This window comes from Pelodiscus sinensis, chromosome 2 (assembly GCF_049634645.1).
Source record: "Pelodiscus sinensis isolate JC-2024 chromosome 2, ASM4963464v1, whole genome shotgun sequence".
NCBI lineage: Eukaryota > Metazoa > Chordata > Testudines > Trionychidae > Pelodiscus > Pelodiscus sinensis.
The window spans coordinates 251,211,575-251,334,685 of NC_134712.1; the positions used below are offsets into that span (position 1 = coordinate 251,211,575).

General features: G+C 49.5%; 2 protein-coding genes across 3 annotated transcripts; one reads left to right on the plus strand and one right to left on the minus strand.

The window, feature by feature from the left end:
* The first annotated feature begins 1,623 nt into the window (after positions 1 to 1,623).
* ZBTB47 (zinc finger and BTB domain containing 47) lies at positions 1,624 to 85,926 on the plus strand. 2 transcript variants are annotated; one of them, XM_075922896.1, is made up of 7 exons: positions 1,624 to 1,826; positions 58,371 to 59,750; positions 69,450 to 69,597; positions 74,603 to 74,718; positions 79,090 to 79,234; positions 80,024 to 80,193; positions 85,491 to 85,926. In XM_075922896.1, exons 1-7 carry the CDS (start codon positions 1,824 to 1,826, stop codon positions 85,548 to 85,550), a joined length of 2,022 nt encoding a protein of 673 aa, XP_075779011.1. In that variant the 5' UTR covers positions 1,624 to 1,823; the 3' UTR covers positions 85,551 to 85,926. The 2 variants fall into 2 exon arrangements, with proteins under 2 accessions (XP_075779011.1, XP_075779010.1); XM_075922895.1 differs by having other exon boundaries at positions 80,024 to 85,926.
* Positions 85,927 to 91,613: 5,687 nt separating this feature from the next.
* Positions 91,614 to 105,576, minus strand: KLHL40 (kelch like family member 40). Its single transcript, XM_006120608.4, has 6 exons — positions 104,279 to 105,576; positions 101,158 to 101,318; positions 98,643 to 98,750; positions 97,074 to 97,259; positions 95,873 to 96,019; positions 91,614 to 94,155 (listed from the first exon to the last, which is right to left on the minus strand). The coding sequence occupies exons 1-6, from the start codon at positions 105,422 to 105,424 to the stop codon at positions 94,044 to 94,046; spliced, it is 1,860 nt and encodes a 619-aa protein (XP_006120670.2). The 5' UTR covers positions 105,425 to 105,576; the 3' UTR covers positions 91,614 to 94,043.
* Positions 105,577 to 123,111: the final 17,535 nt, after the last annotated feature.

Consider the following 123,111-nt stretch of genomic DNA (forward strand, 5'->3'; position numbering starts at 1 on the left):
GTGTTCACAGGGGTACCTGTGTCGTGTGTGTGCATGTGTGTGTATGAGTGTGTGAGCAGTGTTTACAACACTACCTGTTTCAGGTGTGTGTCTGTGAGCTGTGTTCTCAGGGGTAGCTGTGTCATGTATGTGTGTGTGTGTGTGTGTGTGTGTGTGTGTGTGTGTGTTCACAGGGGTACCTGTGTCAGGTGTGTGTGAGTGTGTTTGAGCTGTGTTCTCAGGAGTACCTGTGTAAGGTGTGTGGTGGGGGAGCTGTGTTCTCAGCAGTACCTGTGTCCCGTACATGTGTGTGTGTGTGTGTGTGTGTGTGTGTGTGTGTGTGTGTGAGAGAGAGAGAGAGAGAGAGAGAGAGAGAGAGAGAGAGAGCTATGTTCTCAGGGGTACCTGTGTCAGGTGTGCGTATGAGCTGTGGTCACAGGGGTACCTGTGTCAGATGTGTGTGTGTGTGTGAACTGTGTTCTCAGGGGTACCTGTGTCAGGTGTGTGCGGGGGGACTGTGTTCTCAGGGATACATGTGTCAGGTGTGTGTGTGTGTGTGTGTGCGTGTGTCAGGTGTGTGTGGGGGGAAATGTGTTCTCAGGGGTACCTGTGTCAGGTGTGTGTGTGTGGGGGGCTGTATTCTCAGGGGTACCTGTGTCAGGTGTGTGGGGGGGGGCTGTATTCTCAGGGGTACCTGTGTCAGGTGTGTGTGAGGGGGACTGTGTTCTCAGGGGTATCTGTGTCAGGTGTGTGTGTGGAGGGGAGACTGTGTTCTCAGGGATACCTGTGTCAGGTGTGTGTGTGTGTGTGTGTGTGTCAGGTGTGTGTGTGTGGAAATGTGTTCTCAGGGGTACCTGTGTCAGGTGTGTGTGTGGGGGGCTGTATTCTCAGGGGTACCTGTGTCAGGTGTGGGGGGGCTGTATTCTCGGGGTACCTGTGTCAGGTGTGTGTGTGTGTGTGTCAGGTGTGTGGGGGGGCTGTATTCTCAGGGGTACCTGTGTCAGGTGTGTGTGTGTGTGTGTCAGGTGTGGGGGCTGTGTTCTCAGGGGTACCTGTGTCAGGTGTGTGTGTGGGGGGCTGTGTTCTCAGGGGTACCTGTGTCAGGTGTGTGTGTGTGGGGGCTGTGTTCTCAGGGGTACCTGTGTCAGGTGTGTGGGGGGGCTGTGTTCTCAGGGGTACCTGTGTCAGGTGTGTGTGTGGGAAGGGCTCTATTCTCAGGGGTACCTGTGTCAGGTGTGTGTGTGGGAAGGGCTCTGTTCTCAGGGGTACCTGTGTCAGGTGTGTGTGTGGGAAGGGCTCTATTCTCAGGGGTACCTGTGTCAGGTGTGTGTGTGGGGGGGGGGGGGGGGGAGCTGCGTTCTCAGGGCTACCCGGGTCCCAGGCGGGCGGTGGGAGCGGACGCTGCGCGGGTCAGCGGCCGGCCCGGAGGGGAGCCGGGGCGGGGCAGCGAGCGCCCGGGAGCCCGCAGAATCAGCGCCCTGTCTCTTTAAAGGCCCAGACACGGCCCCATCTGATGCGGCGGCTCCAATCAGCAGCCCTGGGCTCTGGCAGCAGCCGCAGCCGCCTCTGCTCCGCATTCCTCCCTCTTCCTAAGGGCTAACATGGCGATGGCAGGATGAGGATGAGGTGAAGCAGCAGCAGCAGCACAGACACACAAGCGGGGCAGAGAGCACAGCAGGGGGAGGGGCCTGCAGCAGAGCAAAGGAGAAAGCGGTGGGGGGGGGGGATTTAAAAAAAAAAAAAGCAAGCAAGCAACACCCCACCCAACATTTTCATGGAGAGCACAAATCCCCTGCAAGCAGAGGAGGATCAGGACTCCTTTGAGCTGAGACCCTTGCATCAAAATGGTAGAGCTGCAAACCTTTCCTTTCTCTCCTTCTTCCTCTCGTTGGTTTCTCCCAGCCCCCCCCCTCCTTTCCCCCGAAACTTGCCGAAATAATTGCACCCACGTTGGGGGTGGGGGATGGGGTGGGGGCTACCCAGAGGTGCATGGTTTATTTTATGTCTGTGCATGCTGCATCCACAGCCTGGGGGAGGGGGGATATACAGGTATGTGCCCACTATAAAGAGGCAGGGGAGTGGGAGCTTATTTCTGGGGGAAGGGGGCTGTTAAAAACCCCGGTGCCAGGGGAGGTGCATCTCTGTCTTTGGAAAGTGCATTTGCCAAGGGGGAAAGCTGGTGCCACAATAGCTGTCTGGTTGCATGCAAAGAGTTAAATTCCTTCATAGCGGGCTGATGCCTTTGCAAAGGATTAGGTCACAATCCAAGCATTTTAATTACAAGTTGATTTTTGTTAATGCCCTGCTGCCTCTCCTCTCCATGCAGCAATGACAGTTTTGCTTGTAGGTGGGTGCAAGAAACATAATGCCATCCTCCCCTGAGGCTCTTGAATTAGGAAAGGCAGCGGCGTGGGGCATGCGATTGGATTGGGGTCTTGAGTTCTGCTGGATTTGTTTGCCCTCCCCTGCATAACAGGAAAGGTGTCAGGAGTTGGTGGGACTTGCATTGGAGCTGGAGGGGGAGCGAAGGGAGGAAGGGGGTCAGATTTCTGCACACTCAAGGGCAAGAATCGGAACAGTGCAAACATAAAGGTGGCAGGGCGGGTGTATGTGTTAGACACCACCCGAGGTGGCTGTTAAGAGTTGCTGTGTTTGGTTGAGGGTTTATTTTGCAAAGGGGAGGGGGGGTTAGCAGAGCTGAGCAGAGATTGTTCTCTGGAATGTGGAAAATATTGAAGATGGATTTATTTCCCCCTCCTTGTGTTAATGCTGATAAGAGAATGAATTCATCAGCAGTTCCCCCTCATTTAGGTAACTTTCCTCCCTGCCCCTTCCCCTTCATGTATGTTTTAGGATTTTTCTTTGTCAGTCCTAAGTGCTGGGGAAAGTTCTCTTACCTTTTCTCGCAGTGCATAGTGTGCAGGTGTGTTGAGATGCGAAAGCCTTGAGGACCACAGGCTTGCTGAGCTGGGTGGCGGGAGGGGCAGGAATACTTCGGCATGGGTGGAACGCATGGAGTTGAATAGAGACCTATGTCTGTTCCCATACATTTTATTTTCCAGTCGCGTCTGATTTCGCAGGTTGATGTGCCGGTCGAGTGGAATACGATATTCTGTAATGGCTGACTCAGGGCTTCATTCTGAGTTCATGCTGGTGCGAACCAGACGTAACCACGGGGAAGTTGGGATGGGACCAGGATCCTGTCGCAGGTGCCTATGAATATGGATAGGCATTTCTCTCCCAAGTGGTGCTGTGCGGATCTGCGGGAAGTAGCTGCGCAGACTTGGCGGGGCTGGTTTCATTGGGGTTGATTTGGGCTCAGTCTGAGCAGCAACAAACTTCCTTGGACGTGGTGGGAGTTTAGGGTGGGCGAGGAGTGTAGGAGCTGGTCCCATCGTGGTAACAGTGGTGGGGACTTTTTCATCTGGGTAGTGCATCCTTGCAGAAAGCAGGCCTTAAACAAAGTGCTGCGATATGTAAACAGAAAGCAGATTCCCCTTATATAAAGAGGACTCCGCAAGGCCTTCTTGCAGTCTGCTGTGAATGAGGACAAGTAATCCACGGGTCGAACCAAACAAATACTCTCTAGCTCGTTCAGTAAAAAATGTACCATTCTGTGATTTCCAGCGTGATGGCACCGTGCCCGTAATAACACAGCCGGCCCTTTGAGTGGCTTTTAGGAAATGGCAAGAAAGTGCTAGGTTTGAAAATAATAACAACCTGGGCATATTAGTGTGACATTGATCTGGTGTGTGTGAGGTAATTATCGGGATGTGTCTAGCTCTTCCCTTGACAAACCTCCTGTTGAGTATGCTCAGCAGCCCATGTGGCAGCTCTGATCCTGCACTGGGGCACATACGGGGTCTGGGTGGCTGGTGGTGGGTAGAAGAGTCTGTCCATGATTAGTATTAGCTGACCCAGTGGCAATTTTACTACGGAAACCTCTTTATGATCCGCATTTAGAGCAGGCGTGGGCACCTGTGGCCCACAGGGGATTCTGCCTGTGGCCTGTGCACCTGTCTGCGCTACTCCCCCACACCCGAGCCCCAAGCTTCTTACTTCTCCCACTCCCGCCCAGCACTTTCAGAGTGCCATGAAGCTCTTTTGCTGGTGTTCAAGCTCTGGACGGGAGGGGGAGGTTCGTGGCGTTCCGGAAGCGCTGGGGGGCGAGGAAGAAGTGCAGGGCTCCAGGGCGCAAGAGGGGTGTGGAGGAAAGGGGCAGAGAGGGGATGTGCAGGCCACAGGTGGAACCCCAGTGGGCTGCAAGGTTACCCACCACTGGTGAAGTGGCCCACTCGCTGGGCTTGGTTGCCCATCTCTGATTTAGAAAGACACTCCCTGGTGATTTTGTCCCCAAGGGTGGAGCCTGTGAAGTTTTACACAACAAATATGACCCATGTTTTATGACTTTTTTCTTTAATAAATTGAAATCAGAGAAGCTGTTTTGGACCCTCAAGCTGCAGTCTTGGCTTTAATGTGCCTCTTCATGGGTGCTGGGCCCCGCCACACGGATTAGCTCAGGGATTGGTTTGGATTTAAGCATTCCCCCTGCAGAGTCTGCCATCCAAACACCAGCAATCCAGCTAAGCGCTTGAGAACTGGGCAGTGAAACTAACCAGTTGCATCACCCTGTGCAACCAGAGTTAGATTCAAAAAATGAACACACAGTGAAAAGTAAACTAGACTTTATTTTTAAAACAATCTGCTTTGCTCTCAAGATTATTAAATAACATAGGAAAGCTATCTTATGGGAAGAATTATTTTTAAAATCTTACTGTTCTTCTAATGTTATGTTTTTGGACCTGAAATAAAACTTTCCGCAGTGCAAATAATTCAGCCGCTAACATTCCTATTATTGCAATTTATTACATCACTTAGGTCTGGTTTTGAGCTAGAGTAAATGCAGTGGCACAAGCTTGTCTTGGCGTTTTCTCCAATAGCAGCCAGACAGACTTGTACAATCTTTTGCATCCTCCAAAATGCCGCTTATCTTTGTGCCCGTTGCAAAAAAATTACCGCAAATGTAATTGTTGTATATAGGAAACCCATGTAACAGTGTACAAAAATAACATGGCGCGCTGCCTTTTGAAATGTCTAGTGCCTGAGAGAAGTGGCGAGAATATTGCTTGTGAGGAGATGAAAAATTGGTTATTTTGAAGATACATAATGAATGGACAGAAGATCCGCTTAAGGAAAGTAAGAATATCCCTTTTTGCATATGAACTGAATGTGTCAAAACATCAGCCGTTCTTTGAATATCTTGCATGAAGCGCTTTTCGAATGCGCATATGTGATCCGCTGGATCTCGCTAGATGATCAAACTAATTGCTCTTCGGAGCTGTTGAATTTCAAGGTTTCGGCTTAGACAGGCATGGTGGGAGGAAGCATCACATGACCTCTTGCCTCTTTACGTATAAACTTTTTTAAAAAAAATGCACCTATACCTTATACACAAAGGCTGCGTCTAGACTGGCAAGTTTTTCTGCAAAAGCAGCTGCTTTTGCGGACAAACTTGCCAGCTGTCTACATTGGCCGCTTGAATTTCTGCAAGAACACTGACGATCTCATGTAAGATTGTCAGTGTTCTTGTGGAAATACTATGCTGCTCCCGTTCAGGCAAAAGCCCTCTTGCGCAAATCATTTGCCTAAGAGGGCCAGTGTAGACAACGCGGTATTGTTTTGTGCAAAAAAGCCCCGATGGCGAAAGTAGCGATCGGGGCTTTCTTGCGCAAAACCGCGTCTAGATTGGCACGGACGCTTTTCTGCAAAAAGTGCTCTAGACGCTCTTTTCTGCAAATGCTTTTAACGGAAAAACTTTTCCGTTAAAAGCATTTGCGGAAAATCATGCCAGTCTAGACGTAGCCAAAGAGTAAAATGGGGAAACTCGCTTCTCTCTCTCTGACTTGTGTCTCAAACTCCAACGAAGGCCCTGCTCATGCAGAAGCTGTACACGTGCCGTAACCTTCTACCCTCGAGTAGTCACCATGGTGGCATGGATGAAGCTGCAGGACAACCATGACAGCATAATGCTGTGCCTTTTCGGGCCTGATCCTGCATCTATCCATGCTTGTGACAAAGCTCTGTTTGCTTAGAGCTGAAATATTGTTTGTGTGGAGAACAGAGGTGTTGGGGAAAACAGGTTTTTTCTGTAGTTATTTTCTCCCTTCCTTTGTGGTCTATATTTTTTTTCTTGCCCCTTCCCTCTTCTCCCTGAACAATATCAGTCATGATAAAACCTCTTCTGAGGCCTGGTTAGACCCAGCGGTGAAGCTGCGAGCCCAGACAGAGTGGTGCATGTGAGTGCTGGGGGGACGAGACAGGTGTCACAAGCCAGATGCTCAGAGGCCTCGCCTTCGCCCTGTTGAAATCAGAGAGTTTTGCCTCGGCCTCCGTGGGAACAGACTCGGTCCTGGGAGAGTTTGGCCCCCGCCCTGGGAGTTTTTGGTCCACGAAACCCCCTTCGGAAAGAAAAGGATTCTCGGTCCGAATTGGAACTGCTCATAGTCTCTTCTAGCAAATAGGACCAGCAATGATCTGGTCTGTGCAGGGTGCATGGCAAGTCAGGGGCTCTTGAAGTCGAATTCTGCCTCTAATTCCCTCATGTCGGTAAGCCCTTGATCCAGCTTGGGCACGTGCTTAGTTCTAAGCAGGTGTGTAATGCCCCTGAAATGGAGGGCGCTGTTCACGGGTGTGCAGCTAGGCCAGAAGTCCCCAAACTGTGGGGCAGCCCGGAGGAGTGTTTGAAAGGGCACAGCTGAGGCATGGGCCAGCCCCTACAGGGGGGCCTAGAGGGAGTGCCTCCTAGCTCCGCTGCTGGTCCCAGTTGTGGCCCCGACATCATGAACCTTATCCATGTCTCCTCCCCTCCCCCCACAGGGCCAGGGTCCTGCTTCCAGCTTGGGAGAGGAGAGCACGGAGACCAGCTAAACACATGCTTAAGTTCTTTGCTGGCTGCTCTGCCCTTCCATTCCCCCAGTTGTACAATGGAAGAAACAGTCTGTATTTGCCTCACAGAAGGGCTCGCAAGATTATTTCATGCCTCAGTGGAAGTATGTAGCATCCCCGTTTATTATGCACGTGTTCTGTATGATCGGGCAGCCACGAACCCCGACGCTGAGGAGTAGGTCAAAGGGTAAGCAGCAGCTGGAATTAAGCCGGGACACTGAGCTAGGGGTGGGGTGAATTGGGGAAGGTCGCTCCTTTGCAGAACTGCTGTTTGACAGGAGCTGATGGGGGATAGGGAAGGAATTAAGCGCCAGGGCAAACGCTTTGAGCCAGGTGTGCAGAGTGGCTAATTGCAACTAAGAAGAGAGAGCCTTTTTCATATTGCCTCTTCCGGTGCCATGCAGCAGTCCGGCCTTTTCTGTGGAGCAAGGATTAATAATCGATCTGATGAATGCCTCTCTTTCAGAGTTGCTGAATTTGCTAGACAGGGACAATAAAAAATAAGTTCCTTGATTTTTTTTATGTGCCTTCATCAATTGTTAAACCGCTGGCTGGCAGCGGCTGGAAGGAGGACTAGATCGTCTTCCAAATACATCTTTAAAGGGAAGCACAGTCTGATTTGCATACCTTGGTAGACAGTCAGGTGGGAGGCTGGTTTTCAGAGCCCGGCGGTTAGAGGTGGAAAATACCGATTAGGTTAATTCCATTCCACTCCAAGGGCATGTGCAGTGCCCACGTAAAGACATATCCAATATTAAATTAATACTGTGGCTGATCTTAGCAAACTGGTGAGTCAGTCCTATTAGCAGCATTAGCCCAAGGTGAGATTAAAATGATGATAAATGGTGTCAATAGCTGAGACACATTCTTGTTCCGGGACAGCAAGTTCTAGAGGAGACCAAAGGCCTTATGGAAACTGCAGATCGGATGCTTTTACCTGACATGCGCTGTGCTGCAGCTGTGTGGCCGGGGGATTCTGGGCGCAGTTTTTCAGCACGGTAGCAATCTTGTGGCTCTAAATTAGTATGTGTAAGCCACCAGATAACAGATCTGGGCATGCACTGGCATCTAGCCCTAATCAGAGCCCTAATTAGGTTTGTCCAAATCTTTGAAGATGGAGACAAACTAAGAACCCAAGAATAGCCAGACTGGGTCAGACCAATGGTCCATCTAGTCAAGTATTCTGTTTTCCAGCAGTGGCCATGCCAGCTGCTTCGGAGGGAATGAACAGAGCAGGGAATCATCAAGTGATCCCACCCCTGTCTTTCCAGACAAACAGAGGCTAGGGACACCATTGCTACCCATCCTGGCTAGTGGCTAATAGCCACGACCTATCCACCATGAATGTATCTAGCCCTCCGTTTTCTGAGGTTTTTTTTTTTTTTTTAAACCTGGGGTGTGAATGTAGCCAGTCCTTTTAAAGCAAATACTCCAGATTGTTCTCAGTTGTGATGCTGATAAGCAGCAATGGAAAGCCAACCACCAGTTGGGTCCCTGTTCCCTGGGAGTGACGGGAAGGGAGCGCCCTGTGCGTTCGAGACGTCTTTGTCTTGTGAAGGGTCTTGGAACCCAGAATGCCGAGCCTGGTGCAACTCCAGAGCTAGAGGAGCTGTTACGCCTGGTTTCTGGCGGGCGCAAGGAAGGAATTCTCTCTCCTTTGCCCTTGCAGCCTTGTGCATAGCTTCCTGGGCTAGTAGCGGAGAGAGCACCGGGGAGGTGGAGGAGGGGAAGGAGTCAGAGGAGCCAACCCAAGATAGCTGGGCCTAACCCAAAACAGCTAGGCTACTCTGCTGCCAAAAGCGGCCCCTTTGTCCAGCTCGCTGGTGGTTCCCAGTGGCCAGCGGCTCTGTAAGAAGACAGTGAGCGTTCAGTCCTACCACGTCCTTTAGTTCTCCCTTTTACTTCCTGTCCCCGGCATCTGTTCCGGCGTAAGCCATTGTACCACCTTGAGCTGACCTCTAGAGGAACTGGCGTTTCTCTTCTGAGATTTCATACCCTGACTAGCCAGTGGCTGAAATGAAAAGTGGCACCCCTGACTGAGCACCCTGGAACCACAGTCTCCTGCTTCCCAGCAGGGAGAATTACAAAATGAAGGCAGAAGGGGGTAAGATTGTCCTCATTAAATATCTGAGCCGGGGCGGGGACTGCCTGGGAGGGAGAAGAGCTGCATAAGCAGAAGGGCAGGGCTGGCACAAGAACAAATAAATGGGTGACCAGAATGTGTGGCTGGCAGTCACAAGAAGGTTTCCAACCATCAGAGGGATGAGGTTCCTTGAACAGCCTCCCCGTAGGAGCAGCAGGGGCAAGAAACCTCACTGGTTTTGAGACGGAGCTGGATCAGCTTTGTGAACAGGATGATATGACAGGGTTGCCTGTCAACCTGTGGAACTCATTGCCAAGGGATGATGTGATGGCCAAAATTATAGTGGGGTTTAAGAATGAGATAAGTACCTGGGGGAGGGATAGGTCCATCAGTGGCTGCCAGCCAACATAAGAACATAAGAGCGGCCGTATTGGGTCAGACCAAAGGTCCATCTAGCCCAATAGCCTGTCTGCTGACAGTGGCCAGCACCAGGTGCCTCAGAGAGGGTGGACCGAAGACAATGATCAGTGATTTGTCTCCTGCCATCTTTCTCCAGCCTCTGACAAACAGAGGCCAGGGACACCACTTCTATCCCCTGGCTAATAGCCTTTTATGGACCTAACCTCCATGAAATTATCTAGCTTCTCTTTAAACTCTGTTATAGTCCTAGCCTTCACAGCCTCCTCTGGCAAGGAGTTCCACAGGTTGACTACATGCTGTGTGAAGAAGAACTTCCTTTTATTAGTTCTAAACCTGCTACCCATTAATTTCATTTGGAGTCCTCTAGTTCTTCTATTATGGGAACTAATAAATAACATGGTCGTCATTCCATGATCCAGGTGTCCCTCACTCCTGATTGTCAGAAGCTGGGATTGGACAGCCAGGCATTGATCCCTCACTGACTGCCTGCCTGCCATCTGAAGCACCTGGCATTGCCCGTTGTCGGCAGATAGGATACTGGGATAAGTGGAATATTTCTCTGACCCAATATGGCCGTTCTTTTGATAGCAAGAGACGGGATTAGTGAGCCAGGAGGTCCCTTTCTGCCTTAGGTAGCTTTCAGCAAACATAGCCTAAGCATGTGTTAGTGGCTGTGCAGCTGTTGGCCAGCTCGATACCGTTAGGGTGTGTCTACACAGCACCCTAAACTCCAAAATAAGATATGCAATTTGTGCTATGCAAATTGCGTATCTTATTTCAAAATAGCTTATTTTGAAATTTGGCACGTCTACCCAGCGCCGAATTTCAAACTAATGCTCTATTTCGAGCCGTCCCTTAACCCTTGTGCAATGAAGTTTACTGGGATGGTGAAATAGCACGCTCATTATTTCGAAAAATACTTCGAAATAATGGGCAGTTTGTGTAGACATGGGGTAGCTGTTTCAGGATACCTCTGGTATCCCAAAATAGCCGTGAAGTGTAGACGTAGCCTTAGTGGGCCCACTGCCCTATGTCTACACTGCCAGTGGCCATCTCATTGGAGCACATGTAGACTGGGATGAAGCTAGCACACAGAGCAGCTGTAGTGTAGACACAGCAGCCCGGGCTAGCTTGTATGTACTCTGGCAGGTAGCCCATGCCAAGTCTCATCCCCTGTGTCTACGCAACATGTGCGACTGTGCTCGTTAGATGAAAGCCAGCATGGGCATATGCTCTACCTATGTGGCAGTCACCCCTTCTCTCGCCGTGTAGACATAACCTAGGTATGTGAACATAGGACTAAAAATACTAGTGACAGCACGTATTTTCAAGAAATCCCCTCTCCTGCTTGTTGATGGGGGGTGTCCAGAAAAATTGAATCATTCATTTTTCACAAAAAAAATCTATTTTCCATTTCCCTTTGCCTGACTTTTTGTGTTCCTGGGTGTTTTCTAGCCAGCTCTGGCAGTAAGTTCCTCTTGGTAAAAATGCAAGAGAAAGTTTGACACGAGCCTCTTTAGTAATTAAGGCAACAAACTTGGTAAAGTTTTCACAAGTGCCTAAGTGAGCTAGATGCATGAGTCACATTGATTTTTTCCCAATATGGGTTATGCACCTAAGTCACTTGGGTGCCCTTGGAAAATCTCACCCTCTGGTTCCAGCCTGACCAACCAGTGCTGCTCCGGTTCTCTATAGGCCCTTCGTGTAAGTTGGATGCAGCTTTTAAATCACTGCCCTAACTTGGACCCCTGTCCAGCTCTGGGCAGAGGGCCCAAGGACTTCCTTTGTCTGCCAGCTGCTCTGTGGATTAGACGATTCTTAGCTCTGGGTATGCTGTGAGTGCCTGTTTTGACGTGACTGACTTGGTTTGGCCTCTTGGTGAGGGAGGATGTCGCACGCTGCCTCTGGCCTCGCTCTCAGACACATCTGGGCTTAATAACGCCACGCTGATCTGCCGAGAGAGCAAGTTCTCGATGCCTCCTTGCAGCGAAATGAATGTGCTGGGATTCGCCAGGATGAAGGGCAGAGTCATGCGTCTCGTTGACTGCCCGATATGAGCAGACAGCCAACACAGGATAAGGGACAGGTGCCTTCCAGGACTGCATTACATTCCTCAGCAGTAGGACCATGAATCTGTAAGAGCCACTGCCATATCCTCCTCTTAAATCCTTCCTTAAAATTGTCCCGAGCTGTGATGCCCACGAATTTCATCTGCTTGGCATTGATTAGGCAGCGGTGCAGGGTGGCAGGCTGGAGTCGGTCCGCCAGGGGAGCCGGTTTAAAAACACAGCTGGCTGCGCCACCCCGTGCTGCTGAGCAGACCCTGTCCACAGGGGTAAAAGCTCTCCGCGGACAGCGGGTGCTCCGTGGCAGGCTGCCGTGTGTGTGTGTGTGGGGGGGGGGGGGGGGGGGGGGGAGAGGAATGCAGCACTAGGGAGCTGGTGCTGGAGTGAACCAGCTTTTATGCTGGCTCCCCGCAGCACTGGCTCCTGCCTGTTTCCTCTACCTCTGTAGAAGGCAGCGGAGGTAGGGTGGGGGGCAGGCAGGTCCGCGGAGCCAGCTAGCACGTACAGGGAGCCTGTTTGAAAACTGGCTCCCTGCTCATCTCAGCTCCAGCCTCTCTCTCCCCCCCCCCCCCCATCCTCCATGCTGCTGCAGGTGGATCTGGGGCTGGTGTGGAGTTGCCTTTTAATCCAGCTCCTCACAGGCACTGGCTCCTGCTTTTCTCTTCCCCCCCTCCCCCCCCCCATTGCCTCTGATATAAGGGGAGGGGAGTGTGTGTAGTCCACAAGGTTATCTGATAAGCTCAGGCTTATCGGTTAATCGTGTAGTCGTCTACATGCTGACAACCCTGCACCCTAGTACAGAGAGTAAGATCCTGACTAGAAGGGGGGTTTGCAGGACCGGCCCTTGGGTTTCGCTCCACAAGGGCTCACAGTCTTTCGTTCCACCTCCCCTTGCCCTGATTCTGAATTCTGGATACGCTCAGAGATCTCGCAGTCAAATTCAGTCTGGCTCTCTGAGTTCACAGCTGACTCCTGTGCTGAAACCAGGCAGCTCTGAGGACATGAGTGTTGCGTTGCTGCAAACCCCGTCTGTTGGCTCCAAGAAGGAGCCTTTTTCTTGAAGCCGGCGGGTGGTTCGCCTGTCTAATGGAAGCGGGCACTCTCCGTGTGATCGCCACGTCCTTGGAGAGAGGGGAACACAGCTCTAGTTCATGTCCCTAGGGACAGCAGGACTCCGGGGTTCTCAGCTGGGCACCGTCTGGCAGGGCTGCATTTGCTCGCTACCGGCTCCCCAGCCGGCGGGTGGTTGGTAGGATGATGGGCCGAGGGTGGCGGTGAGTGTCCATTTTGCCCCGCTCGTCCTGGGCTGCGTGTGCTGTGGCTGTCTCTGTAGTGGGGGGAGGGAGGCGAGGATCGTGTTAAATGCGCTGTGACTTTCGCAGATTCCCTGACGTGGCCCAGGCTGCGAGAGGCTGGGCCCCGCGTCCCTTCCCGGCCCATCGCTTTTCAGCACAGCCTATGCCAGGAGATGCCTCTCCCCCACTAGCCTTGGCCCGCCTTCCATCAGGGCTGGCTGGTGAGGGGGAGCTGGCCTCTCGCTCAGACTCCTGGCCCGCGGCCCAGGTGGGGGATGTTAGGGTTGGGTTTTGTCCTCGCTTCCCCCCGGGTCTCCCTCCGCTGGTTTGGCTCAGTCTGTTAGGGGCCGTGGAAGGCAAAACTCCCCTTCGTTGCGCTCTGTGGGGCCTTTGCTGCAGCCCCGTAGCACGTGGCTCTCCACCCCACCCACCCAGCCATTGGGGAGAGCAGAGGGACCGGGACCTGCCCCGGCCTGAGAGCCCACGAACGGGCGGGTGAAATAGGAGGGATCCCTGCACCTTTTGGGCTCTGTCTCTGCTGGCCGCCTCCCTTAACGTGCCCCATGAATGGTAGCAGCGGGGGCTGCGCCTGTGAGACGGCGCGTCGCAAGGGTGCAGGCCCCGTGTCGTTTCGCTCGGCACCGAGCTGCGCTCTGCCGGCCTGGTCCAAACTCCCCGGGATTTTGCCCGTGGCCTGGAAGCCAAGGCAGCTTCTTAAGGGCAGCCACGTTGAGCGCTGGTGTAGCAGTGCAACTTCAGGCTCCTACCCTACCCTGACTGGGCTCTTGACGTTCCAGGGACGAAGTCGAGGTCTGACCTCTGACTCTCCCTTATCATTGGTCTCAGTGCCTCTGGGTTACACTTACAAGGCCCCATGTCGGGGGAGGGGGGGAAAGGGGTTCACAGCCCCCATGCCTATGGGCTGCCGAGCATCACAGTGCATGGGCTGTGGCCTCCTCTTCCCGTTTGTGCCAGCCTGAAGCAGAGGGACAGTCCTTTGCCCCTCCCCGGTCCTGTAAACCTGTGTTTCCCCAGTGGCGTTCTGTGGGAGCCCCAGGGTTCCAGGAAGGGAAAATAAGGGTTCTGCGAGAAAATTCCATTACAGTCACACTTCATGATTTAAAAAAAATATATATGCTGTGATTTTTGTTTTTAAATATGCGCAATTAAACTCCGCGTTGATCTCGTGGCCTTGTTTCGCATTTGTTTATTATTATCCTTACGTATTTGTGGTCTACTTTTTCAGCTCCATATATTAGATGGTTATTAGGGGTGCCGCGAAATTCTTTTGTGTTTAAAAGGGTTCCACGGCCAAACAAAATTGGGAAACGCGGAAAACCAGCACGACTTGCCAGCACTCGTGCTTGGTGCGCTGACCAACAGGCAGAGCAACTCTTTCTCCACCGCTCGCCTGACTCTGCCTTCTCCCCTTCAGTCCTTCCTTCCCAGCCAGCTGCTGCTCCTGCCTTCTCGGTCTCTCTCTACCACTGGCCTCTCCACGAGGGGGATCGGTTAGGAGAAGGTTTTGGGGAGCCAGGCAGCTTCCGGTGGTAGAGGGCGGGACACACCTTCTGCCCTTGAAGACTAAAAGGCCGGGGGAGAAAACGCAGCTGTTAGCCAGAGGGGAAGGTGGGCTGGCATGGGCTGGGCTGGAGAGCCTGCAAGAAGCAGCCGCTGGTGGCCAATAGTGGGGAGCACGGGGCAGCTGCCTCAGGTCCGGTGATTTAAAATGGCCCAGCAACAGCTGCCCCAGGCCATTCAAATTGCTGCTGTTGCAGAGGTGGCCATGAAGGGTTACTTGGGGGAGTCTGGTTCCCTAGACCCGCTCCTTTTGCCTGAGGCCCCATCCCTTCTGGGGGCCAGGGCCCTGCATATCAGAAAGCCCCGACAGTTCCTTTCTCCTCTGCTCTTCACCCCGGCTGACTCCTCTCCCAGTGCTTTCAGCTCCAGTGCTCCACACACGAGGGATGTAAAATCCCGGTTACGTGGTTAACCGGTTAACTGCGGTGGGGGGCCACTCCAGCCTGGCCAGGCTCATTAGCTTCTCCAAGAGGCTGCGCCGATGGTGCACAAGAACCCAAACTGGGTACCCTCATGTAGCCCAGAAGGGAGGGTTGGAAGGCTGGTTGGATGGAGGGAAGAGGGAGTATTTGGGAGGGTACGGCTGTTATGGTGGTGGTGGCTAAGGTTTGGTCTACACCTAAAAGTGCAGCTGCGGCAGGAGCACAGGGAGCGAGCTGTCCTAGCACTGTCGCCTGGTTCACACTGGCCTTTTACAGCACTGTAACTTGTTGCACTCGGGTGGAGAGGGTCACGCCCCTGAGCCAGAAAGTTACAGTGCTGTAAAGTGCCAGGGTAGACTTTACCTGATTATTGGGACCAGAGTCGTCATTGTCAGTATGATTTCACTGCTGACAGCGTCTGCTTCCCATAGGTACCTGGGGGCTTAGAAAAGAGTGGGGGGAAAAAAAGTGGCAAATCGGGCAGTACCTGTTTACAGGACACCCCACCTGTAGTGCCAAGCATTGAATTGACTATTGCATGCTCTTTGGGGCAAGGGACATCTTGGTGCTGAGGGAATACAAATAAGTTACTATGTCGAGAGACTGTCCTGCAGGATCGGGCCTCTAAGTTATCTTCGCTCTGGCCCCTAAAGGAATAGCCAAGAGTGGGGCCGTTCGACTGGCTTGCCTGCCTGGTTTTGGGAGGGGGCCTGTACCGGCCTCTTAAGCGCGAGCTGGCCATGAGCGGAGAAGTCGGAGCGAAAAGCCGGCCCTGCCATCCCGGATTGTTTCTCTGGCTCCGACCACAACAAAGCGTTATTGTGGCTTGGCTGCCCCGGGCTGTCCGTGCAGAATAAAAGGAGAATGATACACAGAAGAGCTGGCGAGGGAACAGGGCTTAGAACAAAAAATGTAACCGACCCTAGTTAACCCTGTGCCGATCACGCTGCTGCGGGCGCTCCCAGAGGGAGTCAAGGGATAACATTCCTGCCTCCAGCTGGGTCCAGGCCTGCGGCAGAACAAGCTTTCTTGGATAAACTAGCCCCACCGCAGCCCCAGCTGTGCTTGACTCTTTCCCCTGTTGGATCCCCCCGAAGAGGCCTCCTGGCTTTGCTGAGAGGCTAGGCGGGATTGCAGCAGGCCTGTCGGTCTCTGCGGGGCTGGCAGCTCGTGTGCATCCCAGACCCGCCTGGTGCAGACTGCAGAGCGCGCTCTGACTCACGGCGCAGGCCACTCTTCTCAGGGCCTGCCCCGTGACCCTGTCAGAAGAGAAGGGCTTGTCCTGGCTTTGAAACCCTGGGAGGGTCGGACCTGAAGAGCCGGGGGAGCCGAGTCCCCTGGAGCAGAGTGTTCTCCTGCAGTTCACCTCCAGTAGTCAGTGCCTTCCTGCACGTGTCTCCCAGCTGGCGGGGGCGGGGAGGACTGACCCTCTGTGGGTCACTGTCCTTCCTTCCCTCCTGCAGCTCTGCCTGAGTACGGCGAGTCTAACCCAGTTCCCCCTCGCTCCGCAAAGCGGTCGGGGAGAGGAGCCAGTGCTTGGGGGAGAGCTAAAAAGCTGGGGAGAGGGACTAAAAAGGAGGAGCTAGGGGAGAGCTAAAAAGCAGAGGCACAGCAATCCCCCGTCTCGACTAATCGAGTAGCCGATGGAAATTCCATCGATTATTCAGTTAGCTTCCTCACCGCTATTTAACATCCCTATTTACAACATCAGGCACCGCAGTGCCCGGGTGTCACCACGCAGAGAAAAGAGCCGCTGCCGACTTTCTAATGTGGACCCTGTCATTCTGAATGATAGTGGTTGGACTGGAGAGCTGGTCCCTGCGTTTCCGGGGCTAGGACATGGAACATCATAAATAAGCCATTGTCCGTCTGAAATGTTACTTTGTGCTGACGTTGCTTCTGCTTTCACTGTAGCCTGGTGTAAAACAAGGGCAGTGTTTAGAGCAGGGGGTCTCGGACTTCTTTGCACTCGCTGCCCCTTTCTGACAAGGGATGTAAGCGACTAGTTGAGTGACTACTTGACTACATACTCCCCCCCACTCCACCGCTCGCCTGCTGCCTCTGTATTAGAGGCAGCAAGGGGAGAAAGGAAGCAGGTGCTGGGGGAAGCCGGCTTAAAAGTGGTGCGGGGAGGGGGGCGCAGGGGAGGCAGAGCTGCAGCAGTCTTGGGGGTGGTGCAAGCTGGGACTGTTCAATCCCGGCTCACATCCCCAGGAGCTAACCCCATTAGCCCTGCTGGGCTCTCACTACATTTCAAGTGCAAAGCCACATCAGAAGTGCCCCTCCCCCCCATTAACTGATTGAGTAGTCGATGGAAATTTCATCGACTACTTGATTAGTTAATTAACCGATACTTAACATCCCAACCTCTGACGTCAAAAATGACTTCACAACCCCAAGAAGGGGGACCAAAGCTTTAGCCGTACTGCCCCCGGGGTGGGGGGCAGAGACCAAGCCGCATTGCTGTGGGCCGAGGGTCCAAAGCTAACGCTCTAGATCTGTAGCCCCAGAAAGGGGTCCTGCAACTGGAGTTCTGCCACCCAGGGCTGGAGCCCTTTGGTTGTGCATGGTTGATGTGACCCCCTCACCCCCTCCGGAAGATCTCTGAACTCCGAGAACCGCTGGTCTCAAGCGCTCAAATGGTGTGGATCAAATTGCTTTACCTGTTCCTCTCAAACTGCTGTGGGGCAAGAGGGGTGCTTCCCAGTGGCTTGCACTAATACCCGGCACTGATCAACGCAGGCTTGTGTATTCCAGTGTGCACACCTGCTCTCTCCCCCCGCTCCCTCGCAGTCAGTGTGCACATGGGATCTGTGTGCCCGGCGTTGTCAGCACAAAAACGCAGGCAGGTGGCGAAATGTGCCTTTGTCCCAAAGCGCTCTGCCGTGCCACACGGCCTGGCTGGTATCGAGCCTGATTACTCTGGGCTGTGGGGGCGAGACCATCTGGGTGGGCGGAGGTTGCAGGATCGGCCCTGCAGCTTTCCCAGGAGCGAGTGGAGGCGGCTGGTTCGGATGCCGAGCGTGGCAGCGCTGCGCCGTGTGAGGGGAGCGAGAAGCATCTGAAACAGCAGGCGGGATTTCCGGAAGCTGAGTGTAATTCCCTAAGTTGCGCTTAAAAGATCCCGAGGCAGCCAACCCCTTTCAGCCAGCCAGCACCCCGAAGATATCTTCCAGGCCTCACCGCCCTGTGCAGCGCCATCTTCCCGGCCCGAAGCGTCCTGAACGAACACGCCTAGCTCAGCACTCGTGAGTGCAGGCAGCTGCTGGGGGTGCCTCACTCGAGGTGGAGTATGATCCTGCGTCTGGCAGGCCCCTGGACTAATCCCCTAGTGCAGTATGGAGACAGCTGGTGGACCTGGACCACACAGCTTCTCTCTGGGAATACGTCACAGTTTCCTCTGTCACCTGCACAAGCTGAGCTGGAAGTTACTAGCGTAGGGCTGGCCCTGGGGTCATCCAGGCATGTCACCTGCCCTCCTTGTGCCTCGGTTTCCCCGTCTCCCAGAGCTTTGTGCTCTTATGTGGCAAAGGTCTGGGAGAGCTGTTGCTGGTGCCCTCCAGAGGACGGACAGACAGACAGACAGCTGCTGCCATGCAGGGTTTTGGCTACACCGGGGAGGGCAGAATTTTGGACCACTCACCCCAGACTAGGTTGTGGAGGGGGAGAGGAAAGGACCAGCTGGCTGGAAGATAGCGCTGCTCTGATGGGAGATGCTCAGAGTAGGGCAAAGAAAGCCTCAGCATGTAAGGAAGGCCTGGAAAGGTTGGGATGCGGTGTAGCTGCCACAGTGTGGATTTGAACCTGGGACCTCTGGAGCTTAGTATAGGAGCCTCTATATTCAGCCAGCGGGGCTCTAGACTTGCAATTCCAGCCCTGCTCTGCCTCAAAATATACAAGCCCTTAAGATCTTGATCTTAGCCAACTCCAGTGGCTGGGAGTTGAAGCTAGATACATGCATGCAGGCTGGAAATAAGGCATAATTTTTTTTGAGAGAGAGAGTAATTAACCATTGGAGCAATTTATCAAGAGACTTGTTAGATTTTCCATCACTGGCCATTTTTAAATGAAACTCGGACATTTTTCTAGATCAGCTGTAGTGATTATTTTGTGGGTATTCTCTGGCTTATGTTTATACTGGAGGTCAGACTAGATCACAGCGGTCCCTTCTGCATTTGAAATCCTTGCCTTTCAAGGGCTGGGTCAGTCTTAGTGTTTGTATCATGATCTAAGTAGGAGATTCTATATGCTGATGCAATATTATTACTTAATAAACTCACAGCAACAGGGCTAGCTGCTATCCCCTGGCTGGAATTCTAACCCTCTCACAGGAGAGGATGGCAAATGATAAAACACCGGCACGATCTGATCTGAAACAGTCAAATGAAAAAGAGTCCCTTTCAATTACACCATGTAATGGCAGACAGCTACAAAGTGTCAAGTTTTTAAAGTGCTTATATATCAATGCTCGAAGTCTAAGTAAAACCATGGGTGAACTAGAGTGCCTCGTATTAAAGGAGGCTATTGATATAATAGGCATCACAGAAACTTGGTGGAATGAGGCTAATTAAGGGGTCACAGTAATATATCCGAAGGATAGAACAGGCTGTACTGAGTGCGGGACGGGAGGGAATAGTACCATCTGTGAAAAAGTCAAATGAGGTAAAAATAATAAAAGAACCATATTGTACCATAGAACAGTGGTCACCAACCAGTCGATCGGGATCTACTGGTAGATCTTGGAGCCTCTGGCAGGTGATCCTGACTGGTTTGGCCAAGAGGCTATCAAGTGCCAGCACTTCAGCTGCTCCTTACCCGCACTGCTGTGCATCTCCTGCCCTTTGCCTTGGAGCTGCCTACCCCCAGGATCCTCCTGCTTTCGGGGCAGGGCAGGGAAAGGAAAGGAGGGGCGCTGATGTCGAAGTGCCCTCTCCCACTCTGTATCCTTTTGCCACAGAGCAGAGAGGAGGCACAACAGGACTTGGGATGGAGTTTGCTGGCTGCTTTTGGGAGTAGTGCAGAGCTAGGACAGGGGTGAACCTGCCTTAGCCCCACTGCACCACCACCCAGGAGCCACCAGCAGTGCCCAGCTGGGACCCACAGCCTGAACTCCTATCCCAGTCATGAACCCCTTCCTGTACCCCAAATCTTTTGTCCTAGCCCTGACCACCCTGCATTCCAGATCCTGCACCTACAACCCCTTCCGACATCCCAACTGCCTGCCCCAAGAGCAGCTCAGAGCCCCTCTCTCACTCCAGATCCCTTAATCCAAGACCAGCACCTGCACCCCATCCCTCTGCCCCAGCTTGATGAACGTGAGTGAGGATGGGCAAGAGAAGGAGGATGGAGTGAGCAGGGTTGGGGCCTTGGAGAAGGGGGTGGGAAGGAGGCGGGACAAAGGTATTTATATTTGAGGTAGATCTTGGAGTGCACTTAAATTCAAAAAGTGATCTCATGCTTAAAAAGGTTGGAGACCCCTGCCATAGAATATAGCAGCAGGGTATATTACTGACCACCTGCCCAGGGCTGTGAAATGCTCAGGGAGATTAAAGAGGTTATTCAAATAAAAAACTCAATAATAATAATAGAGGATTCAAACTACCCCCTATTGACTGAGTACATGCTACCTCTGGATGGGATGCAGAAATAAAATATCCATAGACACTTCAAATAACTGCTTCTTGGCACAGATGGTTCTGGATCCCACAAGAAGAGAGGCAATTCTTGATTTAGCCCTAAGTAGAGTACAGGATTTGGTCCAAGAGGAGAATGTAGCTGGACTGCTTGGTAATAGTGGCCATGATATAATTAGATTTATCATCTGTGTGGCAGGAAAAACTCCACAGCCGCCTAACGCTGTAATGTATAATTTCCGAAAGGGGAACTACACAAAAATGAGGAAGTTATTCAAAGAGAAATTAAAAGGATATAGTGCCAAAAGTGAGATCCCTGCAAGCTGCAAGGAAACTTTTAAGACGCCGTAATAGAGGTTCCAATAAACGTACACCTCAAATTAAAAACCATAAGAAGAAGGGGAAAAGTGCCACCGTGGCTAAATAACAAAGTAAAAGAAAAAGTGAGACACAGAGGCACCGTTTAGAAAGAAGAAGTTAAGTCCTAGTGAGGAAAATTGAAAGGAGCATAAACTCTGTCAACTGAAGTGTAAAACTATAATTAGAAAGGCCAAAAAGGAATTTGAAGAATAGCGAGCGAGCTAAAGACCCCAAAAGAAATAGCATTTTTCTAAGTACATCGAAAGCAAGAAGCTTGCTAAACAAATGAAGATGATCGAGATGCTAAAGGAGCACTCGAGAACACGACCGCCCATGCAGGGAAACTAAATGATTTCTTTGCATCCGTCTTCATGGCTGAGGTAGATTCCCAAACCGGAACCCTTTTTTTTAGGTGACAAATCTAAGGAATTGTCAGAGACTGAGGTGTCACTAGACCAGGTTTTGAAACAAACTGATAAACTAAACAGCAATAGGTCAGCAGTGGCCAGATGGCCTTCACCCAAGAGTGCTGAAGGAACTCCAGTGTGAAATTGCACAACTACTAACTGTAACCTTATCATTTAAGCCAGCTTCTATACCACATGACTGGAAGATCGCTAATGTGATGCCAATATTTACAAAGGCTTCCAGAGGCGATCCTGGCAAATACAGGCTGGTAAGCCTATCTTCAGTACCAGGCAAACTCAAACTACAGTAAAGAACAGAATCGCCAGGCATATAGGCTACGACTACACTGCAGGAATTTGTCGGCAGAGGCAATGCAAATGAAGCGCTCAGTAGCATTTCTCGTGCTCTCATTTGCATAGTCTGTTCCGATCCGTTTTGCGGAAGAGGTTTTGGCGGAAAAAAAACGCAGTGTAGATGGGGCAAAAAACCCTTTGGCTCAAGATCCTGTAAACCTGCTTTTTTGAGGAATAAGAGTTCTTGCGCAACAGGGGTTTTTTTTGCGCAAAATGGCCCTGTCTACACTGTGTATTTTTACGTAAAAACCTCTTCCGCAATATGGATCAGAAGAGACTATGCAAATGAGAGCGCGAGAAATGCTAACGAGCGCTTCATTTGCATTGCTTCTGCCGACAAATTCCTGCACAGGAGATGGAGCCATTGATGAACGTAATTCGTTGGGAAAGAGGATGTTATGAAGGCCAAGACTATAACAAGGTTAAAAAAAGAATTTGTGAAGTCCATAGAGAACAGGTCCATCAATAGCTATTGGCTAGGCGGATGAGCAAGGAGGCAAAATCATGTTCTCAAGTGCCCCAGCCTCTGTTGGCCAAAAGCTGGGAATGGACAACAGGGAATAGTTCACTTGATGATCACCTGTTCTGTTCATTCTCTCTGGGGGCACCTGGGATTGGCCACTGCCAACAGACAGGAAATGAACTAGGTGGACCTTTGGTCTGACTCCGTATGGCTGTTCGTATGTTCTAACAGGCATTAGGAAGGCATTTTCCTTGTTACAGGTTTTTGGTACTGGGTACAGTTGGAAATGGGCCATTGGTTTCATCTGGTGCAGCGCTTAAGTCCTTATGTGTCTCGGGGTCTCCAGGGCCACATGTAAGTCTGTGGCACATGCAGTATTTTCAGCTCTTGTGACATTTGGTAGGGTTCTTTTTTTGTTTTGTTTTTTGAAAGCCTCCAACTCCAGGAACCATGTGAATGCGTAAGAATTTCAGCATTAAAAAATGTCAGTTGTTTGCCTTCGTAGTTGTGGCAAAATGCCTGAAAACATGATCTAAAGGCTCTGAAAGCCGAGGACAACTAAAAAAATCACAACCCTTTCAAAAAACAGTAAGCGTAGAGTTCTTTTTAAAGTCATTTTTCAAGGCCTGACTCATGATTTTTGAATGCTGGGGGCTGACAGTACTGTCTAGTACACGGATTTCCTTGCCTGAGGCTGGCTATGCCGTGGAGTGGCTTTTTATGCTCATGCATCATGTCAAAGCAAAATAACCTGCACACGGAAATTGCATTTCTATTAATGAAAGCCCTAGTTACAGCACTAACAACTGGAACTGGTAGAAACATTTGGATGGAACAATTTTGTGCTGAAAAATGCTGCTTTTGTGGCTATCTGTGTGTTTTGCAGGAACACGTTCATTTCTATAACATTTTAGATGGGGAGAAATTCAAAATGTTTAAACTTTTATGCTGTACGTCTGCATTGTAGATAGAAACATATTAAAGTAATATGTTTGTCATGTAAAAGTCTAAATGAAGCATTTGATGTTTCTGAATCAGTTTTTCTTTTGCAAGATTTCTGTTCTGTGGGAAATTCTGAATTTTGGCTTTTCGTGCTAATTCTGCATGGATTATTCTCTCCCCTTCTCCACTCCTCCCCAGGCATAAATTTCCCACAGAAATTTCCCAGGCAGGAAGTCTGGTTCTGGACCAGTTCTACTAACCATTTGTTTAAGTGAAGATTCAGCAGCAGCTACCCCTCTCTTTGGCACTGCATTGAAGCATAGCTACCCTGATTTTGCCAGGAGAGGCAAATTAGTGTTGTGGCTGGAGCCTCACTGATGTAAATGTTTAATCGGATCATTTCATTTGCCTGGTGGGGTGACATCTGGTGACCCCCTTCACAGGTGTGGTTGAAGCTTGTAGCCTGTTTAATAACTTTTAACTCCAGGCCAAGAGGTATTAATGATTCTGGCTACCATGGAGATGAGTGCAGTAGTCGTGGCTATAAATAAATAAATACGCAAGTAATGGCGTTGCAAGCTAATCTGGGAGTTCTTCGTTCATGGAGTTGCTGGAATGACATGAGCAGTTTTTCAAAAAGGGGCCCGCCGTTGGCCTATCTCACTCGACTCCCGTTGCATTCCCTGATGTTTTCACCGCCACGGCTGGAGCTTGAGGCTGATGCTGCATGATTTTGAAAGTCCTTCCCTTCATAGTTAAGTGTGAGCAGTGCTTAATGGCTGCAGACCACTTGGCAGAGATACTCGCAGCACCCCTGTGAAATAGGGTGTGTCCGTATGCCCATTTGGCAGATGGGGAAACTGAGGCACAGAGCGGGCGAGTGGCGTGTCCAAGGGTGGAGAGAGAGCTGGCATTAGAGCTAGGACTATAACTCTGGTTCTTGGTCCTGTGCTCAGACCACTAAACCTGGCCTGTCTCCTGTGAAAGAGTAAAGCCCATTAGGAGAACATACCTGTTTTGTTCTAAATTTCAACTTGTCTCGGTGCTCTAAAACTTGCATGGTTACCTGGTTTGCCTTGAAATGTTGTATCTTTTAGCAAACCAAATTTGGGGCCATTGGACTAAGGGGGTCCTGAGATAAACCTCCCTGGGTGAGGGGGGGCATTGTTTCTTACAATGTATATAACGTCCCGATTAGGGGATGCCTGGGCTTTGCTTTCTGTGCACAGCTAGCTGGGGTAACTTAGGTCTCCCAGTGCTGGAGAGGCAGCCCCTGCCCTGGGTGAGTTCCCATTGCTAGAACTCAGCAGCGGTTTCAGAGTAGGGATGTAACTAGTCAACTACCCGAGAAGCAAAGACTTATTGGGTAGTTGAGTCACTAGTGGACTAGCCGCTCCCCCCCCCTGCTGCCTCTGTACCAGTGCTGGGGGGAACCTGCTTAAAAGCTGGTTCCCCCCAGCCCCGTCTCTGCAGGGGAGGCAGAGACACAGTGGGGAAACGGCTCAAGTGGGGACTCAAACAGTCCCCGCTCACTCTGGGCCCCGACTGCTGAGACTCTGCCTTCGAAACGTAGCAGGATCTGCCTTTGAAAAGTAGCAGGAGCGCCGTGGGGCTCTTGCTGCATTTCAAAGGCAGAAGCGCTGCAGTTCCCCGCTGTGCCTCTGCCTTTTAAATGTGGTGAGAGCCCTGGGCGGCGGTGCCGTTTCACAGGCAGAGGCGCAGCCGGGAGAGTGAGCGCCCCTCCTCCCCCTAATCGACTACTCGATTCACTGACTAACCGATATGTAATGTCCCTGTTCCAGAGCTCACCCGTTCCCTCGGCAAAGTGCATCTCTAGTGCATCCCCTGCTGTCACTGTAATTGTCTTCCCCCAGTCCAGTGCCTCTTGCTCCTCTGGCTCTAGCATGCGGGAAGTGCTGGATGACAGCTGCTTCTCTGGACAGAATAGGTGTCTCCATTAGGAAACATTGGATATTCAGCTTTCCCTTTTCTCCAGGGGGGCTGTCCGCCTGTGTGGCCCCTGGCTAAGGTGAGGGGTGGGGAGCCAGGCTCCCAGAAGCGGTGGAGCCTCAGGCAGAAGGGGCCAGGCTGGGGCAGCCAGCCCTCCATGCCTACAGGCGCACAGCGCACTCTCCCCAGCCCTCAGAGCCGCCCGGAGCGCAGGGCACAGTGCTCCAGCGGCTATTTAAAGGGCTCCTGGCTCCCGGCCACCACCTCTGCCCTTGTCCATTTGAGTGGATCTTGAGGAGGGTCAGCATGTGTGTGCCCTTCCCCTCTGCCCTTCCCTTTGAATTGCCAGGCCCCCAGAGCAACTGTCCCCTTTGACCGCTCTCCTGCTTTTTCCCTTTTCATCCCATGGTGCCTGGGCTTTTCTCCCCGTGAGCTTAGCAGGGACCGGCTTCCTTGGGCCTCCCGAGAGAAGGAAGGAACTCGGGGACCGTCAAAAAGTCGAGCGAGAGGTGAATTCAGGGCCTGGTCTGCAGCCTGGCTATAAGTTCACACGCAGGGCACGACCTTAGCTCGCCCCTGGCGGGCCCCCCTCTACTGCCCGAAGGCCGTGAGGCGATTGCGAACGTGCAGCAAGATTTGGCCAGGCCTTCTCTTCCCCTCCACGTGCCGGCGTGTGTCCTGCCTCGCTCGCCTTCCCACGCTTCCCTCCCTGTGCGTGGCACCGTGGGTTGTTTCTGGGGTCAGGCGGGTAGGGGAGGACAATTACTGCTGGCTTCGATTAACTCCCCCTCCCTCCAAGGGTCTGGGGTATGAGCCGGGATCTGCAGTGCTGGGACTTGGCATTCAGAAAGCAAAATCCCAGCAGCTGGATTCCAGCAGCTGCCTGCTGATCCAGGGGCTTAGGGCTCCCTTCCCTTGCTTTGGCCAGGTTTCCTCTGGGTCCTAGGGACTGTCGGCTGTCCAGGTCTGACCCGCTGGCAGTTCTCTGGGCCTTAAGCTCCACATGGTAAGCCGAGGTGTTGGAGATGGTCTGGGGCAGACGAGGAAGGTTGCACAGATTTGGGTGGGCAGATGGCTTGGAACCAGTGTTCCCTGTATACTGAGTGCTTGGGTGGCCATCCAGGAGAGATTCGGGTGCTGCCCAGCTGATTGGCAGAGCGCCCACAGCTGCCCACATCCAGCAGCATGGATTTCTATTGGTGGTGCACATCTGCACATGCCTTGGCGTACATAACAAAATTCATTCCGCACATGGATGGAAAACCTTGGAAGGAACGTTGCTTGGAACTGCTCTTGCAGGTAAAAGCTAGAGCTGCACAGCAGAGCAGAGTGGATCTGGAGGAAGAGCCATGGAAGGTCTCCATGTGTGTGCCCTTCACCTCAGTCCTTCCCTTTGGATCCCTTTTGTAGCTTATTTATTATTGGCTGCCCGTGGCGCTTTGCGGCTTTCCAGTCCCTTTCAGGGGACTTCCGTGGGAGGGGCCACGTTGAAGGTGGAAGCTGGACGTGCTCAGCGTCTTTGACAGGCAGGCCTCCGATTTTGCTGAATTTGGGGTTAAATTCCCCCCTGAGTCCAGAAGTGCAGGGTTGGGCCTTAAAACTCATTGCTGGTGTGGGCGAGAAGGATTGGAAGGGAGAGCAGGATTTGAGCAAGCGGTGCTGGCTGCCCATTTCAGCTGGGCTGGTGGGGAAGTGCGGGGTCTGTGGGGCAGACCAGGGAAATCCGGAATCTACGCTAAGATACCGGCGTCTTCAGAAAGTTTGGTTGGTGCCAGCGTGGTGGGCCGGGAGCGGCTCTGTGCGGACAGGTGGGTTTGACGTGTTGTGTCTCTCCTTGCAGCGTTTACCCTGTGCACAGAGCGAGCCGATTCACGGGTGGGGCTTTGGCAGGGGATGCAGGACAGCCCAGAGAAAATCTTTGCAAACCCATGTCCCCCTCGCCTTGATACCCTAGCTTGGACAGGGCCGGCCCACAACATTTTGGCACCTGAGGTGGGGAGCTCAAATGATGCCCCCATGCCTCCTCACAGGGAGCACCCGGCTCTCACAGTCAATGCTGTGAGCCATCAGCACACGCTTACCTCATGCGCCCCTTGCTTTTATGTGCGTGTCACGTCCGTAATACCAGTGGGGCAAAAGCTACACAGATGGAAGCCTACGGGATCTGGCAACCCTACCCATGGGTCACAGAAAACAAAGTGACCATGCATAGAACCCCAACAGACTGCCCACCGCTGCTCTTAAAGCAATAATAAATAATTACCACAGATACAGTGGCAGTCAGGCCACGTGGTTACTGCGTCAGGCACGTACCCACGGTGACAATTCGGTTCCCTGTTGCCCGCCTTCCCCTTCTCATCGGCTTAGCCGCAGAGGTGAGTTTTCAGCCGGGATTTGAATGACACAAAGGAGGTGGCTTGGTTGAAAGCATTCCAGTCCACTGTGAGGTTGGGGATGAAGGCCTCTCTTTGAGGCAGAGATGAAGGGTATTGAGGTTGGCTTGGCTGGGGAAGGGCGGGAAGACCAGGTGGGAGCTGGAGGTAGGGGCCACATGACATAGGGCGAGGGCAGGAAGTGTGGGGTGGAGTAGCGTGCAATGGGGAGCCAATGCAGTGGTTCCATGTGGCTGGGCGGGGCACCATAGTTTTCGTGAGGTGCAAGGAAGATGGCTTTGGCGGCAGCACGATGGAGCGTCTGGAGAGGCGGTCAGCCTGGTAGCAGAGAGCAGAGAGGAGGGGCTAAGGACGGGGCAGGGGGGAAGAGGCAGTGTTTGGGAGTGGGTGGGTGAGGAGAGGGCAGGTAGGACACTGGCGCGTTTAGTTGGGGCGGAGGATGGAGGTCGTGGAGAAGGCCTGGGAGGAAAGCTGACGAGCTCGGTTTGAGCCAGGCTGAGCTTGGGACGGCGACGAGCGAGGTGGGGAGAGGTGGAGACGGTGGGGTGTGGAGGCGAGAGGTATATCTGAGGGTCACCACAAAGATGCAAGCAGATGAGGTCACCATGGGTAGGGGACTGGCAGGGGCTGGGGTTACGGTTGTGCAGGAGGAGAGAGGAGGAGCCACTGAAAGGATAGAGGGCATAATTTAAATAACATAACCTGGCTGCTGGTATTACAGGGGAGCCTCCCACCCACCCCCATTGTGCCCTCTAAAATCCTCTGAACCAGATCTCTGCCTGACAACAGTCTTGCTGGCATCACTGGACTGTGGCCAATTTCTATCCACCAAGGCTCTGGCTTTAGAAATATTCTTTATAACAGTCTCTTCATGGAGCTTTCCTGACTTGCAAAGTACCCTCCGCTTCCCATCACCCTCCCCTGGATCCGCCTGGACGCCAATTGCCGTCTCTCCCCTCTGGGCCGGCACCGTCTTGCCCGCTGTGCTCTGAGAGAGAGAGGCTGTGAGTTCTGACTCGGCATGATCTCCTGCGAACAAGGAAAGCTCTGTCCTCGTTCACCCTTCGTGCTTTCAGTGCTTACGTGCCTGTCGCTTCGGCTGCACGAGGGTGTTTTCGTGCCATGGCCTGCCACTGGGACCCTACAAACTCGATCTGTGCGGTGGTCAGCAGTAGGGATATAACCGTGTAACCGTGTTTAAACGGTTAACTGATAGGCATGATCTGATCGGTTACCGTAACGGTGACATGCCGGCTCTCGGCCCTGTTCCCAGGGAACCGGCAGGGGCTCCATTTCAGATAGGGGGTGGGGGGGGACCTGTGCATGCCATGATTGGGGTGGGGGGAGAGAGTGAGAGCATGGGAGGCAGACTGAAGACAGTAGCTTCAACATTGTTACTGAGCACGTTCAATAAAATCCAAGCACCAAATGGGGGTGGAACCAATTCCTTCCACCCTCACCCCACATCATCTCGGGGCTACTAAGGCACTGGAAAACTCTGCTTTTTTGGCAGACAACTTAGCAGGAGCACTGTATCTAATTCCTGTATAAAAGACAGAAAATTAAATAAATATTAGACCCACTGAGCTCGAACACGAACATATTCTGACAGCTTGTGGCAGGTAACTTAAGGGACATTGGTTAGTCTTAAAACGTTCATGTCTATTCTGACTTTGTTACGAACTCTGGGGAGAGAGAGCGAGATCCTGTCAGGACTCCTGGGGTATGTCTAAACTACATGCCTCCGTCGACGGAGGCATGTAGATTAGCCAGATCGGCAGAGGGAAATGAAGCCGCGATTAAAATAATCGCGGCTTCATTTAAATTTAAATGGCTGCCCCGCTCTGCCGATCAGCTGTTTGTCGGCAGATCGGGGCAGTCTGGATGCGACGCGCCGACAAAGAAGCCTTTCTTGATCGGCACAGGTAAATCTGGTTTCACGAGGCATACCTGTGCCGATCAAGAAAGGCTTCTTTGTCGGCGCGTCGCGTCCAGACTGCCCCGATCTGCCGACAAACAGCTGATCGGCAGAGCGGGGCAGCCATTTAAATTTAAATGAAGCCGCGATTATTTTAATCGCGGCTTCATTTCCCTCTGCCGATCTGTCTAATCTACATGCCTCCGTCGACGGAGGCATGTAGTCTAGACACACCCCTGGTGTGTCTCTCAGCTGTGAAAGGGGAGTGGGGTATAGTAGGTTACACCAGGGGGCAGATGCATTTCAGCTCTATATAAGAAAATCAGAAGGGCCACACTGGGTCAGACCAAAGGTCCTTCTAGCCCAGTGTCCTGTCTACCCACAGTGGTCACTGCCAGGTGCTTCAGGAGGAATAAAGAGAAGAGACAATCATCAAATGATTCATCCCCTGCCACCCATTCCCAGCTCCTGGCAAAAAGAGCCTTGGGAGACTATCCCTGCCCATTCTGGCTAGTAGCCATTGATGGACCTATCTTCCTTGACCTTATTTTGTTTTTACTGGAACCCGGTTATAGTTTGGGACTTTCCACCATCTCCTGGCAAAGAGTTCCACAGGCTGACTGTGAAAAAATAATTTATTTTGTTTGTTTTACATCTGCTGCCTATAAATTTATTTGGGTCAGCTTCTCGTGTTATGTTAGTGAAGGAATGAATAACATTTCCTTATTCTATTTTTCCATACCTTCCATGATTTTCTAGACCTCTAACATATCCCCTCGCCCTTTAATCATTTCTTTTCCAAGCTGAGAAGTCCCAGTCTTGTTAATTTCTCCTCATATGGAAGCTGTTCCTTACCCCTAATCCTTTCTGTTGCCCTTTCTGTGCCTTTTCCAAATCCAATAGATCTTTTTTTTTAGATGTAGGGTGACCAGATCTGCATACGGTATTCAAGATATGGGCATACAATGACTTTATATAGAGGCAATATGGTATTTTGTCTTATTATCTATTCCTTTCCTAATGATTCCCAATATTAGGTTAGCTTTTGAGTTTTTAAACTACCACTGCACATTGACTGGATGTTTTCAGGGAACTATCCACAAGGATGCCAATATCACTTTCTTGAGTGGTAACAGATGTTTTAGACCCCATCATTTTTTTATGTATAGTTGGGATTATATTTTTACATGTGCGTTACGTTGCACTAATCAACACTGAATTCCATCTACCCTTGTGTTGCCCCATCACCCAGTTCTGTGAGATCTCTTTGTAACTCTTTGCAGTCAGCTTTGGATTAGTCATTGTTTACCCTTTTTTCAAGAACATTTATGAGAAGTTTAACAGCAGTGCTCTGAATTCAAATCCCTGCAGCACAACACTCATTCCTATATTCTCCCCCCTACCATCTTTTAAGTAGAGTACCCAGCAATGTTTTCATGGTGATCTAACGAATAACAAAAGGCTGGTTAATCACCCTGCCCCTCTCTCTGTTTATAACAAACTCCCTGCCCTAAGGCAAAGCTGCAAGCAGCCGGGAACTGTTACATTTAAGAACGGCCTCTGGAGTCAGGGCACCGGTTTTAAGCAGACCTCAAGCATGAAATCCAGGGTTTCAGACTCGGGGTGGGGGCGAGGGGGGAAGTAGTCTATTGCCCACAGCATGGGGTGGCAGCCAGCTCCTTGGGAGCAAGGTTGTGGGCCAGGAGCTAGTACCGGCCTGGTTGAATTCCTCAATCCTATGGTACATATTCATAGGGCACCAGTTGCCATGCTGTCTACCTACTAAGGGAGAGCTTGTTGTTTTCTGCTGAGTGCAGCAAGGGATGGTTTGATCTGATTATGTGAGTAATAATTTCCCCCCTTTTATTTTAATGTTGTTCTGGTAAAACCCATTTACAACAAAAAAGGATTTGCTTTCAACACTCCCTCAGGCAAACTGGCCCTAGAACTCGCTGTGCTGTTCTTGTTTGGAAAAGCAGAATAAAGATTCTTAATCTTAAGAAGAGAAATAGATTTGTGATCTGGGTTTGCTGCTGGCTGGTATTGGCCAGATGATCTGTTAGAATCTGTGTGATCGCTTACTGGATAAATCGTTAAAGTTGCTTTATCTGTGCAGAAATGTTTTCTAAAGACATGTTCTGTAAGTAGATAGGAGTGGTCATACACAGGGCGAGGTGAAGTTTTAGCTAGAAAACTGTTCAGGGTGTTTTTAGGAAATATTTAAAAGTTGAAAATGTTCTATTTGGAAATGCTGCTGCAACGCCTAGTGGTCACCTTCCTCTCGCTAGGTTGAGCTGCCCGGTCAGGCTGCATAACCACGGATGCACCCCAGGCCGCTCTTAGAGAGAGAAGGGGATGTGCAGCATGGGACTGGTGTGTCATGGGAGATGTAGTCCAGTCAGGGAACCACGCTAGTCAAGGCGAATGGGGACATGAAGCAAGCAAACCACAACACGCATGAGGCACTAGTAGCATATCCAGATACACCGATTTTGGCTGCAGTATTTAGGTTTAGATCAACATTTTCCCACCACTCATTTTAACGTAAAAATAGCAGTGAGTATCCTGGGAGGTGAGTGAAAACAGCAAAGCAAGGCATTTCCAAGCCCAGATCTCAAATGCATTCAAGCGTCTTTCCGGGCAGCGCTGAGAAAGCCACGCAGGTTTTCATCCTGTGCCAGAACATCTCCTGCAGGTGTTCCCTTGTCTCTAGACTTACCGGGGAGGTTGGAAGCTTCCCTGCAAACAAAGGTAGCGCCTGAGCCTGGGTTTCTGATCAGCCGCAGCTCCGTCAGACGCTCATGAGAGCTACAAGGGCTCTGACCTTCTTGTGGTCAGGCAGACTTCTGCTGTGCAGCACTTGGACCTAAGCCCCATGACTATAATAAACATACCCATCCTTTGGCTCACAGATGTCCAGAAGGGCACATGTGGCACTGGCCAAGCTGTGGTCTCCTCTCCTCTATTTCCATGTGCTTGTGAGCTGCAATTATGCCTCTGCTCCTAATGGCTCTTTCTTGTGACTTGTTTCATAATAGGTGTTGGCAGCTGCTCTGGCTTTCCTCGGGTGGCTTTAATAATCCCCTCCCGCCTCCCTGGGTTGAACATATTAAACCCTCCCTCCACCCAACATCCGTCCCCAATAGAAGAGTTATTAGGATTCTTGGGAATAGCGTTGAAAATCTGGGCAAGCCATAAAGTTTTGATGGTGGTGTCAAGTCAGGCCAAGAGATGGGTGGGGAGAAAGCTGGCCCAGTTCCCTCCAACCAAATTGCCAGCAAAGCAATCACGATGCAGGCGGCATGGTGATCTCAGAAATCTCTGGCTGTCAAAAAGCCACTTGCCCTGGTTCTTCCTTGCTTTGCCTTTGTATTCATAGACGCAAGCCAACACCAAGTGGTGAGCTAAGATCTTGTTAGAGTTCTGGCTGTCCTGCACCAGTACCTGTGCTTGCCTCCAGGCAAAACCTGCCTGTTTAAATTCATTTGCAACTACTGGTTGAACCTCTCTAGTCTGGCATTTTCTGGTCCAGCATGATTTTAGTGAGCCGGATGTCCACTTAACATGAGTGTGACCAAGTTTCCCACAGTCACAAAGTTTGTTCGCAGCCACCACTCCTGGCTCTCAGAATTTTGTGCTGTGATCTGGCTCTAATTTACCCCTCAATGGCTTCTCAGAGCCCAGCAAGCAGTGGAAGTGTTGGTAATGCTGCTAGACAACATTGACTTCCTGCGGTTCGGCAAATTCTCTTGTTCGCCATCGAGGATCCCCCGGGTGCCAGACCACAGAGGTTCAATCTGTAGTTGGACTTGATTTGGTGGCACTGGATTGGGAACATCCCAAGACATGGGAGGGTGAGTTGACAAGACAAGCTGTTTTGGGGGGAACTAAGCTGAGCTGCACTGGCCGTATCTCCTGACAATATGCAAGTTAGAAGTAGCCCTCTCGCCTCCCAGTGTTTCCACGAGTAGGGCCTGGAGATTGGAATCAGTCTTGCGTCTCTCTCCAGGTTGCAATGCAGTGGGGGGTTTGTGGACTGACAAATTGATTTGTCACCGGCGTGTTCGCTCCGGTCCATGCTGTACTTGCTTTGTGGATAGCGAGCTTTGTTGTTCCTGGGCCTGTCAGTCCAGACACCGGTTTTGAGTTGGCGTTGCCGGAGGCTGGCAAAGCTCATTGACTAGAACAAAGGAATATTCTTTCACCTGTAACTGTCGCAGAAGGGGAGGGTGGGTCAGCCAGTTTCTATCGCTTCACCAGGGCTGTTGCGTCTCTTGAGTCAGATGTTTGGTTTAGGACCTGGATGGAAGTTCCCTAGTGCCAGGGTCACCGTGTTCCTGCCAAAATAAAACAAAACAAAAGCTGGAGACGGATCAAGATCAGTGGCCAGAAAATGAAGTCAGTAAAGTGCAAACTAGAAACAAGACCTATTGTTTTAACAGAGTGTCATTACCTGTTGGAACAGGTAATCGGATTACTCCTCATGTGGGTGTCTTCCTAAACACGCATGCATTCAAACACAAGCTCCAGCTCCTACAGTCAGTGCAGGAGCTGCGGTGTGAACTCTCCTGGCTGGTGTTACTCAGGAGGTTAAACTAGACGATAGGGATATGAATGCTTAACCAGTTAACTGGTTAACCAGTAAGCATCACCCTTACTGGTTAACCAGCGGCCCGGACGGACTGGAGCAGCTCCCAACCACCCCTGTTCAAGTGGGTAACTGGTTAAACACAGTTTTTAATCAATTAACTAAACAGGATTTTACATCTCTACTAGATGGTCGCAATGGTCGCTTAAAATCTAGGACCTGCAGGGAGACTGTGGGGAGGAGCCGTTGTCTGCCAGAGGCTTTCCAACTTTGGGTGCATTCAAGGTGAACTGGAAGGGTCTGATCCTGCCTGGTGCTGAGATCTCCCCCTGAAGCTAATGTGCAAGAATTCCCACCTATGCCAGATTAGCCCCTTGGCAATTGGCTTAAGACCGAGACCGTAGCTGAGGGTGTGGGAGAGACAGGGGGGCTCAGTTGGCTGGTGCCTTGGAGTTCATGCTGTTTGAGAATGGGGTGCAGGGAGAGTTTATGAGCATATGCAGAGCAGGGCGGCATCTGTTATCAATAACGAGCAAATCTGCTGAAAAGCAAAGCTTAGGTCATTGGCAGGAGGCAGCTAAGACGCATGTCATCATCGTTGATGCTGGGACTGATTAGAGCTGCCTGGAAGGGGAAAACACGAGCATGGAGTTACTGATTTAGTGGATGCAGAATGAATTCATTACACTTAAAAAACAATCTCTATCTTGGGGGGGGGGGGCGGTTCTTGGTCTGCTGAGCTGGCTTGTCACCCCTGGCTAGCACCTCCACCAGTGCTATTTCTGTTAGGGATGTCAGCGGGTAGATGACTACAGGATTAATGATAAGCCTGGACTTATCAGTTAATCTTGTCAATTGCACGCGCGCACACACACACACACACACACACACACACACACACACACACACACACACACACACACACACACACACACACACACACACACACACACACACCCCTACTGCCTCTGTATCAGAGGCAGCAGAGGGCGGGAGTGAACGGGAGAAAGCCGGCTTCCCATGAGCACCGGATCCTCCTGTGCCTCCTGCCCCCTGCGTTGCTGCCTCTGATAGAGAGGCAGCAGTGCGGAGGATGAAGGGGGGTAGGCTGGAGCCAAGATGCACGGGGAGCCAGCTTTTAAGCCTTCTCCTGTGGACCTGCCAACCCCCCTCCCCTTGCTGCCTCCTACAGAGGCGGGGAGGAACTGGCTTAAAATCCGGTTCCCCTTAGCACCAGCTCTGCAGTGCCGTGTCCCCGTCCCCCCCCAACACACGTTACTGCCTCTATCGGAGGCAAGGGGACAGGGGAGGCTGCCACAAAGCAGCCTCTGTCTGCAGGGAGCTCGGACCCCCCCGTGGACAGGGGCTGCTGCCACCCCGTGTTGCTGCCTCTGTGTCGGCAGCCAGTGCATGTGGGGAGCTGGTTTTTAAACTGGCTCCCCTCGCAAAATGCCCCTGTCTGGCAATCAGGGCCTCTGATACAGAGGCAGCAGTGCAGAGTGGCAGGGGGCCCCCCGGGAGTGGGGCCGGGAGCATAGTTATTGCAGTCCCCGGGGACTATCGAATAATCATGTAACCGCTAAGATTTCAGGCGGTTACATGACTATTCAGTTGCACCATTTCTAACATCCCTAATTTCTCTGAGGAATGCAGCCACGATACCTGGGAATACGACCCCCTAAATGCCTTGCAAAAAAGGGAGGAGGGTGACAGCCTGCAGGTGTGTCGGAAAAGGAGAGAAACCAGCTGGGGAAGCAGTTAGCTGCAGCCCCTCTGTCAAGCAAGAGCTAGTCATGGTCGAGGAATAAGCTTGGCTTGTTCGGACCCGAATCACTGACCGCAGAAGAATGCGATAAGAAGTGAAGGCCTTTGCCAGTGAGATCTGAAGGTGCCTTCTGTGCCAGAAAGCAAATAACACAGCGTCATGCTAGAGAACGTGGTGCTAGTGTGGGAATCATGACTCCTGGATTCTCCCCACCGCTCTCCTACTGACTTGCATCATTATCACTGTAGGCAGGTCCCTGTACCTCTTGACGTCAGGAGGGTTGAGTTTTTTTTTTTTTCATCTGAAAGGCAGAAGAGATTAGTAAAGTGTTGGGCCTCTCCAGTGTATCTGGAGTCTGTTTGTTTTAAACAAGGACTCAGTGTTGACCTGGGAAAGCAGAGACATCAGCATAGGGATGCGGTTTTGTTCGGTTACACGGTTAGTACTTTTACAGCTGTTCCCCGAGTCATGAACAAGTTACGGACCAACACTTGGTACATGGCGGTGGCGCTGTTCATAAGCACGGATCGCCGTTCATAACTCGGACCTGCATTTACGACCACTTTGGTCGTAAGTGAGGATGGTCGTAAGCAGAGGTGGTTGTAACTCGGGGAGCAGCTATATTCATTTTTACAACCCGGGGCTGTGTCTTGACTGGCAAGTTTTCCCGCAAAATCATCTGCTTTTGCGGAAAAACTTGCCAGCTGTCTACACTGGTCACTTGAATTTCTGGAAAAGCACTGACAATCACATGTAAGATCGTTAGTGCTTTTCCGGAAATACTATGCTGCTCCCGTTCGGGCAAAAGTCTTTTTCCAGAAGACTTTTGCGCAAAAGGGCCACGGTAGACAGCACAGTACTGTTTTCTGCAAAAAAAAAAAAAAAAAAGCCCCGATCGCAAAAATGGCGATCGGGGCTTTTTTGCGGAAAACCGCGTCTAGATTGACCACAGACGCTTTTCTGCAAAAAGTGCTTTTGCGGAAAAGCATCCTGCCAATCTAGACGTGCTTTTCCTAAAATGCTTTTAACGGAAAGCTTTTCCGTTAAAAGCATTTTCGGAAAATCATGTCAGTGTAGACGTAGCCCTAGTGTCTTGTGCCTCGAAGTGCGTGTTGTGGAGGAAGTGTGACAGCAATACAGAAGCGTAGCATTATCATTGCTGCATTTTCTATTGGCCCATCCAACTCCAACCTGTGTTCAGTCACTGTCTGCTCCCAGCCAGGCGCTGATCACTAACTGAACCGAGTCTGCCCAGTTAGGACTGTAACTTTGTTCCGTGCGGGGGCCCGATTGTTTCACAGCACCGTGCACACCAGTGAGGGGCAGCCGAGGCTAGTGAGAGGGTTGCATGAGTGGCCGTCATTCATCTCCGTCTGCCGCAAAATTGTTGTAACCAAGACCATCTCTTGGGATAGGGTAGTTTTGCTAATTGCACTTGTGCATCTAGAGTTTCTGGGATGTGCCGATTGAACTTTAGCAATGCTTTGATTGGATGCACAAGGCTCTTACAGTCAACGTTGCGTGCGATCAGCACGCACCCCACTTCACGCGCCCTGGAAGTGTGTGTTGCTTTTGTAAGATCAGTTGGAAAAATACTATGTGGATGAAAACCAGTGGAATCTGGCAACCCTGCATGTAGGCAAAGGTAAACAAAATGTCTCACGGGTCACACTTAGAACCCCAATGGGCCACATGTGGCCCTCGGGCCGTAAGTTGCCCACCACTGATGTACTGACGGTGCTGTACAAACAGTAACAGCGCAGCTGATAGGCAGCAGTTAGCGTTGCCTGCTTCACACATTAAAATTGCCAGCGGGACCTCCAGAAATCCTGAGGGTGTCTTTAAAAATCACGAGATTTTTTTTTTTAAAATGTAAAAAGTTTAGGGATTTTTACATGGTGCATCCAGTGTTGGCTTTTCAAACTTTCCTTTGCCACCACAAGAGCTAGAAACTCGTCTTAGGTTTTAGATGAAAGCTGAGATTCTTGAAGAGGGCGCATGAGTCCAGGACCTGTGGCCTTTAAGAGAAACACCAAGTAGGATGACACGTGCAATACGATTTCAAGAGTTGGCAGCCAGAAAGAGTCTTTTCTTGGCCATGGATCAAAAAGAGGGAGGGAAATATTTATTTCTGATGTGCTGCATATCAAGTGAATCCTCCCATCTCCCCAGAGTCACTTAAGCCCAGTGGCACTGGCGTGAAATGTAGCCGTTAGAGCTGCTCTTCCTGTATCTTCGCTGTGTTTCCTTTTGCTGAGTACAGAATCTTCCAGGAACCTGCTGGGTCCACTCTGAAGCTCACAGGTGATGGGCCCAGACATTGATGCGTTACCGTGGCGTTCCATGGTTTAGAGCTGGGCTCATCAAAATGGGGTGATGGAGTAAGACAGGAAGGCCCCCAGCTTGCTTTGTCTTGTGAAACATTCCCCCCCGAAAATGATAGAGCACATGCACTGGCAGAGAGCACATCCGAATGTTTCACAGCTGGAGGCTGGATTGTTGGCATAGCATGTTGTAAGGGTTACATCCTCAGCGGATGTAGCTCCGTTAACTGCAGTTGAGCTAGGCTGGACTCTGGCCCTATCAGCTGAACAAGGAAGGGGCGGGGCTTCAAGGAAGGGGTGGGGTGGTAGATCTTGGCTTGTTCTGTCATTTAAAAAGTGATCTTGGGTGTAAAAAGGTTGGAGACCACTGCACTACAAGAATACTACAACAATATCCGAAACAGGGGGAAAAAAAGAGGTAAGGAAAGTAGAAGACTCCATCAATTAAGAGATCTTGGACTCATGGTGGACAGGATAGTGGGGGCTGATATGTGAGTGAATTACGGCAATTCGGAGTCAAGTCAGGGGAACGGAGGGGTGCAGTAGGCTTAGGACAGTGGTTCTCAATCCGTTTGGCCCGCAGCCCGCTCTGCTCAATGCAGATCTTTCCGCGGACCACCAGCCAGCCACCCATGATGACAAAATGGCTGCAGGAGTGGGCTGAGGGTGCAAGGTCTGGCCATGCAGGTGGGTGCAGGAGCAGGCTGAGAGTGGAGGGAACTGGCTGGGATTCCGGCCAATGGGAGCAGCGGGAAAAGCCTCCAGGTGAGCCGTTTCCTGTGCTGCCATTTCCGCAGCTGGGGAAAGGGTGAGTAGCAGCTCATGGAGCCACTTCCTCCCACCACAAGCTGGATCCGACCCGCAAGGCTTGGGATTTCTTTGGGGCTCTGGGAGGGGAGTGGGGGTTAGTGGGTTGCAGCAGGGGGCAGATACATCAGGTTTCTATGTAAGAGCATCAGAATGGCCAGACTGGTCAGACCAAAGGTTCATCTAGCCCAGGATGCTGTCCTCTGACCGTGGCCAATGCCAGGTGCTTCAGAGGCTATGAAAACAACAGGCAATCACTGAGTGATTCCTCCTATTACCCATTCCCAGCTCCTGGGAAACATGTGGATCGTGCTAGATCCGGGGCTGGTCTTACCATGAGGTGCACTGAGGCAGCTGCCTCAGGTGCCAGACTGGGGAAGGGAGGAGAGCGCCACTAGCACCCAGAGAATTGAGACCTTTCAAAGTTTTGGCCCAAGTGAAGGGATATGGGGGCATCATTTGAGCTCCTTGCCTCAGGTGCCAAAATGTTGTGGGCCGGCCCTGGCTAGATCCCTGTGCACCCTGGCTTATAACCACTGAGGGACCTATTCTTCATGATTGTATCTAGTTCTTTTTTGAACCCTGTTATAGTCTTGTCCTTCATAACATCCTCTGGCAAGGAGTTCCACAGGTTGACTGCAAAGAAATACTTTCTTTTGTTTGTTTTAAATGTGCTGCCTATTAATTTCTTTGAGTGACTCCTAGTTCTTGTCTTATTTGAAGGAGTACATAATACTTCCATATTCAGTTTTTCTACACCATTTGTGATTGTATAGGCTTCTGTCATATCTCCTCCTTAATTATCTCGTTTCCAAACTGAAAAGCCCCAGTCTTTTTATCTTCCTTATATGAAATGTGATCTATATTCCTAATAATTTCTGTTGCCCTTCTTGTCCCCTTTCCAAATCCAATGTCTAGGAGATGGGATGATCAAATCTACACACAGTGTTCAGTACGTGGGTGTGCCACGGTTTTATACAGAGGCAATATGATATTTCTGTCTTATCCATCCCTTTCCTAATGAGTCCCAGCATTCTGTTAGTTTTTTGATTGCCACTAGACATGGAGAGAGAAAACCCCGCAGTCTAGCCCTACCCTTGGTCTCGAGGGCCATGAGTTGCTTGTACCACATGTCACCTGCTGCATTTTGATTCAGTAAACTGGACCAACCCCCAGCTCTGCTGCTGGACTTCTGCCTGCATTCTTTGTACGCTTGCAGAGCTTTTGTTTCTTCCTTTGTTGATTCCTTGCTTTAGGGGGCGGAGGGGAAGGAGTTGTCAAAAGTTGAGAGTATGTGTGTTAGGTGTATCTGCCTTCCTCCCTGAACTCCATCGCACAACTCCCGTTTGCTGCTCCTGTTCGCTGACCGGTCATTGGCACAATTTATCTAGGTCAAGTCAACACAAAAGGGGAAGGTTGAATCAAGATATTCAACTCCAGCTATGTTCATTATGTAGCTGGAGTCAATGCACCTTGATTCGAGTTTCCCCACAGCGAGAGACAGTTCCTGTCGGCTTCCCTTACTCCTCGCAAGAGCAGGAGTACCAGCCATCTACAAGAGTACCCTCTGAGTTAGATTTAGCAGGTCTTTACTAGACCCGCTAAATCAAACTTCGAAAGATCAATCGCAGCAGCATCAAGCTTGCCCGGAGTGAAGACGTGGCCCTAGGAACCCAGTGGAGTCTCTTGTGTTTGCAGTCCTTAAGTTAAGACTGAATGACCCACAGTGCCTCTTTCAAATAAACAGTGCTCGATGCAGAACTTGTGTGAGGTTCTATGGCCTGTGTAATGCAGGAGGTCAAACTAGATGATTCTGGACTCTTCTCTGACCTTAAATTTTGTAAATCTCTCCACAGAGCTGTTGCTTGTATGCCCTGTGCTCTACTAGCTGTGGACAATCACAGGTGGCAGAGGTTTAAGATGGAGGGGTTTCTCTCTTGCTGGGGGTGATTAAATCCCCGCCAGGCACTGCCCCATCACTAGATGACACATTATAGGACCTAGAACGGGGCTGGGCAAAATACCGCCTGGGGCCCAGATCTGGCAACCCAAGCCACTAGATCTGGCCCACAGACCCCCCCTTCCAGGGCCCTCGGGCACGCAGCTGCCGCGGTTTAAAGTGCAGTCCGTGCGGCTCTACTCTCTTGCTCTGCAGGCAGGGGGAGGCTTTGTGTGATCTCCCCACCCCCAGCCCAATCCTCAGCTCCTATTGGCTGGTTGTTTCCAGTCAATAGGAGCTGAGAGATTGGCCTGGAGGATGGGGGTAGCGCAAGCCTCTTCGCCCTCCCAGAGCTGAGAGCCACGTGGAGGGAGCAGCCTGCAGTTTCTATCAATCTAGGGCTGCAGCAGGTAGAGGCCAGCCTGCCTTGGGGGTGCTGCAGGGCTGCTGGCCAGGAGACATTTAGGTAAGCGCCTCCCAGCCAGAACCTGTCTCTGGCACCCCTGCCCCTCCCGCACCCCAACTCCCTCCCCCAGGTCACCATCCAGACCCTCTGCACCCCTTTGTCCCAGGTCACAATTCCCACCCAGACCCTGTACCCCCTCCTGCACTCCTCCCCTGGGCCAGAATTCTCTCCTGCACCCAAACACCCTCCCAGACCCTGCACCCCATTCCCTTGCCGCAATCTACATCCCCTTTTTCCCTTCTCCCAGGTCACACTTCCCTCCAGACTTTGCACCTTCTCCAAGAGCCCCTCTCCTAGTTCAGAATCCTCTCTTGCACCCATACTCCCTCCCTGACCCTACAGCCCAATCCCCTGACCTAGGTCACAACCCCCTCCTTCACGCAAACTCCCTCTCAGACCTCACACTGTCTCCTGCACCCCAGTCTCTTACCTGCACCCTTCTGCACCCAATCTCCATCCTAAACCCTACACCCCATGCACAGAAAAGTACAGCCCTTTCCAAAATCTTGGGAGTGTCCCCCCCCACCCCACCCACCAAAAATTATTGCCCACCCCGATCTAGGACTTTTTCTTCTTGAAAGAAAGGGGAGGTACAGCTATTGAGGGAGCAACCATTTATATTGTTCTCCAGTCTAGGGCTGCTACTAAACAGCTGCTGTGTGACTTTAAATTTTTCAGGTGATGCCTGGCCTTAGGCAACAAGAAATAATGACAAACTTAAATCATCCTAAGCAGGGTGGGTAATGAGTTAAATAACGTGAGCTGGAGTGTTCTGTACTGTAATTGTGTAATTGCCTTTAGCAGGTGTGTGGCTTTGGCAGGCAGAATCCAGCACCTTTTCAGAGACAGCTGTGGGAACTTGGGCTGTGCCTGTTCTCTGTCCCAGCACATGGAGACAGCAAAGCCAGCTGCTTTTCAAGTGAGCAGCAAAACTCCCCCTGACTTCCGTAGATCCATTCTGGGGCTGGCGTAGGAGCCCCGAGTGGAAATGTTCCCAGGCAGGCGGCTAAAGAAACCAGATTTAACTCGTGAGGCTGAGTAGCATCTGCTGTATTTTCCATTAGCTGGAGAAGTGGCTATTGATTTGTTTGGAGAGTTTGCTGACCCTGCTGGGCAGAGGAGCTGGAGACGAGAGGATGACTTATCCCAGGCACTTAACATCAGGAAAACTGCCCTGCTTACTGCTTTTTTTTTTCTCTTTTGCATCTTCATTTAATGAGCATAAAAAGGACCGAACTTTTGGTTCTGGCCTCTTCACCATGCTAGGAGCCTCCCATTCTCTAAGGCCATGGTTCTCAGGTCTGCGGACAACTAGTGGTCCATGACCATCTTGCAGGTGGGCCGCAGGCTCTGGGCTTGCCCCCATCTTGCAGGGAGGAGCCTGTGCTGGTGTTCCAGCCCTGCACTTGCCCCCCATGAGGTTGGAGCACTAGTGCTGGCTTCCCAGTGTGGTGGGGGGGGGGGGGGGGAGGTCCTGAGTCTTGCGAGTTGGATCTAGCTCTGCACGTTGCTGCTTTCCCTCCTCTCCCCTTGGGGAACGGCTGCACAGGTATCCCAGCCAATGGGAGCCGCGGGGGTTGCAAAGCCAGGTAAGCGCTTCCCCCATCCTCCTCATGTCCAGACCCCCACCCCGCTCCTGCACCCTCCCTTCCAGCCCCTCACCCCCATGCTGCTGCCTCTATCAGCAGCAGCAGTGTGGGGTGGGAGGCAGGGGAGTCTCGCAGCGGGCCCAGGCTCACTGTGGGCAGAGGCTGCTCCGCATCCCATGGAGCAGCCCCTGTCCGCGGGGGTGATCTCAGCGGGACCAGCTGCCCGGCTCAGTTCTGGCTCTTGCCAGGTCTGGGAGCTACCACCGCTGCAGCTCTGCAGTTTGAACATAGGAGGAGCCAGGCTGCCTGCTCTTACTACATTTAAACTGCAGAGCCGCAGCAGGGGTTAACTTTCCTCTGAGACCCGGCCCCGCCTTGGAACCTGAACCTTGTGCTCTCCTGGCTCACAGCCCCCCGCTTTGAGCCCCTGGCTTCCTACTCCCTTCTGAAGGCAGAGCTACTCAACACGTGGCCCACAGGTGGGATTCTCTGAACATGGCCTCCACTGGGAACATGCTCCACATTGGCAAAGCATCTCCCAGGCGGGGTGAGTGCTGAAAGATGCCAGCAGACGGGTTGGCTGGAACAGACGGGTACAGGGTGTCGGCGTTTCTAGCCCCCAGGGAGGAGGTGCCGGGAGCACTGGGGCATTGTGGGAAGTACTGGCTGCTTAGCCTTGTGCGCAGAGCCTGAGAGGTGCTGACTGGCTCACACTGGTCACGTTTAGGTCTGGCACCACGACGGACTCCCACATGGGGACATCAGCCCTGCTGGGAATCCAGGACGGGGCTCCCGGGCACCTGTCCTTTTTCACCTCTCATGTCCAGCCTGACTCACCCAGCTCCCTGCCCGCCACAGGTTGGAGCGCTCTGGCTTGGAAACTTTTCTTTTTACAGGAAAATCACCCCAAGAAACGCACAACCTGAAGTTTCAAGCTAAACACCCAAAACACCGGTCTATAATTTCCTTTTGAATAAGGAGAATTAAAAATGGCAACAAAGAAGAGACACTTGTTGGATGAACACAGGGGTTTCAACCTTGTTTGGGAGATGGAATTCACTTTTGCAGAGAGAAATGGAAAACCAGTGCGTCGTCTTTGTCAAAAGACTATCGCTGCGTTAAAGAAAACAAACCTGCAACGACACCATAAATCAAAGACTTGTATCCACCTGACAGCAATTTAAGGAAAACTAAGGCTATGTCTAGACTACAGTTTTTCCAGGTTAAAAACTGTTCCACGTTCAGGAAATGCATTTTCTCTTTCGCTTTTTTTGCAGAAGAGCAAATGCGCTCTTTCGGAAGCCCCTGTATTCCTCATTCCACAAGGAATAAAAGGGGTCTTCTGAAAGAGGGTTTTTTTCCGACATTTGGTCCAGGCTAGATGAGCCAAATGTCGGAAAAACCTCTTCCGACAAAAGAATCAGAAAAAGCTACGCAAAATGCGGAGTGCATTTTGCATAGCTTTTTCCGAAAAAAAGTAGCAGTGTAGACCTAGCCTAAGATATGTTTCTTACTGGAAGGCTACTGTACGCAACAAGATATGTTCCCTTCGCAAGTTAAAGATAGTGATGCTGTTACAAAAGCCTCCTTCAAAATGGCTTGGCACATAGATAAATCGAAAAGACCTTTTATCAAAGGTGATTTGCTGAAGCAGTGCTTCTTGGACTGCAGCGAATTACTTCTTGCAGAATTTAAAAACAAAGAGGATCTAGTTAAACATCAAAACTGCAAATGTCTCATTCAACTGTAGGAAGATGAATTGAAAGCATTTCAGGCGATCTGTTTTCTAAATTGCTAAGACATTGAAAGCATTGAGTATTTCAGTCTGGCAATGGACGAATCTACTGATCGTTCAGATATAGCTCATAATCTGGGTGCATTTTTTCAATGGCAAAAAGTAGGTGGAAGAAAGGCTTACTCTGCTACCTTTGACGGGTCAAACGAGGGGAAAGGATGTTTATTCTGTGCTGATGGCATTTTTTGAAGGACCAGGAAAATGCATTGATTTGAAGAAGCTTACTTCGGGAACAACGGATGGCGCTTCCTCCATGCTTGGAAAAGAGACGGGGCTAATTGCTTTGCTGAAGAAAAATCCACAGTTTCCAGATTTCTTTTCATACCATTGCATTCTGCACCAAGAACAGTTATGCAGCAAACTGAAGAGAGGATTTCTCAAGAGCACGATGAGTAGGGTAACACAAATCGTCAACTTCATTGTTGCAAATGCCTTGAAACAGACAGTTTCGAGCGTTAGTTGAGGAGTACAAAACACAGTATGGTGACGTGGCAGTGCTTGCAGAAGTTGGCTGAGTCGAGGCAGGGTGTTAGATCGGTTTATGGATCTACTGCCTGCTGAACGCGTGTTTTTGGAGGCAAAGAATCTCTAGGATTTACTGTTGTGTTTAGACGAAGAGACATTCCTGCTAAACGTGGCTTTTCTCACTGATATGACAGGCCACTTAAATGCACTTTATCTTAAACTTCAAGGCAAAGAAAAAACCTGCCTTCTCTGATGCGCAGTGTTTCTGCATTTGAAACAAAACTGGCCCTTTTTGCAGAAAAACTTCATGAGAGAGATTTAACTCACTTTCCCATCCTCAACTCGCAAATGACACAGCTGAATGAACATGCATCTTTTTTGCCTGATTTTTTTACGGAGCACATACCAGAGCTAAAAACCAAATTTTCTTCTCGTGCTCTAGATGTTAAATCTCTGAAGACAGTTCCTGAATTTACTGAAAATCCATTTTCAGTTGAGGTAAAGGCAGTCTCACTTTCAGCAGTGAGATTTGGTGTTGAGTGGGCCACATTTGAAGGAAAGATGCTAGAACTGCAAAACAATAGTATTCTCAAAGCTAGGCATAAGGAAGAAGACACAAACATTTTGGATGATCTATGTACAGGAAGACATGTACCCTGCATTACTGAAATGTGCTAAAAAAAAGTGCTAACTTGCTTTGAGTCTACATATGTCAGTGAAAGTTCATTCTCCTCCATGGGAGTCATCAAGTCAAAACTGTGCACTTCTCTTACTGACAGACATCTGACCGACTGTCTCCGTGCTGCTACAATGGAATACAAGCCTGATGTGAAACAGCTGGTGAAAAGTTTGCAGACACAATCTTCACATGGATTGTTCTTATACGCCAATAAATTCCAGTACTGTATTGGCAGTTTTTGTTTGATTTGTTAAAATTGTGAAGCCAAAACAAAAAAATAGTCAATACAATGGTCTTCTGTTGATATGTGTTTTAGTAGTTAAATTCCTGGATTGTCATTGCTCATTAAAAGTGCTGTCATATGGGTGGAAATCAGGTAGATATTGCATTTTATTATCAGCAGAACTGACTTAAATGGGACCTGTGTGTTATGTAGTCTTGCCTTAATCTTTGTATTCATGCCTGTCAGTATGAAAGAAGCTATTTGTATATATATTTGCTTGTACTGTATATGCAACCACACTTAAGTTGCGGCCCTCAACATGTGCTGTGAGTGTCATTGTGGCCCCCAGGGCTTCCAAAGTTGAGTAGCCCTGCTGAAAGGTCTCTTTTTTGGTCACTACCACTTTGGCCCTTAGGTTGTCTGAGATCAGGGTGCTCACACCGGAGCCCTCATGTGCAATCTGTGTAACCCATATAAAGACAAGGTCCAGCTGCGTCCACACCCGGCTTTTCTGCCCAACGTCGTCTCCACACGAGTCATGGCATCTTTCTTCTGGTCTTCTCCCCAGAGTCTGATGTTCTGATGTGGTGGGTGAGGAATGCAGGCTCCATGTTAAATGGGTTTTGGCCTTCTCTGTAGAGAGAATAAGGCTGTTCCACAAGTCCCTGCAACTGTCTGTTGCTGATCCAATGAAGGATTGTCCAGTGCTCACTCAGAGAGTCTTGTCCTGGTTGCAGCTTGTATGCGCTACTGCTTTGAGCAGGTGAAGGCAGCCTCCACTCTGCTAGGAGACAGGCCTCTTCGGGGGCCTTGCTCACTCAAGTGCTGATCCCGGATATTGGCCATGCCACATTTGCCTCACGGTAGGCACTGATCCAGCTGGCTCAAGCTGATGCTGGCTTCGGCAGAGCAGCACTACAGTTGGCAGGACTGTGAACACCGAGCCTGCCTCCTGGGATGCCACTTTTGAGTCCCCTACAATAGAATCGACATGAGCAAGCGTAACCGCCACTGGGCCGATTTGAACCCTGGACCTCTGAAGTGGAGTAGAGGAGCCTCTACCCTGTGAGCTAAAAGCCAGCTGGCTCCCAGCCCATGCTGTAGAAGTCTCTTGGTCTTAACTGTTGCTGTGGTCTAGGTACCATTTGCATTGCTCAGTAACCACACTAGGGCTACGTCTACACTGGCATGATTTTCCGGAAATGCTTTTAACGGAAAAGTTTTCTGTTAAAAGCATTTTCGGAAAAGCGCATCTAGATTGGCAGGACGCTTTTCTGCAAAAGCACTTTTTGCGGAAAAGCGTCCATGGGCAATCGAGACGCTTTTTTGCGCAAAACAAATCTCAGCTGTCTACACTGGCCCTTTTGCGCAAAAGTTTTGCGCAAAAGGGACTATTGCCCGAACGGGAGCAGCATAGTATTTCTGCAAGAAGCACTGATTTCTTACAGTAGGAAGTTGGTGCTTTTGTGGAAATTCAAGCAGCCAGTGTAGACAGCCGGCAAGCTTTTCCGGAAAAGCGGCTGATTTTCCGGAAAAACTGGCCAGTCTAGACACAGCCTAGGTGTGTGGGTTACACAAGCACTCGAAGAAATAAAAGCGGTACTGAACTGTTCTTCTTCCAGATGTGTTGTATGTGTCCAGTCCGTTATCTGCCCTCTTGCCCCTCAGTCAGAACTGGTGACAAGAAGGAACTGAGAGGGTGCAGGACCTGATACGCCGCCCCATGAGCCTGGCATGCCAGGTGGTGCTGCCAGCAGCCCTACGGGTCCTGCTGAGGTAAAAGTCTCCGACGGCCGCACATGTGGGTGTTCTCACACCTACGACGGAATGGACGTGAGCGATGCATCTCAAAGAACAAATGTTACAAAAAGATGAATAGCTGTTTTTTTAGCAACAGAGAGGTAGCCGTGTTAGTCTGATCTTGGTAAAACAAAAAAAGCAATCATGTAGCACTTGAAAGACTAACGAGATGGTTTATTAGGTGATGAGCTTTCGTGGGGCAGACCCACTTCTTCAGATCATATTCTGAAAGTGAATTGGCATGACTAGAGAACATGACCTATGAAGCCAGGCTTCATGAACTGGGCTTGTTTAGTTTGGAAAAAAGAAGATTAAGGGGGGACATGATAGCGGTTTTCAAATATCTAAAAGGGTGTCACAAGGAGGAAGGCGAAAATTTGTTCCTCTTGGTTTCTGAGGACAGGACAAGGAGTAATGGGCTTAAAGTGCAGCAGGGGAGGTTTAGATTGGACATTAGGAAAAAATTCCTAACTGTCAGGGTGGTCAAATATTGGAATAAATTGCCAAGGGAGGTGGTGGAATCTCCCTCTCTGGAGATATTTAAGAACAGGTTAGATAGACATCTGTCAGGGATGGTGTAGACGGAGCTTGGTCCTGCCTTGAGGGCGGGGGGCTGGACTCGATGACCTCTTGAGGTCCCTTCCAGTCCTATTATTCTATGATTCTATGATTCTATGATTATATAAAAGAGGGATACAATGAAGACATAAACAAATTACACAGTAAGGAATCAGCTACATAGGACAGAAGGTGAGGGCGAGGAGACGAGGAAGAGACAGGGAAGAAGGAAATTGCTTATTGTAAGAGTCCATTAAGTGGCTAATCTGGAGTTACTATGAATATCAAGAGGTGGGGAAACAAAAAACAGGACTATGTAGCACTTTAGAGACTAACAAGATGGTTTATTAGGTGATGAGCTTTCGTGGGCCAGACCCACTTCCTCAGATGTAATGTGTAAGGTAATTATCATCTAAATTAACGCCCATTTGCAACTCGTTGAATTTTAGCATTAATAAAAGTTCTGAAGTCTCCCTCGGTAATCTGGTGTTAAAGTCTCTTTGAAGTAAGCCGCATGTTGTCAGGTCTTTAAGAGAAAGGCCAGTTTGATTAACATGTTGGCTAACAGGGTTCTCTGTGTGGAGATGTCTGATTTGTGTGCATTGATTCTCTGGCAAAGTGACTGACCGGTTTGTCCAATATACATCGCAGAGGGACATTGCTGGCACATAATGGCATATATCACCTTGCTGGACGTACAGGAATAGGAGCCCTTGATCATATAACTGACATGGTTAGGTCCAGTGATAGTAAATATGTGGACAAAGCTGGCAACGGGGTTTGTTGCAAGGGAACAGTTATCCAGGTATTATTAGGCAGGTACAGAACAACCCCTCCAACTGCATGGCTGTGTTATTCTGCTATAACAGGGCTGGTTTCGGTTGGACTTAAACTCCTTCCCGAGCAACGTGAGCTAAGCTGAAAAAAAAGTTATTCTTGCACCAGAATAAGTGAATGCCCATGCAGGGGGTTACGCCAGGGTGGGTATCACTGGTTAAATTCACACCTTAGCTCAGTGGTTTTCAAACTTTTTATCTCGTGACCCAGTTGAAGAAAATTGTTGATGCCGCAACTCAACGTCATTTGACTAGAGTATGGGCTCCGGGGTGGGGCTGAGGATGAGAGCTTAGTTGTGTAGGAAGGGGGGGGTATCCAGCTTTTTGGGGGGGGCGGTAAGGGCTGGGGCAGGAAGGGCTTATCTGGAGTAGCTTCTGGTCAGCAGTGCAGCGGGGGGCTAAGGCAGCTTCCTGCCTCTCCTAGCGCCATAGACCATGCTGCGCTCCAGCAGCAAGCAGCAGATTCCCGGCCAGTGGGAGTGCGGAGCTCGTGTTTGGAGCAGGGATAGTGCATGGAGCCCTGTGCGCCCTCTCCCCTCCTACCCAGGAGCTGGACCTGCTGCCGGCTACTTCTGCGGCACAGCACAGTCTGCAGTGCCAGCCAGGCAGGTAGCTGCTTTAGCGCCCCCCACTGGTCCCCCTGCAGCAATGATGCCCAGCCTGACATTCCACACCCCAGTACTTAGAGTGGTTGGACCAGCTCTCCAGCCCCAGCTCCCTGTGCGTGTGTTAGACAATAATTGTTTGTTGTCTGCAGCCCCTGGGCTTATCTCGCTGTAAGGCATGTGGGGGGGGGGGGCTGGGTCAGGCACAGCTTTTCACTACAGTGAGCGGGCTGGGCTGCCTTGCTGTATCCAGCCCTGAGTGCCGCCGTGGTTTGGATTATGCTAAGCTCACAGGCGCTAAGTTGTAGGTGGGGAGGGAAGCAGCTGAAATGACGACAAGCCGACATGCTAATTTGGTTCCTTGTGTGGTTTGAGGAAAGGAACCAAATCGACCCTCCGGTCTTTTACTATGAATTCCAGCCCTTGGGTGGAGCATGGTCTCTGCCTGCCGGCGGAGACAGATGCCGAGGGCACACGGGTTCTCTCGTGGCTTTCCCCAGCCTCGGCGCGAGAGGTGCGTGATGTAGGCCTGGCCCTGTGGAGCAGGAGGAGCCATAGCACGGAGGAGCCTGCTGACGGGGGCAGGTTTGCTCTCTTGGTAAGGCCCTATTTACCTTGCCAGTGCGGGGCAAAAGGGATGTTCCTGTAAGGAGAGACTCACGCCCATGGTCTTCTGAGTTGCTTCTGAAACAGACCAGGTTTGTAGGGAATGTGGTCTCCCCTCTCCATGCGCTGACATCACACCGATTAACTCCCAGAGAGAGAGAGAGACAGAGAGAGTGAGTAGGGAGGGAAAAAATCCTGCAACCTGGCTTATTCACCCTCCCGGAGCCATGTAGCTCAGTGGTTTTCAAACTCAGGGTCGCGACCCAGGACCGGGTGGTGGAATGTCGGGCACTGGGTCTCGTTGCTGCAGGGGGATCAGTGGGGGGCGCTAACGCAGCTCCCTGCCTGTCCTGGCACCGCAGACTGCGCTGTGCCCAAGAAGCAGCCGGCAGCAGGACCAACTCCTAGGTGTGTGTGGGAAGAGCGCACAGGGCTTTGTGCACTGCCCCTGCCCCAAGCACTAGCTCCACACTCCCATTGGCTGGGAACCTGCTGGGGTGCAGCATGGTCTGCAGTGCCAGGAAAGGCAGGAAGCTGCCTTAGCCGCCCCCCCCCCCCCCCCCGCTGCACTGCTGAGTGGGAGCCACTCAAGGAAAGCCCTTCCTGCCCCAGCCCTGACCCCCCGAAAGCCGGAGCCCCCCCTCCCCCCCACCAAATATCTCATCCTCAGCCCCACTCCAGAGCCCACACTCTGGTCAAATTCTGTTGGGTTCCAGCATCAACAATTTTCTTCAAGTGGGTCATGAGAAAAAAAGTTTGGAAACCGCTGATGTAGCTGGTCCTGCCGCCAGAGGTCTTTCAGCTGGCCACAGAGCAGGCAGGGCAAAGGAATGCAGCCAGGCCGCCCGGCCAGCCAACCTGCCTTCCCAGGGGAACTGAAGGGCCGGGAGGAAAGTGCAGTCCTCCGAAGCTGTTCAGCTCTTGGAGGCTTTGCTGAGACGGATGACGCGGGCTAGTGTTCTGCAGGGAGGGTCTTGTGGACCCGAGAACTCTCCGTACCTGGGGGTGTGGTCACAACACAGGACGCTCTCCAGTGGTGAAAGGCTTCATTTCAATTCCTTTCAGCCTCCCCGTGCAATGAGCGCGTCACTGAACCGGTGGCTGAAAAAGGCCAAGCGGCTAGAAGTGCTCACCAGGCCACGCGGCAGAGGGTCCCCTACTTGGAGTCTTTGTGCATCAGGCATTGGACTGAGAATCAGGAGACTCGGATTTCTCTTCCTGGCTTTGCCCCTGGCTTCCAAGTCACTTCCCCTCTGCCTGCCTCAGTTTCTCCCTCTGTAAGAGGAGGATATTGACACTGGCCTCTATGGCAAAGGGCTTGGATGTCACTGTGACAGCGCTAGAGTTTTATCACTGGTTTATTTCAATCCCGAGACGACGTCCTTCTAAAAGTAACGCTCTAGTACAGCCACAAGTTACAGAGCTTGGGTGAACTGAGGTGGCCGATATATGGTGGGATCACAAAGATCCCCTCTGGCCATTCTGTTGTGGGGATAAGCCATGGGATTCTTGTACATCTCTTGTGGCTTGGTTTTGTTCCCCCCTTGCATTATGGCCGACGTGCCTCAGTTTGGACCTGGAGACACTTTCATTGCCTCCGTTGGTTCAGTCTGTTCTCTTCTATGTATGTTCTTACACCATACTCCTCGCTTTCGTAGCTGAACGGCGTTGGGTTGCGCACGAAGCAGCTAACCTCCATCACGTGCTGTTTGTTCTCTCCAGGGGAGAAGCGTTTGCCGTTTTGGTTATTTTTTGATACCGATGGCTCTGTGTTTTATATTCGAGAAGGCAAGGTCTAAATGCACCTCGCACTGGGAGCAGAAAGCGGGGAGGTTAGTAATGGCCCTCAACTCCTGAGGGAGTTCATTTCACAGTCTCCAGCTAGCCCCTCTGAAAGCGCTGTCTCCCGCTGAAAGCGCAGGCAAGTTTTACCCCACTCCTAGAGATTTCCATCAGGCCAGTGGAGCAGCATTGTGGTCTTCGTGGTGGCGCTTTAGACGGCCTTCTAGAGCTCCATTGAGCGAGCACCTGGAAGATACGGACTGAGACCTTGAGCCTGAATTCCTGTTCTCCCAGTGTTGAGAGCAGAGGACGGACTTGATGGTTCGTGGTAGACTGTGTTGATGAGGAAACATGCGGCGTTCTGTACTAGTTGGAGTTTCCTAAGCACTGACGTTTCCACGCCCCAGTATATTGCATAGTTTTAGGCCAGCTAAGAAGCATGAATAACTGAGGCTAGGTCACCATAGGCCAGGATAAGACAGTCTGCTAGGCAATTGGAGATGTTAGGAAGCGTTATTCATGGCTGCTGTTCTGTGAAAGCTTGGCATGAGCAAGGAACCCATGAGGACAGGTTGTATCTCCGAAAACAGGCAATCTCTGGTCCAACAACATCCATGGAGCCTAAGGCCAGGAGGGCCAGACAGGGCCTGGGACACCAGGGGTGGTAGCCTGGCTGGGAGCAGGCAGGACCGGGGCTAGAGCCCCTGGCAGCCCGTGGCAAATGGGGCCAGGACTGGAGTCTCCTGGCAGTCCCCTGGGAGCGTGGGGCTGGGACCGGAGCCCCACAGCAGGAGCCAGAGTCTAAGCCACCTAGGGGAGCCGGAAGCAGCTGGGCGAGCAGCCTAGCCAGGTTGAGGAGGGGGGAGAGGGAGACAGGGTGCTTGTGGGACACACTGCCGGCAGCAGGCAGTGGGTTTGGGGGCCAGTGGCAGGGGACTGCCCCGGTACAGCAAATTATCTCATTCGGGACCACTCAGGTCCCGACTGTGCTGGACCAGGGAGGTCCAACTTGTACTCCTAAACCCTGGGCTGAATGGACCTATGGCTGGGAGCGGGGGAGGAGGGTTGTTAACCAAAGGAGATTGCACCGTGCTGTCTGCAGACTCCTCAAAATGCTTTCCTCTGCCCATCAACATGACTTCTGTCTGGTTCTGCTCCACCAGCTGTTCTTCAGCCATGAGCTGATCCTGTCCAAGCTCTGCACCATCTTGATTGCAGAGATATGGTCATACGTGGTGAAGGGTTAGGTAGAGATGCGAGCATCTCCAAAAATAAGGGCACCGCACAAGGCACTTAGCCAGCTGTGCAATGCTGTACTCTGTGGTGGTGAAATATTTTCTTCCAGACCCCTCTGGACAACAGCTTCCACCCTGAAGCATGAATCTGATTACCTTGACCTTCTCTTGCATGAAAATAAAAGTTGTGGATCATAAGAATGACCATGCCTTTCTTAAAACAAACTAGCTGTTGTATTTTACTTTGCTGTCCTGCAACAGTGAGTTCCACAGGTGAGTAGGTGGTGTGTGTGTGTGTGTGTGTGTGTGTGTGTGTGTGTGTGTGTGTGTGTGTGTGTGTGTGCGCGCGCCTGCGGGTACATATTTCCTTTTATTTGTCCTAAGGCTAATGAGTAACATTTGAAATTGTCCATGGAACTTAGGTTCCTGAGTCGCTGTGGAAAATGGGGCTTTTGCAAATTTTACCCAAAATATTCAGATTTGGGTATTTAAAGTGAGGCACTACATTCTTATTTAGACACCTGATTTTCAGAGGCTCAGCTCCTTTTGTGAGTAACTGAGTCTTTATCATCTCTGAAAATCAAGTGCCTGCAGTAAGAAGTTAGGTGCCTCACTTCAAGCCACCCAGGTTAGAAAATTTTGTTAGGCTTAAAGTCACCAGTCCTTAATGGAATTGTGTATTTGGGCTATTTCGTATATATGTTTATACACACACGCATATCTGGGTACCGTGAAGATCAATGCCTTAGTAAAATCTTGGACAGCTAGGACTGTACCGGAGGCAGGGAAAGAGTTAATCTTTCTAGCATCTGAAATCTTCATCCAAAGTTCTAGGTCACTGACAGATTCTGACTCTGTCTCTCCCTCCCCTCCTCTCTGCTGCTTCTCTGCCAGGACCAAAGGAAGACAGAAGGTAATTGCTGCTCACAGATGTGGCTGGGAATTACTTTCGCTGGGAGCCCATTGCTGCTTGTTTCTCAGGGCAGTTGTTAGGAGGCGTCTTTAATCCACTGCTTGCGAATAAAAAGCACAACACTTCTAATAAGTGAGATTAGCGAGTGCTGTCGGGAGGGGGAGGCTAACGATGCATGCCTGTCTAGCATCCAGGCCTAGATTCTCCTGGGCATGTTCTTATCTCACTACTTTATTATGGTGGATTTTTGATCAGTTGAAACAAAGAACCAAGGGGCTAAAGCTATAAAGTGTTCTAAGAAAGCAGGCCTGACTTCAATTAAGACTCCTTTTAAGCCACTGTAGTAACATAAAAGGGCCTTAAAGTGGGTGGAACATGCTCTACTGTGTAGTGAGGCTGCCTGGCTGGGGTGTAGTAACTCCTTGCCAGCCCTGCTCAGAGCCCCAGCATAGGAGGAAAGAGCTGGTGGAAATTTTTCCATCAGAACTGTTTAGCTGGAAAATGGGGGTTTCGGTTCAAATAGATTTTTCTCAGAAATTATCTGTTTTCCACTCATACTTTTTTGTTGGTTTGTTTGGGTTTTTTTGTTTGGGAGGGTGGAATGGAAACAAACTCATGGACCCCAAAATTGAAATATTTTTACGGAAAGCCACAAATGGTATCATGGGAGATGTTGTTAGACTGGGCAGACCCGCCTAAAGAGGAAAAATGGAAGCATGCCGTACCTGAACGAGAACTCCTATGAGGCTCTGGAGCAGTGCATCCAAAATGGAATATTTTTGTTTTAGGCTAAATTTGTTTGTGTTTCAGATTTTTCTGTTGACTGTTTGGGGTTTGGGAAAAAATGATTCTTTTTTTTCATCAACGTTTTCTGTAGAAAAAAGCCCATTTTCTGACCAGCTCTAGGAGGCAAATTGGGGGCGTGATCATGAAAACTGTTCTCTTCTTCGTGTCGACCGGAGGCTGCTCTGCTGTATGGAGAGATCTGTGCAGGTCCCTGACCAATACAGAGAATAGAGCTGGATGGGCCATGATCTTTTGTTCCTGCAAAAAATTATGATGAAAATGAAAAATCTTGGTTTTTTTCTTGTTGAAATTGTTCTGTAAAAGAACTTTCCCCCATTTTCTTTAAAAAAAAAAAAAAAAAAAAAACCTGAAAAATCCTCATTTTTGGTCAAAACTAGGGGGGGGGGGTGTTTTCTGCTGAAATGTTTTTGTTTCACTTTGCCAAAAGAAAGCCCAACCCAGAAATATTTTGATTTGGGGGGCTGAAATTGTTCAGCTTTTATTTTGACATTGAGAACCCAAAGAATGTTGCTGGCAGCTGATACTTCCCGAGGAGGTTTCTGTTTTGACAACAAAGCCATTTTTTCATGGGAGGGGAAAAACATTTTTGAATGAAAAACACTGACCAGCCATAATGGGGAGTGCAAAGAGAGCTTAAAGTCCTCTCTGTCCCTTACCTGCATGCTCTGTCCCTCTGCCCAGCACAGTTAAGGCACAACTGGGAATTCGTCCATTCCTTCTGGGCATTTGTGGCTCATGCTTATGGCACAGCAGGGATGAAGACACTAGAATTAAACGTGCTGTAGTGGAGACGGACCTCAATCCGAGCCCAGACTCCGGCTGTGTGATGGGGGCATTCTGTATCCGGAGCAAACAGCTTTGCAGCCATAGTCCAGCTGTGACTCTGCCCATTTGCTTAGTGGCTCAGGTGTTCCTTGGTTTCTGTTTTGAAGGACCATTTTCATAGAATCATAGGACTGGAAGGGACCTCGAGAGGTCATCGAGTCCAGCCCCCCGCCCTCAAGGCAGGACCAAGCTCCGTCTACACCATCCCTGACAGATGTCTATCTAACCTGTTCTTAAATATCTCCAGAGAGGGAGATTCCACCACCTCCCTTGGCAATTTATTCCAATATTTGACCACCCTGACAGGAATTTTTTCCTAATGTCCAATCTAAACCTCCCCTGCTGCACTTTAAGCCCATTACTCCTTGTCCTGTCCTCAGAAACCAAGAGGAACAAATTTTCTCCTTCCTCCTTGTGACACCTTTTTAGATATTTGAAAACCGCTATCATGTCCCCCCTTAATCTTCTTTTTCCAAACTAAACAAGCCCAGTTCATGAAGCCTGGCTTCATAGGTCATGTTCTCTAGACCTTTAATCATTCTTGTCGCTCTTCTCTGTACCCTTTCCAATTTCTCCACATCTTTCTTGAAATGTGGCGCCCAGAACTGGACACAGTACTCCAGCTGAGCCCTAACTAGTACAGAGTAGAGCGGCAGAATGACTTCACGAGTTTTGCTTACAACACACCTATTGATACAACCTAGAATCATATTTGCTTTTTTTTGCAACAGCATCACACTGTTGACTCATATTCAACTTGTGGTCCACTATGACCCCTAGATCCCTTTCCGCCATGCTCCTTCCTAGACAGTCGCTTCCCATCTTGTATGTATGGAACTGATTGTTCCTTCCTAAGTGGAGAACTTTGCATTTCTCTTTATTAAACTTCATCCTGTTTACCTCTGACCATTTCTCTAACTTGCTAAGGTCATTTTGAATTATGTCCCTATCCTCCAAAGAAGTTGCAACCCCACCCAGTTTGGTATCATCTGCAAACTTAATAAGCGTACTCTCTATCCCAATATCTACATCATTGATGAAGATATCGAACAGTACGGGTCCCAAAACAGACCCATGCGGAACTCCACTTGTTATCCCTTTCCAGCAGGATTTAGCACCGTTAACAACAACTCTTTGACTGCGGTTATCCAGCCAATTATGCACCCACCTTATCGTGGCCCTATCTAAGTTATATTTGCCTAGTTTATCAATAAGAATATCATGCGAGACCGTATCAAATGCCTTACTAAAGTCTAGGTATATGACATCCACCGCTTCTCCCTTATCCACAAGGCTCGTTATCCTATCAAAGAAAGCTATCAGATTTTGGCCCGTTCAGTGGCTGCGTTGGAACATAATGACGGATAGTTGATGGGGGGAGGGCGTTCCGCCATCTCTGGCGACGTAGGTTTGTTGTCTCAATCCAGATTCCAGGGAGCAGGTGTCAGTTGAGCCACAAACCACAATTGTGTTTATCATAAATGGCTGGCAGCTTCCACAGAACTCTCCTGATCTCCCCTTTCACACTGTGGAAGAGCCTGCGTAGCCCAATGGTTCTCAGACTGAGGATTAGGGCCCCTAAAGGGAGTCAAGGGGTTATGACATGGTTCGTGAGTTGTCCGCTTCCACCACAAACCCCACTTTGTCTCCAGCATGTATAATGGTGTTAAATATATACTAGGGGGCTGCGCCCCCTGCTTGCTATGCTCGCCAACCCCCTCTCTGCGGCTACTTTTGCTTCAAGAGAGCCTGTTGTGACTGATGATTTGATGACGTCATTCTGTCGCCTGGCAGGAAAAACTTTTTTATAGAGAGAGACAGACAATAAAAAAGAGTTTTATAAGGAGCGGGGGGAGGGGATTGTTGCATGAACGGAGTCTCCAGTATAAAAATTTGAGAACCACTGGTGGAGCCAGATTCTCAAGGAACTTGTGCTAACGTCAACACGGGGGCTTTGTCTCGTTCTAGTGGCCAGGCCTTGTAATAAGATTTGAGTCGAGCTTGTCACAGAAGCTCATAACACTATCTATATTTTTGTTAGTCTCTCAGGTGTCCCTGGACTATTTGTTGTTTTTCAGTCAGCGATTGCATTTATGGACCTGGGTTTTCAGCCACGGCAGTAGAGCTTCATGCTTTTGAAGTCGGAGGTCTCCAGTTCAGACTGCACCACTAACTAGGGTGGGTGGGTGAGGCGAGGGGGACATCCTGTTCTCTCAGGGCAAAGATCCACCACCACAGATAATAATAAAGCTTGATGCTTGCAAGGTGCCGGGCATACAGGGATCTCAAAGCATTTTATGGAAGTGGGCTGATGTTCAGAATTGTGAAGGGACGACACAAGGGAGGTGGTTGACTGCCGGATCGTGAGGCGGAGAAGTTGTCAGCCATGGAGGCGAGCCAGGCGTATTAGCTGTCAATGTGTGATCTGACTGTGAAGTGAAGCTGTCTCTCTTGGCATGTAGCTTCTGTTTGGGGGAGGGGGAGGAGGAAGGGACCATTTAACGGAAACGGTTTTTTGGTCCTGAATTATTGCCTCTCCTCTCTCCCCACAGCTGATAGTTGAAAAGACAACTGACTACCCTGCCGCTGAATACTCTCTGGTGGAGGATGTAGCCCTCCACTTCACGTGTTTGATGGACAGACTGAACGAGCAGCGCCTGTTTCAGCCGGACCTGTGCGACGTAGACATCGTTCTCGTTCAGCAGAAGAGTATCTTCCCCGCCCACAAGGGGGTCCTGGCCGCTTACAGCCAGTTCTTCCACTCTCTCTTCACCCAGAACAAGCAGCTGCAGCGGGTAGAGCTCTCCCTGGAGGCCCTGACTTCCCAGGGCCTCCAGCAGATCCTCAACTTCATCTACACCTCCAAGCTGCTGGTGAACGCCGGCAATGTGCAGGACGTCCTGAACGCCGCGGCCGTGCTGCAGATGAACAACATCGCCTCCTCCTGTCAGGAGCTCATCAACACCAGGTCCCTCAGCCTGGCCCTGGCCGGCAACATGGCCTTGCCCCCCGACGCCTGCGGCAACACCGCCCCCCCGCAGTACTACTGTGAGATTAAGCAGGAGGTGGATTCTCCGCATCCCAAAATCTACGCCCGGGAAGGAAACGATCCCTACTCGGTGAGAGTAGAGGACAGGGTGGGTGGAGGCGGCAACCAACACCTCCCAGCCGTGGCTGCCAAGCAGTATTACAAGGAGGAGAAGGACAGTGGCCTGGCCACCATATGTAAGATGGAAGGTGGGGAGTCTGAGGAGGATGTGGACAGCCAAGGTTCTTACAACCGAGAGCAGATCATTGTGGAGGTGAACCTCAACAACCAAACCCTCAATGTCTCCAAGGGGCCGGAAGGGAAGCCCAGTGCCAGTGAAGCCGCAACAGTGATCAGCCGGCCCAAGGGCGATGGGCGTGACACGGAGGAGGAGGGGGAAGAGGAGAACGAGGAAGCGGGGGAGGAGGAGGAAGAGGAAGATGCTGAGGTGGGGGAGGAGGAAGAGGAGGAGCACAGTGACGAGGAAGACCTGGAGGAGACCACCGAGGAGGAGGAGGAAGAGGACGACGACGAAGAGGCGTCCGAAGCAAAAAGGGAAAAATCTGGACAGCCCCGCAGGGGGAGCAGGGCGTCCAAGGCCACTAAGTCCACCATGTCCACCAGGTCCCAGGATCTGGCCAAGGCGGTGGAGGAAGAGGAGGGCCAGCGGGGAAGGAAGAGGAAAAAGGAGCAGGACGGGCTAGGTCCAAAAGTCAAGCTGGAGGAGAAGCAGCACTACCCCTGTAAGAAGTGCCCCCGCATCTTCAACAACCGCTGGTACCTGGAGAAGCACATGAACGTCACCCACAGCCGCATGCAGATCTGCGACAAGTGTGGCAAGCGCTTCTTGCTGGAGAGCGAGCTCCTGCTGCACCACCAGACGGACTGCGAGAAGAACATCCAGGTGAGCTGCTGGCATGTTCTGCCTGGCCCCAGGCGCTCTGTGCCACCCCCTGGTGACATGCCAGAGGGGTGCAGGGATGGGGCATGGTACTCCCCCAGCAGAGCCACGAGTGATGCTCCAGGTATTCTGAAACTGCAGATGGTACTCCGTATGCCGGAGGGATTTGTGTATAGGGTTGCCAGGTGTCCGGTATTGACCCGGACAGTCTGGTATTTTCACCTCCTGTCAAGTAAAGAAATTCAGAAAATACCGGACACCTAAAATATCCATTATTTTCTGCTTTTTGAGGTTTTTTTCCCCTGGCTAGGAGGCAAAAATCCCGCCGAGGGAGGCAAAATGGTGGCTGGCAAAAAAAGCCTCAAAAGCATTTCTTAATGGAGCCACACTGGGTTGGGTTTTTTAATTTATTTTTTGAGGTCCTTTTTTTTTGCTCAACAATTTTGGTCTCCTCCCTTTTTTTTTCTCAACAGAATTTTTTTCCCCGCTGTTTTTTTTGGGGGGGTGGGTCAGTATTTTTGGTTAAACCATCTGGCAACCCTATTTGTGTATTATCCTGGGGTTCTGGCTTCCAGTTATCCAGCACTGCCCAGCCCCAATGGGTGGGGAAGAGAGGCAATAAGTGATCTACTCTGCGTGGCTGCCTTGTAACAGGAATAGAACCACTGAGGTACAGTAGAGGCCTGGCCCCAAATACTGTGGGGTTACTTTATCCTTCTGAGCTACTGCTGCAGAGCCTTGTGTGGGTTGAACCTCTCTAGTCTGGCACCCTCGGAACCTGACCAGGCCTGAACCAGAGAATTTGCCAGACCACGGAAGGTCGATATTGTCTAGCAGCATTACCCACACTTCCACTGCTGACTGGGCTCTGAGAAGACATATGGGGTAAATCAGAGCTACATAACAGCACAGAACACGGAGAGCCAGGACTGGTGGCTGTCAACAAACTTTATGGGACCTCGGGGAAACTTGGCCCCACCCCTGGTAAGTGGACATCTGGCTCACTAAAGTCATGCTGGATCACGGATGTTGCCGGACTAGAGAGGTTCAACTTGTATTTTAGACAAAGGCAAGTCTTGACTGGGAGTGGGGAGAGGGAGGAAGGTTGTCCCTAAGTAAGAAGGCTTTTGAGAGGCAGGAATAAAAATCTAAGCATGGGGGTGAGGTAGGGAATTGAAAGACATCTGGAAGTCCCAACATGCTGTTAGAGGGGCGCTGGGTGAGGATTAAAGGATTGGTCCCATGGCAGAGAGAACTGCTGTGGCACCTGATAAGGAGCAGGCTGTGGGCACAGAGCAAACATGGTCTAGAAGTTGGGAGACTGTGATGAATGGCTGCTGCCAAAGAACTGAAAGCACGTGTTAACAGTGGCTTAGCTGGTCCATAGCTCTGACCCCAGAAAACTTCAGCATGTCGCTCTGACATCAGGCCCATGGGAGTTCATTTTCTTTGGGGCACTGGCTCTCAGCCAGGGGTATGTGTACCCCCAGGGTACCCAGAGGCCTTCCAGGGCACAGCGCAACTTGTTTAGATCTTTGCCTAGTTTTACTTCAGGCAACATAAAGAGCCAAGTCAGTACAGACTCAAATCTCATACAGACAATGGCCTGTTTCTCCTGCTCTGTAAACTGTACAGTGCCATGGAAGTAATATTTATATTGCAATGCATTTGTTTTATAATGACATGGTAAAAATGAGAGAGTCAGCAGTTATTCAGTAGTAGTGTACCAGGATGCTTTTGTATTTTTAGGTCTGATTTGTTAAGCATGTGGTTTCTAAGTGAGGTGAAACATGGGGGTACACGTGACAAATCAGACTCCTGCAAGAGGTGCAGCCACCTGGAAAGGCTGAGAGACACTGCTTTAGGGTGCTGACAAATGTCGGTTGTAGAACGGCAGCACCAGCTGCTGGAAGGAAACTTAATTGCAGCACCACAGTGAATGGACAGTGTTGTGCACCCTCGTGTTATTGTATAAACGTGAAATATGAGCAAAGGGGAATCAAGGAAAACTCTGGGTATCTGTGACCCCAAACCACACAAGCATTGCTCTTCTGTTCTGCTGTCACAGCACCCCATCCCCCAGTGCATTTCACTGAGACGTAAGGAAATCCCTTATTTACCGGTGTGAGCGTTTGGGCAACAAGTTTGTCTGGTACAACTGAAACTTCGAGCAACGATGACCCTCAGGGTTGTTTAGTTGTCAACAAGAGGAAAAAGTAAAGATAATTTCTTTGTGTGTATGTTTGTATATACACACAAAGCACACCACCACAAAGAGAACGCAATGCCCCCCACAAATACACACATATACATGCCGCACAACCCCCATAACCAAATGCCCCAATTCAAGGAACTGCTAGCAGGTCTGTTTCCGATATTCTCTCCCAATTTACCCAAATACATGCGATGTCGATTTGTTTGATGCTACTATATATACGTAATGTTTCTTGTCATTTTCATACATATACTTGAGCCTTGTCTATATAGAGAAATGTTGCACCGATTTAACCTAATTGATTTTTAAAATCAATCAGTCCAGTGACACTGATACAGACTCCTTACATAGACACACGTCAGCCAATGTAACCCTGTCTTAAATCAATGTAACGTAATTTGGAAATGTGCTGCGTGAAATAAAGCAGCTGTAATTCTCGCTCAAAATTGGTTTAGTTTTTGTGTCAGTAAATTTCTGCATTAAGCTACACTGGTTTAATCTTTGCTTAAATTGCTTTTAAGCATGTCTGCTGTAGAGGATTGTACCAATTTAAACTAGATGTAATGGATTCTTAAAATAGATTTTTAGGCTGGCACAACTTTTCTAATATAGACCAAATCTTCTTTAAGAGTAATTTATTGGCTGGCTGCTCCATTATGACACTACAAGTGTCATGAGCCAATCGGAACTTAGGAGATGTTTAAATAATACAGGTTGAACCTCTCCATGGTCTGGCATGATTTTAGATAGCCGGATGTCCACTTATCATGGGTGTGGCCAAGTTTCCTGTGGTCCCATAAAGATTGTTTACAGCCACCAGGCCAGGTCATTGCCTGTTTTAAGTCAGCACAGCTTCACTGAAGCCAGTAGCTACAACAACTCCACCAGCTGGGCTTAGGGATGTTGAAACGATTAACAGGTTAAACAATAGCACTTCACTGGTTAACCATTTTGATGTAGATCCCGCCCAGTCTGGCCCTGCTGCAACACAGGGTCCCACTGCCCGGTCTCTGCTGCTGCCTGATCCACCAGCCCTGCTACGGCTAAGGCTGCTTTGGCCTGGCCTGGTTGGCCCCCCACTGGAGTTAACAGGAAAGGCCTAGTTAACCAGTAAGCATGCTGATAAGCCTCATGCTTAGCTGGTTAACATCCTTAGCTGGGGTTCAGACTCATTTGCATTCACCTGTGGAATAAGGCACTGCTCAACATGAGTTTGAATATCAGAAGATGGTCCTAAGGTTGCACTAAGATTGCCCTTAAACATCTGGGTACTGTCTGAATTACACACACAAACCTACATTCACATAATGGTAAGGTTGCAACATCAAGCATTCAAAAGTTAAGACATGCCAGAATTAAGGTTAAAAACGAGTCGTCCTGTGACACCTTAGAGCAGGGGTCGGCAACCTTCTCAAACCAAAGAGCCAAACTACATCAAAATTCAGAACAAGTGGTCAACAAATAGGCATCTAAGAATGCCCATTTGCATGACTGAAAATATACAACTTAAGATTATTGATAATTGACATAATAATTAATAGCATAAATGAATCATTGTACTCATAGACTTTATTTAATGGGACTTCTGCTATTGCTGCATCTTTCCGCACAGTTCTTTGAAGTTTACATCATAACTGGTCAAATCCAGCTTCATGCACACATTCAGGCTGTCTTCTGTCAATCTTATGGCAGGGGGGTGGTGATGTAGGGGTGCAGGAGTTTGGGGATGTGAGAGTATGAGGGGCTCAGGGCAGGGGGTTCAGATGTATGATGGGCTCAGGGTTGGTGTCAGGGAAGGGGGTGTGTGCAGGAGTATTATGACATTGCAGCCAGATGGGGCTGGGCCCCAATTGGGGGCTTGTTGGCCAGGCTTCATTTTTAAATAAAGTAAAATATGATGTCCAACGCGAAAGGTTTCAACGTTGTCTTTATTTATGGCAGGAGTGGGAAACCTTTTTTGGGTTGGGAGCCACTGACCCCCACAGAAAAATCAGTCGGGGATCACACAAGTAAGAAGCAAACATTTAAAAAAACCCTCCAAAACCCCCCAACCCTCACTGATGTGACCCCAACTGAAACACCTCACTCCCCTGGTGCACCAGCCCCATAGTGGGTAGAGGAGCAGGGAGGACTGAGGTTCAAGGCCTCAGGCCAGATTTACTCTTCTGGGGTTCCAGGGTTAGTGGATTTTGTGGGTCCCCCAGCCTCTGGATTGGGGCTAAAAATGAGGCATTCAGTATGCGGGACAGGGATACCAGTGAATGGGATAGGGATGGGAGTTCAGGATCTGAGCAGCAGGTGCAATGTAGGAGGGGGTGAGGGTACAAGGTCTGGCCAGGGGGCAAGCTGCCTGGCCAGGAGGCAGGAGCGGGCTGGGGACTTGCTGTCGGGGCAGGGGGTGTCAGGCCAGGGGGCGGAGGGCAGGGGGGATGTTGGCCAGGAGGCTGGGGGAAGAGTGTGTCTGGCCAGGGGGTTGGGAGCAGGGGGGATTTTGGCCAGAGGGCAAGGAGAATGTTGGCCTGGGAGGAGGGGGTGTCTGGCCTGGGGGCCAGGGGATGTCTAGCTGGGAGCAGGGGGTGTCTGGTCTGGGAGCGGAGGGGATGTTGGCCAGGGAGCAGAGGGCAGGAGGGATTTTGGCCAGGGAGTTGGGGGGGATTTTGGGCAGTGGGAAGGGAAGGGGGTCAGGGCATGGAGGGGCACTTATTTGGTTTTTCTCTGCATGGCAGGCGCTGTGTAACATGCCTCCTGCTGCTCCCATTCCCTGGAAGCTTCGGGGAAGGGCTGGCGGGGGGGGCTGCAGGATGTATGTCCTGTGGGATGGAAATGTCAGTGCGCAAGGAGTCATCTTTGGTTCCTGGTTTTCCCCATGCAGGGGGAAGGAAAACGCTGCCACGCCAAGCCATGTTTAGCCTCAGGGCTTCCCCCTGCCCCTCCCCACAGGAAGCTGCACTGGTATTCGAGTTTTGCGAGGGCTCCCTGCTGCCGGGGGAGAAAGAGGTGGCTGAGCTGGAGCTCCAGAATAGCCATATCTAGTTCCCTAGAGAGCCATCATATTTGGCTCGGGACGGGAGCCATAGGTTGCCAACCCCTGCCATAGAGACTAACAAAAATATATAGTATCATCATGATGATCTGATGAAGTGGGTTTTACCCACAAAAGCTCATGACACTCTGTATCTTTGTTAGTCTCTAAGGGCATGTCTAGACTACACGCCTCTACCGACAGAGGCATGTAAATTAGACTACCCGGCATAGTCAATGAAGCAGGGATTCCCTTGTTGACCGATCCGCATCTTAACTCGCATGCTGTGCCGACAATCAGCTGAGCTGGCACAATGCGGCGGCCATTTTTATTTGAATGAAGCTGGGGATATTTAAATCCCGGCTTCATTGACTATGTCGGGTAGCCTATTTTACATGCCTCTGTCGTCAGAGGCATATAATCTAGATGTACCCTAAGGTGCCACAGGACGATTTGTTTTTAAAGTTTCAGACTAACACGGCTACCCCTCTGAGAATTAAGGTTGCCAGCACAACCTTAATTTAACCCCTTGCTTTTGTATGTACTATGGAACAATCTTTTTAGATGATCAGATACAGATTGTTTTTTCCCACAGGACCGCTGTCTCATTCAGGGCATACAATGAATGGATGGTGCTCACTGAATAATAATTCAACATTTGGATTTCTCCTCCATTGTTCAGTCTGCATCTTGTGGCAAAAGAAGTAATTTTGAACAAATTTGTGTAACCTGGAAGAAAAGTTAGGTGACCCTGTAATTAAAAATTGTGTCATAAGCCATATGCACAAGAGAACATAAGTAAAGTTCTGGCGTTTCCTAAGTTTTGAGTGTTGAACTTCAACCAAAGGTCAGGGTCCAGGTTGGACAGCGGTGAGATGTGCCATTCTTTGATCTGCGCATTGAGGGGAGTAGCGCTGTGGAATTTGAAGCACACTGAGACATTGTGCATGCGTGGGGAAAGTACAAGTGTCTAACAGGAAGGGGTTTGAGGATAGGGCTGGTTGAAAACACCCAGATGATACATTTTTCAACAAAAAATGGCTTTCTGAGTAATACGAACGTTCTGGACGGTGCTTAGAGCATAGCTGGGAATTGTGTAGCTAAGGAGGCTGTTCTCGAGGGGCAGCCAGAAGCTGGAAGGTGTGGCGTGAACAAGGCATGAGACTGCAGGGAGAGAAAGGAGGGTCTCGTGGCTAAGGCAGTTAAATGCTGCTCTAAAGCATTGGAATTGGTCCCTGCCTCTGCAACTGAGTTACTGTGTGATGCTGGGAAAATCACTTAATCCAGGCTTTCCCCAGGAGGCTATTGTGTGTTCCTTTGTTCTTTCTCTCTGGATGGTTCAACTTCAGACAGCAGGGTCATGGCTTGCTGAAGCACTGAGCAAGCCCAGCCTGAAATCAGCAGTAGTGCGCTTGGAGCGCAGAAAGCGCTAGCTAACACGGGGGAAGGAAAGCTTGTTCTCCAGAAGGGCTGAGCTAGGTGGTGTGGCCAGAACGTGGGGTGTGAAAGCACTCCGGTGGCATGTAGGCCTGTTGAAGACACTGGGAGAGGTGAGGGGGAACTGAAGTGGCAGGCGGATCTGATGCCAACCCTGAATGGATCCCACGATGCTTTGCACACTTGCTGCCTAGCCTGGCTGGACATCAGCTAGCCAAGTTAGGCAGGAGAGGGAGAACAGCTCTTCCTCCACACAGAGAGTACAGATAAACTGGGATTGACACAACAAAATGGCCCAAACTGGAGGTAAGCCAGGATCTTAGGTTTAACCCTTTGGTGCCACAGGGTTTTCAGGGACCAGGTGTGTTTGATTTTACAAGCTCAATCCTAGTGACAGCATGCAGTAAACCTATGCCAAGGTTTTGATTCAGCACCTTGGTGAGTCAGCACCTTCAGCAGTCTCCACCTTGGAGGTTTCCCATCCATCTGCTGATCACGTCCAGCCCTACTTAGCTTCTGGTGTCACCTGTCCAAGGCCATGGAAGCATCTTGAGCAGACACAGGGAGAAACAAAGCGCCGTTAATCCCTGCAGCTCTGTCCCTGCTTTGAGCTGTGCTTGTTTAAATGGGCCTGGAATCCAAATGGGACCGGTCCAAACGTAGGGATGGGGTGGGAATTAGCCCAAGGAGAGGCTCTGGGGAGGCCAATGAACGTTAACGCTGCCTATGAAATGTGAAGGGGAGCTGTGTCCTCGGGTCTCATTGCTGCTGGGTAAGTACAGTGAAGGGACATGCCATGTGCTTTACTGCCGATTCTAGCAAGCAGCTCTCTTCTGTCTCCAGGGCTGCATCTATACTGGCTGCGAGTATCTGCGCAAGAATACTGACTTTGTACTGTACAAAATCAGTGGTTCTTGCGCAAATACTCCTATGCTCCCGCTCAGGGATAAGCCCTCTTGCGCAAGTATTCTTGCGCAAGAAGGCCAATGTAGACAGACAGGTTAATTTCTTGCGCAAGAAAGCCCGATGGCTAAAATGGCCATCAGATCTTTCTTGTGCAAGAGAGTGTCTACACTGGGCACGGATGCTTTTGCGCAAAAGCAAATCTTTTGCGCAAAGGCACATGCCAGTATAGACTCTCTCTTGCGCAAATACTTTTAACGGAAGAACTTTTCCGTTAAAAGTATTTGCGCAAAATCATGCCAGTCTAGACACAGCCTAATTCCTTCCCGGTAAAGACGTGTTTAGGACACGGGGATATGACACCATCCCAAGTCAGCGATTCCTTAGCAGTCCCTAGGGTTGTTGCTACACTTCAAAGGCGGAGGCGCCCTATTGACTAATAAAATACTCAATGCAAAATGCATCGACTGTTCGATTGGTCAATTACTCGATATTTAACATCCCTAAATTGAAGAGAGCATGTTTCCTGGTACCTAACCGCAAGATTTGCCTCTTCTTCTATGTTGGGAACCAATCCATAGATGCCCCGATATCGCCCTCCAGTCAAGTACGTGTACCCACATACATCTTACTATAACTCCTCCCTACGCTACGCCAGTGGGGCTCTTTTCCCTCGGAGGCTGGTTCTGAGCCAGCGCCCCAGGCTGGCAGTAGGGGGCAGTGTGCTGAGAAGGCCCCCCGTCTGCATGTGACACAAAACAGTGCCTGAGGGAGCGCTAACCATCCCATGGCTGTTTTTACATGAGCAGGGGGTTCAGCCTGGTCTCCTGGTCAGATTAAGGATGTTAAATTTAGATTAATTAACTAACCGAATAGCTGATGCAATTTGCATCACCTATTTAATTAGTTGATAAGGGCACCTCCGCCTTTCTAATGTAGCAAGAGCCCTGCCGGCTCTTGGTACGTTTCAAAGACGGAAGCTCAAGCAGTCCCCCACTGGCCCTTCGCTCCCAGCTTTTGGAACATACAAGAGCGGGCGCTTAAGGTTAGGCTCTTCTACATTTGTACATTTCAAAAGTAGGGAGCATGGGGCCAGCAGGGGATCGCTTGAGTCCCCCACTCACTCCCTGCTCCCACTGGACTTCTGCTTTTGAAATGTAGCAAGAGCTCAGATTGGATATTCCTCCAAAGCGGAACGAATCCTTTTTGGGTTAAAGGTCGCAATGTTCCGGGAGAAAACTTCAAGAAACTATTTTTGTCGTCAATGTCAAGGCGCAGGGTGATCCCTTTTCCTGACCTGCTCTGCTAGAAAAATGTGGCTGGCCAGTTGCGTAGGCTGGTGCAAAAGGGCTGGGATGAGGTGTTGCTCTTCTGTGCCTGCTCTCCTTCTCTTTCGTGGCACAGCTGACCTTGTATCATGCTGCATTTGAGAGCTGTGATGGTTAGCAGGGCACAGAATGGAAGAATTCTGCCCCCACCCACTGTAAGGCAACAGTTTGTCCCATGATGTGATGTTGAATTTTGTAAGATGGACACATAAGAACGACCAGACTGGGTCAGACCAAAGATCCATCCAGCCCAGTTTCCTGTCTGCCCACAGTGCCCAAAGCCAGGTGCCCCAGAGGGAGTAAATAGAACAGGTAATCATCACATGATGCCTCTCCTGTCATCCATGTCCAGACAAACAGAGGCTAGGGACACCATTACTACCCATGCTGGCTAATAGCCGTTGATGGACCTAACCTCCATGAATCTATCTAGCTCTTTTTTGAACCCTGTTAAAGTCCTGGTCTTTACCATGTCCCCTAGCAAGGGGTTCTACAGGTTGACTGTGCATTGCATGAAGAAAAACTTCCTTTAGTTTGGTTTAAATCCTAGTTCCTATATTGTGGGAATAAGTAAATAACTTTTCCTTATTCACTTTGTCCACACCAGTAGTGATTTTACAGACCTTTATTCTATACCCGCTTAGTCTCCTCTTTTTCTAAGCTGCAAAGTTTACGTCTTTTTAATCTCTCTTCATATGGGACCTGTTTCAAACCCCTCATCATTTTCATTGCCCTTTTCTGACTGTTTCCCCCTCCTGCATATTTCAGCCCCATCTTAGTGCTCTCTCTCCTTGCAGTGTGTGACATGCGGGAAAGCATTTAAGAAGCTCTGGTCTCTCCACGAACACAATAAAATCGTCCATGGCTACGCGGAAAAGAAGTTCTCTTGTGAAATTTGCGAGAAGAAATTCTACACCATGGCGCACGTGCGGAAACACATGGTTGGTGAGTGTATGGGTGTTTGTGCTGGGGTTAGCGGGGGAGGGGAAATCACACTTAATAGAGATGCAGTTTACCCCTAGACTGCTCTGAAGAAGTTTCCCACGTATCTCTTAAAGCACTGAAATTAGAACTGGGCAAATAACTGGTTTTTTCAGTTAGTTGGCAGTTTCCAGTTGAATCAAATGTTTTGTTAGACAAAATCAAATCTTTTCAATTCTGATCATTTTAAAAGTTTTTTGACATTTTAAATAAAATTAGTTTCAATCCAAAAAATTGTGGTTTGTTTAAAAAATGTATACATGAAATGGTTTAATTTTTCTGAATTCTTTTAACGTGAGTCATTCAGGGAAGCAGACTTGTGAATTTGTGAAACATTTGGGTGTTGCCAAGTCTGCATTTTTTTTTGCTGGGGTGCGGGGGGAAATTGGTCAGAAATTTTCACGCTGTCCTAAATGAAACGTGTGTGTTCTCTGGAACTAGTCTATGGAGGAGATGGAAGATGGGCGCTTCAGAGACAATGCTGCTTTCCTTGTACTAATACATTTCCTAGTTTAGTGTTAGCATAAAATCTTAGAATCCTAGGGCTGGAAGAGACCTCAGGAGTCAAGAACAAACCCCTGCTGGACCAATCCCAACTAAACCATCCCAGCCAGGACTTTGTCAAGCCAGGATTCCACCCCCTCCCTAGGGAACCCATCCCAGTGCTTCACCCCCCTCCTAGAGAAATAGCTTTTCCTAATATCCAGCCTAAACCTCCCCCACTGCAACTTGAGACCATTGCTCCTTGATCTGCCATCCGTCACTACTGAGAACAGCCTCTCTCCATCCTCTTTGGAACCTCCCTCCAGGAAGTTGAAGGCTGCTCTCAAATCCCCCCTCCCTCTTCTCTTCCGCAGACTAAACAAGTCCAAATCCCTCAGCCTCTCCTCATAAGTCATGAAGTCATGTGCTCCAGTCCTCTAATCATTTTTGTTTCCCTCCGCTGGACCCTCTCTAATGCGTCCACATCCTTTCTGTAATGTGGGCCCCAGAATTGGATGCAATACTCCAGATATGGCCACACCAGTGCTGAATAAAGGGGAATAATCTCTTCTCTAGATCTGCTGGCAATGCTCCTCCTAATGCACCCTAATATGCTGTTAGCCTTCTTGGCTAATGGCATATTGACTCATATCCAGCTTCTCATCCACTGTAATCCCTAGGTCCTTTTCTGATGAACTGCTACTTAACCATTCGGTCCCCAGCCTGTAACACTGCTTGGGATCCTTCCATCTCAAGTGGAGGACTCTGCACTTCTCCTTGTTGAATCCCATGAGATTTCTTCTGGCCCAATCCTCCAATTTGTCTAGATCACTCTGGATCCTGTCCCTACCCTCCAATTTGTCTACTTCTCCCCCTAGCTTAGTGTCATCTGCAAACTTGCTGAGGGTGCAATCCATCCCCTCATCCAGGTCATTAATAAAGATGTTGAACAAAACCGGCCCTAAAACCGATCCTTGGGGCACTCCGCTAGAAACCGACCACCAACCAGACATTGAGTCATTGGTCACTACCTGTTGAACCCGACAATCTAGCAAGCTTTCGGCCACCTTACAGTGCATTTATCCAATCCATACTTGCTTAACTTGCTGGCAAGAATTATGTGGGAGACCATATGAAAAGCTTTGCTAAAGTCAAGATATTTCACATCCACTGACTTCCCCATGTCCACAGAGCCAGTTACCTCGTCACAGAAGGCAATCAGATTGGTCAGGCATGGCTTGCCCTTGGCAAATCAATGTTGATAATTCCTGATCACTTTCTTCTCTTTCAAGTGCTTCAAAATGGGTTCCTTGAGGATCCCCTCCGTGATTTTTCGGGGAGTGAATCTTTACCATTGGCACATGGCAGCTGACCACTCCAGTTGCCCCTAATTCACGTAGTATTTGAATGCAGGTTGTCAAACTTTCAGGATCATTGCATCTGTATCATCCCTCTGAGATGCATTTCTGGTGTCTGGCCTCCAGCCATAGCCTGTTCCATTCTCTTCTGCTTTGCCCCATTCTCTTCTGCCCGGAGGTTTATGGCTTCACAGGCTCTGCCATATACTATCAGATCTCCAGTGGATTTGAAAACACCTACCGCCCTGCTCTTTTGCTTCTTTCTGAACACAATGACAGCATTTGTTGGTGTGTTTGTGTGTGTTTGTTGTGTTGGTTTTTTTTAACTAAACTAAAGTACAGTGATTCTCAGGGCAAAAGCATGACCAAGAAAACATACGCAGAACAATAAAAGGATTGAAACACTCTCCAAACACACCAGGAATTGCCCATGTTCCACATGCAAGGGGAGGTAGGTTTGGGGCTTCCCTAGGCCAAAGATCCTGTCCTTTTAGCTGCATCAAAAGGAAGCCTTGAACTTCAATCTTTTATATCAGAAGTTCTGCTTTGCCTCCCAGCCTCCAGAACATGGGTAAAAACAGTTACTCTTGTAGTGCCTCAGGAGGTGAGGATGAACATCTGCAAGGCCAGCCTTGAGATTGTGCATAAATCATCCTCGGGTGATTTCATATTCCGCAGGAAACCAACTCAACAAGCCAAGAATACGCACATACACGTTGCCTGCATTGGCGCAAAGTGCTATGAATAATCTGCAGCTTGTTACTGTTCAGCCCATCTCAGAAAAATGGCTTTTTCAGTTTTCATGGTTTAAACATAAAACACAATCTTCTCCTTACCCCCCTGGGTGTGTATCTCTCCCAGGTCGCAGGTGGCTTATGGCAAAGCTTAAGTGGCGGGTCTGCTCAGAAAAGTGACTGTGTCAAAACAACCCTTCTCAATGCATCTGAGTCAGAGTAAATTGAGGCAGGATGAGTTTTCAGTGCCTGTTAGCCCTGCAGAGTCAACACAGCTGTGGGAGAGTGGGCTAGAGTCTCTTCCTCTTTTTGCTTGATCATTGGGACTGTTAATTAAGTTACATGGTCAAAGGCTGCTCGTCAATCACTGAGAACATTGGGCTTTGAAAGGAGTAAGAACTGGCAACATTTGGCCTGCTAATTATATGCATAAGAAGGAAAGAGCCCAACTGGAGAATCAAAAGACAGGACTATGCAGCACTTTAAAGACTAACAAGATGGTTTATTAGGGGATGAGCTTTCGTGGGCCAGACCCACTTCCTCGGATCAATTTGTGGAAGAAAATTGGCACGACCATATATACCAAAGTGATACAATCAAAAAAAAAGTGAACACATATAAAATTGACAAATCAGATTTTAGAACAGGGGAAGGTTAGTGTCTGTGAGGTAATGATATTAGGGGTGATAATTGGGGAAGCTATCTTTGTAACGGGTGAGATAATTAGCATCTTTGTTAAGACCCATACATAAAGTGTCAAATTTAAGCATGAATGACAGTTCTGAGGCTTCCCTTTGAAGTCTGGAGTTAAAATCACTTTGAAGCAATATGCATGTTTTAAGGTCATTGAGAGAATGGTCAGTCTGGTTAAAGTAGGAATAAGAGATCCTCCGGAAAAGGGCTTTATTCCGGAGGATCGCGCCAGTCTGGACACTCTTTTCCGGCTTTTCCCCAAGCTGGAAAAAAAGCGACAGCCATGTTTATTTAAATCCCGCGGGGGATATTTAAATCCCCCCGCAGATTTCCCTATTCCAAAGTTCGAAATTAGCATGCCTCTTCCGAAGAAGGGGCCAGTGTAGACGTAGCCTTTATGTATGGGTCTTAACAAAGATGCTAATTATCTCACCCGTTACAAAGATAGCTTCCCCAATTATCACCCCTAATATCATTACCTCACAGACACTAACCTTCCCCTGTTGTAAAATCTGATTTGTCAATTTTATATGTGTTCACTTTTTTTTGATTGTATCACTTTGGTATATATGGTCGTGCCCATTTTCTTTTACAAACTGATCTGAGGAAGTAGGTCTGGCCCACGAAAGCTCATCCCCTAATAAACCATCTTGTTAGTCTTTAAAGTGCTTCATAGTCCTGTCTTTTGTTTCAGCTAGACCAGACTAACATTACTGCATCTCTATCACTATTCAACTGCAGAGTGTCCATCAGAGGGCAACAGAAATGATGAGGGGGCTGGAGCAGATGGGTTACAAGGAGAGGCTGAGGGATTTGGGATTATTTAGTCTGCAGAAGAGAAGAGTGGGGGGGATTTGAGAGCAGCCTTCAACTCCCTGAAGGGGGTTTCCAAAGAGGATGGAGAGAGGCAGTTCTCAGTGGGGGCAGATGACAAAACGAGGAGCAATGAACTATTTCCCTAGGAGGGTGGGGAAGCACTGGAATGAGTTACCTAGGGAGACGGTGGAATCTCCACAGTTAGAGGGTTTTAAGGCCCAGCTTGACAAAGCCCTGGCTGGGGTGATTGAATTGGGGTTGGTCCTGCTTTTAGCAGGGGGTTGAACTGGACGACTCCTGAGGTCTCTTCCAGCCCTCGGATTCTGTGATTCTATAAACTGGACTCTCTGATTCCAGGCTGTTTTTTCAGGGCTGGTGGCTAGGAAAAAAACCTCTCTTTGCTGAGCCAGTTTGCCCTGGATTTCATTGGCAGACAGCAAGGACACCAACTGTTATTTTGTGTCTCTTTAATAAAGAGCAGTAACTAGGAGACAGCACATTTTTTTTGTGTTCTATAAATATTAAAAGAGAGGGTGATAAATACAAAAGGTCAGGGACTGCCGTGGCGGCTGGAGAGCGCAGCCCATGAGTGGCAGAAGGTGTTGGTGTTATTTCGGAAAAGTAGTCGCTGCTTTTTAAAATCACTCCATCCCATTTGCCCCGTCTTTCCCACACTCAGCCATTAATCTAACACCGACGTTAAGGAGCACCGCCTTTCGTTCATTCGCCTTGCAGCGCCCTGACGTGTGACGTCTGGATCCGCGGGCTTCGGCATGCCAGAGATGGGCTCCGTCCGGAGGGAGCCCAGAGGCGTTCTTGCAGTTATGGCACGTGCCATCACTTCCTCTGTCGAGTCTTACTGCCTTTTTTTGTCTTCATTTGCAGCGCACACCAAGGATATGCCGTTCACGTGCGAGACGTGTGGGAAGTCGTTCAAACGGAGCATGTCCCTGAAAGTCCATTCTCTTCAGCACTCGGGGGAAAAGCCTTTTAAATGTGAGGTAAGGGAAGAAATTCTGCGGACGCTTCCACCCCTAAAAAGCTCCCGTCCCCTACGCCCTGATCATGGCGAGTCACTTGCTTTCTGTCTAGGATTTCCAGTCTATAATTAGCACACTCACAGGTTCCACCACTAGCCCTTTTGCATCATAACCCTTTTGTGCTAATCTCTTCCATTTCTTGCAACCCAGAGCATCTTTCTGTCATCCGGGCCTTGCCCTATGCTTCACAAACACTACCTCAGCCTTTCAAAAGGCCCCTGGGAAGGAGATAATACCAAATGAACCAGCAAGTCATCACCAGGGATCCTAGTTTGTCGTGATGGAGCCTGCCCCTCTAATTTTAAAAACAACCCATAAGAATCCTCATTGTTCCGTGATTAAAATGAAATCCAACAGCAGGAGCCTGCCGCCTGGGGCTGACAACCCGGGGCTGACAGCTCGTCCCGCCCCAGCGTCTCTAAAAATGCAAACTTTGGTTTTCTGCGGCACGTGGATTTTGCCCGTTACTCGTGTGAGTGCTCTTCACTGCCCTCTCTGAATATAATTTGAGTAGCCAACAATCTCCTTCTAGGCCAACGGTGGGGGAGCAAGATATAGCCCACGAGTTGGGTCCAGCCCGTGGGCCACCCTGCCGAGACCGTCAGGCAGAGAGCTGCCAACTGCTTCAAAGGAGCCCCATGCCGCTTTAAGCAGCTGGCCGCTAACTGTTGCTCTCTGCTCCAGGTGCCAAGGGGAGGGGGAGGTTTCACAGAAACTGACCAATGGGTCCTTAGAGATTTTTCTGGGGGCGGGGGTACTGCATAAAGCCTCCCTCCAGCACCCAAAGCAGAGAATCACAGGGAACAGACAGCCATTTTGAGCAGCCCGGGGGCTGTGGCAGGCAGGGAGCCTGCCTCGGTCCTGCAGGGCTGCTGGCTGGGAGCCACTTAGGTAAACACCTCTTGGCCTGTGCCTCCCTCTGCCACCTCATCCCCTCCTTCCTCCCAACTCGCTGCCCCAGGTCACCATTCTAACCCTCTGCATCCCCGCTCCCCATCTCCCCCAAGTCATAACTCCCTCCCAGACGCTGCACCCTCCCTCCTACCGTCATACCCAGGCCAGAATCCTCCCCACCCCCCCGGACCCTATACCCCAAGCCACTGCCCCAGGTCACAACCCCCTCCTTCACCCAAACTCCCTCTCAGACCCCACACCGTCTCCTGCAACCCAGTCCTCTATTCTAAGCTTCCTTCTGCACCCAACCTCCATTCCAGACCCTGTACCCCTTCATAGAAATGTGTAGCCCTTGACCACTTGCCAAAATCTTGGGATGTGTCTAGACTGACCAGTTTTTCCGGAAAAGTGGCTGCTTTTCCGCAAAAACTTGCCAGCTGACTACACTGGCCGCTTGAATTTCCACAAGAATACTGACTTCCTACTGTCTGAAATCAGTGCTTCTTGCGGAAATGCTATGCTGCTCCCGTTCGGGCAAAAGTCCTTTTGCGCCAAGCTTTTGCGCCAAAGGGCCAGTGTAGACAGCTCAGATTTGTTTTGCACAAAAAAGCCCCGATCGTGAAAATGGCAATCAGGGCTTTTTTGCGGAAAAGCGCGTCGAGATTGGCACGGACGCTTTTCCACAAAAAGTGCTTTTGCAGAAAAGCGTCCGTGCCAATCTAGACGCTCTTTTCCGCAAATGCTTCTAACGGAAAACTTTTCCGTTAAAAACATTTGTGGAAAATCATGCCAGTCTAGACGTAGCCTTGGCGTGTCCCCACCATCAAACATTATTTTCTGCCCTGTTCTAGGCCAGGTAAGCTGTGCTTCTGGGGGAGAGCTCTATGCCCTCATGGTTTCTGTGGATGGCTTCTCTTGCCATCAGTAGCCGTAGCGTGCAGCAGACTTGACACGTTCGTACTATGCTTATTTTACAGGCAAGGAAACTGAGGTCTGAGAGGTTCTGACTTCTCCTGAGTAACTAGCCAGGCTGGGGAAGGAACCCAGGAGTGCTAGTTCTCAGTACTACATCTTACTCACAGCCCTGTTATTTCTGGGAGCTTTCACTCAGTGTCCTGTGGAGCAAATTAAGGGCTTGAGCCAACCTGATTTGACTTGCATTCCCCAAGTGTCACTTCACTTAAAAGCTACTTGCTTACAAAATCAGGAAGAAACTTTCCCGGGGGCAAGTTATTCTATAAAGTGCCAACCTGAGCTCCCCTCTGCAGCAGCTGATCACTGCTGGAGACAGGACACTGGACTAGACGGACCGAGAGTTGGATCCAGCGTGGTGGCAATTCCTGTGTTTCAGGGAGAAAAGCCGCAAGCTGGTTTAGGGACTTTAATGTGCACAGTTACACGCAGGACCTACCTCCCGCCTCCCCCCCCACACACACTCACGATGCTGCCTCTGATACAGAGGCAGCGGCACTGGAGGGGGAGCAGGCAGGAGCCAGTGCTCATGGGGAGCCGGCTTAAAAGCACTCCCCATGTGCACTCCCCAAATTTTCAGCAGTTACACATTTACTTGAATAAACTCATTTGAACATCTCTCCCTTTTAGTAGACATCCCTATGCTGGCTCTAACAGAGCTAGCCCATCAAAATCGGACGTATATCCGTGGCAGCACGAACGGCAGGAGGGTCAAGCCCTGTGAATACATACGTGCACTCTGAGAGCAAGTGTGGGTGTGTCTCCCCATGGAGGGTATGACCCCTCCTGCCCCCAGGAGGGCATCCCCGAAGAGCTGGACTATTATAAACTTACCAGCTTAGCAGCTCTTTGGCGGTAGCTCATTGGGCAGAGGCCACTGTATTTGAGAGCAAAAGCCGCTACTTTTATTAGCCTTGTTTCTGTAGCTTAGCTGATGCCCTGGTGATTGCTGTATCTGTGGATTGTTGTTTGTCAAGCTGTGTTCGGGCTTTGTGTAAAGCAACATACTCTAGTGGTTACCTAAAGGGCTGGGAATTAAGAGCACTGGGTTCTTTCCCTGGCTCTGATGTGCTTTGGATGAGTCCTCTAAACTCACTGGTTCAGATCCTCAGCTGGTGTAAATTAACATCAGTGGAGCTAAAGTGATTTATACCAGCTGAGGTTTGGGCCTTCTGTGTTTTAGTTCTCACCCTTTCCAGACCACTGTCCCCCTTTCAGAAGTCAGATTTGTCTTGTGTACCCCAAGTTTCGCTTCACTTAAAAAGGACTTTCTTATAAAAATCAGACAGAAAAATACAAAAGTGTCCCAACATACTGCTACTGACAAATTGCTACCTTTCTCATTCTGCCATATAAGTATAAAATAAGTTGATTGGAATATAAACCTTGTACTTGCACACCAGTGTATAGTGCAGGTTGAATCTCTCTAGTCTGGCACTTTCTGGTCCAACAACATCTATGGTCCGGCATGATTTTGGTTAGCCAGAAGTCTGCTTATCATCGGTGTGGCCAAGTTTCCCATAGTCCCCTGAAGTTTATTTAGTCACCAGTCCCGGCTCTCAGTGTTCTGTGCTGTTATTTAGCTCTAATTTATCCCTAAATTTCTTCTCAGAGCCCAGTCAGCAGTGGAAGTGTTGGTAATGCTGCTAGACAATGTTGATCTCCCGTGGTTCAGCAAATTCTCTAGTTTGGCACCAGTGAGGTCCGGAGGGGCCGGGCTAGAGCGGTTCAACTTGTATAGAGAGCAATATAAATAAGTCATTGTATGAAATATTAGTTTGTACTGACTTCACTAGTGCTCTTTATGTAGCCTGTTGTAAACCTAGGCAAATATTTGGGGATTTTGTTGTGCCTACCGGAAGATCTCTGTGTACCCCCAGGGCATGCCTATCTCTGGTTGAGAACCACTGCTTTAGTTACCCCTTGGTAAGGAAAGATTTGGTGTGCATTTCAGTGTTCCACAGGGTGCCTGGCAGACCACAGCTGTTATCTGAAGATAAAATCAGTTTCTCCCAAATTAAACAAGCTTTGAGCTCAGCCCAAGAGGGATTCCTTCTGGGAAGCTTTCAGGATTTAGTGTAATCTGCATGGCAGGGTTATTATTTGAGCTGTCAATCCTACAGTCTTTAGGAGAGATCTTAATAAAACCAGAGTAAGGGCTTAATAAGAATTGAGTCTGGCCCCTAATAATAACCCTAGTTATTTGAAATGTCTTGTGATAACATTTGCTTCTTATCTAAGAGTCCATTTTCTGCCACTGACTCCTTGTGAACCTTGGGCATGTCTCTTCTTAAGATCTCAGAGCCTCACTTTCCCCCCCTATAAAATGGAGATTACTACCTATGACTGAGCCTGAACGAGCTCAGTCGAAAATAAGCCCACTTCTTCTGCTGCGGCCGAAAACAACCCCACGCCTGCTCTGGGGGCCGCTTGCCTTCGTCTCTCACTTCGGCCTCTCTGTTTCAGAACTGCAACGAGCGGTTCCAGTACAAGTACCAGCTGCGCTCTCACATGAGCATCCACATCGGACACAAGCAGTTCATGTGCCAGTGGTGTGGGAAGGACTTCAACATGAAACAGTATTTCGATGAGCACATGAAAACGCACACGGGTGAGAACTCCCCTCCCGCCCAGCGGCCCCCTCCCCCAGCATTAGAGTCCCCGGGGGTAGCCTGCGTTAGCTGCTGCCTCCTGTAAGAGCCACAGGGGACGTGGTGCACAGAATCTCTCTGCTGCCGCTCCCCGTCGCTCCCCATTCCGGCCTGTGGGGGCAGGGTCTGGCACCTGGATAGTAATGCGATGGGAGCATTAGCAATGCCTAGGAGCCAGGCCCGACAACAGAGGGGGCGGGGGGAAAAGGTGGTAGGAAATCGCCCTGGATCCTGGTGATTCTAAAGGACCAGCTGACACCACCGCTACCACGGCAACCCCGGGCCCCGTAAATCATGACTGGAGCGCCACGTAGGATGCTCTGAGTGGCCTTAAGCTGGGGAGTGGGTGGTGCTGAGGCCTGGTTGCCCCAGCCCTGCCCCTTCCGGCAGTGCAGAGCCAAGCTCCTTCTTCCCCGACACACCCCTTCCTCAGGGGCCCGGCGTGGCTGTCGGCTCCCCTGCTAGGAGCGATAGCTGCTGAGATCCCCGTGCAGCCCTGCTGCTCCGGCAAAGGGCTGGGGATCGTGAGCAGGCCCAGTGCGGATCTGGCTCTGGGTGGGTCACTCTGGAGGTAGGGAACTCACCTTCTAGCCGGGAAGCGAGTTCCCCACTCTGGACTGTGTGGGTGAGCTGGGAATGGCTCCGAAGGGCTCGGGAGGCTGTGAGTGGGGAGAGCCAGGCCCTTCATTGAGGGGGAGAGGGGCACCCCCACGTAGAGTCCCTAAACCGGCCGTCCCCTCGTCCCCCAGGCGAGAAGCCCTACATCTGCGAGATCTGCGGCAAGAGCTTCACCAGCCGCCCCAACATGAAGCGCCACCGCCGGACCCACACGGGAGAAAAGCCCTACCCCTGCGACGTGTGCGGCCAGCGCTTCCGCTTCTCCAACATGCTCAAGGCCCACAAGGAGAAGTGCTTCCGGGTCAGCAACCCCCTGGCTTCGGACACCACCAACAACGGCGGCAGCCTCGCCACTCCCCAGGGCGCTCACGCGGCGCAGCACTCCCACGCCCTCCCTCTGCCTCTGCTCCACCCTTTGCCCCCGCCTCCGCACCTACCGCCGCCCCCGCCCCTCTTCCCCGCCGGGCGGGTCAATGCGAACAACTAAGCCCGCAGGCGCACGGACTGCTCTGCCCTGCAGGAAGTGCCCGGCCACGTGACGGGGGGAGGAGGAGGAGGGAGGCGATTAATTCTCTCTCTTTTTGGGGTTTTTTTCCCCCTTTGGTTTTACGATGAGCCCGTAAGCCTTCCGTCAAAGGGACAGGTGCTCTGGGCTGCAGCTAATGCAGCACGCTCCCAGGTTCGACGTGCATATAAGCCGGGGAAACGTGCCGGCTTCCAGTCAGGGTGTAGACAAAACGGCTCTTCCTCCCTTCTTATTCACTGGCTTTAGCGTTTCCCAAGCCCCGGTCTGACTCCTCCTCCTGCCTCGTTGTTACCGAGCTGGATTGCCTCTGCAGCCCAGGGCACCGTGCCCACAATTTCTCCCCGATTTCACGGTTCTGTGCAATTCCATTAGATTAACAACTCACGCTCAACCCTGTTGAGCCATTTCCACTAGCTCCTCATGGCAGCAGTGAGGTGTTTAAGGTGCTTTTGCCTCATTAGGCAGCCTTTTTAGCTTTGCCTGTGGCTATTGGAAACTTGTCCATGATGAATTCTCTGCAAAATAGTCCATCATGCTCCTCTTTAGTGCGCCGCTGAGACCTGAAAAAAACTACAGATCCCAGCATGCCATGCTGTTCCGAATGGCTTCCTGCTAGAAGGAAGGCGCATAACATGCTGGGAGCTGTAGTCTCTGCAGGTTACGCCTCTGTGGTAAAGATGAGGTTTGCCACATTGCCCACTGTACTGCGTTCAGAGGTGTCACTATGGCACCTGGAAACGTCCCTGAGCTAGCTTTGGGCTAGCTAAATTGAATAACAACTACACGGCAACTGCAGCACCGTGGGCTGTGCATGCTCATCCAGGGTCCTGGCGGTGTTCTCAAACAGCCAGCCTGTAATGTCGCAGTTTTTGCTGCCGTTGCGGTTTGAGCTAGCGGGATCAAAGCGAGCTCTTGGCGTGTCTGCACGTGCAGCAGTCACACACCTCTGATCCAAGTGTAGACAAACCCTTCAGTCTGCCTGTTCTAGCCACCACCATGAGTGTTTTAACTCATCCGTCCCTGGGAAAACAGCACCAGACTTGGGCGCACGGAGATGCAAAAGAGGCGCGAGATCTAGAATCTCTTTGAGATTGGCCTATTCCACAGAGTGAGACACAAAGGAAGGAAGAGAGGCTACAGTGCTCTAGGCATTAGGATTTTTTTCTTAAATGCCATAGGCTATGAACACAAGGGATGGGAACCTTTCATGGCTGTTACGCAGATTAGAGGCAGTGGCTGTAATCTAGTGCATTTTGCGCTTGAGCCCGTCACTTGTCGTGACAGGCTGGTGCTACAAGAGAGATCTTTCTGCGAGTTTATCATTCCCTTATGATAGAATGGCTGAAAGAAATCAATGCTTCCTGTAAGCTAAGTACTTGTACCCCTCAGGAAAGATTCACATTCCACTCAGCTGATTAGCAGAGCACTCACAGATAGGTATTTTTGTTTCTACCGGTGGTGCACATTTGCACATGCTTCAGTGCATGTAAAAATTTATTCCGCACATAGATGAAAAAGATTAGAGGGAACATTGGCTGAAATCATAGCCAGGTTCTAGGGAATGAGATGTTCCCACTGTCTAGCATCTCCAGTGCACCACATGGCATGACCTAGGGGGTTACATGCTATTGAGCAGAGACTTTTGTCTCAAAACCCACTACCACCACCTGCTCTTGTTAGCAATCCTTGTTAAGTCTTCCTCCTAACGGGGATTCTGTACCCTTCCCCACATGCACACTTCCTCTGCAATTTGGTAGGCTAAAGCCCAAACCCAGAAGGCTGTGTTTAGTGACAATACTCACTAGCTGGAGTGGTTTTGATAGTAAGACTGCTTTCGATAACCCCAGCTGCGGTGCTAGAAATGAGGGCCGTATTTCTAGGAAGCACACAGAAGCTGTGTTGGGACCTTGCCACAGAGCAGCTGGGTTCCATGGTGCAGGCTCCATTGGTCTTTAGACAAAGGGATGGGTTGGAAAGTTGCTCCACTCCAGCCTAAAAGGATCTCGTGCCAGGCTGAACTTCCCTGGGAGTTACTCTTCATAATAGTGCCTTACCGTTATCGAAGGTAACTCCTGGTGTGTGCAGGAGTTAGCCTGAAGTCTGCAAACCTGATCCGATAGCCCTGCCAGTGGTACCAAGAAAGGGCAGGGGCCAGCTCCCTTCAGTCTCTATTTCCTCCTTGCACGTCTCATCTCGCAGGCCCCCAGATCCGATACGTAACTCTCCTTTCGAAGGCTGGTTCTACCTTCAGTCACGGCACAGTGAGCCTTTGTCCAGAGAGTCTGCATTTGAGAGCAGTAGCATGGAGTCAGCTCTCCGAGCTCAGTGGCCCTGTAGCTGCTGACGGTTCTGAAGATACAGCTTGTAACCCTGATGTCATGTGGCTGGCACGTGCCGTGGGCAGGGAAAGGCAAATCATTTAGGTATGGGCGGTGGGTGAAGGTAGGGCTGGGGGAAGCAAGCCCACAACCCTGCCTCCAGCCCCGCCCCTTCTGCCTAAGCCCCGCCCCCAGCATCACGAGAAGGTGGGGCGGTGCATGGCTCAAGCGTCCACAGCTCCAGAGCATGGGGCAGGCAGAGGATGCTTGGCCCCAACATCTCCACCCGGAGTAGGCGTTCTGGGGGCGGAGTGTGGGCAGGGCCAGGCTGGCTAGCATACCTGCCCTGTCTGTAGTGGGTTTTGTGTTACCTCCCATGGCCTAACATGGGGTGTGCACTTGTGTGACACCCCGGGATACAGAGTCTGTTCTTTAGAAGGTTGCAGTGGTGTAACCACACGGATGTCATTGCCCTAGTCTAGTGGCTTTTCTTAGTCCAGACAAACCCTCAGGGACCGATCCGGCAAAACAAAACCTCGAAGGCACCTTCGACTCTCATTGGTGTGTGTGTAGGGGGAGGGGTTGATTTGCTTCACTCCAAGAGCTGCCAGCACCTTGCAGAGAGCCGTGCTGCCTGTGGTCATGTTAGTGCCTCTTCCGTTCTGATCCCCAGGAGAAAAGGCTGTACTGAAATATACTGGGCCAGATGCCTAGCTGGCGATGCAAGAACTGCCCCCGGGAAAGGAAAAACGGGGAGCAGAGGGGAGAAGACGCAATGAGCCAAAGAAGCCCTTTCTCATTGGCAGTTTTGTCTGTAGCTCTGTAGCATCAGTAAAGGCCCCTCGAGGCAAGGAGATTCTGAGATGCGTCTGGCCCAGCACATCAAAGCTTTCAACTGTGTGCGTACAGTGCAGTGTGAGTAGGGCCGGACGGCTGACTTGCAGCGCTACCCACTTTTAGGTGACTGGTCCACTTCACGCCTGCGTGACACACCAAGCATGCCCACCTGGCACCGCCTCACCAGCCTCTACACTGCAGTCGGGGAACGTAGGGTGCAGCCAAGTCTGTGCTCCCAGGGAGTCTGGCTCTGCTTCGTGTAAAGTACGGCAGCCGCTGAATGGGCTGCCGCTGGGGCCGTGAGCACCTCACAGCTTCTCGGATCAGTGGCAGACATCCCATGGGGCGAGGTGTCTTAGATGTTTTCACAGGCCCGGCAGCCTGGGTTTTTAGGGCTGTCCTGTATATTAATCACGTGTCTGCAAGGAGACCTGATGGCTCAAGAGCTTGGGTCTGAGCTAGAGTCCCTCAAGCAGTTAGCTTCAAGCTGGCCATGACTGGAAGGTCTTATCCTCTGAGGATGGCTGGCTGAAGGCCTAGGCCATAGGGAGTGTGATGGGCTCATCCCAGTAGCGCAGAGCTCACGGCTTTAAAAGCCACCCTCCCCCCCCATTGTCCCTCTTGCCCAGCCCATGCAAGCTCTCAGCAGAGGTCATGGGAAAAGGCTTGCCCACTCCTGTGTTTCTGCATCAGGGTTGAGACAGGTTAGCAGGGTGCCAGGAGGGAAGGTTGCACTGCCCAAAATGGGGCTGATCCCTGGCCAGAAGAAGTCTGCCCAAGGCTGAGGAACTGGCACAAACGCGCTATCCAAACAGGAAAGTCACTGATTGCCTAGAATCCTAGACTTCTCCCTAGCCTGCTACCAGTTCTCACTGTGCCTGTCTCGGGGGCCTGTTCCTCCTCCCAGACGGGGGTGATTCCAGCAGCATGCCCTCTGTGTACATGCACAGCTGGTTGTGCATTGTCCAACTGGTAACCCCTGGAGGACGCTATTTGATAGAACAAAACAGCATCCGCCACACACCTTCACAGTGCATGGAGGATGCTATTCCGGATGGCCCAAGCTGCCACAGCATGCCACAAGGAGACCTGGGGGTGACCCCACTTTAGCTAGGGGAGGTGTAAGGAGCAGGAGAATGCAGCCACATGGTTAAACTGCTGCTGCAGCTGCCTGGCTTAGACCCGGTGCCTAGAGAGCCCATCCACACCTGTTTGCCTGTTCGGATTCACTTTAAAATGTTGCCCGGAGAGCAGCCGTGAGACAACAGAACATGGCATGCGCATGAACGCTTCGGTAGCCCGATCTCTGGTCCTCCAAGGCCAGGGCTGAGATACCTACAGGAATCCTGCACAATCTGTAAACCCTTTTGTCTACACCCTTACTCAGTCTAAATGTGTCGATGTGGGTATTTGTGTGAACATACCAAGAGCTGAAGCGTATTGGTCCGAGTTCATCCCTGGTAGAACTCCTACAAAGCTTGTTGGGTGAGACCACAGGAGAAATTTGGCCTGCTGTTTTCAAGCTTTTTATTATTTTAATTCTTGCACCTTAACTTCTCGCATCCCTCCCTCCCTCACTGGGCCATGAGTGCGAGGAGGGCTTCCTTCCCACTCGCGTTGAATGAACATTCAGCCAACAACTCTGCACACTCCTCTCCCCCCACCTGATTTTCATGTGTTGAACCTGCAGGGAGGGCGGGGGCCGTGGGCGGGGATTATCTTTGTTTTACATTTACCAGGAGCCTGGCAGCACAGGGCAGTTTGCCTCACAATGTTCATGAAAGCAGGGCCAGCCCTCTGGCCGACAGCCATCACGAGAACGCAGCCAGAGGGGCGACGGAGGGAGATGGCTGTGACCCAGTGCAATAGCAAACTGGCATCCGCTGCTGGACAACCGGGATTTTTAACTCTTTGCAGATAGACGGACACCTCTGCTTCACATGGATGGACGCAGCTTTCCAGCACAGCCCTGCCTAGCGCCACGTCATCCATGCAGGGGAGGGGTGGGTAGAACCGAGGAACGAACTCAGTCGCTTGGAACTTGAAGGAAACAAACGGAAGCAACCACAAGCACTTCACTTGCCTCAAACTAGTGTCTGACGTTTGGCTGTGTGTTATTTTATGGCATTCAGTATCCGCCGCCCAAACATGCCAAGTAAAGAGTGTATCGGTGGCTCAACTAGTCGTGAACAAAATAAATGAAGCACTTTATTCTGTGTAGATACGGGGAAGGGGGTCGGGGGAGTTCAGATGCTTTGCAAAAGCATCTTAAGTAATGTTCTAGAAAATGTATTATTACTACTTTTTTTTAAATGACCATGTGTAATCAATATATGTTTATCTTTAACTCCAAGTACGGCAGCACTCTCTTTGAGTGGGTTGATGTACGGGGAGGGTGGAAAGCAAAGGTTATTCTCTCATGTCGGAGATCGTGTTGGCCACTGGAAGAGCGCCCGCGTCTATAGCAGGCGTGTGCCCACCTGGGCAAGTAGTTGGGGACCTCCAAAAGTTGCACCAAATTGCCTTAAATGGAGCAGATCGCAACTGCCTGCCACGCTGGAGGGAGATTGCGGAGAGGACCCCAGTGTGCATTTCCGTCTAGGTTGGGAGGAACCTCGGCTTGCCTGGATCGGGCCCCTGAGGCTCAGGGCCCCTCCAGCCCCCCTGCTGTCCCTCTGTGAGGCTGGAGCACACAAAATCTACAAGGCTGGGCCTCCCTCGTCTCCTGTAAGAGGGGAATGTAGGGAGCATCTTTTTCCTTCTCCGTCATGGGCCATTTCAGTGTGTTAGTTTTTTTGGGGGGGGGGTTGGCTTCTCACTTGTGTGCAGCCCCTGACTGATTTTCTATGCGTCTGTGGCCCCCAACCAATAAAAGGTTCCCGGCCCCTGCTCTAGGTGGTCTCTAGTTCAGCTCAAGGTGCACCACTGCATTCTAGCCGCTCGTGAGGGAATGTGCACAGCATTGTCCATCGCCTGGGCTGAATTTTTGGTCACCCTTTGTGACCTGATTCTGGTCTGCCACCAAGGTAAATGGGGAGTAAGGCCCTTGATGTCAGGGACATCAACCTGGGGTGAGACCAGAATCCCAACATTGGCTCTGAATCCTGGCTGCACAGTGATAGTCCGTTACCAATGAGGTTGCAAGAGGAAGGCCCAAACCAATAAACGATCTTCCTTTAGCGGTCGTTAAAGCCCATCTTGTTCTGTCTCTAACTTCCTCTTCAGGAAGCCGTGCAGTCGAGAGGGGCTCTGGAAGACTGGCCCATTTGGTACTTTGAGGCCCAATCCTGCTGGACCCGCATCAGAATTTCAGGGTCGGGCCCTATACAAATAGCACCTCATGATTTCTGGTGGCTCGACAGAAAAGGAGACCGCTGCGGGGCTGTTTCGCGGGGGCGTTATTGGGAGTGGATGTTGCAGGGGACGGCAGGTGGAGTTTTGCTCATGGGGCGCTGAATGGCTTAAGTTTTGGTTTTCATGTGCGGCTTGTAAGTGGAGCTAGAAAGTGAGACCAGGCGGGTTATTTAATCTGTCCAGTCAGCAGCAAGACAGAGTGGCCCTATTTGAAGAGCTGCATTGGCCTAACCCAGCCTGTTGGCTCCAGGAACCTAGCACCTCTGGGGAGACTATACTGATGTGAGTATTTGTTGGGATGCGTAATTCCATTGACTTCCAGAGAATTCCATTGCCTCTCACCAGCTGTGGTGCTGTCCTCTTTTCTGTAGGAGAGTTTCTTTTTCTGTGGGCAGTACGGATTCCTTAGCTAAACACCTCTGCTCTCTTTTAAGGCCCTTGGCCCTGGCTCCTGAATTTAAACAGCCGGAGCGTCTGCTTGGCCCTCATCAGCCATTACGGGGTGAGCAGCTGAGGGTACTGAAGCTGACTTAGTCATTCTCAAACAGTGATCCAGGGGCCAGTAATGAGCTAAGGAACCAGGGGGTGAAATATTTTGGGAGCCAAGCAGCGTGGAATCAACTGACTTGGGAGGTCACCTCAAAACACCTTGTTCTTATTAAATGGTCTTTGGCACCCCAATGCCAGAGAACTACTGGTAGGAATTAACCCTCTTCTGAGGAAAAATGTGTTGCATGGAGATCTATTTAGTAACCTGTATCCTTTTTGGTATAAGCTAATAGTATGGGGAGGGAGCAGGAGACTGACTTGACTGGGCCACAAATAGGGCACACGCTTAGGGTATGTCTAGACTACGGGGGTTTTTTTAAAAGGAGTTATGCAAATTTGGTGCTAATTTGCATATCTTGTTACAATTGCTTTTTCGAAAGCAGGTTTTTCAAAAATGAAAGTAGTCTGGACATGTTTTTTTTGGGAAAAAAAACCCTTTTTCGAAAAAACACGTACATTTTTTTTAGGAACAACTTTTTTTCTGAAAAAGGGTTTTTTTCCCCCCAAAACCGCGTCCAGACTACTTTCACTTTCATACAACCTGCTTTCGAAAAAGCGATTGGAAAAAGATATGCAAATCAGTGCCAAATTTGCATATCTCATTTTGAAAAAAAAAAAAGTAGTCAAAACATACCTCTAGAGTCTGAGTCTGTTATCTTTTGCTTTTCTTTTTTGCCAGTTACAGCTTAAGCACCCTGTATGAAGAATTAACCAACCTGGTTATGGTGGAGTAACCAAGGGCTTGCACTAATGTTTGCTTCAATATGTGTTTGGATCCACTAAGGTGCCAAGGCCACAGAGGGGTGAAAGACTTTTTTCCAAATATAAACGCACATATGGGCCGGGAAAGGTGGGACAAAGCCAAGAACTGATGCTGCACCAGAATGCAGCTGAGTCAGAATTGAAGCAGGACAGTCATTGAAAGGAGTGGATGGTCGGTGGAGTTATTCTCTTGATGCAACTTTGATTTCTGGCATTAGCGGTGGGAGCATGAAGGTCTGTGCTGTGTCTTGGTGAGCTGTCTGGCTGTAGTTGCATCTTTGTTTTCGTGTTAGCAGAGCAGTCCCTGTAGGAAACTTGGGATCCTGGTCCCTACATGCGCCTTTAGCCCTCACTTGAATGGATTTGCACATGGGCTCGTGATGCAGGGTTTCTTGAAGGAGGTATGCGTAGATTGTCTGGCCATGGCTTGAGACAATCTGTAGAAGAAGTAGTGGCTTGGGAGAATGTGAAGAATTGTTGGTAACATTTAGAAATGTTGCCTTTTGCATAGCCAGTGTAATAGCCATGCAGGAATGCCAATGATTCTAGAATTTGCTAGTGTTTCAGTGGTTTGTCCCTGTGAATTTATGTTCTTACGCGATCTCTTTATGGAAAAGCCTCATACAATTGAATGGAGAATTCTGTCTGCGCTATAGGCCTTTTTAAACATAACCTTCCGCAAGGACTGCACTGTCCGTTAGAATCTACACGTTTTTAAGGGTGGTTTCTAGAGACCCTAGTGCAGTGGTAGTCAACCTGTGGCCTATTGGGGTTCTATTCTGCTGGTTTCTGTCTGCATAGGTTGGGGTTTTTTTCCTACCGGGATTATTAAAAGGACAAACATGTAAAGCAAGGGCGCACAACACTGACTGTTTAAAAGTCTCAGAGGGGTAGCCGTGTTAGTCTGTAACTTTAAAAACAATGAGTAGCCCTGTAGCAACTTAGAGACTTACAAAAATATATATTGTATCATGAGCTTTTGTGGGCACAGCCCACTTCTGCTCATCTGAGGAAGTAGGTTTTGCCCACAAAAGGTCATATTTGCTAGCCTCTAAGGCTATGTCTGCACAGCAGGGTTATTTCGGAATAACTGACATTATTCTGAAATAATACAGTCTGCGTCTACACTACAAGGAGTTATTTCGACATAATGTCGAAATGATGTCAAGCTGGAGGACTTCTTACTCTGTCTCCTGTAACCCTCCTTGTAGGGGAAGTAAGGGAAGTTGGAGGAAAAGTGCTCTTCCTGGGACTTCCTGCTGTGTAGACAGCGCCACAATCCAAAATAAGCTATTTCGACTTGAGCTACATCCATCGCGTAGCTCAAGTTGCATATTGCGGCTTTAGCTCTGCTGTGTAGATGTGCCCAGTGCCGGACCGAGTCCGAGTTGCGCCCCAGGCAGCGGGCGCGTGGCACATGTGCGGCCCCGCCCCCGGGCGCACGGTGCCGCTTAGCAATTCAATCAGGCGCCCCCCATAGGCTGGCGCCCTGGGCAGCTGCCCGGCTAGCCCCCCCACCTTAACCCAGCCCTGGAAATGCCCAAAGGTGCTAAAGGACTACTTGTGTTTTTAACATTGACTGTGAGAGCCATGTGGACTCTCTGCATCCAGTCAAAGTGCAAAGTTCAATCGGTGCACCCCACCCATTCTAGTGTGCAAGCATAGTTAGCAAAACTGGAGACAGTCTTGGTTACAACAGCCTTGCAGCCCACTCACTAGCTTAGGTTACCCATCATTGAGCTAAAAGGTATCCAAGAATCTTCAATAAGCACCTCTGCCTACCATAGCTACTCTGGTCACAAGCTAACCGCCAGGCAATTCAGCAGAGAGCGGTGTGTAGCGTTGGGCAGCTGTGGAGAACAGGCGCCATGAAAGCTACACGTGGTGTGTTGAAGAGGCTGGCCAGGGAGCCAGATCGAAGGGGCAGGGTCGGCGCTGAAGAGAAAGAATCAGGCTTTTCAGGAAGAGAAGAAAAAGGGTGATGAGAGGAGCAGAGCAGGAGCCATTGTGCGTGGCTGTTAGTTCCTGAGAGACCTGCATCAGACCCATCAGGGTGCCCTTCGTCGTTGGGAGTGAGGCCCAATTCTACCTGCAAAGTCACATTCTGCAGTGAATCCCGACCGCTGCTTCTCAGCCGTGTTTGATAGACCCTCTCCAATGCTTGGCCGCTCACTACGCTGTACGTGTCCTTCCGTGGTGAGGACATGGGGCTGGGACTCAGGAGTCTTGGCCCACAGCTGGGCTCACTACGGTTCTGATCTGTCCAGGTTGAACCTTGGTTCAGGTCCAGCTCGACACCTAGCCGTGACCATGCTCCAACCATTAGGCCTGATTGTGGGAGGCAGTGGCTGACACTGTTTCCAACTCAATCTGCCTGTGGGCACTGGGACAAGACCCTTCATCGCCTTGGTCCCCCTCTAGCCCTGTGTCTTGCCTATGTAGATTGCAGACCTTTTGGGGTAAGGACTGCCTCTGACTATGTCCACCCTCCAACATAATGGGCCCCCAAACTCAACAGCAACTTCCAGGTGCTACTGTGATACCGACGGTAAATATAATCATAAGAATTAGGTTGGTGTAAAAGCTTAGATAGCTGATACTGCTTTATCCTTAACGCATGAGTGAAGGGTGACCTCAGCTAATAGGCAAAGTCAACATTGTTGGCACAGTAGTCAATGCACTGAACAGCCTTTTGTAATACTACAGCGTTCCCTGTAAGCTAGGTGTTTAGGCGGCTGTCCAGGAGAAATTCAAATGCCGCCCAAACACATGACTAGCAGAGCACTCGCAGCCAGCAGCATGTATTTTCTACTGGTGGTGCACATCCACACGTAACAAAATTTATTCCACACATGGAGTACTCATAATGTAGGCTGCTGGATGTAGGCAGCCAACCCAGATGTAGGACCTTGTCTCATAGGTGTGGCAGCGGTTTGGAGTAATGGTGAGTATAGATCCAGGAGACAGTAATCCAGCCTGAGTGAAGCTGGAAGTTGGGGTGAGGAGGCAGGCCAAAGGTTGGAGGCTGAGTCAGAACCAGAGCAGGAAGGCCAGGCAGGAACAGGGCTGGAGCAGGAAGCGGAAGCAAAAACAGGGCAAGCACAGCGGCAGGCATGATACACCTGGAGCTGCAACTGCGCTGCTAGAGCTACTGGGCTCCAGGATCAGGCTGCTGGCTTCTGTGCCCAATCAGGAAACACGACCATTTAAAGAAGGCTCAGTGGGACCAGCTGAGCTTGCTGCCTTGCCTCGAACGCAAGCCCTGAACCAGCTGTGCGCATGACCACTTGTTTCCAACCCTGTCCAATGCAGTTGCAATTTGATTATGATGTTTAGTTGATGTGGCATTGGTCATCACACACACACACACATAGTATGTCTCTCTTTTTTATTGTAAAATAAAACACTGGTCCAATAATATAGGAGTCCTCAGGCTTTCCTTTCCACAGAGATTTGTGTCTATTACAAGTCCAGGTGTATTTGTATCTATCAAAAATTGTTGCTGGAGCCTAAAAATGCACATTTCAATGGTAGGATGCTTCCACTGAGCCAAAAGCTGTGGAGAGTTTCAGTGTTATTGATCTATTTTGCAAGCCGCGGTTTAAGAACAAAAGGAAAGGACATGACAAATTTCCATGACATCGTAAATATAAAACCACCCCATGAAAAGGGAAATTTTGATGCAACAAAGCCTTGCAAAACTCTGTATGTGATCACTGCAGTCTGTGACATGTTGGTTGTTATTGTGAAGAAGAGAGGGAGCATGTAGACTCCAGATAATTAAAAAGAACAGAAATAAAACTACTGGAACCATATGAACAAATCAACTGCTTCTGCAGCTGCTACCACAAATACAGAGAATTTCTCCTTCACTGCAGCCTTTGCCACCTAGGAGCAGGCAGCGAAGTACCGCTCTTAAGCAAATAGTTATATCAGTCTCTTAGGGTACATCTACGCAACAGCATTATTTCAGAATAACTGATGTTATTCCGAAATAACATAGTATGCATCTACACCACAAGCCTTTATTTCAAAATAATGTCGAGCTGGAGGACTTCTTACTCGGATTCATGGTAGCCCTCATTTCATGAGGAGAAAGGGAAGTCGAAGGAAGAGTGTTCTTCCTTCGACTTCCTGCTGTGAAGACAGCGCCAAAAGCCGAGTTCAGCTATTTTGACTTAAGCTACGCAATTGACATAGATGAAGTTGTGTAGCTTAATTTGACTTTAGCTCTGCCGTGTAGATGTGCCCTTATACAGCATTCCTTTGCATCAATGGATAAAAAGTAAAGATAGACAAGTAAAAGGCCAATATGACTCCATTGGGAGCTCTTTAATGACCTGGAAATCAAAAAGGAATCCTAAAAAAGTGGAAACATGGATGAATTGCTAAAGAGGAGTACAGAAAAATAACACAAGCAGGTAAGGACAAAAATCAGTATAGCTATGGCACAAATGAGTTATTTATACCTAGCAAGGGACATAAAAGGCCAGAAGAGATTCTTTAATAATGTTAGGCATAAGAGAACAATGAAAAGACGTGTAGGTCCTCTACTTAGTGGGCAAGGAGAGCTAATAATTGATGACATCAAGAAGCCATTTTCCCCCTTCTTCCTCTGGAACAGTTGCTCAGAGAGAGTGGAAGCTGAACCTCTGGAATGCAAAGATAATAAGGCCAAAGGAAACAAAACGCAAAAGGCAGGTGTGGAAATCTGTCGGAGAGCGTGTCTGAGGCTTTGTCTACACTGACCCCCACCATCGATCTAATCTATGTGACTTCGGCTACGTAAAAGTCAACATACTTATTGCGGTCTTGTCTGTGATAAGGTCAGCAAGGGCTCCTCTCCCATCAATGCTGGCTACTCTTGTCCTGGTGGAGTACAGGCATTGACGGGAGAGCACTCAGAGATTGGTTTATCGCATCTAAGCAGATGTGATAAATTGACAGCCGGTGGGTCAATTGCTGCAGCATTGAACCCTGGCATAGTAGAAACAAACCCTGAGGCACCTATTACAACAGACTGGTCTGATTGCACCTGTTCTTCGGTGCTCACTCTTTTTAGCCCTATCTAGCTTGCTGTTTGCTGTTGCTGCAGGAGCATTTCCCCTATCCCTCACACGCACACTGTTTTTTTCTTTGTGAGTTATACTCAATAGAATGGCCAAGGCCTCTCACATGCTTCAGACCAGCACCAAGTGCCTACAGCACAGATCTCTTGCTTCCCTTACTGCTAACGAATGACTCCCTTTTGGAAGGTTGGCTGGGAACTACCTTGTGTTTGAAATTCCCTTGCATGGGAATGTGCTATTCTGGCTTGCTTCATTCTTTTGGGATCCGTCTCCCGACTTCCCTGGTCAGAGGGGTGGTGGAGACGAAGAAGGGCCTTGTTGGATGGAAGGAGAAAATTGGGAGAAAGAAGATGTGAATTCCTGGAAAGGGAATAAGAAGGGAAGATGTGAATTCCTGAATTCAAGATTCTGTCCTGATGGAAAATTGTGGTTCCTATCCAGAAAGGAAGAAGGGAAGGAATCTGTTTCTAGAGGTAGAATGAGTCTTGGACTCCCAGGCAATCCACCCATCACTGCTCTTTGTGGTACCCAGATCTGGATTCTCGTGCTTTAATCTTCTTTAAGCTCCCATAAGGGTTCAACTTAATTCTTTCTCTTCCCTTCTGGGTGAACTAAAGTGGCAACAAATAACAGACAAATCTCTTGCTTATCCAATAAAAATTACTCCCCACTCCCCATCACATTTTTAAAAGTGAACTTAGAAAAAAAACAGGACCAACATAAATCATTGCATCATTTACATCTTTGTTAGCCGTAAAACATTCATGCGCACAGGAAGGAAGGTGGCTCCTGAGGCATACTGGATCTCTCTGAGGACGCCTTCCCACTTCTTCCCTTCTTCATCATACCTAAAGGGAGGTAGACAAAAAATGATAGGAACAGAGTTCTTTGCTGACCATCCACTATGTTCCCCATCCCAGCTCTGGCTATGAGAAATAGATTCAGTGCTACTCCTGTAACGTGTGTACTTGCATTATGTTATTCAGCCACTAGATGTCTCTGTGTGTAGAGTTCCAGCCGGTGTGGTGTGTGGTAAACAAGAGAGCCAAAAATGGAACTTGAGCATTGTGGAAACCTGTTAGATTCTGTCAGTAGCTGTAATTTATTTTCATTAATACGTGTCTCTTGTTTAAGGACTGTGATTCTATATGTCATGAAAGCTACCAAGAGGGATAGGTAGGATTTTTTGAGTCAGTTTCAGTCTTGTGAATATGGGCTTAGGCCTTAATTAAAATCCATTGACATGAACAGACTTTGGGATTGGGCCCTTGAGCTGATGAAAAATGTTAGATTGATAATACAGGAGGCTTGAGTGCGCTCTGCACAGAACTGCTACAGTACAGGCATCAACTAGCAAATGTCTTTGTGCTGCCCTGCCAATATACCTGCCCCGGTCCCCTGGTGGGGTATGTTGCATGGGAAAGGATAGGTCCGTTCCCATGGATTGAATGGCAGTAGTCTCTCTGCTGAGCCTGTTAATGAGTGTGCCAGTTTTAGAGGACTTGGAGGAGTAGGTTTTTCCATTGGGGACTGGACTGAAGCCATCAAGACTCAGACAGTCTCCATTATCTAGGTTTGATAGGCTTCCAGGCCAGAGAAGCAATAGTGTCAGACACTCAGCTGGTGTAAAATGCCATAGCTCAGCTGAAGTCAGTGGAGCTCAGGGAATTTACACAGTGTGGATCACGCCCACAGAGCCCTCTCCCCACTGCACTTGTTTGGTCTTGACAGTCAACCTGCTTTGGAAGTAGTCTCCTGTTCTGCCTTGGTTGAAAGCAGATTGGGTCAGCATTCTGCTTAGAACACTGAGGGCCGTGAGGTGGCTTTTGGCACCAAGGCTATGCCAATACCAGTGGGGCTCAGACCCAGACTTAACCAATAGCAGGAAACTTTGTGCAAAATTTCTCTAGTGCAGACAAAGCCTTGATTAAAGGCTCATTTAATTTCCAGTTTCATAGTCTTTGAGGCCAGAAGGGAACTTTATGATCATCTAGTCTGACTCCCTTTATAATACAGACCACAGACTTTGCCCCAGTTTTGAACCCAATAACGTTTGGCTAAAGCATCTCTTCTAGAAATGCACCAACTCTTCTAGGAAGATCTCAAGTGATGGAGAATCCACCACTTCCCTGGCTAGTCTGTTCCAGAGGCTAATCACCCTCACTGTTTAAAAAAAAAAAAACAAGTGACTTATTTTCCATTTGAATTTGTCTGCCTTTAAAGTCCAACCGTGGGCTCTTATTCTGGCTTTCTCTGCTCGATTTAAAGACCCCTTTAGTACCTGGTATTTTCTCCCCATGAAGTTGATATTCTGGGATTGTCATGTCTCAGTGATTCACCTGGAATCATTTTGGGGGCTCTCTTTTCTGCACTCTCTCCACTTTTTTAATCTTTTGAAAATCACTGGTGAGAAGTGAGTCACCCCCAAAACAATAAAAACAAGTGCCATTTAAGGGCAAGAAATTGGCTTTTACACCACTTGCAATCTGGGCACAGAGAGGGGACAGAGCTCCAGAAGAACTCAGCCTCCAGGTACACCCTTTGCTGGCTGGCGATGTTTCTTACCTCCAGACGTCATTGAGTTCGGTTGGCACCAGTTCTCCTGACTCGGTCTCCACTGTGGCAAATCCGCCAAGTAAATACAGGCTGCCCCCCAGACTCACCAGGCTGACAGAGCTGCGCTCCTGGGGGAATTCAGTGAAGGGCTCCCACCTGCCGGGCAGAAAGGTTAGACATGTTAAGCGGGTGTGCGGGGCGCTTGCTATCATGGCAGCTACCTCAGCATGGATATGTGCCTGGACTTGTGAGCAGTACCACTCACCAACTTGTGTGGCCCTCAGGCAAGTTGCTTAGGCCCAGTGTTATGAAAAGCACCCGTCAGCTCTGGGTGCCTAACTTCAGGCAGCCAGGGTCTAATTTCCAGGTGTGCTGAACACCCGCAACACCCCTCGGTGGTCACACAAGACCCCAGATACACCAGAAACAATCGCTCCTGTTCTGTTCTGTAGAGGGTCTTATGCTGCGCTCCCCACTTTAGTGTCTGAGGGCCTGCCAGTCATGCATTAGCCAGTGTGGCCTGTGGGCTTCTGCAGAGTGTGCATAGGCAGGAGGAGGGGACCCATGTGGGGTTTGCACCCCCTTGCATACTGCGCAGCACCAGACTCATTTGGCTCGGGCAAGGGTGTGGCTCTGAGATTACACTGAACCCTGGAGGGGCAATACAATCAGCGTGAGGGCCACTGCAGCCCTTCGGAGGATTCCTTCCCTTCCATGTTCCTAGAGCTACGTGGCCTGTGCATGGGGGGCTCTGGGGCTGATCCCAAACCCACTGCAGTCAGTGGGGGATCGAGCAGGAAGGAGGCAGAAATCTCCCCTCCCAGCTGGGTTTCATACACCAGGCTGAGAAGTGTGTCACCCCTGGAAGTTGTGACATAACCTGATCTCTGGACAGGGAGCCTATCTCATCCCAATGCCTGGGGATGCAACAAGTTAGGGTTCTGCTTCTCTCCTGGTTGAGTGACCCCATTCCCCATGCCTTCCGGGCATTCAAGCTACTGATATTGCAGCAAACCTCCGGCACTAGACAGATGAACCTGGACCAGCAATGACTAAGACCAGGCAAAGAGGTGCCACGGTTGCACAGTAAGCTGGGTGGATGGAGCCAAGTTAGCTCCAAGTGGTTGGCTGCTGGGGTCGGATTGTTTCACACATTCCTGCAGCTGCTCCCTGGAGCATTTTCATCCCAAGGACAAGGCACAGTACATACTTGTTAGCTGCAATGTCGTACGCTTCCACCGAGTCAGTCAAGCCCGTGTCAGTCACCCCAGCTGCCACGTAGATCTTGCCATTGTGCACGGTTGCGCCGAACAGAGAACGGGCGGTTTTCATGGGAGCCAGCTCCTTCCACTCAAACTTCTTAGGGTTGTAGACACACATCTTTTTCAGGCACTTCCTGCGAAAGGGCAAAAGGGAACAGCAACCTCGCTGAATTAGGACATGGCCTAGTTCCACTGGACCGAGAGATGGGATTCTTTAGGGTCAATCTAAGCCGGCAGCTGACTTACAGCTGCTTCTATGACACTGGAAATGGGGACCCGTTCATTTTACCGCTGAGCCCATGTCAACTCAATAGATGTCTTTCTTGTGTGCAACATCTACCTTTCTTGTGTAGACACTATTGCCCGTGAGCACCCTGGTGTTGTGCGTACACATTGCTAGCGGTGTGTGTCTAGCTTATGCAAATCAGGGATCTGCCTGCATGCACTCGGCAGCAGGCCTGATTTGTTAAGTCCTGATGATGACATTCAATGCTGCAGCAGAAACTAATCACGGGACTCTCTGCCCCAGAGCACTTACAGTCTAGGAGGGGTATGCGCCCTCTTTCCATACTGCAGTCTCTTTGACATGGGGCAGGGGTGGGCAATAAAATGACGGCAGTTCACCAGGGTTAGCCCCTGCCACTACATTTATCTGCAGCTCTGCAGGTACAGGCTCTCGCAGCTCCCATTGGCTGGGAACAGCAATCTGCGGCCAATGGGAGCTATGATCACCCGTACATGCGAAGGTGCAGGGAAATACAGCAGTGTGGGGGCCCCGCCAGCCTGGAGAACTAGAACTGGCCCGCAGGTCGGCATTTGCCCACCTTTTATGTGGGATCTACCATTGCTAGCCTATTTTATCCATCTTTATCTTTGCTGTTCTGCCCTGGCTGGAATGTTCCTTTCAAGTGGCAGGTCATGCTGAGGAGTTGTCCCCTGCGGGTACTAAATGACAGCTGGGCCCGAGGTAAAGTTTTCTGAGGTCGTTTGCTGCTGCTGCAGCTGGGACAGCGGGTTCTTCCTGTGGCAGACCAGCCTTCTCCCAGGCAGGGCTCCTGGTGTGATGACAGACAGTTTCCCTGCTGCGGGGTGGGGGGCATTCTCGTGTCTCTCCTGTCATTTGTCATGCTGGTTTATAGGGGGAAGAAGGAGGACAGTCTTTCTCTGTCATGGCCGTATGTTGTCCTTGATCCTTCTGCTGTTCACCCATTCATCTCAATACAATTATACAGGGGTGGCGCTGAGGTCCCTGAGAGAAACTCTAGCAACAGGATTAAGGCTGGATTCAGAGGCTTGGAAGGGAAGGGTCCCCATGCTAGCCCCCCATCCTCCCTTGATCCATCTGTTCCTCTATACTTCTTAACCTGCTAATTACCCTAGTTATGTACCCAACCAAGCCCCCTGTATAACTTCCTTCTTCTAGACGTGACTTAGGACATGGAAGCAGCCAACCCCTTTTGCCATCAGAAATGTTTTGCCCTTCCCACGCCTTGTCTTTCCCTTGCTCGTTCACTTACTTGTCACTTCCTTTGCCTCCTATGAGGTAGACTAGATCCTTGTCTGACACCACAGCATGGCCATAGACCGCATAGGGGACAGGGTCCGACTCGCCCCATTTAAATGACCTGATTATGGAAAGCAAGAGAATTATTATACCGTTCAGATGAGGGAAGCATCTTGAATGGACAAGGTGCTTTGCAAACCCACAGGCGGATACTGGTGTGGTTCAAAGTGCGTGGAGTCTAAAAATTCATTAAGAAATGTCATATTCAGCCACACAGAAAACAAAACTACACCTAAAATACTTGCTATAATGCTCTTTTTCCCCCCTGTAGCATCCTCTCAGCTGCTTAGCTTGTATTCGGGTTCATGTTTATAAAGAACCTTCTATCCCAAGAGCTCAAGCCCTTTGCAGAGGTATCGGTCAGCGCATGTTTTTAATGTCACGATTCAGGCATGATCCTGACTTTAGAGAAGGGGAACTGGCTGATTGACCCAGAGCTAAAAGGCCAGAAGTTGCCACTAAATTGGGGGTAGCTCAGTTTTCAGGTGCCACCCACGTGACACTCAGCTGTGGTTTGGAGCATTTGGTACCTCTTGAAATCAGGCCCTTGTTTTCTAACAGTGGGCACCCAACAATGGAGGCACCCAAAATCTGAGGCCATGTCTGAAAGCAGTGCTCCGTGTCAGCTGGGCACTTGGGCGGCTACTCAGGAGAGAGTCCAATGCCACCCAGCTGAATATCACAAAACCCACAGCTAGGTTTTTTTTTTTGTTTCTGTGGGTGGTGCACAATCACACATGCCTTGGTGCACATAACATTTTATTCTGCACACGGATGGAAAAGATGAGAGGGAGCACGGTCTGAAAATAAGAACATAACATAAGAATGGCCGTACTGGGTCAGACCAAAGGTCCATCTAGCCCAGTATCCTGTCTGCCGACAGTGGCCAGCACCTGGTGCCCCAGAGAGGGTGGACCGAAGACAATGATCAAGCGATTTGTCTCTTGCCATCGCTCTCCAGCCTCTGACAAACAGAGGCCAAGGACACCATTTCTATCCCCTGGCTTATAGCCTTGTATGGACCTAACCTCCATGAAATTATCTAGCTTCTCTTTAAACTCTATTATAGTCCTAGCCTTCACAGCCTCCTCTGGCAAGGAGTTCCACAGGTTGAATCTAGATCTTATTGTCGTGCCTGTGCTTTCAGAGCAGGTCCAGTCAAAGCCATGATTCGAATGGAGATCTCTTGAGTCTGTCCTGTTCTGTAGCTGCTTGACTATGCTGTACAACCATTTCACAAGCTTCTCCACCATGCTGCACAGCCTGTCGCACACTCTGACAAACTTCTCCTGCCACAGACAGAAGACCAGGAGGAAGCACTACCAGAGAAACCTGAACGCTCTGGACTGATTTGATCTTAGAGATACCAAGTCTAACCCCTAATTCAAGTAAGGATAATCCATCTCTCCATAGACAGGTTTATTTGCTGCAATCTCAGATGTCAGTAGCATGGGGCAGGTGCATGCTTACTGTGCTGGTTGCTTTGAAACCCCATTGCAAAGAAGAGGATCTGAAAACTGTCCCTTCTGATCATACTTTTCAGCTACATGCACTTTACACGAGCCCCCGCCTCAAGAGAATTTCAGGACCCAGATAAACATCCTGGTTGATAGGAATGGGAATTGGTTCGAAGTCTCTACCTATGAAACAGGCATGCCTAAATAAAACAGTACAGGCGTGTCTAAATATGAGCTGAGCAAAAGTCTCTCTAGTTTGCTAGCTATTCCAGTTTATTGCAGGCAGGCAGGCAGGGAAGGACTCTTGGGCATGTCTGCTTGCCTGTCAGTAGGATTTAATACTTCAGGCAGTTTGTAGTAGACACTACAAAGCATATGCTACGAAGAGTCATAATGACGGGGGAGGGGAGGGAAAGAGGCAGCTCTTGTATTTCCCGCTAGATGAGTGGGAAAAGACAGTTCAGTGCTTTTGTCCGATGGGAAGAACCCACAATGCTTAGGAGACGTGGCGTTCTGCACAGCAGATTGACAGTAGGTGTCAGGATTGGAGGTATTATGATTCACAGATTCAGGACAGCTGACAGCTTTCACCCAGACAAGGTGGGAGGTCCTTACTCCCAGAAGGGGCGGGGCCTCTGGTGGAAGGGGCAGGGCTGAGGCAGCCAGTCCTCAGTGCCACCTGGACCACGGCTGAACCCCGCCCCCGCCCTCAGAACCATATGGAGTATGCAGCATGGCACTCCAGCAGCAATTTAAAGGGACCCTTGAGAAAATGAGTATTGATTGGCTGGCTGCCTTACCAGCTTTGATCCCCTTTCCCTTAGAGGTTTCCATTACAATGACCCCCAACAGATGGTACCGGAGATGGATCAGGGCCCCAAGGGAGGGATTTGGGACAATTCCAGTTGCCAGGGTGACTGGATCTAGCATTCAGAGACTGTCTCTCAGGTCCCTGCACAGATCAATTCATTCTCACACCCAGCCCAGCTGCTTGGCTTCCTGGGCACTTACAATCGATCGTAGCACATGACAGAGTCCAAGGTATGTTCTCCTTCTTTCAGTTCTTTCCCTCCTACCACGAAAATGGAGTTTTCGGCCTCACCCAGGCCGAAGAGGCAGCGGGGGGAAGGGAGAGGGGGCATGCCCAGCCAGTCAGAGTCCAGATGATCGTACTGCAAGGAAACAAAGAGCCGTGAAGGTATAGCGTGCGCTGTGCTAGCCCCTCTCTGGCACGTGAAGAGTGAATTTGCTTATGCAGTCAATTTACTTAATTAAAATAAAATACCAGGGCCGGGTGCGCAGTGGCAAAGTGCTGAGTCTGTTCCTATCCGTACCAAAATCTTTACCTAGCTTTGCAGCCCCCGGTCAGAGATTCACTGTGGGTCCTTTCCTGATTTGATTCCTTCCGCTCCAGTGGTATCCACCTGCTGGCTCTTGTTGGATACTTAACTTGGACAGGGATTGTCTTTTTGTGCTGGGTATGTACCGCACCTAGCATAGTGGGGTCCTATTCCTTGATGGGGGGTTCCTCCGTGGATGGCAATACAATGGACAAATGATAACAGGACCCAAGTGACTGTAGGAACAGCTGCTGTATTTTTCATGGGCAGCCTAAGCTCCGGTGTGCTTCACAAGCAGCCTTGGCAACTACAAGTTGAGGGCTACAAATGGTGGCATGTGGAGAGAACTTCCTAATTCCTGCCAGGGCATCCTGACTTAGCACGGACAGAGCTGGGGGCACTTAGACTGCAAGTGGAGAGGAGGCTGCTGAACTGTAATTCTGTTCTGTGTTCCTTACAGAATAAAGCCTGCTGCTGGTGGTTTGTCTGAGGGTACGTCTACACAGCAACATTATTTTGAAATAACTAACATCATAACTAGCATTATTTTGAAATAACTTTAGTCCGCGTCTACCCGGCAGAAAGTTATTTTGAAATAATGTTGAAATGCTGTCAAGCTGGAGGACTTCTCACGCCAACTCCTGTAACCCTCATTGTACGAGGAGTAAGGGAAGTCAGAGGAAGCGTGTACAAGAACCCTTATTCCTCAAAAATAAGGGATTTCAAAAAGGAATAAGGGTTCTTGCGCAAAAGGGTTTTTTTTCCAGAAAATGGCCCCGTCGAAGGGCTTTTTTGTGCAAAAACCTCTTTCGCAAAAAGGATCGGAAGAGACTATGCAAATGAGAGCTCGAGATTTGTACGTGAGCACTCCATTTGCATTTCCTCGTCTGAAAAACTGCAGCAGTGTTGACATAGCCCTAGTGTGGGTCACTGTCCCACGTAGCGGCAGGATGATCACTTAGAGCAAGAGATAAAAACAAGTGAGTGCTACAGCCTAACCTCTACAGCCAGCTGTAGAGATGCCTAGACTAAGCTCTAAAGGTCCCAGGTTCAAATTCTCCTGGTGGTGGGTACACTTGTTCCTGAGCCCAGCGGGTACCCAATTGGCTCACAATATGAACATTTCCTGCTTATCCTGTGCAGGTGTCTAAGCCAAAGTGAGTGGAAAATTATGCCCATCGGGGGAGGGGCTGGCTGTTGTTTCACCCTCTCTGCTTTGTGCAGCTGAATTAGACACAATGACTTCTCTCATGATGAGCTTGGTTCCCTTTCCTTAGGGGTGGGGCAACCTTTTTTGGGTTGGGGGGGCTGCTGACCCACAGAAAAATCAGTCGGGGGGGCGGTGCACAAAAGTGAAAAGCAAAACAAAAAACACAGCCCCCATATCCCCCCCACGCACCCCACGTTAGGTTAGGCCTGGGTCAACTCCCCCCTGCTGCAGGCCCTGCCCCACCTCTGCTCCACCCTGCCCCCTCCCCCAAACCGCCTGGCCCAAGGGATCACCTAGTGCAGCGACAGCGCCCCTCCCCCACAGTCAGCATGGAGGCGGGAGCCAGAGTGGCCTGGCAGCCTGTTCCCCACCGCTGTGCCGCCCACACTTCACGGCACGTGCCGCGGGCCGGCAGAGGGCAGCGGGGCGGAGCAGAGCAGGCTGCGGGGCTGCTCCAGCTCTCGTTGCTGTGGTTAATGTGGAGGGAGGAAGCCCCTGCTGCTCCCACACCAGACCCCCCCCCCCGTGGGTCCCGTCCATAGGACGATTGGGGTAGGCCATCGCAAGGCCCCCGAAAGCATGGAGCTAGTTCAGCTCGCTAGCTCCTTCCTCCCCAGCGGATTATACGTCTTTGGTTACTTCTGGGGTTCAACGTCCACCCAGGGCACAATTCCCTAGGGACAATTCTCTTGTGACCGCAGTGAATGGCACCGCCAGCAGGGCGTTCAGTGGCAGAAGACAGATGGATGTGACAGAGAACAGAAGGCTGAAAAATCAAACAGTTCTTAGCCCAGAGCCAGCACGCAAGATAACGCCGGCGGAGAGGGACAAACCAACGTTGAATTAAAAACCTCCCTGATTGATTTCAAAGCCAGCAGAGACTAGTGTGATAATCTAGTCTGACCTCCTCATGGCACAGGCCAAAGCGACACACAGTGATCACTGCATGAGCCCCATTTGGAAATTCCAAACTTGTTACGGCACAGTTATTAGTACCCCTAGCTAACTAACCTCATACACTCTATCTATATCACAGCACAACCACCCCTGACAGATTTTGCCCCAGATCCCTAAATGGCCCCCTCAAGGGGTTGAACTCACAGCCCTAGGTTTGGCAGGCCAATGCTCAAACCACCAAGCTATGCCTCCCCTGACACAGTTGTCAGTACCTCTAGTTAGCTAGCTAGTTATCCTCATACACTCTATCTATCTGTCTGTCTATCTTCATATACTACATGTATCTAGCTATCTAGCTAACTAGCTATCCTCATACACTGCATCTATCTATCACAGAATTTTCTATACATACTGATCACTCGGTATCTAAATATTTTCATGGCCTGCATATTACTATGTAACAACTCATTGATGTAATACATACCAGTGAGCAAAATCCAACCAGTCTCTACAATCTCTGACAGAGCAAAAAAATGCGTGTGGCATACATTTTTATAAGGGATACGCAAGCCAAACACAATAACACACATGGCGGTGAGTTTCATTGGCTTTGTGCTATACAAAAGCTAAAAATTAGTGACCATTCTAGTGGGCCATAGTAACAAAAGAGTGACAAAGTCGGTACCTGTAAGAAGTAGGAGCTCATGGGGTCCTCTTTGTTGTCCTCGTTGTAATACAGTCCACCTGCTATGAAGATCTGGTTCTCTTTGGTTACCAGGCTGACGTGATTCTTTGGGATCTGAGACGAGATGGAGGCAAAGTAGCATTCGTTAGCGCTGGGGTCATAGGCCACTGCCCCGGTACTGCTAACCATGAAGATGAGGTCCTGGAGGAACATCCCAAAGCGCATTGTGTCATTCAAGATCCCTGGGAGCATGTCCTCCTCGATATCGTCCCCCTCTTCCACATCTCCATTGACGATGCTGTCCCCATCTTTCTTCTCATCGCTTTTCTTCGCCACCTTCTTTTTCACCACTGTGAGTTTTCCTTCGTTGGCATCCTTCACCATCTGGATTTTCTTGAGCAGCTCCGGGCTGGATTTCACAATGGGATGCTTCTCCACATGGTCCTTGAGGTATTCCTTGGGCATGAGGCGGAAGCGGATGCTCTCAAAGACCACCGGCAAGGCCTGAAGCCGACTCTCGCGGTCCTTGGCAGCCGCCCATTTCATCACCACCTCGAAGACGGCCTCCTCCTTCTCAATGTTGAGAGAGTCGCTGGAGATCACAGCGATGAGCTCATCGGGGGAGAACTGGTAGAACTCCTCGTCCCGGGAGATCAGGACAAAACGGTCGCAGATGAAGTCCCGGGCAGCCACTGCCAGGCGGGCGCAGTCCAGCATCAAGCCCAACCTGAAGACGGCCAGGCAGTTGCTGAGACAGAGGCGCTTCTGCAGGAAGGAGACGCAGACTGTGAAGATGGAGGGGATCTGGAACATGTTGGCCACAGAGAAAATGTCCTGCACGTTCTGCTCCGTGATCTCCAGCTCGGAGGTGTAGATGTAATGGAGGATCTTGTGCATGACTTCGGGGTCCACATCCTCCAGGTTGATCTCCCTCTTCTTGCTCTCCTCCATGTCCGAAAGGAACATGGCCCGGAAATAGGGGCTGCAGGCGGCCAGCACCAACCGGTGGCAGGGGAATTCCTTCCCCTTGACTTTCAAGACACAATCCAGGAACTTGTTGTGGTCCAGCATATCTTTGAGCCCGTCCTGGAGAAGCGTCTGCTGGTAGAGACGCAGCTCCTCTGCTTGATCTATCGGCAGCGTCATGCTCGAAAGTAGCGGCTAGTTTGCGCTTCTTTGTTTTTCTTATCCCTCGGCAGAGAGACTTACCCGAACCTGGGCGTGCGGCTCTCCCCTGCTTCCCGGGAGCTGGGCGTGCTAAGAATGTGAAGCACTTGCTGCTAATACGAGGAGCTGTATGTCCCAGCCTCAGCGAGGGGCTTTATATATAACCACAGCCTGACAGAGCATGTGTAAGCCGATCACCCTCTAACATGACACATTGGACAACCAGGCTGAGGGAACAGCTGTACGATAGCCTGGAATGGTGACAGCCCATGAATCAGTGCTACAGGATCTGGGCTTTTCCGGAAGGCCAGCGTGTGACCAGCTGCCTTCGTCATAGGTGAAATGACTTTTCCTTCAGATGGATCAGAAAGGGGAAAAAAACCTACCCCCTCGCTGGTGAATGGGTTATCCTCCCCCTTCCTCTCTTCAACAGCCAGTGCTGGACTCACCCAGCTAAAAATACGCAATGAAGCTAAATCTTTAAATACGCAACGAGGTATCGAATTGTACTGTCATTGTGATGCAGCCAAAGCTATGCCGGTCATTTGGAGGGATAATTTTTCTGGGGGTGCTGGAGGAGAACGGGAGATAATCCCATGATCGGCTCCTGAGTAAGTGTTTTACATGCTCGGCTGTGCATCATGGGCTCTCTACTGGAAGCAGCTAAAGGAGATTCTCCTAGCGCACATGTGGTAGAGGCCTGTGATTTTGGAGCATGAGGATCTGGGGGTCTGTTCTGTCTGTGATATTTATATAGAACCCCATCCCTGTCGTGTCTGAGCCCCTCACAGTTTTAATGTATTTATCCTCCCTCCCCCTCTGGGAGGCAGGAGGGGGCTACTATCCCCATTGTACGGATGTGGAACTGAGGCACAGAGAAGTTAACTGATTTGTCCAAAGCCACATAGGGAGCCTGGTGAAGCAGGGACATGAGGCTGACATCCTGTCCACTGGTCCATCTTCCTTCTCTATTGCCCACTATTTCCCACTGTCTAGAGCTGGCTGAAAAAAAATCACCAATTTTCAATGGAGACGTTTATAGAAACTTCTGAGAAAGAGGATCCAGGTTTGGGGCCAGCTCTGTTGCTGCCTGTGTGACATTCCCAATGGCCAGGGGATGTAGCATCACGACACCTGTTATTATTACAATACTAAAGTACAATTGTGACAACTCAAAAAAGCTCCCAGGCACATTTCACAAGTGACGAGCCAGGCAGGGAACCTTTATGTTCACCCTGTTTCGTTAGTGTTTATATTTAGACATCAACGTTTCAGTAACAAAGGACAATCCCTCCCCCTACTCTTTTCCCTCCCCCTCCCAGTAAATATTAATAGTGCATCTACATTATAAGGAAACCCAGGCGTTGATCCAGATTTGAACCCTACCCGCTTTCCCAGCCACGCAGAAGATCCTTTGACCTAGGTTTGCAGGTGGTTTACACCTGAGCTAGCTTAGCCAGCAGGGTGTCGAGTTAGAACCTGGCTCTGCTTTACCTCTGTAGCCTGGGACCTGCCTACTTTGCGGGGAGGATGCAGGATAAGTCTCTGGAGCCCTGATGGTTCTCCAGTGTCTTCCCACAATCCCCCCAAAAGACAGGCAAGTTTGCTGGCAATTATCACAAGACTCTGAGAACAAGGAGCCTGGGGACATGACTCTAGAACACACTGGAGCCTGCAGAAACAGTGAAGGTGCAGTCATCTGGGCTGGGCGTGGCATTGGCGTTGCTCACCCCTGGGCTAAGCGCACCTCTGTGCTCAGCCTAGTGCGAGTTCTGATGGGTTTGATCACAGAGATCCCCTGGAGATGGTCACCTGATGGGCTGATCATACCACCTACCTGTCCTCGGGGGCGCCCTGCCACCCCGTCCTTCTGAGCCAGACCCTCTGGTCACCTCCAGCAAAGGCACAGAGGTGGGGTCACCGCCCACAGCAGAGCAACGCAGACACGAAGAGCAGCTCAACTCTGGGTGGGCTTAGTCACGGAGACTTGACACAGCACCCAGGTGCACTTCCCCAATGGGATCAGAACCCCAGCTAAATCCATCTGACTCTGCACAGCAGTTTTATACAGAAGGGCTGTGTCTGGCTAACCTTGTGAGGAGGGCTTTAAACTAGGTTTGTCGGGGGCAGGTGAGCAAAGCCCACAGGTAAGTGCTGAATGTGCGGGACTGGGAGATGGGTTGGAAATGGGGGGGACTACGGCCTATAATGGCAAGGAGAAAGGAGGGTCAGGGCACAACAGGGAGGCAAGATCAAATCAGTATCTTAGATGCCTATATACAAATGCGAGAAGTATGGGTAATAAGCAGGAAGAACTGGAATTGCTAACCAATAAATACAACTATGATATCATTGGTATTACAGAAACCTGGTGGGATGGGACGCATGATTGGAATGTTGGTATGGAAGGGTATGGCTTGCTCAGGAAGGACAGACAGGGAAAAAAGGGAGGAGGGGTTGCCTTGTATATTAAAAATGTACACACTTGGACTGAAGTGGAGATGAATGTAGGAGATAGCTGTGTAGAGAGTCTCTGGGTTAAGCTAAAAGGGGTAAAAAACGAGGGTGATATCATGCTAGGAGTCTACTACAGGCCACCTAGCCAGGTGGAAGAGGTGGATGAGGCCTTTTTTAAACAATTAACAAAACTATCCAAAGCCCAAGATTTGGTGGTGATGGGGGACTTCAACTATCCAGACATATGTTGGGAAACTAACACAGCGAGGCACAGGCTATCCAATAAGTTTCTGGACTGCATTGGAGACAACTTTCTGTTTCAGAAGGTTGAAAAAGCTACCAGAGGAGAAGCTGTTCTGGATTTGGTTTTAACAAATAGGGAGGAACTAGTTGAGAACTTGAAAGTGGAAGACAGTATAGGGGACAGTGATCACGAAATAATAGAGTTCATGATCTTAAGGAAAGGTAGAAGGGAGACCAGCACAATTGAGGTAATGGATTTCAGGAAGGCAGATTTTGATAAGCTCAGAGAACTTGTAGGTAAGGTCCCATGGGAAGCAAGACTGAAGGGAAAAACAACTGAGGAGAGTTGGAAGTATTTCAAAGGGACGTTGTTAAGGGCCCAAAAGCAAACAATTCCGCTGTGTAGGAAAGATAGAAAATATGGCAAAAGACCAGCTTGGCTTAACAAGGAGATCTTGCACAATCTCAAAATAAAAAAGGAGTCTCATAAAAAATGGAAACTAGGACAAATAACAAAGGATGAATATAGGCAAGCAACACGGGAATGCAGGGGCAAGATTAGAAAGGCAAAGGCACAAAATGAGATCAAATTAGCTACAGGCATAAAGGGAAACAAGAAGACCTTTTATAAATACATTAAAAGCAAGAGGAAGACCAAGGACAGGGTAGGCCCACTGCTTAGTGAGGAGGGAGAAGCAGTAACAGGAAACTTGGAAATGGCGGAGATGCTCAATGACTTCTTTGTTTCGGTCTTCACCGAGAAGTCTGGAGGTGTGCCTAACGTAGTGAATACAAGCAGAGAGAGGGTAAGTTTAGAAGATAGGATACACAAAGAACAAGTTAAAAATCACTTAGGAAAGTTAGATGTCAGCAAGTCACCAGGTCCTGATGAAATGCATCCCAGGATACTCAAGGAGCTGATAGAGGAGGTATCTGAGCCTTTAGCTATGATCTTTGAAAAATCATGGCAGACAGGGGAGATTCCAGAAGACTGGAAAAGGGCAAATATTGTGCCCATCTATAAAAAGGGGAATAAGAACAACCCAGGAAACTATAGACCGGTCAGTTTAACGTCTGTCCCAGGGAAGATAATGGAGCAGGTAATTAAGGAAATCATATGCAAACACTTGGAAGGTAATAAAGTGATAGGGAATAGCCAGCATGGGTTTGTGAAGAACAAGTCATGCCAAACTAATCTGATAGCTTTCTTTGATAAGATAACAAGCCTTGTGGATAAGGGAGAAGCGGTGGATGTCATATACCTAGACTTTAGTAAGGCATTTGATACGGTCTCGCATGATATTCTTATTGATAAACTAGGCAAATATAACTTAGATAGGGCCACGATAAGGTGGGTGCATAATTGGCTGGATAACCGTAGTCAGAGAGTGGTTGTTAACGGTTCTAAATCCTGCTGGAAAGGGATAACAAGTGGAGTTCCTCAAGGGTCTGTTTTGGGACCCATACTGTTCAATATCTTCATCAATGATGTAGATATTGGGATAGAGAGTACGCTTATTAAGTTTGCAGATGATACCAAACTGGGTGGGGTTGCGACTTCTTTGGAGGATAGGGACATAATTCAGAATGACCTTAGCAAGTTAGAGAAATGGTCGGAGGTAAACAGGATGAGGTTTAATAAAGAGAAATGCAAAGTGCTCCACTTAGGAAGGAACAATCCGTTCCATACATACAAGATGGGAAGCGACTGTCTAGGAAGGAGCATGGCGGAAAGGGATCTAGGGGTCATAGTGGACCACAAGTTGAATATGAGTCAACAGTGTGATGCTGTTGCAAAAAAAGCAAATATGATTCTAGGTTGTATCAACAGGTGTGTTGTAAGCAAAACTCGTGAAGTCATTCTGCCGCTCTACTCTGCACTAGTTAGGCCTCAGCTGGAGTACTGTGTCCAGTTCTGGGCGCCACATTTCAAGAAAGATGTGGAGAAATTGGAAAGGGTACAGAGAAGAGCGACAAGAATGATTAAAGGTTTAGAGAACATGACCTATGAAGCCAGGCTTCATGAACTGGGCTTGTTTAGTTTGGAAAAAAGAAGATTAAGGGGGGACATGATAGCGGCTTTCAAATATCTAAAAGGGTGTCACAAGGAGGAAGGAGAAAATTTGTTCCTCTTGGTTTCTGAGGACAGGACAAGGAGTAATGGGCTTAAAGTGCAGCAGGGGAGGTTTAGATTGGACATTAGGAAAAAATTCCTAACTGTCAGGGTGGTCAAATATTGGAATAAATTGCCAAGGGAGGTGGTGGAATCTCCCTCTCTGGAGATATTTAAGAACAGGTTAGATAGACATCTGTCAGGGATGGTGTAGACGGAGCTTGATCCTGCCTTGAGGGCGGGGGGCTGGACTCGATGACCTCTCGAGGTCCCTTCCAGTCCTATGATTCTATGATTCTATGATTCTATGATTCTACACTGCACCCTTTTTCCGGAAAAGGGATGCAGATGAGACAAGTCGGAATAGCAAATGCAGCGGGGATTTAAATTTTCCCCGCTCCATTTGCATGAACATGGCTGCCGCTTTTTTCCGACTCGGGGCTTTGCCGGAAAAAAGTGCCAGTCTAGACAGGGATCTTTCGGAAAATAAAGCCTTTTCTGAAAGGTCCCTTATTCCTCTTAAAATCAGGAATAAGGAATCTGAAGGGTAACAACACTTTTATCCCCCCTGCCTCAATAACAGAGAGACTGGGGATCCCACAGTGGCCAAAGTGACCATTTGGGCTGCTGTGAGCACATACTAGACAGGGTGGGTGTGTCTATGCAAATTGGGCTCAGCCCCTGAAGTCTCTTTGTACCACTTGCCACAGTTCACAACCAGATGTCAGGGTAGAGTTTACCTTGACCCCGCTTACACTTGCACTGAGTTTCATAATAAATGAAAGTGATTGTATTAAATAGAATCATAGAATCATAGAATCATAGGACTGGAAGGGACCTCGAGAGGTCATCGAGTCCAGCCCCCCGCCCTCAAGGCAGGATCAAGCTCCGTCTACACCATCCCTGACAGATGTCTATCTAACCTGTTCTTAAATATCTCCAGAGAGGGAGATTCCACCACCTCCCTTGGCAATTTATTCCAATATTTGACCACCCTGACAGTTAGGAATTTTTTCCTAATGTCCAATCTAAACCTCCCCTGCTGCACTTTAAGCCTATTACTCCTTGTCCTGTCCTCAGAAACCAAGAGGAACAAATTTTCGCCTTCCTCCTTGTGACACCCTTTTAGATATTTGAAAACCGCTATCATGTCCCCCCTTAATCTTCTTTTTTCCAAACTAAACAAGCCCAGTTCATGAAGCCTGGCTTCATAGGTCATGTTCTCTAGACCTTTAATCATTCTTGTCGCTCTTCTCTGTACCCTTTCCAATTTCTCCACATCTTTCTTGAAATGTGGCGCCCAGAACTGGACACAGTACTCCAGCTGAGGCCTAACTAGTGCAGAGTAGAGCAGCAGAATGACTTCACGAGTTTTGCTTACAACACACCTGTTGATACAACCTAGAATCATATTTGCTTTTTTTGCAACAGCATCACACTGTTGGCTCATATTCAACTTGTGGTCCACTATGACCCCTAGATCCCTTTCCGCCATGCTCCTTCCTAGACAGTCGCTTCCCATCTTGTATATATGGAACTGATTGTTCCTTCCTAAGTGGAGCACTTTGCATTTCTCTTTATTAAACCTCATCCTGTTTACCTCTGACCATTTCTCTAACTTGCTAAGGTCATTTTGAATTATGTCCCTATCCTCCAAAGAAGTTGCAACCCCACCCAGTTTGGTATCATCTGCAAACTTAATAAGCGTACTCTCTATCCCAATATCTACATCATTGATGAAGATATTGAACAGTACGGGTCCCAAAACAGACCCTTGAGGAACTCCACTTGTTATCCCTTTCCAGCAGGATTTAGAACCATTAACTACAACTCTCTGACTACGGTTATCCAGCCAATTATGCACCCACCCTATCGTGGCCCTATCGAAGTTATATTTGCCTAGTTTATCAATAAGAATATCATGCGAGACCGTATCAAATGCCTTACTAAAGTCTAGGTATATGACATCCACCGCTTCTCCCTTATCCACAAGGCTCGTTATCTTATCAAAGAAAGCTATCAGATTAGTTTGGCATGACTTGTTCTTCACAAACCCATGCTGGCTATTCCCTATCACTTTATTACCTTCCAAGTGTTTGCATATGATTTCCTTAATTACCTGCTCCATTATCTTCCCTGGGACAGACGTTAAACTGACCGGTCTGTAGTTTCCTGGGTTGTTCTTATTCCCCTTTTTATAGATGGGCACAATATTTGCCCTTTTCCAGTCTTCTGGAAGATAAAAGAGTATATAAGAGGTTGCAAGTGATAACAGACAGATGAAAGTAAGTTACTAAGCAAAATAAAATAAAACATGCCAGCTAAGCTTCAGACTCTAAAAACTAGTTACATGAAATTTCTTACCCTAACAATAGTCGTAATGCTCTTTTCTCACACACTAGGCAACCTCCTAACTTGGGCACCATCTGTTCCTCTGTTCAGTCTTAGATATTTCCAGCAATCATCAGGGTGGCAAGCAGGAGCTGTCCTGGTGTCTCGCATCTGCCAACTCCCCTATTGTTTGGATCCCTGCCTATAAATAGATTTTGCCCAAGGTGAGAATTCTTTGTGCTCAGTTTCAACTCTTTAATATCCCCATGGGAAAGTACCATATCCAAAATAGTTTCCAGAATCAGGTAAGTGGGCCACATGTCTTGGCAGGACCAACCATAGTCCAGGCTTAAAGCTTTAAGACTTGTTTAAGAAAAACAAGACTATTCACAGATCATTGTGTTGAGCACTGGGCTATTAAGTTCCTTGAGTACAGCTAATGGCCTTCACTAGCACATCTAGATACACTTCAAATATAGAAATGATTCATGCACACACATAGAATATTCACATTCAGGTGATTACAAGCTCTCCAATGCTAGGCTACATGCCACATTTTGCACAAAGCATATTCAAGTTAGTCATGCATATTCAAAAATACGTTTTCATAAAAAATCTGAGATGCAACATCACACTAATCACCTGGGATAACTATGCAATGTAGATGAAGCCTAAAAGACACAAAGCCCCTCTCTGTACTGGGGCAATTTGTATCAATGTATGTTGCTGTGAGTCCCAAGTGCTGATGTGCTGCATTGGTGCAATATGGAGTTTGAAATGGTGAGGTGGGGCTCCCCCAAAAGTTAGCTCTGGTCGCCCACACATCAAGCTTTCATTCAGCAAAAGCTTCTACCTCACTTGGTAGAAATCTCTGGCCTGTGGAATGCAGGTGGCCAGACAAAATGATCAGAATGGTCCTTTCTCGAAGGGGTGCTGGTCCGGGGGTGGGCCATGGCCCCCCCAACTTTTTACTGGCTATAAGACTGAATGACAGGGAGAAGGGTGGGCTCTTGGGAGGAAGAGGCAGCACAGGAGCCGGGTCTTTGTTCAGAAAGGAAGCAGCCGGGCAGATGAGTGTGTGTGAAAAACTGGGACAAGATGACCCACCCACGTTTCCACAGTATATCTGAGGCAGACGAGGGCAGGGGCTCAGGGAGACGAGACAGTGGGGGGGGGGGGGGGCTCAAGAGGTGGCACTATGCAGGGGGGGGCAGGGCCACAATTTGGCACCTGTGCCCCCCTTCCACTTTTAGGGCACTTCTGCTGCTACTGCTTTCTAGCCTTACTTTCTGTTTATGAATCAGTACAACTAACCCCCGTGTAGACAGGCCCAGAGAAACGCTCTTGGTTTTCCCATGTACTAAGTCTTCTCCATTGGGACAGACCATCAGTCATTGCACCTGGCATTGTCACCTCAGGGGAACAGAAAAATGCCTGACTGAAACGCGTGTGGATACACGCTGGTTCCTCCAAGCAGTTCTCTTAATGGAATAATAATCTGTAAACAAGACAAAGGTAGAGAGAAAGAAAATTGCTCTCTACTTAGAGATTGTGAGGAGGTAAATTAGTTTTGACAGATAGAGTAACTACAGTATAACAATTTATAACGATTGTAAAATTGGTATATAGGCGTCTTTTTTTTTCCCCCTTAGTGTTGTACCAAATGAAAGCAAGCAGGATCTTATGAGGGGGATAAGGCAAAAAGCCACATTTATTGTAAAGATAATAATAAAAATAAAGAAAAGATAGAAGCAAACAATGTTGTTTAACTACTTATTCCTAACACTACTTAACCCTTATACACTTGTATGTATATTATATATATATATATATAACCATTCATTCATACATCCATTCATTCAAGTTCTGTGTATAGTTACCAGCCTGGAAGTTGCTTGTGACAGAATACTGGCCAGGTATTCTGTACACAAGTGATGGTAGTGGGGAGCGAAGTCCTGATCAGATGCGCATCTGAAGCTCCTGGTGGGCTGGCAGCAGAACCTTGGACTCTGATTCCATAGTTTTTTAGTCCAGTTCTTATAGGAATTTCTTCCTATGCCAGTCTATGGAAATTGCTGTATCATGCTGATGTCTCCAGGGTGGCTGCCAGGTGCTCATCAGTGATCTCATCGGGTGGACCTCCAGTTTCTCCACTTGACACCTTTTGGTTGCACTGGCACCTGACGCCTTCTTCAGCCCTTTGTTGCTGTATTCTCAGGCTGGCACCTCTTAGAACCATTCACTCATCATCCAAGCACTCTCTCTCTTTTACATACATTCCTTAATGTTTCCCATACAATGTTTTTGTATAATAATAACTTTACATATATCAGAGTTGTAGTTACAAAAAGTTTCTGGTAATAATAACTTTACATATATCAGAGTTGTAGTTACAGAAAGTTTCTGGGTGGTATTGCTTAAAACATTCTCTGAGTGCTGAGTAAAGTTACAATGTTTTAAAGAGAACAGGCGTGAATTATGTAACAATGCCCTTAGTTAATTACAGGGCTTGGCTCCCATAGCAGAGTTAGTGGCTTGACAATGCATTGTTACAATGTATCTCTGCAATGTCAATTTCAAGCAGCCCCTTGCACAAGCTTGAGTATGCCCTGGAGCGCAGGGGGGGGGGGGGGGGGCTGTTTCTGGCTACATAGGATTATATTCTTAACAGTTAGGATTATATTTTTAACAGTTCTAAGTTACATGACCTAATATATTATATTCTAAAGGGACAATAATAATAATAAATCTAAACATTTAACAATCTTAACAAATAATAATAATAATAAGAAGAAGAATTAATAATAAATCTAAACACTAAGTTGTGGGGAACAAATTATGGGGAGTCACTTCCATTTGGAGGAATCATTTTCAATACATTAATACTAGTATGTAGGGATAACATATTAATGTATTGAAAATGATTCCTCCAAATGGAAGTGACTCCCCATAATTTGTTCCCCACAACTTAGTGTTTAGATTTATTATTAATTCTTCTTCTTATTATTATTATTATTTGTTAAGATTGTTAAATGTTTAGATTTATTATTATTATTGTCCCTTTAGAATATAATATATTAGGTCATGTAACTTAGAACTGTTAAAAATATAATCCTAACTGTTAAGAATATAATCCTATGTAGCCAGAAACAGCCCCCCCCCTCCCCCTGCGCTCCAGGGCATACTCAAGCTTGTGCAAGGGGCTGCTTGAAATTGACATTGCAGAGATACATTGTAACAATGCATTGTCAAGCCACTAACTCTGCTATGGGAGCCAAGCCCTGTAATTAACTAAGGGCATTGTTACATAATTCACGCCTGTTCTCTTTAAAACATTGTAACTTTACTCAGCACTCAGAGAATGTTTTAAGCAATACCACCCAGAAACTTTCTGTAACTACAACTCTGATATATGTAAAGTTATTATTACCAGAAACTTTTTGTAACTACAACTCTGATATATGTAAAGTTATTATTATACAAAAACATTGTATGGGAAACATTAAGGAATGTATGTAAAAGAGAGAGAGTGCTTGGATGATGAGTGAATGGTTCTAAGAGGTGCCAGCCTGAGAATACAGCAACAAAGGGCTGAAGAAGGCGTCAGGTGCCAGTGCAACCAAAAGGTGTCAAGTGGAGAAACTGGAGGTCCACCCGATGAGATCACTGATGAGCACCTGGCAGCCACCCTGGAGACATCAGCATGATACAGCAATTTCCATAGACTGGCATAGGAAGAAATTCCTATAAGAACTGGACTAAAAAACTATGGAATCAGAGTCCAAGGTTCTGCTGCCAGCCCACCAGGAGCTTCAGATGCGCATCTGATCAGGACTTCGCTCCCCACTACCATCACTTGTGTACAGAATACCTGGCCAGTATTCTGTCACAAGCAACTTCCAGGCTGGTAACTATACACAGAACTTGAATGAATGGATGTATGAATGAATGGTTATATATATATATATATAATATACATACAAGTGTATAAGGGTTAAGTAGTGTTAGGAATAAGTAGTTAAACAACATTGTTTGCTTCTATCTTTTCTTTATTTTTATTATTATCTTTACAATAAATGTGGCTTTTTGCCTTATCCCCCTCATAAGATCCTGCTTGCTTTTATTTGGTACAACATTTGTATATAACCTCAGGGCTGGTCTACACATACAAATTGCACCAATTTAATTAACTCCATGTAGTTAAATCAGTACAAAGCTGTCCGCCATGCTGACTAGGTAAAGCAGTACAACCCACTCCCTGCAGTGTGGGTGTTGTAATATTTGTATAAAATTGCCTTATGGTTATTCACCTACAGAAAGGGGGAGAGGGGGTGGGCAACTAGTTAGCCTGGAATAACGACAGCCATGCTAGGGGTTATATAGGAATAACTATTTCAGGGTATGTCTACACAGCAAAGTTATTTCGATATAACAGCTGTTATTTCAAAATAACTTTACTAGCGTCTACACAGCCAAACTGCTATTTCAACATTAATTCGAAATAGCAGAGAGCTTATTTTGAATTTGATAAATCTCATTCCACGAGGACTAACGCCAAATTCGAAATAGCTATTTCGAAATAAGTGCTGTGTAGACACTTATTTCGAAATAGGGGGCTGCCAGCCTTCCCAGGGTACCCTGGTGGCCACTCCAGCCTCAACCAAAAACACTCCTCTCCCTCCCCACCTCCCTTGAGCCCTTAAAGGGGTTGACTCTGGCCACAGTGCCTGTGCCAGCTCCACACCTGCCTGCCCAGAGCCAGCAGTCGCTGCCCCTGACCCAGTGGCCCCAAACCATGATCTAGCAAGCCACTGGCAGCCAGCCCTCCACCGCTCCCCAGGAGCAGTCTGCCAGCTCCCAGGAGCCTGCCAGGGCCCAGAGAAGGTGGGTGCCTTCCTGGTCCAGGGTGGAGATCATGGACCTTATTCAGGTTGGGGGGATGCCCCCAACATCCATGATCTTTGCACTAGATGAAGGAATGTGGCCGTCTGTGGCAGGATGGCTGCCAGCCTGGCCACCAAAGGCCACATGTGAACCCAGGAACAGGTTAGCATGAAAATCAAGTTGGTCCGACGAGACCCCCCAACCCTGAGCCCTGAGCTTCCTCTCCCCCTTCTTCCCCTTGTTTCCCCCTTCCAGCTCCCTCCTCCCAGGTTTCCCTCTCCCCTCTCCTACCCTCTCTCTTCCCCTCTCCTGCCTCCTTTCCCCAGTCTCACCAGAGTTTCATCCCCCCCTCCACCCAGTTTTATTAAATAAAGAGAGTTTGTGTTCATGAAAATACATGTATTTTATTTGACATCAGGAAAGGGAGTTAGGGAGGGGTAAGTGGAAGGACGTGAGGGAGGAATGAGGCACAAGCCCCCAGTGGGGCAGACCAGGGAGGCTCTTAGTGCTCCTCAGGGTGGAAGCTTTCCCACAGGGCCTCCTGGATATTGACAGCCCCCCCGATGGACCTCCTGGATGGCAGCCTGCAGAAAGTGCAGCCAGGCTCGCAGCAACGCATCCACGAGAAGCACCAGAGTGCCCAGGGGCAGCTCTGGCTCCATGTTGCAGAGCACTGTGCTGTCCCAAATGAGGGCAACCAGAGCACGCAGAGACAAAATGCTTTGCTGTCCCTCATCGAGGTAGGCAAGCAGGGAAACCTGAGAACCAGCAGTCCGGGTGGGGGGGAGTCCCTTTAATCACAGGCCTCAGAGAGCCTCAGGCAGCAGCCACACAAGGTAACTCCTGACCTGATGCCCTGCTGGACCTGGTTCCAGCCGGCCTTAAATGTGATTCAGTGTCCACTCAGTGTGGATGCGCTATTTTGAGATAGCAAAAAGCTATTTCGAAATGCATTTTGTGATTTGGCGCGTTATTTCGAAAGAAGCTATTTCGAAATAATGCTGTAGTGTAGATGTACCCTCAGTGAAAAACCACAGCCCTCACTGAAATAGTCATAGAAAACTGGGGTAGCCCAGGCCTAAAGTGATTTAGGAGTGTTCACACAAGAAGAGTGATTTAACTAATTTTACTTGGAGACAGGTTTTTCTTAACATGGTGCAATTTCTGCATAGTCTGGGCTTTAGATTTCAACTTACCACTGTTGTTTTGGGCTCTAGATGGTGCCAGATCTAGAAGAGTCTCTTAGTCTAGATTTAACCTGGGTGCAGTTTAGAGGTGGCAGAGCTCTCCTGAGTTTCCCCTCATTGATGGTGGAAGCTGCCTACGGTCAGCTGATTTCGCCAAAGAGTTGTCATTTCAGGACAGAATCCTCGGAGAACTGCTCTTGAGACTTTGGTGCCATCAAAGCCAAAGGTTTCCCTGTAAGCTGAGCACTTGAGCAGCCACCCAGGAGAAATACAAATGCCACCCAGCTAATTAGCATGTGTTTCTACAGATGGTGCACATCTTCACATGCCTTGGTGCACATAACAAAATGTATTCTGCACACAAATGGAAAAAAAATTAGAGGGAACATTGTCCCAGACCCATTGTTCAGAAAGGGAGCAGCTGGATGGTTGTGTGTGAAAAACTGGGACTAGATGACCCACCCATGGTTACGTAGAATGTCTGAGGCTGTTCTTATGTTAATGATCTGAACTGAACAAGAGACAACAGAGATGCTACAAGATTTTGGAACTGCACCTTGAAGAGTGTCACTGAGCTTGTGATAACCAGTCTCAGGTATGACCCTACCTGTCTAGCTGCCTGACAATCCGTTGTTTATTACAGACCAAGTACACCTGCCTCCCATTCTGCTCCTGTACTAAAGCTGATGGAAACGGCACATTGCCCTATGGGCAAACACTGACCTGACAGATGCTCAAGGAGCCTGTGAGCCAGGGACCTTGCTGTGTTTCCTCTGCCACTGGAGCTCTGGATCCATTTACCCCAGTGGGTTTAAGCCACACAAGCACCCACAACAGCATGGTGGGAAAGAGGGGATCACTGCTAGCACTCTCCCACTTCTTTGTTTCTATTGGCCGTTTTTGCCTCTTGGACTTGGAGAGCAGCACAACCCATCATCATGCTTGCACTGGGAGTGGTCTGCATGGCCACTCGACACACACCATATTTCATGCCACGCTGACTCCTGCCTGCACAGCCGAGGGGGGCTGACAGATTGGAGTATGGCCCATAGAATGCGCCTTCCCTGCTGCCTCCACCCACTACTTTGACTGTCTTTTTTTTTCCAGGCGCTGTCTTCTGTGGCTGTTAAACCACCGCCTTTTAGAGCTGATTTTGTAAGCCACCCGCCTGCACTGTGCATCCAGTGTAGCATTGCTTTTGAAGGCCAGAGCTGCTACTACTCAAAGCCAGGTGCCGCATCTGCCTGCTGCTGAATATCTGGATTTTGGATTATTTTCCCCCGGTGCATTCATTTTCACTTTGCTAAGTTGTGTCTTATTTTTACCCAGCTCTTTAATCTGTCTAGATCCCTTTCTTTTCCTGGTCTCTCTCTCTTGATTGGTATCACCACTGTTTTATTAATGTGTTATTATGATCCCAAGCCGTTAGGTGAAGTGAATCATTGAAACAGGACCCAGCTGTGACGAAGTGGGGATTGTATTTACTCTGTTCACTGTTATGTTGCATGTGATTTCTACTGTCCTTAGCAACCCCGTGTGATAGGGATCGGAATTCCGGGTGTGACTCTCCGAGGGAGGATGTCCAGGCCAGCACATTCACAATGGCCCAGGCTCACTGGAGTGTGCCAGTGAGTCTTGCTGGATTGGGAGGTAGAGATGGGACAGGACCCTTGACTTTAAGAAGATGGAATGTCCTGATTGCTTCTGGTTACTGTGCTAACAAGTCTATGCTATGCTGTGTCCCTGTGAACTAATACACCTATTCGACCTGCTGACTGAGAGTCGCATCTGGCTGTGGATAGGGAGGAGGGAAGGGGAGGAGGTAGAGGGCCCAGTGACCCCCCCTCCACAATTTTTTGACACTAACTCAGTTCCAGAGAGCAGAACATAAGAACAGAAGCATTAGGTCAGACCAAAAGTTCAGCCAGCCCAGTCTCCTGTCTCCCGACAGTGGCCAATCCCAGGTGCCCCAGAAGGCATGAACAGTACAGGAAAACAGCAAGTGATCCTCCCCTATCTCCTATTCCCAGCGTCTAGCAAAAAAGGCTAGGGACACTATCCTTACCCATCCTGGCTAATAGCCATTGATGGACCTATGCTCCATGATTCTACCTCCCTCTTTTTTGAACCCCGTTAAAGTCCCGGTTTTCACAACCACCTCTAGCAAAGAGTTCCACAGCTTGACAGTAAGTTGTGTGAAGAAATACTACCTTTTGTTTGTTTTAAACCTGCTACTTATTCATTCCATTTGGTGACCGCCAGTTCCTGTGTTAGGCAAAGGAGTAAATAATGATTAAAATGATCCTGAACTATACATGAGGGCTGTGTCTACACTGGCATGAATTTCCAGAAATGCTTAAAACGGAATAGTTTTCCGTTATAAGTATTTCCGGAAAAAGAGCATCTACACTGGCAGGCTGCTTTTCCAGAAAAGCCCTTTTTCCGGAAAAGCGTCTTTGGCCAATGTAGACACGCTTTTCCGGAAAAAAGCCCCGATCGTCATTTTCGCGATCAGGGCTTTTTTCCGGAAAAGACTACTGTGCTGTCTACACTGGCCCTTTTCCGGAACAGTTTTCCGGATAAAGGACTTTTGCCCGAGCGGGAGCAGCATAGTTTTTCCAGAAAAGCAGCTGATTTCTTACAGTAGATCGTCAGTGCTTTTCCGGAAATTCAAGGGGCCAGTGTAGACAGCTCGCAGCTTATTCCGGAAAAGCGGCTGATATATTTGAAATATTTGTAATGCAAATTTTAAACTAAGGTCCTGTTGACTAACACAGTCAGTTCAGAAACTGACACTCTAGACCTGGGGTTGGCAATGCCTGTTCAACGGCTTCATTACCACTTCAATGGCTCTGTCACAGGTTTGATGTGCTGTTAAAAATAGCTAGCAGGGTTTTTTCCCCCCCACATTTAAGTTAACCAGATTCTCTCCGGAGGAAGCAGAGCCACAGACCAGGGATAGGAAGAAGCAAATGGGTGGACACTAAGACCCAAATTTTCAGGTGCCCTATGCAGCTGTGTATTCTGCATATGGATAAAGACGGCTCTGGCCATGGGATAGGAAACTGAGCCCAAATGTGACTTGGATACATAGATTCTCAGGCCAGAAGGGATGGTTGTGATCTTCTCGTCTGAGCCCCTGTAGAATGCAGGCAAGACAACTTCCCCGGAATGATTCCTGTGCGAACTGGCGCAAATCCTGGAGCAAAACGCTCAATCCTGATTTTAAAGTTGCCAGTGATTGCCATTGCGCGGTGTGAGGCTGGGCACTGAGCCAGGATTAGACCTCAGGAACCTCCTGGCTCTTTCCCCGACACCAGGCTGGCTTCTAACACCAGCAGCAGCTTTGCAAAGCAGGAGTGGGGTTAACCGCCTGCAGAGGCGGAAAGAACGCACACGCTCTTTTATTAAGTGTCTCCGCAGCAATGCTCCCTCGGGCAATGTCTAAAATTAGCTCAGGTTGAACGTTCCAGCGGGTACAGCTGTGGGTTAAATTTAGCCTCTTCGTGGATGGATTATTTTTTCTCCGAGACAGTACAGCCCTGCGTTGTCATACTGAGCGTTGCCACTCCAGTCATTCGGTCTGACACCCTGGGCGGGATGGTCTCTGACTGCGCTTACCCAAATAGTCTGCACCCTGACTCATCCCTCCTGGTTCAGCACACAGCCACATGCTACATCTTCAGCCTCGAACAGGAGGACAGCTGATTGTTCTGAAAGAGCCGTGATTCTTCTGATGCCGTTGCTGTCCTGGATGGGTATATTTTGCATCTCTGAGGCTGTTGATTGTGCCAGGAAACATGTGCTAAGGGTGTCCAGAAGCAGACGGTATGCTCGAGTCAGGGCTGGCATCTGAGTGGGGTGAATGAGATTAAAAAAGGAGAGACTCCCCCAAAAGATAGGATCCCCCTACCTCCCTCATGACTTTGGGGCAGATCCTCACTTGCAGCAAATCAGTATGGCTCCTTGACTGTCTTACAAGACATCCTGATGCTATGGATGGCGGTCGCTCCAGTTTTATGACAGTGTAACGCCTTTGATTTCAGCAGCATTACGGCAGCATGGAACTGGAGCAACAGAGCGCGTGTGTCTGAGTCCGACCTATGTGTCACTCCACGGGGCCTGATTGTCCTCTGAGGCCAGCTGGTATCATTTGGGAGTCACTCCAGAAATAGTAGTGGAGTTACATCGTGTGTACAACAGGTGTGAGCAGAGAGTAAGGGCTTATGTGGCTGGTTCTCCTCTTCCATATGGTAATTTGACCCTGATGCATCAGTAGAGTTACACTTGTAGAAGTGAGATCAGAATCCAGTGTGTGTCCAACCATATCACCATGTGCATGTATACAGGGAACTTCATAAAGTCCCGTATTTCAAAGCTCCTCCAGCAATATTAATGAATTCAGTTTGCGAATGAGAGGAATAGTCCATGGGGAATCTGAGCCGCCACAA

Coding starts and splice junctions, on each gene's coding strand:
- ZBTB47 (XM_075922895.1), top strand. Junction 69,598..74,602: donor CGTGCGGAAACACATGGTTG/GTGAGTGTATGG, acceptor CTTCATTTGCAG/CGCACACCAAGGATATGCCG. Junction 74,719..79,089: donor AAAAGCCTTTTAAATGTGAG/GTAAGGGAAGAA, acceptor TCTCTGTTTCAG/AACTGCAACGAGCGGTTCCA.
- KLHL40 (XM_006120608.4), bottom strand. CDS start 105,424: ATGACGCTGCCGATAGATCAAGCAGAGGAGCTGCGTCTCTACCAGCAG. Junction 101,319..104,278: donor TGAGCTCCTACTTCTTACAG/GTACCGACTTTG, acceptor GTTTCCTTGCAG/TACGATCATCTGGACTCTGA. Junction 94,156..95,872: donor GAACTCAATGACGTCTGGAG/GTAAGAAACATC, acceptor ACCTCCCTTTAG/GTATGATGAAGAAGGGAAGA.